The following is a 133,658-nucleotide window of genomic DNA, read 5'->3' on the forward strand; positions in this document are numbered from 1 at the left end:
TTGTAGAAATTTAGAGGTGAACGTGACAGAGGGATTTGTCTTGGCAAAGGGGCATCTTCAGTCACAACTCCACTCCCATCTCCTGGTGACAGTCTTTTTGTTTTCCCTCCATTGTAATCTTCACTTTCCTTAATGGAGAACTTAGCTTGACAAAGTACTGTCGAGTGCTTGACAAAGTTTCTCCCAGAACCTTGTCCAGGGTCAAAATCAGATGTACTGGCCTATATTTTGTGGAAATATCTTCTGATTTTTTTGTAAGTTTATTTATTATTTTGAAAGGGAGAGAGTGCAAGCTGGGGGAGGGGCAGAGAGAGAGAGAGAGAGAGAGAGAGAGAGAAGAGAGAATCCCAAGCAGACTCTACGCTGTCAGTGCAGAGCCTGATGCAGGGCTTGGTCTCATGAGATCGCGAGCTGAGCATAAACCAAGAGTTGAACTCTTAACCAACTGACCCACCCAGGCACACTGTACCTCCTGCTTTTTGGAACTCAGGACTACGGTTTCTTCTCCTTAGTCCCCAGGTGCTTTCTGCTGTTCCCCACACCCCTTAGAGCACATCATACATTCACCAGTGTCTTCTGTATACTTTTCTCGTCCTCCGGGATATAATTTGTTCAAAGTCGCATGATCCCTCCCACAAAACATGAAAGCTCAGTGCTAGATCCGTGTTATCTATCAATCCTCGAGAATCTTGTTTGACCTTCAGAACAACCTGTGTGCTTGTTGTTATCATCTCAGAGGCAAGGACACAGTCTCAGAGGGTGAGTGTGGTTCTCTCCATTACAGCAGCTGGTCAGGGCAAACCCCAGGTCTTCTGACCCAAAGTCCAATTAATGCAGCCTTCCTCTGGCTCACATTGGCTCTACCCTTCATGCTTTGAAGACCATGATCCCTGGTAGAATAGACGCCGAACGAGAGCTCAGCAGCTCTGTGTTTTCATCGGTTCCATTTCACCATCTGTCCCAGGCAGGGGGCCTCTTTCTTGTTTCTCTGAGCATACCTAAAATCTATTTTGAAAGTTGACCCGCCGTCACCTGGGAGCCTTAGTGCTGGGTGGCCATTAGCTTTCCTGACACTGGTTTTGCCTCTTCCCCTCTTTCATCGTGTCCTATGACCAGTCTAACAAGACTCAAGAATGTAGGTTTGAAGTTAGGCCAACCTGAGCTTGAATCTTGAATCTTGGCAATAGACTGGAGCCGGCTAGCTGTGTGAACTTGAGTGGCTCCATTGATATGTGCCTCGGTTTCTTGGGTAAACACCACCCTCCTGTCTCCCATGCGCTGTGTGGTCCCTCGCATTCCGCTTCAGGGACCCTCTGAGGAGCGGCAATCAGCAGAAGTGATGCTGTGCTGTTCCAGCTCTAGGTCAGAGGAAAACCTCTTTTAAGCTTTGGGAAGCTGTGAGCCATCATGGAAGAAGTCTGTTTGCTTGCTACCATATGAAGAAGCTACGTGGAGAGGCGTGGAGAAGAGGAGGAGGCCCCGCCACCCCAGAATCCCAGCTCAGCCTGGCCTTCCAGCTGTCCACACCAGGGCCACAGCCCCGGTGCACCAACCAGGCCAACCCACAGGTGGAACGCAGCGTCCAGCTGAGTCTAGTCAGCCCACACAATTATGACACCTAGGAAACCAATTTGACAATAAAGTTCATATATTGGAAAAAAAAAAAAAAGAATATGACACCTAACCGGCCACTGTTTTAAGCCTGATCACTGTTTAAGGTGATCCTTGGAATATTAATTGTGGGGGGCAAAGGGTGAACTAATACACTAACAACTAATAGAGTGCCTAGCATGGTGCCTGGCACATGATAAGAGCTTCATATATAAGAACAACTCTTATTTGATTTTGTCAAAACCCCAGGTGGTTTGAGAGCTCCTTTGAGGTTCAAGACTGACCTCTTGAACACATGCTCTTGACAAATAGGTCTTGAGGAGCTATCTGAATCATTGAAGATACAGTGATCTGGATCATCAACACCACGACCAGAGTTACCCTCCATTCACTCTCTACTTGAAGATAATAACTTGGCAGCCAGGGGCTGAACAATTACTAGGCAAATCAGGAGTTGAACCCACTGCCATGATGGCACCTTGGTTTTTGAGATCTCTATTGCCTTTACTCAGTCCCTGCTAAGGCTACCCTGGCTTGGTGTCCTGGAGCCAGGAGCTACTTGTAGACTCTGGGCCACTGGGAAGGTGACCTTCCCAGTGGGAGACAGGCTGTCCTTCTCAGGAGGACCCTGGGAAGACACAGCTTGCTTTGATGTGTAGGGCAAATAGGGTGGAGGGTCTACACTGTCCAGCCAGTCCCTTTGCCTCATACAGCATTTCTACTTCCATTGGCTAATCGTTCCGGTTGGCTAATTGTCCATGCAGGTCTGGACAAGAGAGAGGGTGGACCTGGGATGCCTAATCCAGCTTAGCCAGGGCTGCTCAAGGAATAAGGACAGGTGAAGACTCATCCTACCTTAGTTCATGTGAGCGTCTATAACAGAATACCATAGACCGGATGGCTTATAAACAGAAACTTATTTCTCACATTTCTGGATTCTAGAAGTCCAAATTCAAGGCACCAGCTCATTCAGTGTCTGGTGTGGACCTGTTTCCTGGTGTGTCCTCCCATGGCAAAAAGACTGAGGGAGCTCTCTGGGGTCCGTTTTATAAGGGCACTAATCCCATCATGAGGTCGCCACCCTCATGACCTCATCACCTCCCAAATGCCCTATGTCCATATACCACCACATTGGGATGAAGTTAGTACCAGGGAAATACTGAAATCAACACTCAAGAGGTATCTAATTCAATATTGCCAGACTCTGTTTCAACATATGAATGACAGTGGGGAGCACAGATATTTAGTCGTAGCGTACCCCACCAAGAACATTGGGGTGCTGATCTCCATGCAGGGATGACCCTGGAATTGTCCCCTGGCACACAGGAGTCAGGATAAGTCATGCTGCGGTCATATTCTTTTATAACTAGTCAGCTAAAACTCTTCCTTTGCAGTGATAACATGCAGTTGAAAGCCATTTTCGTACACAAGGTGTCACTTTGTTAAGGTATGAACACGTTGAGACTTTGATGCACGCTGGCGGAAGAATGGAGTCTCACTTTCCACAAGCTCATGAGGAAAGAGCAGCTTGGACACAAAGACTAAGGTCGTTCTGATCGTCATAGTCACCCACACTTCCTGGCGTGTCCTTCCTCAGACTGATCTGGGAGCTGGGGAAGCATGTGTTAGACAAGGGGATTCCAATGAACAAATACCACTGGAGTTCAGGGCCCCAAACACGTTCTCCTAAAGAACTCATTCAGGGATAGACAATGGGCACGGTACAACCCCTCTGTTACCAAATGTTCATGGCTACCATGTTGAAGTTTATTTATTTTTAGAGAGAGGACAAGTGGGAGAGGGACAGTGAGAGAGAGACAGAGAGACAGAGAGAGAATCCCAAACAGGGTCCCTGCCTTCAGCGTGGAGTTCAATGCCGGGCTCGAACCCATGAACTGTGAGATCATGACCTGAGTCGAAACCAAAAGTCAGACACTCAACTGACTGAGCCACCCAGGCACTCTGGGAATATATGTATGTAATGCTCATCTACAAAAACAACCTGTTCTCAGGCCCCTGAGTATCTAACAGTTTCTCTTCTCGTTTATGCATTCAGCAAAGCTTTCTTCGGAGCCAGGTTCTCGGCTCTGTGTGTTACAAGGTGAAGGGGCGCTGGGGTTTTCCCAGAGGAGCCGGGGCCCATCAGGGAGACGGGTAAATGAGCACACACAGGAGCACGGGGAGGGAGTGGTTGGTGCAGCAATTGCAGAAAACACTGGCCAGGACAGAGGCTGGGAATCCAGCTCTGGAAGTTGAGGAGGCCTTCCCAGGAAGTGGCATTTGACCTAAACCTTCCAGGAAGTTGAACTTGGTGGGATGGGAAGGGAAGGGGCATTGAAGGCCGAGAGGCCAGAGTTGGGCGGGGGAGGGGTGTCGGCAGTGGGGCAACCACCACAATGGCCGGAACAAGTGGAGCACGTGGCCCAGAGGCCAGGGTGGCACGTGAGGTCAGAACAGGCAGCAAAGGTCTTCCTGGGCGATTCTAAAACATTGAGACCTTTATCCTGCAGCCCAAGGGAGGTGACAGGATTGAAAGCAGGTGAGTGACATTATCTACTTTGTTTACAGGAGAAGAAAATCAATTCAATTTGTCAAGATGCCCGGCATCAGGAATGTATGAAATTGAACAGATGGGCATAGAAGGTGGGAGAATGAAAGATACAGGGACTGGGGGCTTGATTCTTTGGCACAGAGATGGTGAGTGTTGCCATGAGGATGGGGGGTTAAGGGGAAAGTGGCTAAAGCAAAAATGGCAAATATGTAGCATGAGTGTCCCCATCTCCTTTCCTGTGCCTGTAGCAGACATTGCTAATCAATCACAGCACCGTTTCTTGCAGAGCCCAGTGCTGCAGAAGTCAAAGGAAAAGGTTTCTAGAAGATAGGATGGTCAACAGAGTCGAATGCTCCATGCAGTAAAAATGAACAGGACATAGACCAAAGAAGGCTGGTGAGTTGATGTTCAGGAAGGCTCCAGAAGTTTCTTTCCCCTCGTACAGAAACTATTTTCTGTTGTTTTAGCATTATGTTTATTTTTCCTTTGATAAAAGTAAACTTACAGAATTTGAAAATAATAGTCACCTGTAATTTCACCTTGACTAGTAACATTTTGATGCGTGTATTTCCAATATTTCCTTATGATAGATTTTTTTTTAAATTTTTTTTTCAACGTTTTATTTTATTTTGGGGACAGAGAGAGACAGAGCATGAACGGGGGAGGGGCAGAGAGAGAGGGAGACACAGAATTGGAAACAGGCTCCAGGCTCCGAGCCATCAGCCCAGAGCCCGACGCGGGGCTCGAACTCATGGACCGCGAGATCGTGACCTGGCTGAAGTCGGACGCTTAACCGACTGCGCCACCCAGGCGCCCCCCTTATGATAGATTTTTAGAAGTCACCAAAATACCTAAAGATTTTAAAACTCCTGACATAATAAAGTGCATTTAGGAACATTTTACTAACTGGCATTACCACCAGCAGGGTATAAGTGTGCTAAGTGATGACACAATTTTTGACTATCTTGTTTTTTCTGAAACTGATACAAATCCTTTATGGAAACCAGCTTATAATATTATAACATCATATGATATACGTGTATATGTATATACACACACATATTGGTATATATACTTGTGCATATACACACATATACATATGAATATCTTTCTTCAAATAATCTTCATGTTCTGGGCACCAATATCAATGCAAAAGGTTTTTATCATCCTTCCACAGGACAGTAATAAGCAAATCCCTTTCTCCCTTGCTTAGATGAAGAGAAAAGGAAACATCAAAGGAGCAAATTGCTGACCTGGTAGACTGTGGGTTCTTAAAAATGAATCAGTGAATGAAATACTCTACTAGTGCTTACTTCATTCTTAGCATCACAGGCACATGAGAAAAGTAATATTATCCCAATTTTACAAAGGAAGGGAGCTGAGACTTAATGAGGAGGGTAATTAACTTTCTCAAGGCCATGTAATTAGTAAGTGGTGGAACCAGAATTCACAGGCCCCGCCTGTCTTAGTTGAGAGTCTGTATTTTCTGTCTGTACCATGAACTACATTGGAGAGACAGAGAGAGAGCCAGCTGAGGGGGTGCAGCTGACTCTTTCGGAGGCTCACTCTTGGTTTCTGGTCGCTAATGTCTTGGTGGAGACCCCCAAGCCCCAATAGGAAACCCATCCTCTAAAGGCAGCCAGACTCCCCCTTCTCAGTCTGGGTGTGTTTGGGGACCATTTTAGCTTCTGAGCGCGCTCCAAGCACACCACTCTGCCCAAATCTGCACATGCTCACCATCTCAGGAGCTCTCTGAACCCTATACTTTTGGGGCTTTTATGGAGGCTTCACCACACAGACATGATAGATCATGAAGCCCATCTCCAGCTCCTCGCCCCTCTCAGGAGAGTGGGGGGCAGGGCTGAATGGCCCGAGTTTCTAATCACTGCCATCACCCGGGGAATCCCAAAGGATTCGGGGGTTTTGTGTCAGGAGCCAGGGCTGAAGACCAAATATTAGAAGCTCCTGGCGTACCTAAAACCCTTGTAATTTAGGAGCTCTGTGCCAGGAACCGGAGGCAGAGACCTGTATACATATATATACGTACGTGTGTATATATATATATATATATATATATATATATATAGGTAATATATACAGGTATATATATGTATATATAGGTAATATATACAGATATATACATATATACGTATATGGGTAATATATGCGTATATATACGTATATGGGTAATATATGCATATATATGTATATATAGGTAATATATTGGTAATATATACATATATATATATATATATTTTTTTTCTGTTCTCTCACAGGGTGTTAGCTTGACATGTGGGACAAAAGCTGACTCTCGGGTCAGAGTTACTATATGATTGTGTAACAAAAACCCTTTACTGATGAATTGGGCAATGGGGAGCCTTTTTCTAAGAAGCCTTGAGGAGCGGGATTTCTCCCTGTGATAAACCTTCCTTGAAGAGGCCCTTTGTTTACTGTCCTAGAACCCAGAATCTCGGAGCCTGCTTGGGGCCAACATCCACGTCACTAATGTATGGGCTGCAGAATCCGCCTTCGGTTTTTGCAAATTAAGAGATGCTAGATTTCCCCTCTTCCTGAGGTTGTTCTCTTTCTCTTTCTTTCTCTTGCTTTCACCCACCCTTTCTCGGGTGTGACCAGTGATTCTGTGCACCTGCGAACCTGTGCCCTTCTGGGTCTGGGTGGCCAGGAAGGAAGATACACTCTGTGACCTCAGCACAAAGACCTTACTGTCTTTCACTGCGCCTCGGGCCGCTGGGTGGTTTCCGTGACCCCACTTACCTGGGACACTTCGACTCACAAGCCGGTTTCTCATGCTTCCTCCTTGGTTTCTGTTGGTCACAGCCCCGCTTGGTGATAACCCCAAAGCGGCCATGCTTGGGGGAGGTGGGACCAGATGTGATTGGACCCTGAGGCAGACTCAGCTTCCTGAGTTTCGGGGGCAGCGAAACTTTAGACTGTCCCCACCTACCCTCTGGAAGAGCCCACCGAGGAGACCCTGCCACATGCTCCAGATCTCACTGCCTTATGGTTCCGCCCGAATGGGCCACGGTGACCCACTTACCTAGTTTGGAACCATCCGGAGCCCTTCCACTCTGACCAGAGGGAATTTGACTCTCTCCAATTTTTTCTCTCTAGAGCATTAACTTCCTTCCTTATTTATGTTTTAAGTTGTGATAAAATACACGTGAAATTACCATTTTAACTGCTTTTAAGGGTACAGTTCCATAGTGTTAAGTCCATTCACGCTGTGGTGCAACCATCACCACCCCCCTCCAGAACTTTTTTCATCGTCCGCAAGTATAACCGTATCCCCATTAAACAGTAATCCCCGTTCCCCTCCCCCTGCCCCTGGCAGCCACACTTCGGTCTGTCCCTGTGAATTTTCTGTCTCTAGATATCTCATATGACTGGAATCACACGGTATCTGTGACTGGCTTGTATCACATAGCATAATGTCCTCGGGCTTCATCCATGTTAATGCATGTGACAGAATTACCGTCCTTTTGAAGGCTGAACACTTTCCATGTATGTGTAGACCACATTTTACTTACCCATTCATCCGCCAATAGACACTTGGCTATAGCTTTAATTTAACAAACATTTTTTGAGTGCCAATGATGTATCAGGCACGGTGTTTGCTCCTGGACACGAGATTGCTGTTGAGGTAGACTAGGAGGTCTGTGCCCTCCCACAGGTGATGAAACACTAAATAATAATGCCAAAAGTAATGGCAGTTTCTTCCCAGTTCATGAAGACACCAGTGAGTATTCTTTTTTTTTTTTTTTTATGTTTATTTATTTTTGAGAGAGAGAGAGACAGAATGTGAGCAGGGGAGGGGCAGAGAGAGAGGGAGACCCAGAATCCAAAGCAGGCTCCAGGCTCTGAGCCATCAGCACAGAGCCCAATGCGGGGCTCGAACTCATGGACCGTGAGATCATGACCTGAGCTAAAGTCAGGCACTCAACCGACTGAGCCGCCCAGGCGCCCCAGCCAATGACTATTCTTAATTTATGTACCCTCCACAATTTTTGATAAAACCTTTGGCACCTGATTGAAAAGAATGAACAAGTGGCAGACATGTTCACAGAAAAGCTTGAAACTCACCGTACCCGGTTATAATCTTTATGGGGGAAGCTTCTAATGGTAAGTTTGAATGACAGCTGGAAGATAGCCATGCTTATCACCAGCCGTACTGTTATAAGAACAGCTATGTCCGCATTTCTCAGTGTTCCGTGAACAAGCAGCAGGAGTTTCGGGTTTCCTGGGCCCTTCCAAGGTCGCAGACCCCAAGCACCTGGCCACGGGTCCCCGAGGACACTGTCTGTCCCCTGTGCTTCTGCACTCCACTGATCGATTTTCCTCTTGCAACCATCTCATTAAACCGCGCGTTCTAAACACCGTTCAATTTACCCCCGCACCCTGTGCTGTGTCTTCTTCACCGTGAGCGGTGGCTCTGCAGATTTCTGAACGCGTTCAGAGGGCGCTTGCCTTAGACAGAGGGCAGGCGGGAGCCTCTATCGGCGCCCTTTGTACTCCTGCAAACTTCCCAAGATGCTGTGTGTCCTTAGATCGGTTTATACAGTTACACATCTGGTTGCTGAACTGTTCTAGATCTCCCTCTTGTGGGCCATCTATGGAATGAAACACATTAATTATTTCCAATAGACGTGATGGCGTCTTGTAGGTTATGAGGAGCCCATTTCTGCGAATCCTGTTTTAAACCTATACAAAGTGTATAAAGATCTAAAACTACCCGTGCACCCACGCACCAGCCTTATGAAACCTTAACATTTTGCCCCATATTTACTTTCATTTTTTTAACATTTATTTATATTTAAGAGAGAGAGAGAGGGCTCGGGCGAGACAGAGCCCGAGCAGGCGAGGGGCAGAGAGAGAGAGAGAGAGGGAGACACAGAATCCGAAGCAGGCTCCAGGCTCCGAGCTGTCAGCACGGAGCCCGACGCGGGGCTCGAACTCATGAGTCAAAGTCAGACGCTGAACAGACTGAGCCACCCAGACACCCCTCCATGTTTACTTGAAATCTTCAAAAAATTAAAATAAAGTAGAGAAGTCGCGGGCCCCTGTGTACCCTCCCTTTCTGCACCCTCCAGGTAACCACCACTCTGAATTTGTATTTGTTACACACGGGTTTTTCTATTTCTGATTCACATATATGGGGGTCACACCGGGTGCGTTCTCCCACGCCTGCTTTTCTTCCGCAGTGTTAACGCTGTCGAAGTTCGTCCCTGTGGCTCTGATGCTCTCATTTTCCTCTCCTGTATAGTGTTGATTGTGTGACTGCCACACTCTACTTACCAGGGCTTGCATCCTGGGGTATTTCGGTTGCTTGGAATTTTCCTCACGACGGGCCAGGCCGCGGCCAGCCTTCTTACGCTGCCTCCGGGTACGTTCGTGTGCGTTTCTCTAGGGTCCGCCCTGAGCGCGGATCGCTGGGTCATGCAGCTCGTCTCCGTATTGCCAGATTGCCCTGGAAAGGACCGTCCTGTTTACATCCCCCCATTTTCCTGTCATCTGCCAGCGGGCAGCCAGGCGGGAAGGCGCAAGCCCCACCATTAACTGCGCGCCGCGTTATCCTCCTTGGCATGAACTCGCTTGTTTAGTCATGGAAATAACCTTCCGAGGCAGGAGGCAGGCAGAAGCACGTTTGCCAGAAACCAGAGAGGTCCAGGAATCTGCCCGAGGCCGCAAAGATAACAACAGGCAGAGCAGCAGTAAACCTGACCCACAGCTGTGCCGCGGAGGCCCTCAAAGACTCGGCCAGTGTGGGCTGGGGGTGCAAGGGGGTGCAGCGGGGGAGGGGGTGGATGGAGGGGAGACGCCCCTTCCACTGCCACGTTGCTGAGAGCTGACAAAAGAAAAGATATGCCCTCTAATTTTTGAAATCATGAAAGTCAGCATATAGACCCAAGACCGAGAGCAATAAAATGAACAGGTGGTCAGACGGGAGACAAGCAGGAATGAAAGGCATCTAGATAAAGGGGGAAAAAAACCTCACGGTTAGAAAATTACATCGGAGGGGCGGGTCTTGGTGGCTCCGCTGGTTAAGTGGCCGACTCTTGATGTCCGCGCAGGTCATGATCTCACGGTTCATGGGTTCAAGCCCCACGTCAGGTTCCATGCTGTCAGTGTGGAGCCTGCTTGGGATTCTCTCTCTCCCACTCTCCCTGTCCCTCCACGACTTGCTCTCTCTCTCTCTCTCTCTCTCTCTCTCTCTGTCTCTCTCAGAAAATAAATAAACATGAAAAAATTACGTTGGAAAACTTAATTTTCCAAATTCTGTATTAGTTTTCCTCTCAATCACTAGGAATCCGTGATCCTTTTAAGGTGGAAACCCACTTTCCCCGTGCTTGGAATCGCTGACTTCAGTCCCGTGTGCTGGGGCAGTGGTGGAGGAGGGCATATTTCCAGAGGCCCCGGCCTGGGTAGTTGACTGGAAGCAAAGAGAAAAACAGAAATGAAAGTTGAGTGAAATTAAAAAAAAAAAAAAAAAAAGGGACCAGGGAAACATATGCCAACTCAACAGCTGGTCTCTGCTCAGCCCCCAAAGGATCTGTGCATTGTGTCTCTTGGCTTTGCACACTTTCTAAAGAAACTTCCCCCTTTTATTTTAAGTAAGAGAAGGACTTAAGAAGGACTTCTCTAGAAAACAATGGAAGCTGATATTTCATCTAAGGTTGGACGTGTACTTACAGGAGAAGAATGCCAGGGGCTTGCCTGCTTCTGTTTTAGGTTTAGCCTCTATATTTTACAAAAGTATGCCGACCGTATATCAGCGTGTTTAATGTTTACTTAAAAAGAAAATGACATCTGAAATGGAACAGTCAAAGCGAACGAGAAGTGAATGTTCACAAGTGTTACAGGAAGTCGACAGGAAGCCAAAAGTGTGGTTATGGAAGTGAAAACCTTTTCAAAAAGGACATCAAGAGCAAAGTCGACGAGGGGGCTAGTTTTCTCAGCCTAAGACAAAGGGCATAAATCACTTCATGTACTTTTTTTCCTCCATTTTTTATGTGCGGGAAATTACGTATAACATAAAATTTTATCATCTTAGCCACTCTTAAGTATCCAGTTCAGGGGTATAAAATATATTACACCTCTCTGTCCCCACCGTCCATCCCCAGAACTCTTGTCATCTTGTAAAACGGAACAGTAACTCCCCATCCCCCCCGCCCCTCCCCCACCCCCTGGGAACCACCGATCTATTTTCTCTATGATTTTGACTCCTCTAAACGTCACGCGCAAGTGGCATCATACCTGTCTTGTTGTGTGTGGCTTGTTTCATTTAGCCTCACGTCTTCAAGAATCATTCATGTTGCAGCAGGTGGCAGAATGTCCTTTTTAAGGCTGAATAAGATTCCAGTGCACGTGTTTGAGCATCTCTTATGCTTTGCCTCCCTCTCTGAAACTATTTTGCCCCCTCCCCCTCCCCCCATGGTCTTCTGTTAAGTTTCTCAAGTTCCACATAGGAGCGAAAACGTAAGGTATCTGTCTTTCTCTGCTGGACCTATTTCATTTAGCAGAATGCCCTCCAGTTCCATCCGCGTTGGTGCAAATGGCAGGATTTCATTCTTTCTCATGGCCAAGTAGTATTCCATTATATATATAAACCACATCTTCTTTATCCATTCATCCACTGATGGACATTTAGGCTCGTGCCATAATTTGGCTGTTGTTGAAAGTGCTGCTATAAACATTGAGGTACAAGTGCCCCTGTGCATCAGCACTCCTGTATCCCTTGGGTAAATTCCTAGCAGTGCTATTCCCGGGTCATAGGGTAGATCTATTTTTAATTTTTTGAGGAACCTCCACACCGTTTTCCAGAGTGGCTGCCCCAGTTTGCATCCCAACAGTGCAAGAGGGTTCCCATTTCTCCACATCCTCGCCAGCATCTCTGGTCTCCTGGTTTGTTCATTTTAGCCACTCTGCCCGGCGTGAGGTGGTTATCTCAATGTGGCTTTGATTTGTATTTCCCGCATAATGAGTGATGTGGAGCATCTTTTCAACAAACTCAGGTGAAGGGGGCAGGGAAGAGGGGAACATGGGTGATGGGCATTGAGGAGGACACTTGTTGGAATGAGCACTGGGTGTTTTCTGTAAGCGATGAATCACGGGAATCTACCCCCGAAACCAAGAGCATACTGTATACACTGTATGTTAGCCAACTTGATAATAAATTGGGTTAAAAATAGTAACAATAATAATAAAAGCTAGAAAGTGAAAAAAAAAGAACTATGGCAAGAGGGCGCCTGGGTGGCAAAAAAAAAAAAAAAAAAAAAGATTCCATTGTACGTGGAAAACACATTTTGCTTACTCATTCATCCACTGATGGACACTTGGGTTCCTTCCAGTTTAAGCTATTCTAAATAATGCAGAATCAAGAGTACTGTTTGCCATGTGAACCAAGCTATCGACATCAGAAGTCTCCAAATAGACCTTCTCATTAAATCATTAGTATTTTGAATAACTAACCTAGAACCCTAAAATTCATGTAATTCTCATCTTTAGAGCATCATTGGTAGATGTTCTTGGCATCCCAGAACCAAAGATTCTGTTTTGTTTTGTTTTGTTTAAATTAATTGAAAGAGAAAACCAATTGTTCACCCAAGAGGCCACTGATTAACATCTACCAAAAGCAATTTGGGGGGCACCTGGCTGTTAACCACCTGACTCTTGATTTTGGCTCAGGTCATGATTTCACGGTTTGTGGGTTCAAGTTCCGTGTCAGGCTCTGCACTCACAGCACGAAGCCTGGTCGGGATTCTCTCTCTCTCTCTCTCTCCCAAAATAAATAAATAAACTTAAAAAAAAAAAAGCAATTTTGGTATTATTTATCCAGGGGAACTGGTCTCATTTGGCCAAATCTGTTAATAGAATTTGAACCAATGTCTTGAACAATGTCTTCTTCCCCATTGGAGATGTGAGCCACTCTACGATAGGGACTACAGGTTCTTTCTCTGTGTTCCTGAGGTAGCCTACCACAGGTCTCAGTACACAGTGCCTTTAGCTACTCTAACCGGGAGGTAGGTGTGTAAAGACAAAAAAAAAAAAAAAAAAACAAACTTCCTCCACCCCCAAATATTCACGTTTTGTCATTCTTTTGTCTTACACTCATTGTTATAACCTTGACTCAAATAAGCGAAACACTGGTGTACAATTGAAGCAGTCAGCACATGGTCTATCCAACAAGATGGTCCTCCTTGGATATTAGCCAAACGAAGGTCCGTGCCTGACACTTATTACCAGAGTCTCCCTTCTCCCCAACTCCACATCCCCAGCTCTGGGCCCAAAATAATCCCCCACATTCTAAGATAGCAGGTCATGAATTTCTAGGGGAACCTCTCAAATCACTACCCCACCCATAATTGCCCACTTCCATGGGAAAACTTACTACGTGGTTATTAACGGCCATGCTTAGACCCTGAGATGGTCAGATCCAAAAGGATGGTCACAGTGGATGCTTTTAATGGTTGGGAACCAGAGTGGATGGGGACTGGATTCTTCCGAAGGGTTCTCAAGACAAAGGAGAGCATATGTTGGCAAGTCTGACCAATAGCATATGGAGGAATTTAGAAGAACAGTGTGGGGAAGGTCTGTAGACCTTTGTCGCTGGAGCAAAGAATCAGTCAGAAAGCAGTTTTTAGATGAATGAGCCCAGCAGGGCTGGTGGGAGGGAACCAGGCAGAGCTGGGACTAAGGCTCCTTCATTAATTTTTGATTCTCTTTTTCCCTCCTCCTTCCTTTTGTTTCCTTTTTACCACCAAAGATATTCACCTCTGGACATTGCTTACCAAGTCCTTTGTCTTAAGAGTGACAATTATTTGAGGGTTTACTGAGTGAACGTCTACTGACACCTATCACATGATATAGCATCGTAGAGCACAGAAATGGATGATGGGGCGCCTGGGTGGTGCAGTCGGTTAAGCTTCCGACTTCAGCCAGGTCACGATCTCGCGGTCTGTGAGTTCGAGCCCCGCGTCAGGCTCTGGGCTGATGGCTCGGAGCCTGGAGCCTGTTTCAGATTCTGTGTCTCCCTCTCTCTCTGCCCCTCCCCCGTTCATGCTCTCTCTCTCTCTCTCTCTCTCTCTCTCTCTCTCTGTCCCAAAAATAAATAAAAAAGTTGAAAAAAAATTAAAAAAAAAAAAGAAATGGATGAGTGTGGGGCCCTTTCCTCCAAGAGCTTACAACCCACCCCCCACCTTGCCCAGATGCCTGGGGTAGTACGTGATAATTGGCAAATTTATACTCAGATGTTTTTGCCCATTTTGTTTTGATTTGCATTTCCTATTTCTGCTTCTCCGCCCTTTGGTGTTTGGATTTTTTTCCTGCCCTTTGTTTTAAGCATTGCCTTTATCCCTCAGAAGACACGGGCCCACCTTTATCCCTCAGAAGACACGGGCCCAGAAAGATGGTTTCCCAGTCTGAAGTCTTAACCTAGCTTAAGAAATCCATGTTTCCCTTTTCCTCCTCAGACTGAGAGTAACACTCTGGGCTGCTTTGTTTCTCCTTGTAATTGTTTAATTAGAATCAACTAGGAGGAAACTTGCCTGCTCATTTGAGAGAAAACATGCACTGTTTCAACCTCCTAATTTCCTTTTATCCTTAGGGAAGGTTCCAGGCTTTCTGGTCACCCCACAGGATTTACCTCCATTGTCACACGTGCACTTTGCTCTCACCCCCACGTTCCCTCCCCTCTGCAATCTTTATCTTCCTTCTCTTAACCTCTTCTCTTCAGCACCTACCAGCTCCCTAGTGTCCTCATGAGTTTGTTCTATGCCTTCTGTTTTGTTTTGTTACATTATTCTTTCCCCTAATGAATCGTTTCTGGCAACAGTGCCCCCTGACTCTTGGGTCGGGACACCAGGCTGTAACAACTCAGGACACTTTTTATCTTCTATCTTCCCCTAATTTCTCGCATGACTCTTGCCTCCCTTAAGCAACTCCTGGGTGGTACCCATGACTTCCTTGTCCTTTATACCTACAGAAAAATACCGGACATCTAGAATGTTCTCTGTTCTCTCATTTCTGGTTCTCCAGGGACAACCCAACCCACCACATACTTTGAAGCAGATGTTGGGTCCCCGGCAAAACAGGGTCAGCCTCCTCGGTGAGGGAAAGGTCAAATCTGCTCAGACGCGTTAAGAAGAAATTTCGCAAGCATTTGGCTGAACTTGTGTACTAATATCTAAATATTGAGTAATATAGAGTAAAAAATTAAAAGGCAGCCAAACAACCCCTTGGCTCATCTTTGGGTCCCTTGAGAGGTGTTCTGAAAGCTTATTTTTATCATGTTTATTTCCAAAAAAAAAAAATGAGACTGAGCCTAGATTTTTCCCAATAGGAGGCTTTTCCTATTTCCTTGGTTGAGGAATGAGAATTCTAAGACTCTCTGGAAGGACCCAATGAACTTTGGAAGTCCTGGATTCCACCTGCTGCTTGGAGCTTCTAAGCAGGAACCTCCAGCTGCTGGTGATGCCCTGTGTGATGTCATAGGACTTTGTGACACGGCCTGATGCTACATCGTGTGCATGCAGTACATGGCGGGCAGGGTCACCCAGTACAATCAAGTATTTTCTCAGAATCCAGGCCATTCAGGAAAAAAAAATCTCATCTTTCAGATCGTTCAGCCTAGACCCCTGCCTAATTTCACCTGCGACTCAGCTTAGACAACGTATCAACTACAGAGCAGCCAATGTCTCAGTGGTAGGTGGGTGGCCTCGGCATGCTGAGAAAAATGGGAACAAAGTTGGGGGGTGGGGTGCCTTCCACCTGCATTCAGTGGAAGCGACACATCAAATCGCTGAATCTTGAATGGGATGCTGGCTCTGGGGATTAGGATTAAGATCTGATTTGTAATAAGAGGCTGGGCTATACCACTCTAGAGGTAGACTGGGCATTATAATGACTTCAGTTCTTGAAAATCTGATCATTTATAGAGAATTTAGTTGTGACAGCATAGCCATGTTTTCTTGACCCTAAAAACTCACACTTTAAAACAAACTCGATGGCTGTGAATCGAGATTTAGTTTAGGGCTTTGGTTTTTCAGCGTGTACGTGTGTGTGAGCGTATGTGCGCATGTATACGTTTGGTGGGAGTGGGGGTGGGGGAGAGATGAGGTGCATATTCCAGAAAACCAGGGGGAGCTCTGCTTTACGAAGACATTGCATAAGAAAGCTTACATTAGTAAAATTTAAAAAAAAAATGGAGGAGGCTAATTTTCCTACTCGTTCACAATGTAGAGAATTTGCTCCAAATTTTCTTAATATACGAGAATCCTTCTAGACAATATGGATTTATTTTCTTTTCCGGTTTTAGTCCTAGCATGACCCCACATGTGTATTTTGTGTATGCAATCTGCCTCCCCTCACTTATGTTTTTCGTTAGCTTCTAATTGCTTTTGGTGTTCAGTGGAAATTAAAAGTGTCAAAATGTGACTTTTAATCTCTAGAAGTGGGGTTAATAGAAGTTAAACGGCTTCATTCTCTTCCCACTTATTTGAATCTGCCCATTTCTCCCTGTTAGAGGCTGTCTTCTTCTCTAACACATTTGACACTTTTTCTTTGCATAATCGAATACTGCATTTTTGAAGAGTAATTTTTCCAGTCAATGGGCCTTCATTGTGCAACCTGGATCTCTGTCAGGGTGTTAAATCCTATGTCTTGGGAGGATGCTCCTATATGAATAAATGCCCCAATTTTATTATCGTTGTTATTATCATGTTTTATTTTGAGAGAGAGAGCATGTGTGCACAAGTTGGGGAGGGGCAGAGAGAGAGGGGGGAGGGGGAGAGAGGGAATCCCGAGCAGGCTCCACACTCAGCTGGAGCCCGATGTGGGGCCCATCTCATGGACCGCAAGATCACGACCTGAACAGATATCAAGAGCGGGAGGCTTAACCGACTGAGCCACCCAGGCGCCCCTCCCCCAATCCAGTCTTACACCCCCTCCCTTGATCTAGAATCTTCAGGTCTCAGCCCATGCACAGGACGCGGATCCGGTTGGATCCTGATGCCTGGGTTCTGCAGTTCCCTGGGGACACACTCTTTCCTCCCTGAGCAGGACTAGCACAATCCCAGCCAGGCTATGCTGTCACTTGACCCTAATTATTGATCTGGCGGTCAGGAGAGGACTGGGGGTGGGGGGATCCAGAGGAAGGTCGTGCGTGGCTTGCCAAGCATCCTCAAGCACAGGAGCAATGGGCCATTTCTGTAGATCCAGAGGGTGGGTCCTCATGGCCCTCCACCCACACACCCCCCGTCCCAAGTCTTAGCTTCTCCCTCCTTCCCTGGAGTCACCTTCCTTGGAGTCTCCCTGCCCTATCACCAAGCCCTGCCCATGAGTCTCCGCTTTCTCTGCCCTTCCAACGTAGGAGATGCGAATCCCTTTATGTGTTGCCAAGGAAGTGAGATTGATACTTTGCCTTAAAGTGGTGACTAGTCACCCTTAGCCTTTCTTTTGTCTTTCTCAAATGTGTCCGTAGCACCCAACAGCAGACATTTTGATTCCTCAGCTTTTATAATTACTTTTCCCAGCTCCCAAATGCACCAACCAGAACGTTCCTTCCCACCAGTTGGCCACTGGTGAAGCCGTAACTAGCGCACTGCTCCAGCCTGCTGGGTTCTAGTCGAACGCTGCCTTTCCACCAGCCTGGGGGGTCCTTAAGGGCAGCGGGTGAGCGGTGATGCACCCCCCCCCATCCCATTTTGGTGTCTGTTTCGCAGGACCACCCCACTACCAACTTTCGTAGGTCAAGTTCCTCAGAAACAGACTTTGGGACTGAGATTTGCGTGCGGGCACTTTATTGGCATGGGTTTGGGGGAACACCTGCAAGCAAAGCAAACTGGGTCAAGCAATGTTAACCTTAAAAATAAAGCTGCTGCGGGGCGTCTGGGTGGCTCAGTTGGTTAAGCCTCCGACTCGGCTCAGGTCGTGATCTCACAACTGGTGGGTTCCAGGCCCCCCCATCCCCACCCCCACCCGGCCCTGGGCTGACAGCTGGAGCCTGGAGCCTGCTTCAGATTCTGTGTCTCCATCTCTCCCTCCCCCTTCCCCACTCCTACTCTCTGTCTCAAAATAAACGTTTAAAAGTAAAAATAAAAATAATAAAACTGCCGGTTATCTTGCCAGCAAAAATGGATTCATTTGGTAATAATGGAGAACCGCCAACGTGCAGAAGCAAGGCAAAACCACAGGCAACCCTGGGAGACTAAAGGAGAAGAGGCTCTTTTATAGAGGAAGGGGGGAAGTCGGGAAGGCTGCTGTAAACTAAGAGTTCATTGGAGTAAACTGGACGGTCACAGTATAGCGGCTTCTCATTGGCTGAGCTGTGACTGTCCCTCATTGGCTGGGCTGTTGCCGGCGGAGGAGGAAACCTTCCGTCCCCCTGCAGGGATAGTAGAGTGCCGTCCTCTGCAAGATGCTCCAGGAGTTGGGTCTACAATTGACGAGGAGCGCTGGAGATGAGAGCGCCCCCTGCCGGCCTCCTGACTCCATTCTGAACAAAGTTTCCTTTCCTTCATTTTCACAACAGAAAGAGGCTAGACAGTGGTGTGGTTGCCACAGGGACCTCTGTGGAAATCTCTGGGCCGGATGAGTCCTCAGAGTCATCTCAAGTTGAAATAAGCAAGTTGGGCTCATCAGCCGGTCTTTAAACATGAGTTCCCTCAGGGAGGGGGAAACTTTGGACAAAGCCGCTTGCCCCCCCCAGCGGTAACTCTGGGGGAGGGACTCAACCATGAGCCAGTACTCGGGCAGCGGGGTCCCACGCCGTGACCTGGTGGCACCACCGCGTAAGACATCATATTCAGGTGTGTTCAGGTGTTTGGGGGGCAAGGTGCTGACCGGGTGGTTTGATGCCATGGAATTGTTGTGGGTCCTGAGTCCTGTGGGGGAAGAATGGGTCTCTGCTGTGAACAAGAGCGGTTAAGAGCCAGAGTGGGTGGGCAGGCTGGTTCCTAGTGCTGGCCTGAGGTCTACACTTCAGAAGCCCGCCTCTTCCCTCGAGTCCTAGAAAGGGTAAAAATGGGAGACGATACTACATGGTCAAATGTGGAGGAGGATACTTGAGTCAGAGTGTCAGGAGGACCCACACCAGGAGGTCCTAGAAAGAGAGTGATGCTGGAGAGCTTGGGGTTCATATCCTTGATTCCCTCTTCCAGCCGCCAGGCTGTCACTTGATTTAAAAGGTTGGGGTGGGATGGGGCGCCTGGGTGGCTTGGTCGGTTAAGCGTCCGACTTTGGCTCGGGTCATGATCTCACGGTCTGTGAGTTCGAGCCCCGCGTTGGGCTCTGTGCTGACAGCTCAGAGCCTGGGGCCTCTTTTGGATTCTGTGTCTCCCTCTCTCTCTGCTCCTCCCCTGTTCATGCTCTGTCTCTCTCCGTCTCAAAAATAAATAAACGTTAAAAAAAAATTAAAAAATAAATAAATAAAAGGTTGGGGTGGGAGAGAAACGCTGCTATATACGCATGTGTTTATTACAATGATGCCATTTGATAGACACAGTTTGCAATCCTTATTTTAAAATTTTTTTCCAAAGTAATGTATACACAAAAAAATAAAACCAAATCTTTTTTTTTTTTAATTTTTTTTTCAACGTTTATTTATTTTTGGGACAGAGAGAGACAGAGCATGAACGGGGGAGGGGCAGAGAGAGAGGGAGACACAGAATCGGAAACAGGCTCCAGGCTCTGAGCCATCAGCCCAGAGCCCGACGCGGGGCTCGAACTCCCGGACCGCGAGATCGTGACCTGGCTGAAGTCGGACGCTTAACCGACTGCGCCACCCAGGCGCCCCATAACCAAATCTTATAAAGAGAGTCAGCAGGCCCCTGCCCAATTCCACCCTAATCCCCAGTTCAACTCTCCAAAAGCAATGGCTTTAGACTCTTTTAATATATTTCTTATGACAGTCAAACCTTCATATTTTAAATAATATTCCTAGGCTTCTGCTTCTTGGCTTGTTTTGCACATTAACTTCATTTTTCTTACGTGACTTCCATTTTTTTTAAATCTTAGCTTTCCCCACCCCCCACCCCAGCACCTGGGTGGCTCCGTGGGTTAAGTATCCGACTCTTGATTTCAACTCAGGTCGTGATCCCACAGCTGGCGAGTTGGAGCCCTGTGGCAGACTGCCACATTTTCCCCATGAATCTATGTGATGTTTTGATTAATACGGTAGCCAGTGCCTACATCTTCATCATTCTACAAACATTGTTCCTTAATTTCTACCACCAGATAGGACACCGACTTGTACTTGCCTGCCCCAAAGAATCTATCAAATCTGATATTCTTTTGACCCATCTCCTTTTAGGGGAGAGGTTGAGTGCCAGAGCTCACTAGAGCCCCCATTCCAATGTGGGCTACCTCTTTCCTGGGCCGGATCCGCTATCTTGGGTCACTTCCCTTGGTGTGAAGTGATCTTCTGAATACCCGTTTTAAGAGGTTTTGCTAAGAGAAAATGAGATCGTCTTTAGCGCATCAAAGTATATGATACATAGTAGAAATGTTTGTTTTTAAAACACTGAAAATTGAATTCAAACCAAGTAGATGATCTGTAAGGCATGGGAATATCTAACATAGCTTCTTTTAAATTCTTCTGATTTAGGAAATTAACAAATGAGCCTTCAAAAATGCGAGGTTTACAATGAGAGGCATTTTAATTCAAACTTTACTGTATGGATCCTTGACATTTGGGATCTGGACAGCTCTGTTGTATGTATTTACTAACCACAATCATGTGAGCAACTTGGAGAAGAAAACCCAGGAGCCTGCCTCAATTTGGTCCCTTGAAAAAAAATTTCATCGGCAAGATACTCACGGCTCAGAGGAAATTCCAAGACCATATGTGAGATTTGAAAGTCCTGATGAAGAAGAAACCAAACCACAGAAATCCTTTTTCAAATGGAGTAAGTATTTTTATTTTCTCCATTAGCCGTTTTAAGGGGAAGTATTTTTACTACATACAAATTTTAGGGAAAGCACAAGGGGGGGGAGAAGGGCAGAGGGAGAGACAGAGAATCTTAAGTAGCTTCCACGCTCAGCGTGGAACCCGACACAGGGCGTCATCCTACAACCCTGGGATCATGACCTGAGCTGAAATCAAGAGTCGGACACTCAACGGAATGAGTCACCCAGGCGCCCTGCAATATTATACATTTTTAATGTATTTGTAGATACTCTGCAATAAATTGCAATGCTGAGGTAAACGTGGATTACAAGGCTTCACGTGGACCTATTTTGTTTCTCTTATGTCAACACCTAGGTTTGGGACAGATGAGATTTAGGTAGATATATGCTTAACTTTAAAAAAAATGAATCGTTTTCCAAGGTAGGCGTGCCATTTAACATCCCTTCCCGCAGCGTATGAGAACCCCTTTGCTCCAAATCTTCGCCAACATTTGACACGGTCAGCTTTTTAGGTGTTAGGTATTCGAATGGGTAAGCAATGGTATCGTTGTGATCTTAATTTGCATTTCCCTGAGGACTAATAATTTTGAGCACCTTTTCATGTGCTTAATGACCACCCATATATCATCTTTTGTAAAATGTCTCTTCCCGTCTTTTGTCCATTTTTATTTATTTTTATTTATTTATTTATTTATTTATTTATTTTTTCAACGTTTATTTATTTTTGGGACAGAGAGAGACAGAGCATGAACGGGGGAGGGGCAGAGAGAGAGGGAGACATAGAATCGGAAACAGGCTCCAGGCTCCGAGCCATCAGCCCAGAGCCCGACGCGGGGCTCGAACTCCCGGACCGCGAGATCGTGACCTGGCTGAAGTCGGACGCTCAACCGACTGCGCCACCCAGGCGCCCCAATTTTGTCCATTTTTAAATTGGGATGTTTGTCTTCTGATTTTTAAGACTTAAAAAAAATTTTTTTTAATGTTTTTATTTTATTTTGAGAGAGAGACTGACTGAGCCACCCAGGTGCCTCAATTTTTAAGACTTTTTATTTATTTATTTATTAAAAAAATTTTTTTTAACGTTTATTTATTTTTGAGACAGAGAGAGACAGAGCATGAACGGGGGAGGGTCAGAGAGAGGGAGACACAGAATCTGAAACAGGCTCCAGGTTCTGAGCTGTCAGCACAGAGCCCGGCGCGGGGCTCGAACTCACGGACCGCGAGATTATGACCTGAGCCGAAGTCGGCCGCTTAACCGACTGAGCCACCCAGGCGCCCCTTTTAAGACTTTTTAAAATGTATTTTCGATTTGAGGCCTTTGATATGTGAGTTGCAAATAGTACAAGTCTGTGCCTTGTCTTTTTATTCTCTTTTTTTTATCGACAAAAAGCACTGTATTAGTTTTAGAGTAGAGCATAATGATTTGCTACGTGTATATATTGCAAAATAATCACCACAATGATTTTTGTTAACAGCCATCACACACACAGTTAAAATCTTTTTTCTTGTGATGAGATCTGTCTTGGCAACTTCCAAATATACAATATAGCATTGTTAACCATAGTCACTATGCTGTACTTTTTAAATTCTCTTTTCAGTGGTGTCATTCAAGGAGGACAATTTTATTTTATCCTTTTACTTTCTATTTTTCCTTATTTGGCTTTATTTATTTATTTTATATTATATTTATTCTGCTTTATTTATTGATTTCACTTATTTTTATTTATTTGTTTATTTACTTATTTACTTATTTATTTTTGAGGGAGAGAATCTTAAGCAGCCAGCATGGAGCCCTACTCAGGGCTCGATCCCACAACCCGGGATCATGACCTGAGCTGAAATCAACAATGAGATGCTATGGGACGCCTGGGTGGCTCGGTCGTTTGGGCGTCCAACTTCGGCTCAGGTCATGATCTCACGGTCCGGTCCGTGAGTTCCAGCCCCGCGTCGGGCTCTGTGCTGACAGCTCAGAGCCTGGAGCCTGCTTCGGATTCTGTGCGTCCCTCTCTCTCTGCCCCTTCCCCACTCACGCTCTGTCTCTCTCTATCAAAAAATTAATAAACGTTAAAAAAATATTAAAAAAAATCATCTGCTTAACCAACTGAGCCATCCAGGTGCCTCCAAGAAGAACAATTTTAAATTTTGATGTTCAGTCCGTCCCATTTTCTTGTACGGTTCATGTTTTTTATGTTTTATCAAAGTAACCTTCACCTACCTCAAGTTCTCAGATTCCCTTCTGTGTTTTCTTATAGAAAGTTCAGGTTTTACTTTATATTTTACATCAGGGCCATGATGTGAGGTAAGGATCAATGTTCATTTCCCCTAGGTGGATATCCATTTCGTCCAGCAGCACTTGTTGAAAAAGCTCCCTTTTTCCATCTTGCCATCTCTGTCAAAAATCAGTTGACTGTTTTTGTTGGGTGTCTTTCTGAACTCTATTCTCATTCTTTTCAAAAATTGTTGGGGCGCCTGGGTAGATCTACAGAGTAGATTTAAAAAATGTTCCAATAATATGCTATCTACAAGCACCTTACTTCAATGAAACATAGGTCGATTGATAGTAAAAGGATAGAAAAGGATATATTTGCAAATATTAATCAAAAAAGCAGCTCCTGGCTGGCTCAGTGGGTAGAGCCTATGACTCTTGATCTCGGGGTCATGAGTTTAAGCCCCACTTTGGGCATGGAGCCTACTTAAAAAAGAAAAGCAGGAGTGGGTCTATTAATATTAGATAAAATAGACCAGAGAAAATTACTAGAGACAAACAGAGAGACATTACCTCATGATAAAAAGCTCAGTGCACCAGCAAGACATAATGATTCCAAATACAATCACATCAAAAAAGAGCCTCAAAACACACGAAGCAAAAGCTGATAGAGTTAAAGTAGAAACTGACAAACCCATAAATACAGTTGGGGTCTTCAACCCCCACCCTTAGCAATTGACAGAACTACTAGCCAAAAACTCAGCGAGGACACAGAAGAACTGAACAATACAATCACCCAACAAGATCTAACTGATGTGGATGTAAAGAACACCGTACCCGAAAAGAGCAAATACGCATTTTTTTCAAGTGTGCACAGAGCAGCCACCAGAGACGGACCACATCCTGTATCCTGAAACAAGCCTCAAAAAAAAAAACCCTAAAAGAATTGAAATCATAGAGTATATTTTCAGACTATAAATGAACCAAACTGGATATCAGTAGTAGACGCTAGAGAATTATTCCATGAGTTGGAAATTTAAAAACCCATTTCCAAATAATCCAAAGAGAAAGTCTCAAAGGGAATATAAAAATATACAGAACTGGGGGCGCCTGGGTGGTGCAGTCGGTTAAGCGTCCGACTTCAGCCAGGTCACGATCTCGCGGTCCGGGAGTTCGAGCCCCGCGTCGGGCTCTGGGCTGATGGCTCAGAGCCTGGAGCCTGTTTCCGATTCTGTATCTCCCTCTCTCTCTGCCCCTCACCCGTTCATGCTCTGTCTGTCTCTGTCCCAAAAATAAATGTTAAAAAAAAAAAATTGTTTTGGGGTGCCTGGGCGGCTCAGCTGGTTAAGCGGCTGACGCGATTTCGGTTCAGGTCATGATCTCACAGTTTGCAAATTCGAGTCCCACGTTGGGTTCTGCACTGACAGTTGGGAGCCTGCTTGGGATTCTCTCTCTCCCTCTCACTCTGCCCCTTCCCAATGCTCTCTCTCTCTCTCTCTCAGAATACATAAATAAACTTGAAAAAACTGTTTTGGTTATTCTAGATCTTTTGCTTGTTCATATAGGTTTTAGAAACATATTGTCAACGTCTACAAAAAAGCCTGCTGGGTTTTGTTTTGTTTTGTTTGTTTTGTCTCGAGAGAGAGAAAGCAGGGGAGGGGCAGAAAGAGAAGGAGAGAGGGAGAATCCCAAGCAGGCTCCACTTTTGAAATGTTGAATTTTCATTTTCATTCAGTTCTGTATATTTTTTTTTAATTTTTTTTTTCAACGTGACCTTCAGCCAGGTCACGATCTCGCGGTCCGTGAGTTCGAGCCCCGCGTCGGGCTCTGGGCTGATGGCTCGGAGCCTGGAGCCTGTTTCCGATTCTGTGTCTCCCTCTCTCTCTGCCCCTCCCCAGTTCATGCTCTGTCTCTCTCTGTCCCCAAAATAAATAAAAAAAACGTTGAAAAAAAATTAAAAAAAAAAAAATAAAGACAGTTATTGATGTCAGAGTTTCTTAGCCAGTTTGTTTTTCATTTGTTCCCTCTGTTTCTCCATCTTCTGTTTCCCTTTTCTTTCCTTTCTGTGAGTTGCTTGAACATTTTTTCGAAATTCCGTTTTGATTTATTTTATACTGTTTTTTTTTTTCAACAGATTGCTTTGTATGGTTTCACTCGGGGTTGCTGTAGGTATTATGCAATCCATCTGTAACTTAACAGTCTCCTTGAATTGATGTTTTTCCACTTCAAGTAAAGTGTAAGCAGTCCCTTAGCCCTCCTCAATGAAAAAATTTACTTGTCTTCAGTATTGAGCGCCACATTACCTGGTGTTATAATTGTCGTTTCAGACACCAAATAGGATTTAAGAAACTCATGATAGGGGTGCCTCCATAGCTCAGTCGGTTAAGCGTCTGACTCCTGACTCAGCTCAAGTCATGATCTCCTGGTTTCTAAGTTCCAGCCCCACATCAGGCTTTGCATGGACAGGGCAGAGCTTGCTTGGGATTCTCTCTCTTCCCTTCTTTCTCCGTCCCTCCCCCACTCGGTCTTGCTCTCTCAAATAAATAAACATTAAAAAAATGAAAAAAAGAAACTCATGAAAAGGACAGCCTATTATTTTGTCCCTGTTTTTATCCATTTTAATGTTCTTTTTTTTTTTTTTTTTTGGGACAGAGAGAGACAGAGCATGAACGGGGGAGGGGCAGAGAGAGAGGGAGACACAGAATCGGAAACAGGCTCCAGGCTCTGAGCCATCAGCCCAGAGCCCGACGCGGGGCTCGAACTCACGGACCGCGAGATCGTGACCTGAGCTGAAGTCGGACACCCAACCGACTGAGCCACCCAGGCGCCCCTTGATGTTCTTTTTTCTTGTCTGAAGTTCCACACTTCTGTTATCATTTCCTTTTTGTTTAGAGAACTTTCTTTTGCTGTCCTTTAAGGGCAGGTTACAAATTCTTAGTTTTTCTTCACTTAGGAGTATCTTTATTTTCTCACAATTCCCAAAGGGTATTTTTGAGGAATATAGAATTTGCTATTGACAGTTCTTTTCTTGCAGCATTCAGAAATGTTCTGTCATTTCCTTCCCTCCTCCACGATTTCAAAATTTTTTTAATGTTTATTTATTTTTGAAGGAGAGAGAGAGAGAGACAGTGTGAGTGGGGGAGGGGCAGAGAGAGAGAGAGGCACAGAATCTGAAGTAGGCTCCAGGCTCTGAGCTGGCAGCACAGAGCCCAATGCGGGGCTAGAACTCACAAACCGTGAGATCATGACCTGCACCGGAGTCGGACGCTTAACCGACTGAGCCACCCAGGTGCCCCGCCTCCTCCGCGATTTCAAACGAGAAATCCACGGCCATTCAGATTGATCCTCTGTGAGTCCTACTTCTCTTCTCTCTGGCCGCTTTCAAAAGTTTTCCTTTGCCTTCAGTTTTCAGAAATTTAGTTATGATGTGTCCCGACATGCATTTCTTTGGTTTATCCTGTTGGGGTTTTGTTCAGTCTCCTGAGTCTATAGATGTCCAACTTTCACCAAATTTGGGGAGTTTCCAGCCTTACTTCCAGAGTACTTTTTCAGTCCTACTCTGACTCCTCCCCTCCCAGGGCTCCGATAACAGAAGGATCAGCTCTTTTCGTTGTCAGCGTGCAGGTTCCTGAAACTCTCTGCATTTTTTTCCTGTCTGCTTTCTCTGTTGTTCGGATTCGGTGGATTTCACTGATCAGCCATCATCGCTCTACTATTAAGCCGGTCCGGTGAGGTTTTTTTACTTAGACCATTGTGTTTTTTAGTTCTATATCTTCCATTTTTTAAAATATAGCTTGTGTTTCTTTGCTGAGATTTTCCCTTTTCCATTTGTTTCCAAACATTCTTCTGATGACTGCTTTAGCCTGAGAAGTCAGATCATTCTGACCTCTGACTCATCTCTGTATTGTCTTTTCATTCAATTTGAGATCCCTGGTTCTTGGCGTGAGAAAGGGTTTTCGATTGTATTCTGGGCCTTTGGGATATTATGCAACACCGGGTCCTAATTAAGCTTCTTTATTAGGGGCCATCCCCTGCAGCACAAGGGTGGGCCAGGTGGGAGGTATTCTCAGTTTCCCCACCGGGTCTGCTGACACCATTCCGGCAGCCAGGGATCACCCTGGGGGAGGGGAGGAGTTCGGCTCCCGCTTTGGTAAAATGAGGCACCGACGTGCATGAAGTTGTTGTCTGGGAGTTAGCTCCCCAGTGGGCCTCACGGACAGCCAGTTAGGAGACAGGAGAAGCAGGGTCAGTGTCCAGCTTTGCATAACCTGCTTCTCTTATTGCCACCGGGTGGGGTAGAGGGTTAGCTCTCCGCTGGGCCCTGCTAACGTGAGGGGCAGGGGCTATGTGGAATGGTGACGAGTCCCACCTTGCGTCCCCTCCAGAAGCCTCGTCGCTGCCAGCTGGGCTTGGAGGCTCAGCATTGCTATTGCCACGGCGCTATCTGGGGGAGAATGAGAGTGCCACCTGCTTCCCCCAGGCCAGCTCCCCGCCCAGGCTGCCCGCACCCCCCAGGTAATCAGAGCCCCTGCTGCTCCTGCCACGAAGGGGGATAGAAGGGTGGGTTCTGCTCAGTCCCACCCATAGCACTGCCCTTTACTCCCTTGGGTGTGGTGGAAGGCCTCCTCCCTGCCCCGGGGGGTGGTGTGGTTCTCCCACTTCTGCTTGACTTGACTAGATTAGGTTCGGCCAAAGGATTTCTTGGTTTGCCGCCTCCGCCCCCGGCCCTGTGGCTGGAGGGAACAGACTTATCTGGGAGGCTTTTTGGCCTGTGCCATTGGTGGTTCTACTGGGAGGCTTCTACAGACTTCTGTCTGGGAGAGACGGGAGGCAGCGAGGAAATTAGGAGCTCCCATGTCCTTCCTCCAGTCCTGAGGCATCTGCCTCCTTATTCCCCCTTTTCTGAGCCCTCCTATGCTCATCTATTGTGTTACGTTCAGGATTTCTCAGGTGCAGGAAAGAGGGCTTAGGGGAAATGGGGTTACTGCATCCTGAAGAGAATCCCTTTTGTATATAATATAGCCTTTTATATCGGTTTTGGAAAGCACTCCGTAGGCATTGGAAAAGAAAGTTCATTCTTCAAAAACAAAGCAACATTCAAATCCACTAAGGAAATAGTGCTAATGACATTTATCAAGTTCTTTCTAACTTTTTCTCTGACTTGGAGTTGTTCTTAAAATATTCCATTACTGGGGCGCCTGGGTGGCGCAGTCGGTTAAGCGTCCGACTTCAGCCAGGTCACGATCTCACGGTCTGTGAGTTCGAGCCCCGCATCAGGCTCTGGGTTGATGGCTCGGAGCCTGGAGCCTGTTTCCGATTCTGTGTCTCCCTCTCTCTCTGCCCCTCCCCCGTTCATGCTCTGTCTCTCTCTGTCCCAAAAATAAATAAAAAACGTTGAAAAAAAATTTTTAAAAAATATTCCATTACTACTTGTGGCAGTATATATTGATATCTCTAACGATTTTAACGTATTTTGCTGTAGCATTATTTGATGTCTGCAAGCTCATTATTATTTAGTCTTTATTATGACTTATTGTGAGTATAAAATGACTTTCTGGATGTTGCTTCCGATGAATTCTGTACTTTTTTAATGATATTTTGACTCCTGCCTTCTTAGACCCTTCTTTTAACCATTCTAGTTCATTCTGTTTATCTTTTGTGATTACATTTTATTTCTGCAGTGACATCTGAGAATTTTTCTCTCTTAAGAGGAAATTTACTCCAACTTCGTTTTGTGTTAGGACTGGTAATTTGGGGGTGGCCTCTGGGATCTTGTTATTTTTTTTATTTTTCCATTTATTTATTTTTTGAGAGCCATAGAGAGAGCACAAGTTGGGGAGGGGCAAAAGAGGAGGAGACACAGAATCCGAAGCAGGCTGCAGGCTCCGAGCTGTCAGCATAGAGCCTGACGCGGGGCTCGAACTCAAACCATGAGATCATAACCTGAGCTGAAGCTGGATGCTTAACCAACTGAGCCACCCAGGCGCCCCTGGCATCTTGCTATTAAAAAAATGGCCAGTGGCATTTTTTTATTCTCTGCAATGGAATGTGGGGGGAGGGGTTTGAGCCCCCTTCCGGAAATCCCTCAGTTACAATCTCAGGACCGTTGTGAATCATGATGGGACCAAGGAGGCTGAACACTTCCTTCCCTAGAGGGACTGAGTGACCAAAGACTGGCTTGTTGTTCATACTTTTCTTTTCTTTTTTTTTTTTTTCCAACATTTTTATTTATTTTTGGGACAGAGAGAGACAGAGCATGAACGGGGGAGGGGCAGAGAGAGAGGGAGACACAGAATCGGAAACAGGCTCCAGGCTCTGAGCCATCAGCCCAGAGCCCGACGCGGGGCTCGAACTCACGGACCGCGGGATCGTGACCTGGCTGAAGTCGGACGCTCAACCGACTGCGCCACCCAGGCGCCCCGTTGTTCATACTTTTCTAAGGAATCTGCTCTGAGTTTAACCTTGTCATCCGGGGGGTAGTTAGGTTCCAGGAAAATGACTCTGACTCATTATAAAAGGAGTGAATTCAGGATAGAGTTGTTCTTATGGTCCTTGATCAAAGCGACATTAGTAAACTTGTTACTTACGTGACTGTCATTACCCTTTCTTGCAGGTAAGGATTTTAACTATTCAAGCTCAGAATTTGTTGATGGATTTTTAAAATATGGATTTAACACCGTTCTCAGTAAAAGCTTGGGCAGTGAGAGAGAAGTGCCAGATACCAGAAATAAAAAGTATGTTTCTCCTAATTTTTTATGGAGGTATAGTTGAAAAATAAGATTATATTCGTTTCAAGTGTGCAACATAATGATTTGATATTTACATATATTGCAAAATAGTCGCCACAATAAGGCTAGTTAACATTGGCCACCATACATACCTACCAAAAATATTTGCATGTGTGATGAGGAATTTTAAGATCTATTCTCTCTGCTACTTTCAAATATGCAGCATAGTATTATTAACTATAGTTACCATATAGACATTATATCCCCACGATGCATTTATTTTATTTTATTAAAAAAATTTTTTAAACGTTTATTTTTGAGACAGAGAGAGACAGAGCATGGACGGGGGAGAGGCAGAGAGAGAGAGGGAGACACAGAATGGGAAGCAGGCTCCAGGCTCTGAGCCGTCAGCACAGAGCCTGACGCGGGGCTCGAACTCACGGACTGCGAGATCGTGACCTGAGCTGAAGTCGGACGCTTAACCAACAGAACCACCCAGGCGCCCCACGATGCATTTATTTTATAATGGAGCTTTGTTTTGTCCATCCCCTTCCTCTGGCAACCACCAGTTTGTTCTCTGTGTTTATAAGCTTGGGTTGGGGATGTTTGGTTGGTTGTTTGTTTTTTACATTCCACATATAAGTGAGATCATATGGTATTTATCTCTCTCTGACTTATTACATTTAGTGTAATGCCCTCAAGGTCCATCCATGTTCTTGCAAATGACAAGATTCCATTCTTTTTTTATGTTGAATAACATTCCATTGTGTATATGACACTGCATTCTTTATCCATTCATCCACTGATGGATGGTTAGGTTGTTTCTGTGTCTCAGCTATTGTAAATAATGCTGCAGTGAACTTGGGGTGCGTATGTCTTTATGAGTTAGCGCTTTCATTTTCTCCAGGTAAATACCTGCCAGTGAAATTGTTGGATCATATGTTAGCTTTCTTTTGAATTTTTTGAGGAACTTCCATGCTGTTTTCCATTTTGGCCGCACCAATTTCCATTCCCACCAACAGTGCATCAGGGTTGGCTCTTCTCCACATCCTCTTCAACACTTGTTATTTCTTGTCTTTTTGACAATAGCCATTCTGACAGGTGCGAGATGATATCTCGTTGTGGTTTTGATTTGCATTTCCTGATTATTAGTGACATTGAGTACTTTTTTATGTACCTGTTGGCCATCGTATGCCTTTGGAAAAATAGCTATTCAGATTTTCTGCCCATTTTTAAAAAAAATTTTTGTTATTGATTGTTTATTCTTTGAGAGACAGACAGAGGAACAGTGCGTGAGCAGGGGAGGGGCAGAGGGAGGGAGACACAGAATCCGAAGCAGGCTACAGGCTCTGAGCTGTCAGCACAGAGCCTGATGCGGGGCTCAAAATAACGAATGGTGAGATCATGACCTGAGCCGAAGTCGGTCACTCAACCAACTGAGCCACCCAGGCACCCCAGATTTCCTGCCCATTTTTTAATTGAATTGTTTGTTTGGTATCGAGTTTTACGAACTCTTTGTATATTTTAGATGTTAATCCCTTATCGCGTGTATGATTTTCTCCCATTCAGTACAGGTTTATACTTTTGTTGTCTTTGTTTTTGGAGCCAGATCCAAAACATCATCCCCAAGATTGATGTCAAGAAACTTACTACTACCTCTGTCTCCTTCTAGGATCTTTATGGCTTTGGGTCTTACCTTCAAGTCTTTAATCTATTTCAAGTTAATTTCTGTGTATGGTGTTAAGAGAGTGGTCCAGTTTCATTCTTTTGCATGTGGCTAGCAACATTGAAAAGACTGTCCTTTCCCCGTTGTGTATTCTTGGCTTTTTTTCTTAATTGATTAATCATAAATGGATGATTTTATTTTCTTTCTGAGCACTCTACTCTGTTCCATTGATCCATGAGTCTCTTTTTATGCCAATGCCAGACTGTTTTCATTACTACAGCTTTGCAACAGAGTTTGAAGTCAGAGCATGTGATGCCTCCAGCTGTGTTCTTGTTTCTCCAAATTGCTTTGCCTCTTTAGCATCTTCTGTAGTTTATATGAATTTGAGGATTCTTTGTTTTATTTCTATGAAAAATGCCATTGGAATTGTGATATGGATTGCATTGAATCTGTAGATTTCTTTGGTAGTAAGGACATCTTCATGGTGTCAAATTCTTTTTTTTTTTTTAATTTTTTTAATGTTTACTTATTTCTGAGAGACAGAAAGAGACAGAGCACACTGGGGGAGGGACACAGAGAGAGGGAGACACAGAATCCAAAGCAGGCTCCAGGCTCTGAGCTGTCAGCACAGAGCCTGATGTGGGGCTTAACCTCACAAACTGTGAGATCGTGACCTGAGCCGAAGTCGGATGCTTAACCGACTGAGCCACCCAGGCCCCCATCAGTGTGAAATTCTTTTAACCCCGAGCGCAAAACACCCTTCCACTTATTTGTGTCTTCTTTGATTTCTTGTATTAATGTCTTCTAGCTTTCAGTGTACAAGTCTAAACATGAATATGTTTTAAGTTTTTTTTTTTTTTACGTTTATTTATTTTTGAGACAGAGAGAGACAAGCATGAACGGGGGAGGGGAAGAGAGAGAGGGAGACACAGAATCGGAAGCTGGCTCCAGGCTCCGAGCCATCAGCCCAGAGCCCGACGCGGGGCTCAAACTCACGGACCGCGAGACCGTGACCTGAGCTGAAGTCGGACGCTCAACCGACTGAGCCACCCAGGCGCCCCTGTTTTAAGTTTTTAAATAAACAGTTACTAACCAGATTTTAATTTTGGCATATTAGCAGTCTTGTAATATAGGTTCCTGTTTTTGGGACTTGGGGTAGATAGTTTCAAAATTCTAGAGTTGAGAATACCTTCCCCATTTGCACCAAGTGTATCCTAGGAATTTATAAGAATTGCATCTCCCCCGAGATATTTTTACTAAATTACCAATGAGGACATTTAGACAAAGGGGTATTTCTTTTTCTTTCTTTTTAATTTTTTAATGTTTACTTATTTACTTTGACAGAGAGAGAGCAGGGGAGGGGCAGAGAGAGAGGGAGAGAGAGAGAATCCCAAGCAGATGCTACACCGTCAGCCCAGAGCCCGATGCGGGGCTCGATCTCACAAACCACGAAGTCACGACCTGAGCTGAAATCAAGAGTCGGACGCTCAACCAACCGAGCCACCCAGACCCCCTAGAGAGAGAGATTGTCCAAAGAGAGAAGTGAACTTGGAAGTTTTCGTATTCAGAATGTTAACTTCTTTGACAGGAAATTCGGTTTTCAGCCATTCTTGTACTAATCTTGTTATTTCACTAACTGGGATTTCCATTTCAGCTTTGCCTTAAAGTTCGTATGATTATTTTCACTAGCTATTGAAGTATTTGATACAGATCTTTGAAGAGACCATTTTTATGTTGCTTGGTCTTCTGATGTCATTTTTGTCTTTGCACTTTTCAGTTTGGAAATAATTTCAGACCTACAAAATGGTTGAAAAAAATCTCTCCAAGAATTCCTGTATAGCCTTTTCTTAGATTCCCCCAAGGTTAATATCTTCTACAGACACAATTGAAATATTTACAGCTGCCCCACTAGTGTCCTTTTTCTGGAAAGGTCCAACCCAGGATGACTTGCGGCATTCCCATTCCCTCGGTTTTCCTTCATCTGAAACTGTTCCCAAGTCTTTATCTTTCATGACTATAACGCTTTTTAAGAGAGCTAACCAGTTTTTTTCTAGAATGTTCCTCAGTTGGAGTTTGATGTTTCCTTGTGATCAAATCCTGGTCATGCTTTTTGGTAGGAATCCCATAGAAATGATGTGATGTCCTCCTCGAGCATCATATTAGGAGGCACTTGATGTCCATTTGTCCCATTACTAACGAGGTGGCTGGGGGTGAAGATACTTTTGATCACTTGACCAAAACAGAAGGTGTCAGATTTCTGCACTGCAAAATTACTATTTATCCTTTTGTAGTTAATAACTTGGGTAGCTTTCTTTTAAATTTTAATTACAGAAAACCTGGCAAATATCAAAAAGCACAAAAGGGGCAAGTCGGCACGCCCCCAGTCCTACAGTCTTTTCTTCTTAGTGCACAAGGTGTAACCCAACTATCTCCCCCCTACCCAGTGCACTCTGTGTCTGTCCTGTGCCCTAATTTTCCCTTTTTTCGAGGATGCCAGTCTTATTGGACTTACGTCCACCTTAATGACATCTTCCTCATTGCTTCTGCAATAGCCCCATTTCCAAATAAGGGCACATCCTGAGGAACTGGGGGGTGAGGACTTCAACAGATGAATTTGGGGGAGACACAATTCAACGCACAATAGTCCTGCTTTCTACCGGACTCTTGGTCACCTATATGACCAGCAAAGAACAGAGCAGCTAACCAAGGATGACCAAACTCAGGTCTTGTCCAAATTGCTTTTACCCTGAAAAACTGCCTGCTTAGGTAAGAAACGTTTAAGTCAGCAAAGACCACAGCAACATTTATCAGTTAATTTTGGAGAAACTCATACACACAGGGGCCTAACGGGTCCTGGTGGGACGTAGTCTCAGGCTCCTCCACTCACATGGTCTATCTTCCATTTATCCACAGTTTTCTTCAAATGATATGCCCAGGACTGAATGTCACGTTAGAGACGGGCCTAAGTAGCACGAGCTCCCCCTGGACCATCACATCCCTCGTATTATCCTTCCATTAGCCCCCATCCCACTCTCTCTCACCTACTGCCTGTCTGGCCACAGTCCATTAGCCCAGGGACGGGCACCTGAGTTGCACTGGGCCAGTGAATCCTTACTGTGCATTTTGAGCCAGAGAGAAAGTCTCACCAGTTTCTCCTTGGGTGCTGATGTTGGCCACAATTCCCACTCCGTGGAATAAAGAGGTGCAAACGAGTCAGGTTGCAGACAGAGGATAAGAATCCTATAATGAGCTTGATGTAATACTTACTGTCTGCCAGGTGCCGTTCTGAGCATTTGATGTAGCAACTCATTGAACCCACACAACCTATGAGGAAGGCTGGTCTTGTTATAGTTACTATTATTCCCAGTTGGAAAGACCACAGCAGAAGTGGACAGAGTGTCCAAGTGGCTTTCAAGCCTCTGGCTCCAGTCATTCTTCTTGCCTGTACACTTGTCACCAGGTCCTGTGGGGCAGGGGGGGTCCCCTTCCAATGTACTCCCCTTTCTTTTGCTTAAACTAGCACCGGGAGGGGGGGGGGTTGCCATTTACAACCGAAATATTTCACAATACAACCACATGATGCAGCAATTCAAATGCTAATCAACGGCTAATAACTAATATTATTACAATTCAGCTTCTGTTCTTCTCTCCTATGCACGAAAATAATGACACGCTTTTGTCAAATCCCTGGAAGAAATCCAATTACGCTATACCCACTGCACTTCTTTGTTGCAACAAACTGAGGCACCAGATTTTCTTTGCAGACAGTGCAATGTGGTGGATTTGTGCCTTTCGGTGTGAATCAGCGTATTAATACACTTTAATAATAGAAACCAAAATACCCGTATGAGTCACGTTTACACTGTGTTCGAATTGAATTAAGATGGTCCAAACAGAGCCTCCAGGGAAGAGCACTTATTGCTGGCACGAAGAAGGGGGGGATGACTTAGGGGCATTTGGGTGGCTCAGTCGGTTGAGAGTCTGCCTTTGGCTCAGGTCATGATCTCGCAGTTCGTGAGTTCGAGCCCTGCGTGGGGCTCTATGCTGACAGCTTGGAGCCTGGAGATGCTTCGGATTCTGTGTCTCCCTCTCTCTTGTCTCTCTCTGTCTCTCTCTCAAAAAGACATAAATATTGGGACACCTGGGTGGCTCAGTCGGTTGGGCATCTGACTTTGGCTCGGGTCATGGTCTCGAAGTTTGTGAGTTCAAGCCCCACGTCGGGCTCTGTGCTGACAGCTCAGAGCCTGGAGCCTGCTTCGTGTTCCGTGTCTCCTTCTCTCTCTGCCCCTCCCCCACTTGCACTCTGTCTCTCAGAAATAAACGTTAAATAAATACATAAATGTTAAAAAAAAACTTAAGAGAAAATATTAGAATAGATAAGAAGTTAGAAGAGCTTTTGTACCTTAATTTTGGTGTTTTCAAATGTACGGTCACCTTATTATCGTAATCATCCATTACGGGAATAAAGAGGAAAAACCGTAAATGATTTGCGTCAGTGAGACCACAAATCATTTTCTTCCCTTATCCTCGCAGGTGTTTTCAAAAACATTACCCAGCCAACCTACCTACTGCCAGTGTTGTCGTCTGCTTCCACAACGAGGAGTTTAGCGCCTTGTTTCGGACCATGTTCAGTGTCGTAAACCTCACCCCACGCCACTTCCTTGAAGAAATTATTCTGGTAGACGACATGAGCGACTCTGGTAAGACAGAACTCCGTCCATCGATGTCATGTGCTCTGAAGGCGATCCCTGATGGCGCTTGGGTTCTTTTTTTGCTCATTTCACATTTGATGGGTGTGGAGGCAGGCGCCGTTGGCTCACCGGTGGGGATGTCAGAGCCGGTCCCTGCCCCGCGGTGTTGGGCTCACGGGCGATCAGTGCTTCCATGAGGTAAATATAGGAGCACCAACCTGGTCTTCAGAGGTCATGGAGGCTGTTCAGGAAGAGGTGACATCTAAACCCACGTCTGAGGGGCGAGTTGGAGGTACCTAGATGGAGAGGAGGGGCAGAGGAGATAGCGTTGCCAAGGCCCAGAGGTAACATCCTGAGTTTGGGATAGTTCTGTACTTCCTGTAGTTTACATATGAGTATAGCGTTGGGAGAGAGTGTGGACATGCAGCCAGAGCCACCAAAAGGCAACGCCGCTCATGAGGGACTCTGGTTGAATTTTCTCTGGAGAAATGGAGTGCTATCAGAGGCTTAATGCAGGGAAGAGACAGGACCTAAGTCCTTCTCACGAAAGAATTCTCATCAGACCAACGGCAGTCAAGAGCATGCTCTCCTCTGCTCGTTGGTTTCAAAGAGTCGTGATATGAATACAAAATCTGATTCGTTATCCGTTTTACAGCTTAATTATAAACCTGAGGCAAACCAAGAGGGCCCAGACTAGTGAAAAGCTTGGAGTCTGTAAGTCCCTGTAGGGGTCCATTTCCCTTGGGAGCAATATGTCAGTATTGGATAGGTTTCCTACAGAAGAGTTAACCTAATCTGTGAATCTGACCCCCTGTGGGCTGGGAAAGCAAAAAAGGAGAGAGAGTAGGGAGACGAACAGGCAGGGCTACGAAAGAGCATGTTCCAGGAGACTGACCCGTGGGGAAGTGACTCTACTTTGTCCAACTGAAGATTACTCAAGCCAACGTCAGCTACGCTTAGGAATTTCACACGTTGGCCAGGCACTACCATGTATGACGTGATTTCTCCGAGAACCACTCTTTATTTCTACTATTGTGCACAGGAGGGGATGTGTAGAGATGGTCAGAGTCCTTATCCCATCAGTAGCACCGGGCAGCACATTTGGCCGCATGCTGAGCGAGAAGTCCCCAAAGCCCTGAGCAAGGGACGGGGGTTGGCGGGAGACCTTCTGCTAGACTGTGGCTTAAAAATTTTTTTTTATGTTTATTATTTATTTTTGAGAGTCAGAGAGACCGAGCATGAACAGGGAAGGGGCAGAGAGGGAGGGAGACACAGAATCCGAAGCAGGCCCCAGGCTCCGAGCTGTCAGCACAGAGCCCAGAGCGTGTAAGAGGCATGTCCAGAGCTGACATGTTAGTGAGAAAGTCAGATTGCTCCAAAGCGCCAAGACTCACGCTTTTTCTATTACATTCTTAACAGTGACTTATCAAAATAGAGGTATTTCACTAGAAACCTAGAAGAGTATTTACGGTTGATTTCAATGCTGAATCACGTGTCTCTCCCTTCCTCACATAGGATAACATTTGTAACGTTAGCACTTCTGTGGCAGAACATGGTTTTCAGCAATCCGTCAAAATTGTGATACGTTGCTATCTTGTCTGTAGTTCTAGTTTCTATGTTGTCAAGCGTTGGATTTTTTTTTCCCAGATGATTTGAAAGAAAAACTAGACCACCACCTGGAAGTTTTTCGGGGAAAGATTAAATTAATAAGAAACAAAAAGAGAGAGGGACTGATCCGATCACGGATGATAGGGGCCTCTCGTGCTTCAGGTATGAGCCTTCCATTTGGGACTTGACCCCGTGTCTGTATCACAGAGACCCTCCTGCCCGTGCAGAGATAGTTTCTCGCGGGGCCCCTCCAAGTCTCCACTGGCATTAGAAGAAGAGTGGATGTGTATTTCAGCCATATGAGTCTTTGGACTCTGAAAGTACATATTCCGCTTTAAGATGTCGATTTGTTATTTCATTTATTTTTATTTTTTATTTATTTGGTTTTTTTTTTAACGTTTATTTATTTTTGAAACAGAGAGAGACAGAGCATGAATGGGGGAGGGTCAGAGAGAGGGAGACACAGAATCCGAAACAGGGTCCAGGCTCCGAGCTGTCAGCACAGAGCCCGACACGAGGCTCGAACTCACAGACTGCGAGATCATGACCTGAGCCGAAGTCGGACGCTCAACCGACTGAGCCACCCAGGGGCCTCTTTATTTATTTGTTAAAAAAATTTTTTTTTAATATTCATCCACTTTTGAGAGACAGACAGAGACAGAGCACGATGAGCAGGGAAGGGGCAGAGAGAGGGAGGCATAGAATCTGAAGCAGGCCTCAGGCTCTGAGCTGTCGGCACAGAGCCGGACGCGGGGCTCGAACTCACAGACTGCGAGACCATGACCTGAGCCGAAGTCAGACGCCCAACCGACTGAGCCACCCAGGCACCCCTTTTTATTTTTTATTTTTTTAATGTTTATTTTTGAGAGAGACAGAGACAATGTGAGTGGGTTAGGGGCAGAGGCAGAGGGAGACACAGACTCAGAAACAGGCTCCAGGCTCCGAGCTGTCAGCACAGAGCCCGATGCGCGGCTCGAACCAACGAACTGCGAGATTATGCCCTGAGCCAAAGTCGGGCGCTTAACCCAGTGAGCCACCCAGGCGCCCGTGCTTTGTTATTTCAAATGGAAGGTGTGCTTTTGCAGGAGCTATAAGGTTAGATCCCGTTACAGGATGAATTTCCCCAGATACAGACTCTGACCTGGAGCTCCACATGCAGCTAGGAGACCAAGACTTTCTAGGGACGGTGGGGCCCTGGTGCAGCTACCTGTCCCACAGGGAAACCCTGAAGTCAGGTGGGGACCAAAGGCCAAGACGAAATGAGAAGAGAGAGAGTGTCGGGATGGAGAGAGGGAGAGTGTGGACCAGAAGCTTCTGGCCTGAAACCCGCCATGGGGGAGAGGGAAGGAAGGAGGTCTGGGCCGTGTGACTGTCAGTAGGTCGTGGGGCTGGTGGGGAGTCCCAGAGCACAGTCCTGCCTCGAGGCCCAAACGGCCCCGCTCTGCCTCTGCCCCCAGTACGCATGTGTGCTTCGTCCTTGGCTGGAGTCCCCGGGAGGCCGTGGCCTTGGGGTGAATACTGAGCAGATCCCAAAGATTGGGAAGCTGTCAAACGGCCCCTCCCTGCAGGCTGTCTTGAAGGGCATCGCTACATCCAGTCTCTGTGGTCACATGACCTCCTCTCTGTGTCTGTCTGTGTCCAAATCCCCCTCAGATTAAGGGCCCACCTCCTCCAGCGGGACCTCGTCCTAACAAATCCCGTCTACGACAATCCTATTTCCAAATACAGTCACATTCTGAGGTCTTGGGGGTTAGGACTTGAATATATCTCTGGGGGACACAATTCGACACACAATACTACCAGAGAGTTTGGGATGGGGTTGTTTTGTTTTGTTAAGGAGAAAGTCTTGTTAATTTTTTATTTAGAAAAGTTTCAAACCCATAGAACACTTATATAAAGATCCACGAGATGTTGATATCTTACAATACCCTCTCCACTCACGCACATACTCTCTTTCCCTGCCATCCCTTCCCCTACACACACACACACACACACACACACACACACACACACACACACACATATTACTTCTATGTCTAAAAGTAAGATCGGGGCGCCTGGGTGGCTCACTGGGTTGAGCGTCCGACTTCGGCTCAGGTCATGATCTCGCAGTTTGTGGGTTTGAGCCCCGCGTCAGGCTCTGGGCTGACAGCTCGGAGTCTGGAGCCTGCTTCGGATTCTGGGTCTCCCTCTCTCTGCCCCTCCCCTGCTCATGCTCTTTCTCTGTCTCAAAAATGAATAAAACATTAAAAAAAAAAAAGTAAGATCAGCTTATACGTCTCTTTTTTTGAACTGTTTTCTTATATTTTGCTTTACTAGACTTATAGAATGAATTGTATGTTTCTTGCCCTGCCTCTTATCCTTTTTTCTGAATATCTATGTTTGGAAAATTCCGTAAAATTGTCCTATAGGCTGTCAAGGCACTGGTATCTTTTTTGGTTTCCTCTTTCATCCAGGTATTTTTTTTTAAGTTTATTTATTTATTTTGAGAGAGAGAGAGAGAGAGAAAGAGAGAGAATCCCGAGCAGGCTCTGCCCGATGTGGGGCTCAAACTCACGAACCATGAGATCGTGACCTGAGCCGAAATCAAGAGTCCAACACTTAACCGACTGAGCCACCCAAGTGCCCCTAATCCAGGTATTTTTTTTAAGGAGTGAATTTTAAAGTTTTGAAACAGAACAGATGTTTTAAAGTGTCTTTTAATTGTTGCGTAATTCGTATTGTGAAAGCTTAATTCATATTGTGGGTGGAATTTGTGGCCTGTTGTTCTGTTGAGATTTCCTTTGTGTCTTAAAGCTGGGTCAATTTTTCAAAATATCTATGTGGATTTCCAAAGAATAAATTTTACCTTTGTGGCCATAGGTTCCACATGTGTCTAATTTTGTTTTTCTAATACTCTATATTCCGATCCATCTAACTGGGCTCAACCTGTACATTTCTGGTAGACTTGTATGAAAATCTTCACCGGTGCCTATGGATTCATCTATCCATTTCTCCTCACAACTTGGTCCGTGCTTGTTGTCTGCCCATCTACCGGTATTTGCCTGTCACCCCCACCGGTGATGTGGGCTTGCTCCCAGGTTTGAAGCTCTGGGGTCCTGTGGTGTGGGCAGGTGAGGCAGCCGCTCGGGGCCCCTCATTAATTCATTCGTGTATTCACTCGTCCAGTCCAGGATTCGTCCAGCCCCTGCTATGTGCTACCCATGCACGTTTATTCTTGTTTTCTTCATTGTATCAACTCTCGTGAGATAAATGAGACCCGCCGAACACGGATGTGGGTTTTCACGTGATGTTAACGTGTGTGCGTATGTGTAACACTGTTCTCTTCCAGAGGAGTTAGTGTTTGCGTTTACCATGAGGTGACCGTGTCCCTGGCGGAGGCCTACAGATCCGTTCCCCGGCTGTCACTCAGACTCAGCCTCTTACCCCTCTCCCCTCGCCCTACCCCGGATGCACTGGCCTTCTCACTCTCCTCAGACACCCCAGTCGTACTCCTGTCTCAGAGCCCCGGCGCATGGTATCGTCCCCCTGGGATTCTCGTCATGTTTCCGTGTGTCCTGCTACGTGACTTTGTTCAGTTCTCTGTTCAAAGGCTACTCCATCAGAGGCCTTCCCAAAGCAACCCGCATAAAACAGCAAACCCCTATCTCTCTCCATCATCCTTACTCTGATTCTTCTTCATGAACGTAGCACCCTAGGATTGTCGCTACCTGTCAGCTTGTCTAGGTTGGTGGTACTGCCCACAGGATGACACAAGTTGTCCGTAAACTAGGTGTGGAGACAGAGCTGCTGTGGATTCTCTGTTGCTCCCCACCCCCCCCAAAGAAATGAAGGAGAAATGGCTGGGATTGGGGAGAGACCTCCATCGGGAGAATCGGAAGGCAGGGGTTTTGCAGACAAGGAGGAAAGAGCCATCGTCACATGGCATGAATCCAAAGGGAAGGGGATTTGAGTCTGCATGGGAGCAGGGTCGGTGCGGCTCGGGGCAGCCGTGGGTAGGTAGGAAATGCCAGTGTTGTCCGGGACCCAAGAATTCCTGCCGTTGGCGAGAAGGACGAGCTTCCTATCTGGAACGTCCGTGGGGGAGGCAACACCTTCTAGACAGGGTCAGGGTGTACGTGAGGCAAGAAGGCTGTAGGAGAATTTTGTGGGGGGAAAAATTAGCATAGAGAAATTTACTCTGAATGAGGGACCCTTGGCAAAGGTCAGAGGGTGGTCCGCAGTGGAAGGAAAGGTTTCAGGGAACAAATACAGGGCAGCCACGGGGGTGAGAACACGGGACAGGATCTCTCACTGAATTGGCTCGGACGGTCAAGAAGCAGCCAAGAAGGCAGAGATGAGGTGTTGATTTCAACTGACATCCTCAAAGCGAAGGTTTAAAGTCTAGCATGGCGTCGAGAGCTGGCATTGGTGCTGGACATTCACAAGGAAGGAGAGACTTCGGTTGTCTGGCGTGGTGGACAGAATAACGCCGTCCCGCAAGGAGGTTTTCCTAATCCCCCCAGGGTCTGCCAGCATGGTACCTTTTGTGGCACGTGTGGTCAGAAGTAAACGCCTCGAGGGACTCTATTATTTGATGATGCTACATTATTTTTCCATTCTACTGCTTAATCCCATTCTGGTCATTTCCATTTGGGGCTCTCCCCAAATATACAAGTACTCGAACGCCCGTCTCTTGGTAGATATGGGCAGCGTTTCCACAGAGCACGGATCTAGGAGTGGAACTGCTTGGTTATGGAGTATACATAGGTCCCGACTCACCAGGTAATGACAGACTAGTGATAATCAAATAACAGAATACTTCAGTAACCGTGAATGGTCTACACTATACACGACTACATGGATGAATACCTATCGTTTTGAGGGAGCAAAAGAAGCTAAATGCAAAAGAATAAAGTTGGAAAATCAGCAAGACTAAAAGACAATGTGTATGGATGCGTAATTTGATGAAAAACTGAAGGAAAAAGACCGGGAAGTTATTGCCATAAACACCTGGTTAAACAAAAATTTTTTTAGATGTTTATTTATTTGAGAGAGAGAGAGACAGGGCATGAACAGGGGAGGAGCAGAGATCTAGGGAGACACAGAATCAGAAGCAGGCTCTGAGCTGTCAGCACAGAGCCTGATGCCGGGCTCGAACTCACAAACCACGAGATCATGACCTGAGCCAAAGTCAGACACTCAACTGACTGAGCCACCCAGGCGCCCCCACACCTGGTTAAATCAGCATGTAGAATCAGGTGGTAGGAGCTGGGGAACAAAATCCTAGGACGCTATGTTCTAGGTTTTGTTGAAGGGGTAGTTATATTTGTGTTGGCTTTATGATACATCATTAAGTTCTACATTTATATTTTATCTCTTTTTTTTTGGTATACATGTTTCTTGCAACTAAAAGTTGTGAAATAAAAAATATGAAAATGTTAAAATTAAGGGCCTTGAGATGGGAGATTAGCCCGGGCTATGCAGGTGGGCTCACTCTGACCTTGGGAGCCCTTACGACGGGAGGACCTTGCAGGCGGTGGGCAGAGAGGGTCAGAGAGCTGTGCGGGACAGTTCCGTCCTCTGTGGTTGGCCCTGAAGATGGACGAGGGGACCTAGGAATGCAGGCAGCTTCTAGAAGCTGGAAAAGACATGATGCTCCCTTAGAGCCTCCAGGAAAGATCTTAGCTCCACCGATACCCTGATTTTAGCCCAGGAAGACCTGTGTTGACTACATGACCTACCGAACTATAGGATCATACATTTATGTTGCTGTAAGCCACTCGGTGGTAAAGAACTCCAGTATATCTAGAAGGAGACCTCTCTCTGCAGGCGGTTGGCCTGGAATTGGAGTGCAGTAATTATCTGACTTGCTGGCAGTTCTGTTGCTTCTAGAATTGCAGCCGCTCAGGCTGCTTAGGAAGTTTTACAGATGGAGGCAGAGGGGTCGTGTGGTTTTGGGGAGAGGGACCCTAGAGCTGAGCTCTGCAAAGGCAGTGGCTGGTTCTTGGCCACAAACAGCAAAGGGAGGCCACGTGGGACCATGCAAAGAACACTGGGTTTCAAGCCAGAGCCTGGGTTTCGAGATCTTCACATGCTCATCGTCAGCAACGGCAGCCTGGGCAAGTCACTTCTCTGAGTCTCGGCTTCCCAACGCGTGATGTGGGGACAGTGGCATCTAACGTGGTTGTTGCCATGATTAAATGAGGTAATTCGGAACATTCCCTTCTCTAGCATTAAGTGTTAAACAAAATGCTCAGCATACACTGACTAGTACAAATAAATTCATAAAATACAAATTTTGAATTTATATGCTCCAGAATGATAACAAAATACATACAGAAAAACTAGAAGAAATTCAGGGCCAAAGTGATAACAGTACAGAATAGCAATGGTGAAAAGGCTTTGGGAGGTTTTAGAATGCACGAGCCTCATTGCCAGTGAAAGGGGTTAAATTCCCGAAAGATCAGAGATTTTCTCCAGCCCCCAGACCTCAGGACTCAGACCCAAGATGTTGATTTCCGCGGGGGTAGATTGCATCACAGTTCCAGGCTGTGGGAATGTAGCAAACAAACAAATTAGAAATTCAAGTAGGATAGTCACTTGAATTGTTTGGTACAAGAGCCGAGTGGCTCTGTTTAACAGATTTACAGTGCGGATTAAGTGAACATGCTTAGATACTTTACCAGAGTTGATCATTTCACTCAAGCACAGAAAGATTCTCTGTAAATTCCCCGCCCCTCCAAAACATAATTTGCATACCACATTCTTAAATATTTTTTTAAAAAAGTTATTTAAGATAAATAAAATATAATGAGCTATGTTTAAAATGGTTTTCAAGTTTATTTATTTATTTTGAGAGAGACTGAGACAGCGTGAGCAGGAGAGGGGCAGAGAGCAAGGGGGAGAGAGAGAGAGAGAGAGCGAGAATCCCGAGCAGGCTCCATGCTGCCATTGTGGAACCCGATGTGGGGCTCGAACTCACGAAACTGTGAGATCGTGACCTGAGCCGAAACCGGGAGTGGGACGCTTAACCAACTGAGCCCCCCAAGCGCCCTGAATGAGCTATGCTTAAATGTAAAAAATGCAGAAACTAAAGACAGGCAGGAAAGAAAAGGAAATGAAGGAGGAGGAGGAGACTTCGTGAGGCCAACGCGGCATTTGTTGTTTTCTGAAAACAGAGCCGGCCGCCAGGGCCCCTGAGAAAGTGTGGATCTTCCGGCAGCGGGCAGAGAGCAAGCCTCTCCTCAGGAAGATGGATGGAGCTATCAGGGGTCGTTAGTACAGCCCACACACATTCTCTGGGAGGGAGCTGGGCAAGGTCCTTATCAGGTGGATTTGACCTCACGCCCTTCACTCACTCTAGACCCTGTGGAGAAATTGGCTTAATCTGGGAAGATACCAATCTGGGATTAGATGGGATTCAGATAGTCGAACAGGCTATCTCTGTAAGCACTAAAGAGTATTCTCCTTTCTTTAACTGAAACAACAGAAGCTGAAGATCCCCACGGAATATTCTTGTGAGCGTAGGACTCAGCCAAGAGGCACCCCATGCCCCTTCGCCCTCGTTATGGCCTGTAAATTCCCCCATAAAATGCTTTGTGATGAGTGTAAAAACCGTGAAGTTCATTGGAATGTAGGTGTCGGTAGCTGATTCCCACATGCTTCCCAGTTTAACTCAGAACGAAGAGAAGAGAAGCTCGGTAGGGCCCATTGAGTAATTTCAAGTTATTTTGCATTTGCTGTCTTTCTGGGACATTAACATTGTCAAAGTTTCGGGGGGGAGGGGCTAAATGGGTAAGCGGCACTAAGGAATCTACTCCTGAAATCATTGTTGCGCGGTATACTAACTAATTTGGACGTAAATTTAAAGAAATAAATAACAAAATTTAAAAAATTTTTGAGTAAAACCATAAAAAAATTGCCAAAGTTGAAAATATTTAAATCTTTCCATGCCAAGGGTACACTGCATTTGAAAAATAGCACACCACAAGTCAGCATGGGAAGGAAGCCCTTTCTGTTGTCCCTGCCGTGATGGGGCAGTTATTTGGGAGGCAATTAGTAATTTGGGAAAAATTTTTCTTCTTCGTCTCATACCATAACTCAAGTAAGTTCCAGTTCTATCATTAATTTTAGTTTTTAAAATCAAACCATTAAATCGTGATAAGAATTTAAAAAATAAAAAAAAAAAACCCCTCAATCAGTACTCATCTGTTCTATGAATAAAGTAGACATTTCGAAGCTTCAACCTGAGGGAAAGGACAGAGCTGACTCCCAAAACAGTCACACGGTTGTGGACAAAGAGCGATACAGTGACGTAGCTCGAGACTAGGAGACTTAGTACCACGTTCACAGGAAAACAGTTAATATTCTCAGTACGTAAAATGTATCTACAAAGCCGTTAAAAAACGAAACAATCTATGGTCCCAAAACCTGAATGGACAAAGAATATAAGCATTTCGTTTACAGATCGCCAGTCACCTGAAAAGAGCTGAACCTCACTAGCTATAATTTTAACAAGGTTTTTTATTGTTTTAATTGAGATATAATCGACATATGACATCGAATCCATGTTAGGCATATCATGTAACGATTCGATACACGTATATATTGTGAAATGGTCACCACCTGGTCTAGTTAACGTCCATTACCTCGCGGAGTTACAATTTTTTTTCTTGTGATGCAAGAACTTTTAAGATTTACTCTCTCAGCGGTTTTCAAATACCAACACAGCGTTGTTAACGATAGTCACCATGCTGTTCCTTACGTCCCGGGGGACTTATTTATCTTATAACTGGAAATTTGTACGTGTTGACCACCTTCACCTATATCACTCACCCCCTACCTCTGGCAACTACCCATCTGTTCTCTGACTCTAAGAGTTCAGGGTCTTTTTTTGACTTTTTTTGACTTTTTTTGACTTTTTTTGACTTTTTTTGACTTCCTTACATAAGGAAGATCATATGGTATTCGTCTTTCTCTGACTTAGTTCACTGAGCATAATGCCCTCGATGCCCATCCATGTCACCCGTGGCAGGATTTTCTTCTTTTTTTATAGCTGGCATGAAAATAATACCCCATCATGTACATACTGTAGCTTCTTCATCCTTTCGTCCGCCGATGGACACCTTAGCTTGTTTCTATGTCTTGGCCATCGTAAATATGCTGCAATGAACACGGGGGTGCGGATATCTCTTCAAGATAGTGATTTCATTTTCTTGTGATGCATGCCCAGAAGTGGGATTGCTGGATCATGTGGTAGTTCTGTCTGTAATTTTTTGAGGAGCCTCCACACTATCTTCTGCGGTGGCCGCACCCATTTACATCCGCACGAACAGAGCACAGGGATTCCCTTTTCTCCGTATCCTCACCAACGCTACTCGTTTCCTCTCTTTTTTAATAACGGTCATTCTAACCGGGGTGAAGCGACAGCTCGTTGTGGGTTGGACTTGCGTTTCCCTGATGATGAGTGATGTTGAACCCCTTCTCACGTACCGGTTGGCCATTTGTAGGTCTTCTTTGGCAGACGTCATTTTTTTCAATGTTGTGAGATTTGCATAACGTGATATTAACCATGTTGAAGTGAACAGTTCAACAGCACTCAGTACATTCATAGTGATCTGTAAGCACACTCTCTGTCCTGTCCCAAAACATTTGCGTCACCCCCGAAAGAAAACCCCATTCAGCAGGTTCTCCCTGCTTTTCCTTCTCTCGGCCCCTGGTAGATTAGTAATCTGATTTCTGTCTTTAGATTTACTTATTCTGGATACTTCATGTAAATAGAGTCATACCTTTTGTGTCTGGCTTTTTCATCCAACAACGTTTTGGGGATTCTTCTACAGGTAGCATGTATCTGCCCTTCATTCTTTTTTATGGCCGAATCACATTCCGTCGGATAAATATACCTTAGCTTGGTTCTCCATTTATCTGTGGCTGGACATTTGGGCTGTTTTTACCTTTTCACTGTTGTAAGGAGTACTTCTAGGAACACGGTCATACGTGTACTTGAATTCTTTTGAGTGTGTACTTAGGAGTGGAATTACTGGGTCGCACAGGAAGTCTACTTTTTGAAGCGCTAAATGTTTCTACAGCAGCCGTACCATTTACATTCCTACCAGCCAGGGAGAAGAGTTGCCATTTTTCCACATCCTTGCCAACACTTGTTATTTTCTGTCTTAAAAAAAAAAATTCTAGGGACGCCTGGGTGGCTCAGAGGGTAGAGCCTCTGACTTCAGCTCAGGTCATGATCTCGTGGTCTGTGGGTTCGAGCCCCGCGTCAGGCTCTGTGCAGACAGCTTGGGGACTGGAGCCCATTTCAGATTCTGTGTCTCCCTCTCTGCCCGTCCCCCACTCATGCTCTGTCTCTCTCTGTCTCTCAAAAATAAATAAAAGTTAAAAAAAGATTTGAAAAAAATTCTAGGGGCGCCTGGATGGCTCAGTTGGTTAAGCGTCTGACTTCAGCTCAGGTCATGATCTCATAGTCCGTGGGTTCAAGCCCTGCGTCAGGCTCTTTGTTGACAGCTCAGAGCCTGGAGCCCACTTCAGATTCTGTGTCTCCCTCTCTCTCTGCCCCTCCCCAGCTCATGCTATGTCTCTGTCTCTGTCTCTCAAAAATAAATAAACGTTAAATAAATTTTTTTTTAAATTCCAGCCATCCTAGTAGAGATGAATTGGTATCTCACTATGGTTTTAATTTGCATTTCCTTAACGACTAATGATGTTGAGAATCTTTTCATGTGCTTGTTGGCCATTTGTAGATGGCCTCTTGAGAACTGGATGTTAATTTTTCACCTGTCAAATTAGCAGACATGCTTTGAAAATGTTAATGTTGGGTAATATTATAGAAGCTATTTGAAGTGAAAAATGCAAAGTGTTGAACACTGTGTGTACTTCCAATAGTATGAAAAAATTAGATGTGTTCAAAATGGGACTCTTTATAAGTTTATTTATTTATTTTGAGAGAAACAGAGACAGCGTGAGTGGAGGAGGGGCAGAGAGAGAGAGAGAGAGAGAGAGAATCCCAGGCAGGCTCCGCACTGTCAGCACGGAGCCTATCATGGGGTTTGAACTCACAAAACGGTGAAATCATGAGCTGAGCTGAAACCAAGAGTCGGACACTTAACCAACTGAGCCAGCCAGGTACCCCAAAATGGGACTCTTTAAAAAAATGTTTATTTATTTTGAGAAAGAGAGAGAGAATGTAAGTGAGGGAGAGGGGCAGAGAGAAGGAGTGAGATTTTTGTTTGTTTGTTTATGTTTATTCAGTTTTGAGAGAGAGACAGAGCATGAGCGGGGAAGGGGCAGAGAGAGAGGAAGACACAGAATCTGAAATGGGCTCCAGGCTCTGAGCTGTCAGCACAGAGCCTGACGTGGGGCTTGAACCCATGAACCATGAGATCATGACCTGAGCCAAAGTTGGATGCTCAACTGACTGAGCCACCCAGGCCCCCCAAGAAGGAGACAGAATCTTAAGCAGGCTCCATGTTCAGCAAGGGACCCAACACAGGGTTCGATCCCACAACCATGAAATCATGACCTGAGCCAAAATCAGGAGTTGGATGCTTAACCAACTGAGCCACCCAGGCACCCCTGGATATCTCACATTTTGTTTATCCGTTCACCCATTGTTGGACATTTGAGTTATGATTTTTTTTTAAGTTTCTTCTTTCTCTTTTTTCCTTCCTTCCTTCCTTCCTTCCTTCCTTCCTTCCTTCCTTCCTTCCTTCCTTCCAGAGCACAAGAGAGAGAGGGAGAGAGAGAATCCTAAGCAGGCTCCGTGCTGTCAGTGCAGAGCCCGACTCAGGCTTCAAACCCACAAACCATGAGATCATGACCTTAACAGAAATCAAGAGTTGGACACTTAACCAAATGAGCCACCCAAGTGCCCCTAAGTTATGACTTTTTTACTCTTAGGAAGAATGCTGCTATGAACATTCATGCGCAAGACTTTGTATAAACCTGTTTCTTTTCTCTTGGGTATGTGTGTACCTAGATGTGGAATTGTTGGGCTGTATAGCAAGTATATGTGTAACTTTTGAGGAACGACCACGTAAGTTTTGAAAGAGATTGCAACATTTTACATTGCTATCAGCGAAGGACAGGGTTCTAATTCCTCCACAATCTCATCCACACTTGTTATCCTCTGCCTTTCTGATTTTAGCTATCCTAGTGGATATGAAGTATTCTCTCACTGTGATTTTAGTTAGCATTTTCCTAATGGTTAATGATGTTGAGTACCTTTTCGTACATTTATCAGCCATCTGTCCATCTTCTTTGGAGAAATGTCTATTCAAATCCTTTTTTTTTTTTTTTAAAGACTTTTATTTTATTTTTGAGGTGGGAAGGGGCAGAGAGAGAGGGAGAAGGAGAATCCCAAGCAGGCTTCATGCCCAGCGAGGAGCCTGATGCAGGACTCAATCCCACTACCATTAGATCATGACCTGAGCTTAAATCAAGAGTCGGATGCTTAACCGACAGAGCCACCCAGGCGCCTGTATTCAAATCCTTTGCCCATGTTTTAATTAAGTTGTCATTTTGTTATTGACTTGGAAGGGTTCCTCATATATTCTGGATGCAAGTTCTTTATCAGATATGTGATTTTCAAACAATTTCTCCCATTCTGTGGACTTTTTTCAACTTTTTTATGGTGTCTGTTTAAGCACAAAGGGTTTGATTTTGATGAAGTCTTACTTATTTTTTGTTTTGTCACTTCTATTTTTGGTGTCACATCTAAGAAACCATCTAACCTGAGGTCCAAAATATATGCCTATATTTTCTTCTAAAAGTTTTATAGTTTCAGCTCTGACCTTTTTAGGTCTGTGATTGATTTGACTTAATTTTTGTGTTTTCTAGGAGGTAGGGGGTCCAACTTCATTCTTTCTCACTTGGGTGTCCAGTTGGGTCAGGGCTGTTTATTGAAGAAACTATTTTTTCCCCATTGAATTGTCTAGGCACCCTTGTCAAAAATCAGTTGACCACAGATATTTGGTTTATGTCTATGACCTCAATTCTATCCTTTGGTCTTTATGTCTTTCCTTCTGACAGTATCATATTGTTTTATTATTATAGCTTTGTAGTAAGTTTTGAAACCCAGAAGTCCTTCAGCTTTGTTCTTTTTTCAAGATTGTTTTAGCTAATTTGGGTCCTTGCCTTTCTCCACAAATTTTGGGATCAGTTTCTGCAAAAAGAACCAGGTATGATTTTGATAAGGATTGTATGAATCTATAGATCAATTTGGAGATTATTACCATATGAACAATATTAACTCTTCTCATCAAACATGGGCTATTTCTCATAACTTCCTATGATTTTATGTTGGCTGCAAGAAAAAGTCTGAATTCTGCACCTGAATTTTGAGGTCCCTTCCAATCTGAGCCCATCTAATGTACTTTAGCAACATGTTTTCTTTACTTTGGCCATGCCAATTTTCCCCATGTTCTCTAAGCAGACGCTCATTAAAGCTTGAACTCAAGAACAAAAATGGTTATGCATCGGGACCCCTGGGTGGCTCAGTGGGTTGAGTGTCTGACTTCAGCTCAGGTCATGATCTCGTGGTCCATGGGTTCGAGCCCCACGTTGGGCTCTGTGCTGACAGCTTGAGAAAAACCTTTTTTATAAGTTTCATTTATATTGAGAGAGAGACTGTGTGTGTGTGTGTGTGTGTGTGTGTGTGTGCAGAGGAGGGGCAGAGAGAGTGGGAAGGAGGGAGGGGGGAGAGAGAGAGAGAGAGAGAGAGAGAGAGAGAGAGAGAGAGAATCCCAAGCAGGTTCCAAGCTGTCAGCGCAGAGCCTGATGCGGGGCTTGAACTCATAAACTGTGAGATCATGACCTGAGCCGAAACTAAGAGCCGTTCACTTGACCAACTGAGCCACCCAGGCACCCCCCACCTGCTTCTTTAGAATCTTCAAATGACTCTCTAACCCACAGTTCACCAACTTCTTCTGAACTTCTATGACACATCATGGCCCACATTTTTGCACAAAATACAGTATGAGTTTCTAGTCCCAACCCACCGCCAGTGAAACGGAATGCACCATAAAAGCCAAACACATAGTAAACGCTCAGCAGGTACTCCTTGCATTGAACTTCGATCTGGGTTGTCGGATGTTTTGTCCATATGCACTAACACTAGCCTATTCTTGCCTCCCCAGGGGACGTTCTGGTGTTCCTGGATAGCCACTGCGAGGTGAATAAAGTGTGGCTGGAGCCTCTGCTGCATGCCATTGCCAAGGACCCCAAAATGGTGGTGTGTCCTCTGATAGATGTCATTGATTCTGTGACCCTAGAATACTGGCCCTCTCCTGTTGTAAGGGGTGCTTTCAACTGGCACCTACAATTTAAATGGGATAATGTCTTCTCTTATGAGATGGATGGACCAGAAGGACCCACTCTACCCATTCGGTGAGATTCCTTCAGGTGACGGGGAAATATCATATATGTATTGAGACCTGGTTGGGGGGGGGGCGGGAGAAGCTTTCAGAGATTATTTTTTCCATCTCTTGGGCTTAATGAAGAGAAATATTTTGTCATTTATGTTGTCTCTAAAAATCTATAATAATAGAATTTGGTAGATTTTCAGTTTCTCTGATTGGAGATGAGCATCTCACCCTGGTTAGGAACACTGCCATGGGGGCGCCTCGCTGGCTCAGTCAATAGAGCATGTGACTCTTGATCGCAGGTGGTGAGCTTGAGCCCCACGTTGGGCGTGGAGCCTACTTGAAGGAAGGAAGGAAGGAAGGAAGGAAGGAAGGAAGGAAGGAAGGAAAGGAAAGGAAAGGAAAGGAAAGAAAGGAAAGGAAAGAAAGAAAGAAAGAAAGAAAGAAAGAAAGAAAGAAAGAAAGAAAGAAAGAAAGAAAGAAAGAAGAAAAAGAAAGAAAGAGAGAGAGAAAGAAAGAGAGAGAGAAAAAGAAAGAAAACACCGCCATGGATAGTGTCCCTCTGGTTTCAGGTGTCCGTCTTTAGAAGGTGGCCATGGTTCTCAGGAGCAAGTTGTATGTGGTCAATGAACCAAATGCTAGTGCTGTGGATAGCTCAGCAAAAGTTGATGTCTTTGCTAAATTCATATATAAAATATTTATCTCAGTGCTTTCATCGGTAATTTTATACAGATGAAAATGATTTTCCTAGATTATTGGTCTGGGAAAATGTATTTCTACATGTGAGAACAATTTGATGTTGGGACTTTTAACTGCATCTGTGAGGCTATTGCTGGAGACTTCCTCCTGGTCACTCCCCACATTTCCCGAAAACTCTGACGCCAAGGCTCCTTCTCTTCTTTTACTACTAGCCTCTCTGTTTCACAAACCACATGAGTCAATTTTCTAACACTATAGCTTAGCAAGTCCTTGATCTTTGTCTCTAATTTAACTAGAGCTGTTGACCTTATGCAAGTTGCTTAACCTCTTTGCACCTTATTTCCTTATGTGTAAAGTCTGGATAATGATAATATGTTACAGGGTTGTTAGAGAATTAAATGACTCAGTGTATATCAAAGCTTAGAGCAGTATCTGTCCATCATAATAAGTACTACATATATATTAGCTATGTCATACCTGTTAGCTACTATTACTCCTACAGCCATATCCTGTACCTTTCTCTTCTAAATTACCGGATATCGTCTCTTTGGCCACAGCCTGGGGTGTTCCTAACTTTTTCCTGCTCTGCTCCGCCCACACCTCCCCCTGGACATCATCAGGATCCCCAGTTCTTTGATTTCTGCTTTTACTGTTCACGGTTTCTTTCTTCTTCTGTGGCCTAGACTTTCTGATCTATAAATTCACGGTTCTTCTTGCCAATACCTTCGACTGCCACATCCCTCTCCCCTTCTGTCACAGTAGCCCTGCGAATCTCCAACTCTGGACCAAGTCCGCCATCTGTTTTTTGTTCCTTTAAGAGACGTGAACTTAACGCTTCTACACGTTGATAGTTTCAGTCTCGTGCTTCTCCACAGTCCCTTTACTCACTCACTGCTCCAAGTGGGTTTTCCAAACCTTATCACTTCCCTTGATCCCAGTACCTATCCCCACCCTGAGCCCCTGCCCTTGGTGATGCAATTTGAGGATGAGATAAGGACTAAGTCGGGAGGAATAACTGGGGAATTATTTAGAACCTTACTCTGGAACCATAATGGAATGCTACATAGCCATAAGCATGACCACACCTGCAGTCTCCCACTGCCTACTCTAATCCAGTGATTAACCCGCTCCAGGTGCCCCATCCATTGTGACAACTCGCAACCACATCTGTCCATCTCTCTGCTTGTCCCCATGGTCCAGGCCCTCACTGTAAGGAACAGTCTGGCCTGCAGGCTGTCCTCCCTCAGTCCGATCTCTCTCTGGCTACATTCATGGTTCTTAAAACTCCACTTTGCCCGTGTCACCCAATGTCTTTCCATTGCTTTTAGGATAATAGATCCCTTCACGCGCCTTCCACTGTGTATAACTCCGATCTTTGCTCTGCTCCAGCCATCACTTGTTAGCTGTTCAGGGCTGCTGCGTACAGCTGTATAGGCTGTGTACTGCTCATCTCCAGAAGGTACTGTTCATAAAGACTAGAGGTGATTGGCATCCATGGAGTTGTGCAGTAAGGTAGCCTCTGCTGGGTCTGTTACTTCTGTCAGTTTCAGTACCTTCACCTGTGAAATGGTGATGATAATAAAAGAAACGCCTCTCTGCTTTAGTGAGGAGATTAAGTGAGACATCACTTGGAAAGAACATAGCTCAAGGCCTGACACAGGGGAAGTGATCAGTATACATACTTGGTGTTGTTACTGTTAGAGACTTCAAAATGAAAAGGGACAAAGACACATTTTATTTAAATAAAATGTAACGTGGGGCGCCTGGGTGGCTCAAGTCGGTTGAGCATCCAACTCTTGGTTTCGGCTCAGGTCATGATCTCGCGGTTCGTGAGTTTGAGCCCCGCGTCAGGCTCTGTGCTGACAGCGTGGAGCCTGCTTGGGATTCTCTCTCTGCCCCTCTGCCTGCTCACTCTCTCTCTTTCTCTCTCAAAATAAATAAACTCAAAAAAATTTTGAAATTAAGTAAATAAATAAAAGGTTGTGCGTAGACATCTTAATTAACTAAAAAAAAAAACCATCGATCTTTGGAGTTCATCTCAAAATGAACTTATTTAATTTAAAACGAAGTATTCCATTTACAAAAAAGATCTACATAATTTTGTAATGTTTCCATATTTCACACATCAGGCATGCTTTAGGCTCTAAAAATTTTACTAGGGAAATTATATTCCTGATAGTCTCTGAGTAGTAACGTTTTTTGAATTCTAAATAACTGTTAGTATACACATAATCACATGTGCTTTTTGAAAACAATCTGACAATATACATTAAAAATCTTATGTTATTCTTTAACGCAACACTCCCACTTCTTGAAACGTTTCCCTAAGGAGTGAAGGAGAAGTAAATCAGAGACACACATTGTATCAACATTCATATCAGTTAGAAAATAAAAACATAAACGTTCAATATTAAAATGGTTAAAAACTATATTCATACTCTGTAGAATATTATACAAAGGTTTTGAAAGCTAATTAATGTAAAAGGAAAATTCTTACAATAGGCTAAATAAAAACTCAGGCCATAAAAAACAGTATGATACTAATTATTTATAGAATGTATATTGTACATACTAACTTTTGACTCCCCCAAAACTTAACTACTAAGAGCCTACTGTTGACTGAAGTGTTGCTGATAATATAAACAGTTGATTAACATGTTTTAAATGCCACGTGTATCACATACTGTATTCTTACAATAAGCTAGAGCCAAAAAAAAAAAAATGTTAATATCAGAAGGAAGAGAAAATACACTTACAGTACTGTGCTGTATTTATCTAAAAATCCACATGTAAGTGGGCCCACACAGTTCAAACTCATGTGATTCAACGCTCGACTGTTATATCATAAGGATAATGTATGATAACGTAAGAAAAAGTCGGTAGTTTTAAAGGGTTAAAAGGAAAAATGAATTTTAGGTATTAATCCATGGCATTAATTAGCATTCACATCTGAAGATACATTTCTTCACATTTGCAACAGCTCAAAAAAAAAATGTAGATGCAGGGAATTTTGGCAAACTTAGAGCAAGCAAGGAGAATTGTGGCGTTGAGCTCACACCAGTGGTTCCCCCCGCAGCTTCCCCAGGGAGGGGACGTGCGGGGGTGGGGGGAGGTCACCGCTACCAAGGGACGTGCCCCCTGTACTCCACCCGGGGCCTCTTCAAGGATGCATCACGACGTTTTATCCTTTCTCCCGTTGTCTCAGACGTGCCTGAGTTAGCACCATGACTCAATGTTTCTCCGGTAAGACACACGCATATGCACACACGCACACACACACACACACTTCCCAGTGGTTTCGAGATTTTTTTTTTTTTTTTAGAATAAAAGCTTTCCCTTTGGAGAGGGTGTAACTTGGGTTCCCTGAGCTGCAAGTATTTTTTAACCCTATTTTCAACAGAACCTACGGCCTAACTTTAAAGACCGGTTTGTGAACCTGCTTCAGTTATCAGTTTAACAACTCTTTGCTGCCAGACACTGTGGTCACAACAGAAAACGTGGCCTTTGCCCTCGAGGGTGTAGAGTCCAGTGCGAAGGAAGTCGGGTAGAGATGTAATTTCAATGCAACGCTGTGGCAGCGGGGCCCCCTGGCTTGGCCAGGATCACGGTGACCCAGGGCGCAGACGGGGCGGGTCGCATCTGGCCCACCAGCTGAGACCGCTCCTCTCGAGGCCCACCGTCACCTCTCCCAATTACAAAAAACAATCTTCCTTTATCGGCCGCCTCTCCTTTCCTCGGCTCTCCTTTGCATTAAAGCCTCTTACAAAAAGCTGGCTGTGTCACGATCTCCAACTCTGAACTCTGGTGTCTCAGACTCGCTTGAATCTGGCTCTGCGCCCCCACCCGCTAGAACGCGCTAGTGGTCTTCCCGTGTCGGTGCCGCTGTGGTTCTCAGTCCTCACCTCGGGGCCCATCGGCAGACGGTTTTCCGGTCTTCCTCCTGCACCGGTGTCTCCTCTTTCCCTCTCTTCCCTCCGACCTCTTGCTGTCATGGTGCCCGGGACAGCTCTTCGTGGTCTCCTCCACCCCCCCCCCCCCTCGTTGCCAGAGTGCTGTGTATCCGCCGTATCTTGAGGACTCCCAAAGTTATGTCTCCGGCCCCGGCCACTCTCAGAGTGCCAGACGCTTCCATGCACCTGCCTACTGGCGTCTCCACTAGAGTGAATGGAGAGCTCACTCATGTCCCCAGCTGAATCTTCCCCCCAAAACCTGCCCACTCAGTATCTCAGTGCAGATGTGACGTCCCCGGGCCAACACGCTGGGGTGAGCCTTCACCCTTCTCTTCCTCCTTCACCCCACCCCCCACCTGTACGCAAACCTGCTGGCTCCCGTCCTCAAAATACATCAGACACTGGGCCACGTCCGCTACCTTATCCACGGTTCCATCGTCTTTCTCTGGCATCACTGCAGCGACTAGTGTCCCTCCCTCCACCCTGGCCCCCCGCACGAGCTGCGATCTTGGCCCGTTGATGCACTAACTTCTCCCTAACACATCACAGGTGCTTCATGTGTACTTTTTCAAACATGAATGAATAAATGAACTTGAAATTATTTTCATACTACTCAGTTCGGTGTTATTGGGCCTTGCTGTCGTGGGACAACAAAACAAAACAAACAAAACAAAAAAGATGCTTTGTAACTTCATGGTTTTCCCAGAAGTGAATAGTATATTCACTTAACGCGCTTAGAAAGGGAGATCTGTAAGCTCTGCTCCCCAAGTCAAGTAGTTATCTCCAGGGGAAACTCACATTCTAAAGATGATGTTCCCTTTTAAGAACAAGACGACATTTGGGGCGCCTGAGTGGCTCAGTCAGTTAAGCACTCGACTTTGGCTCGGGTCGTGATCTCACAGGTCATGAGTTCAAGCCCCATGTCAGGCTCTGTGCGGACAGCTCGGAGCCTGGAGCCTGCTTCGGATTCTGTGTCTCCCTCTCTCTCTGCCCCTCCCCTGCTCATGCCCTCCCTCTCTCTCTCTCTCTCTCTCTCTCTCTCTCTCTCTCTCTCTTTCTCTCAAAACTAAATAAACTTTAAAAAAAAAGGAAAAGAAGACAACATTTAGAATATATAGCTGACACAATTTGGTGGGAGCTAAGTGGAAAGTTACTGCCTACTTTTAGGTAGTTATGGCTTCAATTTACTAATTTTACATTCAATGTAATGTATATCCTTCAAGTTAAATACACATTAAGTTAACGACTTTGGTATTAATATCGTTGTTTTCTAGTTTTCATGTTATTGCTAACATTCCCCGTAATTTTGGCAAAAATCCATAATGGCTGAACCTGTGATTTAATATTTATGTATCCTTTTTAGGTCACCGGCAATGGCTGGGGGAATTTTTGCGATAAATAGGCATTACTTTCGTGAGATCGGACAGTATGACAAGGGCATGAACCTCTGGGGAGCAGAAAATTTGGAGCTTTCGTTAAGGGTAATTCAGACTCTACTTTCTAAATAGTTCGCTTTGTACAGAGAGAGTGAAAGCTGACGTCAAGTCCAGAGGCGTTGCCGTGGTATTTATGCCCCGTTTTCCCGCCTGAACATCCCGTACTGTTCCCGCATCACATGAAATAAAGGATCTAGGGGGCTCCTTGCAAAATTTGACAATAGTAAAATATCAGCTTATATTACTGTATGCTGTTTTATTTCTAACGTATGAGGTGTTGACCTAATGCAATATTTTTATTTATTTGTGAAAACTCTTTTTTGTTACACCAGTTTTCTTGGCGGTTGTGGTGCGGTAGAAATAACAGAATTAGACGGTGGAGGGCTTGGGTGCCACTAACTCTGTGGGCTATCTTAGGCCTCGGTTTCTCTATCTGCAAGTTGAGAGGACTTGGTAGGGGATGTCTGGGTTGGTCTTTCAACTCTTGAATCCTGGGATACCTGCTACAGCATGGTGGGCCTTGAAAACAGTATGGTGAGTGAAAGAAGTCAGACACAAAAGGCCACACATTTATATGACTAAGTCCGGTCCTAGGAAAGGCGCAGCCTAAGCAAATCCATAGAAACAGAAGGTAGGTGAGTGAGTGCTGATAGGTCCCAGGGCTCTTTGTGAGGTGGTGAGAATGTTCCAGAATGAGAGAGTGGTGATCATCGGGCAACCTTGTGAAAATAGTCATTGTATACTGTAAAAGGGTGAATTTCTTGTGGAATGTGAATTACATCTCAAATGTAAACGTAGACTTGGCTTGTAAATATTCCCGTGATACTAGATCAGTGGACGTTAGACGTCAGAATGGGTCCCAGCTCTGTAGGATCCTTGGTCAGCCATTAATTTTTCTAATTTCCCATTTCCTCACCCAGTAAATAGGAATAAATGTAAATGCCATTCTCAAGATTTTGTGCATATTTGGGGTTTTTTTTTAATTAAAGTTAATTTTTAAAAATTAAAAATAAATATATTTTTGAGAGAGAGAGCGCGCGCGCACGAGTGAGAGAGGGGCAGAGAGAGGGAGACACAGAATCTGAGGCAGGCTCCAGGCTCTGAGCTGTCAGCACAGAACCCAGCACGGGGCCTGAACTCACAAACTGTGAGATCGAAGGAGGTTGCTTAACCGACTGAGACACCCAGGCGCCCGTTTGTTTGTTTTGTTTTAATCCCAGTATAGTTAACACACAGCGTTATGTTAGTTTCAGGTGTACAACATAGTGATTCACCAAGTCCATGCTTCACCCTGTGCTCATCACAACAGGTGCACTCCTTGAACCCCGTCACTGTTCAACCCACCCCTTGGCCCACCTCCCCTCTGATGACCAGAAATTTGTTCGCTAGAGTTAAGAGTCTTAAGGTTTCTTGGTTTGTCTCTCTCTCTCTCTCTCTTTCTTTTTTTTTTTTTTTCCTTTGCTCATTTGGTTTCTTAAATTCCAATTTTGTGAAGATTTAATGAAATAATTGGGGTAGAGAGTAAAGTACAAGGTAAACATTCCTGGAGAGAGAGTCTGAAGAAAACCCTAAGGTACTGTTCGGATATTTATTGTGTGTTTATCATAGGTAAGTTTTGGCTTGTGACCAAATTCTAATAGATTTTTATAACGGCCACTTTGAACTTGTGCATGAAAATCTGGGCTGTGCGCTCACCTTATCACCCTTAATTTTTTCTCACTTTTCTCTGCCTGGTTTGTCTCTTCCCAACAGAGACAACCTGGTGTAGAGGAAACAGCTTAATCAATGACTAAACTCAAATTCTGGTTGACCTTCAGTTTCCTTGCGGGTAAAATGAAAAAAAAAAAAGAAAAAGAAAAAGAAAAAGATCTTTCTTACCAAGCTGTGAAGACAGATAATTTATGGGAGCTACTTAATAAGTGACAGCTGTAATTATTCTTTAAATGTTGCCATCTGTTCTTTACATTCCGAAATCATCTGCAGAGATCATACTTGGAACTGCATATATTTTCTTAGGATGCATTACAATGTTTACTGCAATTGCTTTTTGGTGTTTTCTTTTTCTGACTTTTTCTCTCCCACTTCCCTCTTTTGGCTTTGTTCACTGGCTTAGTGTCCTTTTAAGCACAGACTTCTTTCATAATGCTTCAGACACTTTGTTGTGAATATAAACATATCTAGAGCAATACATAACATACTTTGGCAGTATGTTGTGAGCTGATTATTTTTTATTGCTTCTCCCCCGCAACCCCCCGTCCCAGCCCCAATCATATGTTCCCTTTTGATGCAGGCATTATTTTAGAATATCCAGGCCTTTAGTGCTTTTCATTGTTTGGTTGATTATTCCCTGTTTTATTACATCGCTCTTTGTGAATATGGTATATGGGGTTTCCCCCTTTCAGGACCTAATATCTTAATGAGCACATTGCTTGTCTCAGAATAAAATCAATTTTGTGAATGATACGTACATATTTGAAGAGGGGGTGTCTTCCTTTTTCTGGCTCTCTCTTCCCTCCAGATAGCCAATAGCAGCTAACTTATTATTCAAAGGTACTAATTATCCTTGCTTCAGTATTGTCGACTGCTCCGTTCCTAATGGCCCCTTCATATTTTTTTTAAGGATGTGTGAGTCTCTCTTTTCACAAACACGTAAGTTAATAAATAGCTAGAGAGCTCTCTTGACATCAGCAGCGGTCTCTAACCGAGATAAGGGGCCCTGTCTTTCCTGATACGAGACCATTGACACCTGTACGTTCGTCTCCGTTCCTCACTCTTCTTTCCAATAAGTCAGCATCCTGGCGGCCCTCAGCACTGGGGGACATCCCTCGGGGACTGTCACCCATTTAATATTGATGTTCCTAGTGGACGGCTTTGTTCTTCTACGTACTGGAGGTGGCTGCAACATTTGGCACTATAGAACAGTGTTCTGGTCCCTCCTCCATAGCTCTGTTGCTCTCAGTTTCCTCTGCAGGAATTTCTTCTGTGCATCTCTGAAGCGTGGGTATTCCCAGGACTGTTATCTTATCAGCTGTCCCTTCTCCCTCCATGTGCTCCTCTGGGCTGACTTAATATAGTGCAGTATTTCCTTATCTGGTGGGAAAGAACCTCAATTCTGAACTGATAGCCTCCCACAGGCAGCGCACCTGCTCCCGGGGAGACCTGTGGGCTTCCCATGATCCAGAGACTAAAGAGACAGCACCTGGCAGGACAGGTCACCAGGACTGGGTGTAGCACCTCCGTGCTGACCGGCCAGGGGCTGTGGCATACCTGCATCTACTCCCGAGGCCGTAGCTAACGCCTGTATGGTGACAGTACCCAGATCTGTATTTTGCTAGGTTAGACTCACTCAGGAGTTCTGGTTAGGGTCAACGTAGCCATCATTTAAGGGACACCTCCTATGTGAGGCTCTGCCACATGCTGGGCATTCGGAAGAAGGCACAACCCTCGCCCGTTCATTCATTCGTTCGTTCGTTCGTTCACTCAACAATACTGAGAACCCGTTATGCGCAAAGGGCTGTGCCTTGTGTGCAATGCAGCCTCATGCAGTGCAAACGTGGCTTCCGATGGCTTGGAGCTTCCATTCTGTTGAAGTAGAGAGAGATGATTAGGTTGTTTTTTTTTTTTAATTTTTTTAATGTTTATTTATTTTTGAGAGACAGAGAGAGACAGCATGAGCAGGAGAGGGCAGAGAGAGAGAGAGAGAGACCCAGAATCCGAAGCCGGCCCCAGGCTCCGAGCTGTCAGCACAGAGCCCAACGCGGGGCTCGAACCCATGAGCTGTGAGATCATGACCTGAGCCGAAGTCAGACGCTCAACTGACTGAGCCACCCAGGCGCCCCGATGATTAGGTATTTTCGATACATACAGTGGAGGAGAAGTACAGGGTACCAAGAGATCATATGAGAGGGGAATCTAGACTTGTGTTGAGGGAGGTGTGTGTCTGAGATGGCCTTCCCTGCAGAAATGGCATGTTTAAGTCATGGGGTAAAGGAGAAAAATACGTTTCCTTTGTTTAACAAGTGCTCATCTGTGTGACACGCACTGCTCTGAAATCTTGCAAATATCAACTCAGTCTTCATAATAAACCTGTGAGGTGGGTGCCACCAGGATCTCCTACTTACAGGGGGAAACTGGGGCTCTGAGCGCTCCAGCAACTTGGCTCAATTCGCAGAACCGGAGGTATATGCCCCAAGCCTATTCTGTCCTGCTTTCCACTATCTACTCAGCGGCAGGCCTGGAGACCTCACCAGCTCGGTTCTTTTCTAAGTCATTTCTGGAAGCCTCCAAAGCTCTGAATTTGTTTTAGCTGCCCTGACCTCAGTGTTACCGTCACTCGGGAAAGTGGGGATTGGCCGGGTGCCCACGGAGCTGCAGCTTGACCCCCAGCCTCGGGATGGTACTAACCAGGCTTCAGATCTGCACTTTGGTTTCCTGGTGGACTGGAGGCTGGCCTCCAATTGTCCCCAACAGCCTGCGTGGCTTGGCACTCCATCCTGGTGGCCCTAGATGCGGACAAGGTACACTGTTCTGGACCTGGGACCCTGCCATTGACTCCACAGGTTTCCCCAAGGCCCTGTTTCTTTTCTCCCTTCCCCTTCTCAGTAACCTCATCCGCATCGTGCCTCAATGACTACATGCCAGTGACATAGTTCTAGCTCCTTCCCAGGTCCTTCTGTGCCAGAAGCTTGCGCATCTCACTGCCTACAGGTTACTCTCCTGTAGGATGTGCGTCCCATAGGCATCCTAACCCCAACGTTTCAAAAGGAGAGCTCTTTCTACTCCCTCGAACCCATTCTTCCTCCCATGGTCCTTTCCTCTTCGGGTGGATAACGTGATGCCCTCTACCCACCCGCAACCATCCAGCCCCCCAGAGTACTTTCTGGGTCTCCAATCTCCCTTTCATGCCCCACTTTCCTTCCATCATATGTGGTTAGATCTATGTCTAAACCATCACTCATCTCTGTCCACTTTGCTCCTTCCTACCAGCACAGTCCATAGTTACAGCTTTGATGTAATTATTCAGAAAGGCTTTTTTTTTTTTTAAATTTTTTAAACGTTTATTCATTTTTGAGAGACAGAGAGAGACAGAGTGTGAGCCAGGGGAGGGGCAGAGAGAGAGGGAGACACAGAATCCCAAGCAGGCTCTGGGCTCCAAGCTGTCAGCAGAGTCCAACGCAGGGCAAAATCCTAGAAACTCACAAACCACCAAAACTGAAACAAGAAGAAATAGAAAATTTGAACAGACCCAAAACCAGCAAAGAAACTGAAGCAGTAATCAAAAGTCTCCCAACAAACAAGAGTCCTGGGCCGGAGGGCTTCCCAGGAGAATTCTACCAGACATTTAAAGAAGAGTTAATACCCATTCTTCTCAACATTTTCCAAAAACACAAACAAAAAAATAGAAATGGAAGGAAACTTCCAAACTCATTCTATGAAGCCAGCATTGCCTTGACTCCAAAACCAGACAAAGACCTCACTGAAAAGGAGCATTACAGGCCAACACCCCTGATGAACATGGATACAGAAATTCTCAATGATATTAGCAAATTGAATTTAACAGTACATTAAAATTATTATTCACCATGATCAAGTGGGATTTATTCCTGGGATGCAGGGCTGGTTCAATATCCACAAATCAATCAACATGATACACCACATTAATAAAAGAAAGGAGGGGCACTGGGGGGCTCAGTAGGTTGAGCATCCAACTTTGGCTCAGGTCATGATCTCACAGCCTGTGAGTTTAAGCCCCACATCAGGCTCTGTGCTGACACCTCAGAGCTTGGAGCCACTTCAGATTCTGTGTCTCCTTCTCTCTCTCTCTGTCCCTTCCCCACTCGTGCCCACTCTCTTTCTTTCAAAAATAAATCATAAAAAAAAAAAGAAGAAAGGATAGGATAAGAACTATATGATCCATCAATAGATGCAGACAAAGCATTTGACAAAATACAGCATCCAGTCTTGATAAAAACCCTCAACAAAATAGAGATAGAGGGAATATACCTCAACATCATAAAGCCATATATGAAAGACCCACAGCTAATATCATCCTCAATGGGGAAAAACAGAGCCTTTCCCCTACAGTAAAGAACAAGACAAGGATGTCCACTCTCACTATTACTATTTAAGATAGTACTGAAAGTCTTACCCTCAGCAATCAGACAACAAAAAGAAATAAAAGGCATCCAAATCAGCAAGGAAGAAGTCAAACCTTCACTATTTGCAGACAACATGATACTCTCTGTAGAAAACCCAAAATACTCCACCAAAAAATTGCTAGAATACACTAATTGAGCTAAGTGTCAGGACATAAAATCAATGTGCAGAAATCTGTTGCATTTCTATACACCAATAATAAAGCAGCAGAACAAGAAATTAAGGAATAGATCCCATTTGCACCAAAAACCATGGGAGACGTAGGAATAAAGAGAGAAAAGATCTATACTCTGAAAACCATAGAACACTTACGAAAGAAATTGAAGAAGACACAAATAAATGGAAAAGCATCCCATGCTCATGGATTAGAAGAACAAACGTTGTTAAAATGTCGATACAGGGGCGCCTGGGTGGCGCAGTCGGTTAAGCGTCCGACTTCAGCCAGGTCATGATCTCGCGGTCCGTGAGTTTGAGCCCCGCGTCGGGCTCTGGGCTGATGGCTCGGAGCCTGGAGCCTGTTTCCGATTCTGTGTCTCCCTCTCTCTCTCTGCCCCTCCCCCGTTCATGCTCTGTCTCTCTCTGTCCCAAAAATAAATAAACGTTGGAAAAAAAAAAATGTCGATACAATGTCTAAGCAATCTACATATTTAATGCTATTCCCATCAAAATACCACCAGTGATGTCTTTCAGGGCTCCAACAAACAACCCCAAAATTTGTATGGGCTCACAAAAGACCTTGAAGAGTCAAAGCAATCCTGAAAAAGAAAAAAACGGAGGCATCACAATTCCAGATTTCAAGCAACATTACAAAGATGTAGTCATCAAGACAGTATGTTACTGGCACAAAAACAGACACATAGATCAATGGAACAGAATAGAAAACCTAGAAATGGACCCACAACTATATGATCAACTAATATTAGACAAAACAGGAAAGAATATCCAATGATAAAAGACAGTCTCTTTGACAAATGGTGTTGGGAAAACTGGACGGCAATGTGCAGAAGAGTGAACCTGGACCACTTCCTTACACCATACACAAAAATTAAATTCAAAATGGATGAAAGATCAAACTCAACACCCAAAAAACAAACAATCCAGTGAAGAAATAGGCAAAAGACATGAATAGATACTTCTCCAAAGAAGACACCCAGATGACCAACCAACACAAAAAATGCTCAACATCACTCATCATCAGGGAAATACAAATCAAAAACACACTGAGATACTGCCTCACACCTGTCAGAATGGCTAATGTTAACAACTCGGGCAACAACAGATGTTGGCAAGGATGCGGAGAAAGAGGATCTCTTTGGCACTGCTGGTGAATGCAAACTGGTGCAGCCAACTCTGGAAAATAGTATGGAGGTTCCTCAAAAAATTAAAAATAGAACTATCCTATGACCCAGCAATTGCACTACTAGGTATTTATCCACGGAATACAGGTGTGCTGTTTTGAAGGGACACATGCACCCCCATGTTTATAGCAGCACTATCGACAATAGCCAAAGTATGGAAAGAGCCCAAATGTCCATCGATGGATGAATGGATAAAGAAGATGTGGTATATATATACAATAGAGTATTACTCGGCAATCAAAAAGAATGAAATCTTGCCATTTCCAACTACGTGGATGGAACTAGGGGGTTTTATGCTAAGTGAAATTAGTCAGAGAAAGACAAATATCATGTGACTTCTCTCATATGAAGACTTTAAGATCCAAAACAGATGAACATAAGGGAAGGGAAGCAAAAATAATATAAAAACAGGGAGGGGGACAAAACATAAAAGACTCTTAAATATAGAGAACAAACAGAGGGTTGCTGGAGGGATTGTGGGAGGGGGGATGGTCTAAATGGGTAAGGGGCATTAAGGAATCTACTCCTGAAATCATTGTTGCACTGTATGCTAACTAACTTGGATGTAAATTTAAAAAACATACTAAATAAAAATACCAAACAAAATGATGAAAGACCTAAATGTGAGACCAGAAACCATCAAAATCCTAGAGGAGAACACAGGCAGCAACCTCTTTGACGTGGGCTGGAGTAACTTCTTGCTAGACACGTCACCAAAGGCAAGGGGGAAAAAAGCAGATGTGAACTACTGGGACCTCATCAAGATCAAAAAGCTTCTGCACAGTGAAGGAAACAATGAACAAAACTAAAAGGCAGCCTACAGAATGGGAGGAGATATTTGCAAATGACATATTGGAAAAAGGGTTAGTATCCAAAATAAAGAACTTATCGAACTCAACACCCAAAAAACAAATAACCCAGTTAATAAATGGGCAGAAGACATGGATAGACGGTTTCCCAAAAAAGACATCTAGATGGCTAACAGACACATGAAAAGATGTTCAGTATCACTCATCAGTGAAATACAAATCAAAACCATGATGGGACACCACCTCACACCTGTCAGAATGGCTAAAATTAATAACACAAGAAATAACAGGTGTTGGTGAGGATGTGGAGAAAGGGGAACCCTCTTGCCCTATTGGTGGGAATTCAAGCTGGTGCAGCCACTCTGGAGAACAGTGTGGAGGCTCCTCAAGAAACTAAAAATAGAACTATTCTAGGGGCGCCTGGGTGGCTCATTTGGTTAAGCATCTACTTGGACTCAGGTCATGATCTCATGGTTCGTGCATTCGAGCCCTGCATCGGGCTCTGTGCTGACAACTCGGAGCCTGGAGCCTGTTTGGAATTCTGTCTCTGTCTTTCTCTCTCTCTCTTTCTGCCCCTCCCCTGCTCATGCTCTCTCTCTCTCTCTCTCTCTCTCTCTCTCTCTCTCTCTCTCTCTCACACACACACACACACACACACACACGATGGAATATTACTCAGCCATCAAAAGTAATGAAATTTTACCATTTGCAATGACATGGATGGAGCTAGAATGTATTATGCTCAGCAAAATAAGTCAATGAGAGAAAGACAAATACCATATGATTTCACTCATGTGGAATTTAAGAAACAAAACAGATGGACATATGGGGAAGGGGGGGAAGAGAAGAGAGGGAAATAAATCACAAGAGACTCTTAATGATAGAGAACAAACTGTGGGTTGACGGAGGGAGGTGGGTTGGAGATGGGCTAGATGATGATAGGTACTCAGGAGGGCACTTGTTGGGATGAGCACTGGGTGTTGTACGTGAGTGATGAATTACTGAAACCGATACTGCACTGGATGTTAACTAAAATTTAAATTAAAAACAATATGAAAAATAAAAACTCTAAACACTTTACAAGTATCAAGTTATGTGATGCTCATAACAACCCCGTGAGTTAGGTACTGTTATTCTCACTTTCCAGATGAGGAAACTGAGACACAAATGCATTGAGTAGAAGAACAAACACATGAGCCCTGTGAAGGTTAGGAAACATTGCTATAGCTTCCTTCAATTTGATTTTCAAGAAAGGTTTTTGATACAATGTTTACTCTTGTACCTCTTTTATCACTTTGATTACTTTGATTTTCTATTCTGCACTCATGGCCAGATTTCTTTTCCAATGAAGAGACATTTCGGGGTGCCTGGGTGGTTCAGTCGGTTGAGTGTTCGACTTCGGATCAGGTTGTGATCTCGTGGTTCGTGGGTTCAAGCCCCGTGTCGAGCTCTGTGCTGACAGCTTGGAGCCTGGAGCCTGCTTCGGATTCTGTGTCTCCGTCTCTCTCTGCCCCTTCCCTGCTCAGTGTCTCTTTCTCTCACGCTCTCGCTCTCTCTCAAAAATAAACATTAAAAAATTTTTTTAAACATCTCAAACATGTGAGAATATACCAAAAATAATAAACAGTGCTGTCTGCAGTCTAATTATTGAACAGATATTCATGATTTTCCAAATTTCGTTAGGTTCTCACTTGAAAAAAAAGAATAGGACATTATAGCCAGTAGCGGTTGGCTTTGGCTGTATAACAAAGCACCCCCAAACAGTAGCTTAAATGAGCAACTATGTAGTTCTCAGCTTCAGATGAAAATGAGATCCAGAGAGGAAGGGTCTGATCATAAACATGGGGCAGATATGATAAAAGAACCTAATTCTTCAGAGTTCTGATCTAAGGGTTTTCCTAAGGAAAATGAATTCCATCGATATTTTTTCTCGACATTCTGAGGGGCTATTTCCGGCTATTTCTAACGAACTCTAGAGGTGAGGGGGTCATTACGTCTCATGTTATGTCAGAAGTTTCATTTCCTTAAAAATTTTTTAAGTATTTATTTTTGAGAGACAGAGTGTGAGCGGGGGAGGGACAGAGAGAGAGGGAGACACAGAATCCCAAGTAGGCTCCAGGCTCTGAGCTGTCAGCACAGAGCCCAACGCAGAGCTCGAACCCACGAGCCACGAGATCATGACCTGAGCCGAAGTTGGATGCCCAACCGACTGAGCCACCCAGGCGCCCCAGAAGTTTCATTTTCTTAAACAGAATCCCTTCTGACTACTCAAGTGATATGCGTCACCCTAAGTATTGCTCTCATAAGCCAGTCTGAGTATTTGTTTCAATGAAAGCCTTATTTCCTAAATGATTAGATGGATTTTATTAAAAAGTGTCTATAAAGCTGGGATGTATGATCTTGATCAGTCAGAACAGTGATTCTCATTTTAATGTGACCAAAATCACCTGAAGACCAGGTTAAAATGCAAATCACTGGGCCCAGCCCCACAGTTCCTGATTCATTAGGGCTGGATGGGCCCGAGGCTTTTGCATTTTGAAGTTCCCGAGTGATAGGATGCTTTTAGTTGGCGAACCATGCAAGGATCCCTGAATTAGAGTAAACTAGGAAGTCATGGCTAATATACTGTGCGATACGTAAGCGGTGTGCACATGATTTATACTATAAGCACATTCTTTGTGTTATTATTTATAATACTAAAAATTGGAAAGTACCAAAATAGCCAAACAACACAAAACTTTTAAAATAACTTCATGTAACTTTTTAAAAATGTTTATTTTTGAGAGAGAGAGAGAGAGAGCGAGAGAGAGCGAGGGACAGAGAAAGAGAGAATCCCAAGCAGGCTCCACACTGATATTGCAGAGCCCGATGTGGGGCTTGAACCCATGAACTGTGAGATCATGACCTGACCTGAAATCCAGAGGCGGATGCTTAACCGACTGAGCCACCCGGGCGCCCCATAACTTCACATAGCTTTAAATGAAAAAACCACAAGTTATCTCAATGTTGTGTATACATGTGTGTAAGAACAGGGGACCTGGGTTAAATAGTGACCTACCGAGCGTTAGGACAAGAAGTGATCTTTATTTTCTTCTCTGTGCTTTTCTACATTTGCTGATTTTTCAATGGTCATAGTTTACTTTTGTGTAGTAAAGACTTTGTTAAAAATAAGCATTACAAAGTGTGTTAAGTACAGAACACGTGAATCATCGAATTTAGCCATTTCTCTCATTACCTGTTGACATCCAGCAATACTTAATTATTCTCAGAGTATTCCTGAGGATACCTTAGGACAAAATAGCCCGCCACTTTTCCTACGTAAGCAGCCTCGGAACTGGTCACGTATGAGGGAGACAGAATCACTTAGCATTCGGAGTGTTGGCTCTGAGGCCAGACCTCCTGACCTTAAACTCTGCACGGTGTCACTGGGCAAGCTTCTTCGCCAATATACGTATTCATTTCTTTATCCGTAAAATGGGGGTAGTCACCGGACCTACATTATAGGGCTGTTAGGATTAAAGAAACAACTTAAGAAATGTTAGCTATTGCTATGGTTGTGAAAAAAAAATTCAGCAGTTGCTTCGTACCAGCACACATACGTCAATGTTGTCTGTTTTCGTCTAGATCTGGATGTGTGGAGGCCAACTCTTTGTACTCCCCTGCTCGCGGGTAGGACACATCAGCAAACAGCGCTTTCCAAATCAACCTGAGTTTGCAGAAGCCATGACATATAACAGTCTCAGACTGGCACACGTTTGGCTGGATGAATACAAGGTGAGGGAAATGTCTCTGATTTGGAAAGACGAGCAAGAATATACAACGGGGCTTGGCACCCAGGAACCCATTCCTGCCTTTCCAGATAACAAGTCTCCTTAAATTTTTGGCACACCTTCAACCCCTCACCCACCTTCCCCAGACCCTATTCTCAATTAGTTCATTCGAACCCACTACACTTGAATGTTCCTTTTTATTTCAATTGCTGGGGAGACTCAGAAGTTTCTCAGAAGTAAATTCATCAACCCAGGAAGTTTGGTTTGTTTGTTTGGCCCAGATCTATGTCCCTCCCGCCCCCCACCCTGTGGGATCCCCCTCTGAAGCAAACATCTCCCGCTGTTCCCATCCCCATAGGCAATTCTTTAGATTCTCTTCCTCTGGTACTAAGTTCCCAAGGGTGCGGCTACTGTGGTCTGGACACCACGCGAGAGACTTCACTACCTCTCTTCTACCGACAGTCGATTTCTCTATCAAAACCAGACCCCTTCATCTGCACGTCTCTCCAAGGCTGCAGCCCCTGGCCAGGACCTAAAAGGGTGCACACACAGAGAACATGTAGCCATGGCCCCATTTGAACTTGAAAGCTGTCCCTCCAGGATCCACGCATAAACATAGACAGCAGTAGCCCCAAGACCTCCTTTCAGATATATGGGGAGAAAAATGGGAGAACTTGCTGTGATATTATATGTCCTGGTTCCAATCTAATATTTCTTTATTGTTTTAAATTATAAAAGGAATAAATAGCCTTTTTTGAAAACGTCAGTATTTCTACATGGCCGTTTAGATTGGCAAAAATGTCAAACGTCTGGTAGGACCAAGTATTGGCAAACACAGGAATTCTCAGACACGGCTGGTGGGAGTATTATTACAAACTCACTTTGGAAAACAGTTTGGCAAAGTCAAGTAGAGATCATGAGTATCCCATGATCCAGCAATTCCATTCTGTGCGCACACCACAGAAAGGCATGCCTTCGAGCAACCAGAAGACATGAACAAGAAGGTTTAGAAACAGCATGGTGGACGTGAGCCCAAACAAAACACAGCCCAGCTGCTCATCAAGAGCAGAATGGATAAATGGGTTATATTTAGCTGATATAATTCTATACAGCCACGAAAATTACCCAACTGGAGATACACACACAACGGTACAGTAAATCTTAAATCTTGCTGGGGGTACCTGAGTGGCTCAGTCGGTAAAGCATCCAACTCTTGACCTTGACTCAGATCTCGATCTCATAGTCGTGAGTTCGAGCCCTGCACTGGACTGGGCGTGAGGCCTACAGGGGCGCCTGGGTGGCTCAGTCGGTTGAGCGTCCGACTTCGGCTCAGGTCATGATCTCGCGGTCTGTGAGTTCGAGCCCCGCGTCGGGCTCTGTGCTGACGGCTCGGAGCCTGGAGCCTGCTTCGGATCCTGTGTCTCCCTCTCTCTCTGCCCCTCCCCGCTGTTCTCTGTCTCTCTCTCTGTCAAAAATAAATACATTAAAAAAAATTTTTTTTAAATAAATAAATAGAAACAGACATCATGGTGAACAAAAGCAGCCCAACGCAATATACTGATTTATTCCATGTCTATATGTTAAAAGTGAGTAAAATTAAGGCATACAATTTATGCATTCATAATTAGATAGCAAAGCTAAAAGGAAAAGCAAAGACGTGAATACATAATCATGATAACATTTAAAGGTTTTTCATGTTTAAAAAAATTTTTTTCTTGATGTTTACTTATTTTTGAGAGAGAGAAAGAGAGACACAGTGCAAGCAGGGGAGGGGCAGAGAGAGAGGGAGACACAGAACGGTGTTCTGCTTTCAAGGAGGCTTTGGTCTCTTTAGGATAGCTCTTTGAATATCGGGCAGACTGAATCCATTAGACTTTTGTGCTCAGTACTATCTTAAATCCAGAGCGCGTAGAAGACTAACCAGGTGGTTAACAATGGCCAATGCTGATGTGACACCCTGTGTCAGCCTGCGTTTACCCCGTGCTCCGTACGTATTAAAGTGTTCGGTCCTCAGGACAACCTCATGAGGGTAAGGGCAAAGGTCACATAATAAACGACAGAGCAAGAATTCGAACCCGGGCTGTCTCCCCCCACAGCCCATTTGCCCTAAGCCACTACACCGTCTCTCATTTCTGAAACCACGGAAGTGTTGATTGGGACCAGGGAGGGAGGGTTTTCCTTGAGTATTGAGAGAGCAAGAGAAAGGAGACATACAACATAGGTGGCTGTGACTCTTGGGCTCCTAAGAAGCAGGACCCAACCTTCCTGGATCCCACTACACCACCTCCGTGTTGTGGTTCATCACAACACATCCTGCAAATACGTGCAGAGTGAGTGAATTCCAGGCACCACGTGGGTCTCTGCCCACACCGTATGGATGAAATTGGAAGATATTTTGTTCTGTTTTTGGGGTTTTTTTTTTTTTTTTTTTTTTAGTTCAGGTGATGAAAATATACACTGCTATGTTAGATACGATTTGATTACCAAAGATTTGTTTGGTTTTAATGAAATTACTCTCTATTTCCATTTAGGAGCAGTTTTTTTTACGAAGACCTGGCCTGAAATCTGTTGCCTATGGAAACATTAGCGAGCGTGTTGAGTTAAGGAAACGATTGGGTTGCAAATCATTTCAGTGGTATTTGGATAATGTCTTCCCAGAACTGGAGGCATCTGAGGGCGGCAGATGAAACACAAATAAATCATTTTCATTAAAAAAGGGTTAAAAAACCCCTATGTCTTCAACATAGAGGAGAAAAGTCCGGAACATCAAGAAATTGTGTGCAATGCAGTAAGAAATACAACCAGAGTGCTCTAGAATAAGAATGCCTTTCTGTCTTGCCTTGATGATAGTTCTTAACCCTTCGTTACACGTCACTGAATTTCTGGGGTGGCAAAACCGTGAACATTAGAAAGATACGCTGTCACACAGTGCAAACTGTCACACCATTGATTGAGGTGAAGTGTATTGTCTCTAGAATTTGCCCAACTCTCTTGGTCCCGTTAGACCACAGGGGATGCTCCACTCTGGGAGGCTTTGTCCATTCCTACTCTAGAACTCAGAAAGACGTTCACAGAGAGCCTTGGTTGACACGTGCCAACGTTGGCTCAAACTGTGTCTAGATCCTTTTCTTGCTGCTAGTGTCGATTTTGGTGCTGATTTCTTGCTTGCTTGGGTTCCTGAGTTCCAGATGTCCCGTCCACTCGCCTTGGTGGCCCAGTCCGGTCCTGTAGGCCAGCCTTGTTGTCTGTGGCTGTCAGTCCCTTTGTCACTTGGAGACAGTCCCCCTGCCTTGCTTCTGGTTTTGCCTTGTTCATATTTCTCCCCTCCTATGGCTCTGGCCTATAGTGTCCTCACACTTCTTGCATTCTGCACTTTGTTGATGATTGATTTTCTGACTCAGACCTGTTTAGCTGGGATTGGGGGAAGGAGTGGCTAGGCTCCCTATCTACCCTGTGTGAACACACTCCCGAATGTCTAAAGTACTTCTCTTGGGTTAGAGGGATGGCGGTTGTGTTCACCCTGGTGAAGGTGGCTAGAGAGGGGAAACGTATTTGATTCACAAAGACAAGGAGAAAATGAGGGGAAGAACACACTGAAAGGAATAAAAGGACTGGGGGAGACTTAGGGTGGGATCACTAAACCTAGCCTACGTTGAAGAAAATAGAAGCTAGTTTTTAGAGCAGGAAACAACTTATCTATTGTGCTCAATCAATAATTGAGTGGTTGGTTATCTAGGGCTAGGTATCCTTCTAAGTGAGGGAGCAGGAAAACATCTCTCCCTTCACGGAACTTGTATTCTTTGGGATAATCTATATAATGTGAAGACGAAAGAACCAGCGTATAATCTCTTTATACATATGTATTTTAGCAAGATACTCTATAAAATCTATTGATAGATAGACATCGGGAGACCTGGGCTCAGATATTACAGATGACCAGGGTATCTTGATTGAGACTTTAAAAAGTCAATCTGGGGGTGCCTGGGTGGCGCAGTCGGTTAAGCGTCCGACTTCAGCCAGGTCACGATCTCACGGTCCGTGAGTTCGAGCCCCGCGTCGGGCTCTGGGCTGATGGCTCAGAGCCTGGAGCCTGTTTCCGATTCTGTGTCTCCCTCTCTCTCTTCCCCTCCCCCGTTCATGCTCTGTCTCTCTCTGTCCCAAAAATAAATAAACGTTGAAAAAAAAAAAAAGTCAATCTGGCAATACAAAATAAGCACCACATTATGATTTTGTTCTTGGCCCATTTTTATACCATCTCTGCCTCTAGAAAGCAATAGAAATGATTATAATAAACCCATGAGTCTATTAAAATTAGTGTAAAGTACAAAACAGAAATCTTTAGCCGGAGAAAAGAATTCTAGTATAAATACTAGAGAGTAAATACAAGAGTATCATCTTGAAGTAACTTTTTCTAGTTTTGAAATTTGAGAATAATTGTTTTCTTTGGTAAGCATAACAGAGGATGCTATAAATTCCATCTTTGCCAAAAAAAAAAAAATGTTCTTAGAGTCATAAAACTAATATTGTCTTAGTTTTCTAAATTAAATGTTGGTTCAGGTACTACATAATGTGGACTGGTCTTAGAAATGATGTAGTGTGTTGCTTAAACAAGGTCTTTTGAAGACTGTTTCAGTTGACTCCGGAATAGGAACCAGAACCAACATCCAAGGGCCCATGGGTGGCTCAGTTGGTTAAGTATCTGACTCTTGGATTTAGGCTCAAGTCGTGATCTCATGGTTGTGAGATCGAGCCCCAGATTGGGCTCCACCATGGGCATGGACCCTGCTCATATTTCTCACCGTCCCTCTTCCTCTGCCCCTTCTCCACTTGTGCGCTCTCTCTCTCTCTGTCTCTCTCTCTCTCTCTCTCTCAAAACAACAAAACCAAAAAACAACCCAACATCGAAATATTTGGTGTGATTGAAAGGAAATCTACATTAGCCTGTAGGTGGCAACTTTTTATTTCAGGTGGAAACTTAAAAATCTGATTTATGTTCTGGAGCTAATTGAGGAATATTTGCTAACCCTCTCAAAGCTTTTCTCAAAACACAGTTTTTGGTATGATCAAATGCTCAGACAAGCCCTAAAGTAAGCCTGCGAGTTCTGTAGCTAAAGCATACATCTAGGAGTTTATCCTAACATACACCTGCGTGAAAATTGAGCTCCCATTATGTTCCATACTCTGTGGTAAGTACTCTTCCTTGATTATCTCATTTCACTCACACAGCTTTGTAAAATAGGCCCTATTGTCATTCCCATTTCATAGACGAGAAAACCAAAGATTTGTCCAGGGTGGGGTTGCCGGTGTTAGCAAACAAAAATGCAGGATGCTCTGTATTTGAAATTTGAATTACGGATATGCAACATTTTGCTGTATTTCACATATTCCACGGAACATACTTATACTAAAACATTGTTGTTTCTCCGAAATCACATTTCAGGTCATCGTGGATTTCATCTGGTAACTTCATCTAGGGGCAAACTAACACAGCCCATACACCAGCAGGATCCGCCCAGTCTCTGAGACTCTGGGTTGAACCACATTACACTGCAAAGAGCATTTTAGTGTCATTCTTCACAACGGTAAAACTGGAGCTCTCCCCAAACCTCAAATGCTAGAAGTATACCATTATACATCAATTTGCTAGACTAGGATACACACCCACTCAAACCCTTTAAAGTAACAGCTAGGGAAAAAAATCCGCTGAAGACCCATCAGAATGGCACACATTTAAACATCTGACGCTATCAAAGGTCGGGAGAAGGTGGAGTAACGGAAGCTCTCTGGCACTGACCGTTCCCTACGGCGCCGATTTCAAACTTAGGTTGTATGTGAATCACGCGGAGATCTTGGTAAAATACAGACTTCCCTTCCTAGGTAGGTCCGCACGGGGCTGAAGATTCAGCAGTTGTAACAAGCCCCCGGCGACACTGGCGGCGCTGCGGCCAAGGTCGCACGGGAGCCCCGCACCCCTGCACTGCTCCCACCGGCGCGTGCGGTCGGTCTCCCCACGGCTTCTCGGGGGCGTGCACCGCAAAGCCTTCACACTTGAACCCACGTGTCTTTTACCGCAACGGAGCTTGAACATCGTTTAAAACGTATAAGCCCACTTGTCCTTAACGAGGCCTTTTTATACGAGAAGAAACCCGAAGGCCGCCCGTCACACACCCTCAAGGCTGTAGCCCAAAACGCGGCCTCGACGGCGCCCGGCACCTCGCCGCGGCCGCTGGGCGCCCACGCCGGGCGAGCCGGGTGACGTCACTCCCGCGCGCGCGGGGGGCGGGGCCTCCCGTCACGTGGCCCCAGGGGCACGCGCGCTCGGGCCGAGACTGCGGCGCGGGCACTGGGCGAGCCCGCGGCCGCCAGAGCGCCCGGTGCAGTGTTTCCTTTCGGGCCCGCTGTGGCTTATGCGGCTCGGACCCGGGCTGTGGCGGGAGAGAAGATGCCACGGCCCGAGTCCCAGAAGGCCGGGATCCTGCGCTGCCGGCGTCGGGGTGAGTAGCGCGCGGCCGGGCTCGGCGGCGTCTGAGCCCGCGCGGCCTCCGTCGTCCCCTCGGCGCCTCGGGCGAGCTGCTCCGGCGCGCGGCCCCGAGGCCCCGAGGGCTGGCGGCCGCGCCCGCCGCCGGCTGCCGTGTCGGGCCTGCGGGCGCGGCGTCCGACCCCGCGAGCTCGGCCCCGCGGGGACAGGCTGTCGGCGGCGTCACAGCCCGCGGGGCCCGGCGCGCTCCTGCGGGCGAGGGCTGCAGCCGCGCGGGGGCTCGCGGAGCCGTGGGTCCGGGGCTCCCGCCGCTCTTTTCCCAAAACGGAGGCCGGAGCCCTGCGGCTCAGCCTTCGAGGCAGAGCAAGCGGGGCCGCAGAAGCGAGAACGTAAAAGTCGCAGCCGGGAGCGCCGCAGAGGGGAGGAGTGAACAGAGCACCCGCCCCGCTGCTCCCTCCCTCCTCCCCCCCCCCCCCCCCCCCCCCCCCCCCGCTTCCACCCGGTCCGGGTCGCTCGCGTTTCCCCCGAAAGGCGCAAAAACTTTCTCCTTTTTTTCCTACGGTCATTGACCGAGGCCACATGTGGGATTTGGTGGATGTGCCTCTCGTTTCTCTTTTCTTTTTCTTTGCAAATATACTCGTTGGAGAAATTGGGTTGTCTTATATAGTTTACTACATTCCTGAAATCCATGCAGTTTTCGTAAAATGTAAAAATACCAAGTCCCTGCCTTCCAGGTCTGATAGACTGCTTCCTTTGAGGAATATTAACATACGTGTGATTTTTTTTTGTTTGTTTGTTTTTTTGTTTGTTTGTTTTTTTAACCATCGGAGAAGATTGGGGTCAGCATTCTTTTTTGCTTTGGGTTATGAAAGCAGTTGTTTGGTTGGTCGGTTTTCCAAATATAAAATGAAATTACAACTTTGTGCTTTTTTAAAAAAATATTTATTTTGGAGAGAGAGACAGAGCACGAACAGGGGAGGGGCAGAGAGGGAGGGAGACACAGAATCCGAAGCGGGCTCCAGGCTGAGCTGTCAGCACAGAGCCCTAAGGCGGGGCTCAAACCCACAAACCCCAAGATCATGACCTGAGTCGATGGTTAACCGACTGAGCTACCCAGGCGCCCCTGAACGTGCTTTTCACAGTATTATTGTGCGCCAGGATATTCTGTTGTCACTCTCCTCCCCCAAATCATGGAGTAGACCTGACTTTTCAGTGTCTGTTTATTCCACTCACTTTTTCCCGTGTATCCAGAAGTACTATGTGTTGAAATATGATCTGCTTTAAAAAAAAATGGAAAAATCTTACCTACTTTAAGAGAGATGATACATACCTTTCAATATGTATCAGTTGAGCTTTTCAATTTAAAGGTGGTGAAAGAGTAGGCCACACTTTTCACATCTTGACAAATTCTGTGCTGTTCGTTCCTTGCAATTTGGGTTCTACTTAGTTTTTTTTTTTAACTTCTTTTTATTGTGGTAAAACAGTAAAACACAACATGCAGTTTATCATTAGAACCATATTTAAATTTTTTTTTAACATTTATTTATTTATTTATTTATTTATTTTCCAACGTTTATTTATTTTTGGGACAGAGAGAGACAGAGCATGAACGGGGGAGGGGCAGAGAGAGGGAGACACAGAATCGGAAACAGGCTCCAGGCTCTGAGCCATCCGCCCAGAGCCCGACGCGGGGCTCGAACTCCGGGACCGCGAGATCGTGACCTGGCTGAAGTCGGACGCTTAACCGACTGCGCCACCCAGGCGCCCCAACATTTATTTATTTTTGAGAGACAGAGCTAGAACATGAGGGGGAGAGGAGCAGAGAGAGAGGGAGACACAGAATCCGAAGCAGGCTCCAGGCTCTGAGCTGTCAGCACAGAGCCCCACGCGGCTCGAATTCATGAGAGCTGTGAGATCATCACCTGAGCTGAAGTCGGACGCTTAATCGACTAAGCCACCCAGGTGCCCCAATATTTATTTTTGAGAAAGAGAGTGAGCGAGCAGGGGAGGGGGAGAGAGAGAGGGAGACACAGAATCCGAAGCAGGCTCCAGGCTATGAGCTGTCAGCACAGGGCCAGAAGCAGGGCTGGAACTCACAGTGAGACCGTCACCTGAGTGGAAGTCGGACACTTAACCGACTGAGCCACCCAGGTGCCCCTCATTAGGACCATGTTTAAGTGCACAATTCAGCTGCATGAAGTACATTGACAATATTGGGTCACCATCCCACTATTTCCAAAAACACTTATCACTCCAAACAGAAACTCTGTGACCAGTAAGCAGTAACTCCCCATCTCCACCTTCTCCCAGATCCCTTCGGCCTCTCTGAATTTGACTACTCTAGATAAAGTTGAGTCAGACCGTATCCTCCTTTTTATTTCATACAATATTTGTCTGGCTTATTTCATGTGTTTTCAAATTTCATACATGGTGTAGCATCTATTAGACTTCATTCCTTTTTAGGGCTGAATTTTTTGGCTGTATCACATTCATTCATCTCTTGATGCACTCGGGGTTGTTTCTACCTTCTGGCTACTATGAATAGTGCTGCTATGAACATGAGGCTCCTTGTGTCTGTTTTTGATTCTTTGGGGTGTATGCCTAGGAGTGGAATTTGCTGGATCCTGTGATAAATCTGTGTTTGACTTTTTGAGGAACAAACCCTTCACATTTTTAAAACTGCTTTCTTAAGGCCTTCATGCCCCTGCTGTGGCCAAATCTGATGGCCCCACCTCAGCTTCTGCCGGCTTGACCTCTGTAAATCTTGGTGACACCTCATGTTGCTCGTCAGTACACCCTCTTGAGGTTCTCGATTTTGTGATCCTTCTCGTGTCCTCTCTAAGTATCCTTTTCTACACGATTTTTGAATGTGCTTGTCCCCAGAGGTTCAGTGCTTGCTCCCTAATCCATTTTGTGCTCATTACTTAAGGCCTCTTCTGCTATTATTTCCGTGTAACTTGAACTAAAGTTTTGGTGTTCTGTTTTTAACTTCGCCCTGAGGCTTAAGTTTGAATGTCAAGCTAGGGACACCTCTACATCAGGTGTCCTTTCCAGTGCAACATACCCAGACCAAAATTCGTCCTCTGCGAATCCTCCCAAACCTGTTCTCTCCATGCTCCCCGTCGCCAAGACTTGAAAGCTGGGAGTTGTTTTTATTCCCTTTCTCCCCTAGGGACCCACGTCCTGTCACGTTGACCCGTGCAGACAGTTCTGCCTCTGATCCTGCCTGCCGCCCACTTCCACAGCTCTGGAGCCGTGACCGCTGCTGCTTTTTTTTTTTTTTTAAGATCTAATTGGCTTTAACGATTCATGAATCAGGCAACATCTCATTTAGCAAGAGGGAAGCTCCCATGATAGCCTCTTATTGGAATTTTTCTAACTGGACTTCCTGGTTCTAGATTTTTTTCCCCCTCTGTCCCAAACCATTTTGTACACTTCTGCTGGAATTTTCTTCCTAAGATATATTTGCCTAAAGATACTAGTTAGCTTTCTTTTACATTCAGAATAAGTTAATTCTTTTTTTTTTTTTTTTTGAGAGAGAGAGAGAGAAAGCGCATGAGGAGGAAGGGGTGGGGGACAGAGGATCTGAAGCGGGCTCTGCGCTGACAGCAGAGAGCCCCATGCGGGCCACGAATTCACAGACCGTGAGATCGTGACCTGGGCTGAAGCCGGACACTTAACTGACTGAGCCACCCAGGCACCCCCAGAACAAATGAATTCTCCTCCTCAGGGCCAGAGCCCCAGCCTGTACTCCCGGAAGTAATTGCCTTCCACGAGCCTTAACCAGCCAATCATTCATTACAGCCAACCGTTCTAACTTGCTAGTCCATTTGGAAAACTAAAAACAAATACATGTTGTGATTTTCCAAGCTGTGAATTTTTTCCTTGAAATGTTTCAGTATTTGGTCATTGAGGTATTATTTTTTTAAAAGCCAAACTTAGACATCAGCTTCTAAGAGAAACACACTTATGTCTGTATAGTTTGTTTATATCTTTATTGTAGCACTTTTTAGACTTTGCTTTAGGACGTGCCTGAGTTTTTTACCCAATTTATTATTTCTTTAGGATTTTTGTCCTTAGAGAAAGTGAGATGATTGGCTAAAGGAAATAAAGATTTTTTAAGATTCCTGTGCCATTGTCAAATTGCTTTTGAAAAGGGCCTTGCAATTTATAATTTTATCACCGATAATGACCCAGATAGATAAAATCATGAATGAAAATGGAATTATTACAACCAATCCCTCAGAAATATAATTTTATCACCGATAAATGTATCATTTAAGTATATGTACTTCAGGGAATATTTTTTTAAAACTTTGCTAATTGGAGACGTAGGATCTTATTTTTCTTTTTCTTTATGCGTCTTTACTGATTGTTGAGACTGAAGACTTTTCCATATGTATTTCCAAGATTCATCCAAGTTGTTCACTTATCCGTAGTTTGAAAAATGCTGTACGGAGAGTCCCAGTCCCAGCCTTAGCATCACACAGTAGAACAGGGTTGCTCAGCCTTTGCGCTGTTGAAATCTTGGGCCAGATGATCGGCTGTTGTTGGGGCCTGCCCTGCGTATTGTAAGATGTTTAGCAGCATTTTGCTACCCGCCAGATGCTAGTAGGATCCCCCGAGTTGTGACCACCAAAACCACTTCCAGACGTTGCCCAAAGACCCTGGGGGCTGCCAGGTTTGCCCAGACGGTATGGAGTGTCTCAGCCCCTGGCTGAGAACCACGGACCTGGAGCTGCAAGACTGTAAGTCCAGTGACATAGTCCACCCTTCACCGTGCCACGTCTGCGTGCACCCCCAACACCTCTTTCCACGTGAACATCCTGTCTCAAAACTAAATTGTAAGCTGTCCTCCGATGAAGCGTCTGTTGACTAGGAGGGAAGCGGAAGTGAGGAGAAAATAGTTCATATATACAAATACACAAAACTCACAAGGACAGACCACTGGCATTTGTGATCTTGGACTCAATGAAAAAGAATTAATTGAGGACTGAACTGTGTAAGCACATTATAACCCCTGGAGATCAATATACCTACAGAACCCAACACCTGAATATAAGGGTAAGGGTCAAAGGAACACTTTTATTAGGTGAAAGATACATATTTTTTAATGCTTTATTATGGAAAATGTTCTGTTAGTGGTCGGTCTTTTTTCATCTATTACCCCGCCTGTCTCATCTCCTATTGGTTAATTTAAAGCAGATTTCAGGTATCATAGGATTAGATTATTTTCGCTTTGTAAAATAAGCTGTCCCTTCCTTTGGAAAGCCAGCAACAGCGGGTTGAATTGCTTCTCTCACCTTGCGTCATCTTGATGTCCTCTTTTGCCTCCCTCCTCCCTCTTCCACATTTAAGGACTGTGATTACCCTGGGTGTACCCAGTTAATCCAAGATAATCTCTGTATTTGAAGGTCAAGTGCTGAGAAACCCCAGTTCCTGGGATATGGATACTGCTGGGGGACCATAATTCTGCCTCTACATAGCACATCAATTTTTTTGGTGGTTGCCTTAGAGTTTACAATATACATTTTAACGTGTATTTATTTTTGAGACAGAGACAGAGCATGAACGGGGGAGGGGCAGAGAGAGAGGGAGACACAGAATCTGAAACAGGCTCCAGGCTCTGAGCCATCAGCCCAGAGCCCGATGCGGGGCTCGAACTCACGGACCGCGAGATCGTGACCTGGCTGAAGTCGGTCGCTCAACCGACTGCGCCACCCAGGCGCCCCTACAATATACATTTTAAACTAATTAGTTTGAATCTGCCTTCACGTAACACTCTATTGCTAGACTTGTACAGGTACCGTATTAGACTATCCCATGCTTTCCCTCCCATTCCTGTGAAACTGCGGTCATTCATTCACTTATCAGTATGTCATTCGTTCACTCAGTGTATTGTGACATATATTACTTTGAACAGCTTTTCTTAGATCAACTAAGAATAAGAAATCAAATTTTATTTTCATTTCATTGTTTTCATCTCTGATGTTCTTTGAGTAGATCCAGGTTTCTGACCTGTGTCATTTTCCTTCTGCTTGAAGAATTTAGCGTTTCTTGCAGGGCAGTTCTGGTGATAGATTCCTCAGTTTTTCTTCCAGAAGGTATTTCTCCTTAAGTTTTGACGGATAATGTCAGTGGATATAGAAGTCTAAGGTGGTGGGATTTTTTTCTTTCACACTTTGACTATTTTAGTCTGTCTCTTGCTTGCATGATTTCTGATGAAAAGCCCACTGTAATTCTTACCTTTTTCCTCTCTAGGTAAAGTGTTTTTCCCTCCCTGTGGCTTCTTGGAAGATTTTTTTTTTTTAACGTTTATTTATTTTTTTCAACGTTTATTTATTTTTGGGACAGAGAGACAGAGCATGAGCTGGGGAGGGGCAGAGAGAGAGGGAGACACAGAATCAGAAACAGGCTCCAGGCTCTGAGCCATCAGCCCAGAGCCCGACACGGGGCTCGAACTCCCGGACCGCGAGATGGTGACCTGGCTGAAGTTGGGCGCTTAACCGACTGCGCCACCCAGGTGCCCCAACGTTTATTTATTTTTGAGACAGAGAGACAGAGCATGAATGGGGGAGGGCCAGAGAGAGAGGGAGACACAGAATCGGAAACAGGCTCCAGGCTCTGAGCTGTCAGCACAGAGCCCGACGCGGGGCTTGAACTCACAGACCGTGAGATCGTGACCTGAGCTGAAGTCGGCCGCTCAACCGACTGAGCCACCCAGGCGCCCCTTCTGGGAAGATTTTTTGTCTTCTGATTTTCTGATTATAGTATATGCAGGTGAGAGTTTTCAGGGGATTTATTCTGCTTTAGGTTCTCTTGGCTTCCTGGAGTCTGTCATTAATTTTGGAACGTTCTTGGCCATTATTATTGTCACCTCACATCTTTCTTCTTCCTTTTTTCTTTCTTCTTCTGGTATTGCAGTACTTTTTGTGTTATACTTCCTGAAATTGCCCCACAGTGCTTGGATGTTCGGTTTTCTCCTGTCTGCCTTTCGGTTTGGAAGGTGTTGACTTCTGTTCAGGCTCACTGCTTTTCCTTCAGCGGTGCGAACGCGGCGGAAGGCCGTCTTCATTGCCGTCCCGGTCTTCTCGATTTTTTAGCCTTGCCTTCTGGTTCTTCCTTAGAGGGTCCATCTCCCTGTTTATATTGTTCACGTGTTGCATGTTGTCTTTTCCGTTCGTTCTTAACGTATCAATTAGAAATAGTTGAAATTCTCGGATGATCCCCAAGTCTGTGTCGTTGAAGTCTGGTCCTTGTGATTGCGTCGTCTCTTCAGACCTGCCTTCCGCTCGCTTTTCGGTACGTGTCACCTTTGTTGTCGAGAACCTGACAAGGGTCAGGTCATAGCACCTGAGGTAAGTAGGCCTCTGGCGAGTGGCTTTGTGGTGCTCTGGCGAGGGGTTTGGCTCTGTTTAGCGTTTGCTGTCGCTGCCGGATGCTTCGGATTCTTCTGGCGACCTTGTTTGTATCTGCCCTCTTGACCTTGCGATTTTCTGAGCAGCCTTCCCCAGACGGTCTGTGTCTTGCAGCTGTTTGAGCCGCGCCTCACCCTGGTCGGCCCTGGAGCCCTCGGGGGTGGTGGTCAAGTACGAGAGAGGGTGAGAGTTCCGTCATCGGCAGATGCCACCGTCACGGGTGCTCGCCAGTGGGGTGGCGGTTCCCCCTTCCCGGTCCGTTTCCCGGAAGCCTTGACCTTTGGCGATTGTCTTTGCCCCTTGGCTTTGACTGGAAGGGTTAGCAGGGGCCCGGGTGGGGGGCGTGCCCTTCCCCAAAGAGGAGAAAGCTCTGGCACGTCTTCCCCCTGGAGCGGATGCCCCGGCGGTGGGGAAAGTTCTGGGTGTTCCGGCGAGTGCTCCGCCCGTCTCCCGCCAGAGGCCGAGGGGATCTTTCCGCCCCTCCGCCCTCGCGGCGAAGACCCGCCGGCCGCCCGGTGGCTGGCGGAGCCCGCGGAAGGGTGGGGACGGCCGCCGCGCGCTTCCCCGGAGTCGCTCCCTCTCCCGTCGGCGCGCGGCGTGCGGCCCGGGGCCCGCTCCGGGAGGGAAGGTGCCGGCGGTGCGGCTCCCGCGTCGGGGCGGCCTCGTTTCCCCCCGCGGTGCCGAAGTCCCGGTTTTCGGCGTGTCCGGCTCTTTATTGTGGGAAGGAGGGGGACGGTGGCCCGTAGGCTCTTCTTCTCCCGTTGGAGCCGGAAGCAGAAGGCCTTCCCCGCCTGCTTCGCGCGGAGTTCGTGACGTGGGCCGGTCTTCGTGAGCGCGGCGCAGAGAGAGGCCCGGGACGGTGGCGCCGCGTCCAGACTCGACTGCGCGGCGCGAGCTGGTGTTTTGCGTCTCTCGCTTGGCCGATGACGATTTCGGGCTGTGCTGCCCGAGCCCTTCTGCTTTCCTCAGAAAAGAATGTTCTTCTCTCGCGACTATAAAAACGCCGTGCGGCTTCTCAGAACTTCTTGTAGGCGTTATTCTGCATTTTGCGGGCAACGAAAGCTATACAGACCCGCCTTTATGAAATTTTCCACTTAGGAATAGTACCGCAATTCATACGTAGAAGAATTTGTCGAGCTGTCTCTTTTCTGCCGCAGCCCGATTCTGTTAGTTTGGGTTTCTCCAGAAGCAAATCCCGCGATACAAATGTAAATTGGCCTTGTTTCTGTGTGAGGTAATCTCCGGACCCACCGGCAGGGGAATGAAGGCGTGCGGGAGAGAGAGAGTGCGGCAGGAAGGGGCGCGGACCTCAGGCAAGGCCGTAAGGGTGTGCGGAGCACGGAACACACGCGTCGGTCACGGTCCAGGGCGAGCGGGGAAGGGACCGGGCACTTTGACCGTCCGCTGTCGAGGGCCGTCCTTCGGCAGGTGCACGTGCCCACATACTTTGGGGCCTGCCCCGAATGGGCGCCTGGGCTCCGGGGGCCAGGGAGGCGGGCACTGGCGGTTGGAAGCAGACCTGTGCGGCTGCCGAGACCCCGGAGGATGTCCCGGTGACCGCGTCTGCTCTGTGCCTTCCGGCGGCTGATCGAGCGGGATGAGCCGGACTGGAAATTGGCCGTTTGCCCCAGCGATCAGTCGGGTCGTCGGCTCTCTAAACCTCTCCAGGTGGTGGGTGGTACTCGGAAACGAGTTTGCCGAGGAATGCGCAAGATTCGGTCACGTGATTTTCTGACGGTCGCTTTTTGGAAACCCGTTCACTTTGAAATACAAAAGCAGCCGTTTAGAAGATAATCCTGGCCTCGTGCTTCTGGTAATTCCAGCCTGGGTAACCTGGTTCAGACCTGTCACTGCTGATGGCAGAGAATTCCCGGGATGGTAAAGAATTCCTGGCTCTTCATCGTGTGCCAGCAGAATAAAACTCAGAGGCATGGTTTAGGGGTAGTTAACTCGGTCAACGCTCCTTCGGTCGTAGGACGAAGCTGGCTATAGAAGGCCGTGCGGACCGTGGACACACGTGTGCGTGTTTATATTGGGTGTGTTGAAAGCCATTTGAGTTTCTTAGTTGTTTGGATATCTGAGAACACTTATTTCTAGTAACCATGTTTTTTTTCCTCTTCATTTATTTCCTCTTCATCTGATGTCCTTTGAGTTTAATTCTCCTTTTTATGGGCAGAAGGGGAACAAGCAAGAACAGTTCTCGTAACTGTGGAGGCTGTAAATGGTCACTGGGTGTTCATTCTGTACACCTCGGTCAGGAGTTGCGGTGCGGGCTGGGGACTGATCACAACTTTTGCAGTGTTTGAATTTCTGTAGGTGGGGGACGTGCCCTGCCGCTCTCATCCCTCTCTCTGGCTGAGTCACCCGTTTATCTGCGTGGTTTCTGACTGCATCGGATCGTATGAGCCTTGCGTTGACATGACATCGGCTCTCTCTGTTAGGACCCAGGAAAGGCTGCAGCGGGCATTTCCTGTCGTTCCTGTCGATCTTGATCAGACACATGGGGTCAGAAATGAATTACGGAAAATATGAGAGATCCCAATAAACTAGAACCGTGTGTCGTAGAGTATATACTTAGAAAGGTCTTGAATGTAATGATTCCTTGAAGTAAACGTGTGCTGTGCAGGCCTCTCCCGAGACTACGGTCACTTTCTCCTTTCCGTCTTAACCAGGGAGAGCTGCCCCTTTCCGCCTGGGCGTTTGATCAGACAGGATATTAAAGAGTACTGGTCAGCCTCTCCCAGCCCATTTTCACTGACCAAGCAGGTGTCCCGGGATTGGTTCCCGTGCTTCGTCATATTGGCTGTCCTTTTAGTTTCCTTTTCTTCAGTGCTTAATTAAATTTGCTTCTTTCTCCCATCAACATTACCATGTGGTTTTCCTCTGCATTTGAGGTGTAGTGTGTAGACACTGCATGTGTTTATGTTCTTTTTGATTTTCTTCCAGAGAGGGGATTCATAAATGTCTGAGCGATGTCAGAGGATTATTCCCGGGAACATATGATGTCTGGAATGTGCTCTGAACCTTTCCTAATTCAATGATCTCCTTACTTGTAATTATGAAATGTGTTTGTGGTGAATGTTTCCTTCTAGTCTTTCAGGTAGATAAGGAATGAGAAAAAAATAATGTGGGGTTTTGTTTTTTTTTCCCTGTTGTCATCACCGTGTAATTTCACAGGGGTGCATAGGAAAGGCATGTGCTGTAAATCACATGACCGTAGCTCAGTTAAAATATGAATATGTCTCTTTTATGGAAAAAGCTAACAGATGTTTGCTGTTTGACAATTTGGAATATAGAATAGACCGATGAGAAAATAACCGGGAACTGCACAAAGGTAAATATCTAACAAACAAAGATGACTTTTTAAACTTCATTAAACATTATGGAAATTATTTTGTGCTGAAGGACTGTGAAAGCTCTACCGTGTATGAGTTAGGTAGTATGGTCTTCTCCTCCTGTAGTAAAAGAAGATGGACATTGGGCAGACGAATTCAGACTGATTAGTGATTTGTGGAGGAAAAAGTCTTTCAAAACGTGCTGTTAAAATATTTGTTCAGTGTCCAGATTTTATTCTCAAGTTTTTGACACCTTAGTGGAATGAAAATAGCCTTCCTTTTAATGTGCTAATATCCCTTTTGCTTCTGAGGTTAAAAGGAAAGGCCATATTTCGTTCAAAGCTTTAAAATATGTAATCCTCTCCAAAGTTCTTATATTTTTAAGTTAGGCTAAGAAATTTTTTACCTTGATTTTTAAAGAAATATATATTCTTTGTAGGAAATGTTTTAAGTAAAGGAAAGTCACCAGAAAATTAGCTATGATGCCACTAAGCTGATTCTATTAAGTGTATTTTTTCGTTATTGCTGATAACAGTGTAACATTTTAGGTCGTATGAGAGATTAAAAATAAGCAGTAGAGGTGTGCCTGGGTGGCTCAGTCATTTAAGCCTCCGACTTCGGCTCAGGTCATGATCTCACCGTTTGTGAGTTCGAGCCCGCGTCGGGTTGTGTGCTGACAGTTCAGAGCCTATAGCCTGCTTCAGATTCTGTGTCTCCCTCTCTGTCCCTCCCTCACTCTCTCTCTCTCTCTCAAGATAAACATTAAAATATTTTTTTAATAAAATAAAAATAAGCAGTAGAATATATAGCAAAATACTTGCAGTAATGAGATTTCAGGCATTTTTTTTTTTTTTTTACTTTTTGCTAATCTGTTTTTTCTGATTTTTTAGCATAGTAGCAGAGCTTAAAATATTAATCCCTACCACCTTTCGTGGTGTCTGGCATATAGAGCTCTGCTGTGTTCCCAGTATTAGCCTTTCCTTAAGGATTATTTAATGATTTTCAGAAGAAGAATGCTGGATTATTTAGTACATTTAATAGGCCCCGACTGGAAGATTAATGGAATGGTTTCAAGTATCATCTGTAGAGTCACATTGGGTAACAGGCACCATCCTGGTGAACTTTACATAATTTGACTACTTTATGGAGCATAATTTAATAGCTGGTGTGTGCTGTGTTCTTTGTTAATAGAAGATAACTATGGACAGCATCTCAAAATGGGTTTTCTTAGTTCAGACGACTGTGCTGTTGAGAAATACCCCTCACTGTAATTGATAATGATGCTGGAATTTAAATTGAGTGAGATCTCATGTGATTTTAGCCCTTTGTGTCATATGTAATTTGCCAAAGAGCCTTTTTGATACAACGAGACAGCAGATGCAAACAGCAACGATCGGTTGTTTTTTGAGTGGACTAAAGCGTGTATGTGCTTAAATTGTCCTTGCATATTTTTGTATGTGTCTTTCTAGTCTCCTGGGTTGCATAGTGGTGCAAGGCTGTTCTTCACCTATGAATATGAATTCTGCCTTTTAGTCCTGCCTCTCCATTCTATTTCCTTTCTCTCCTAAAGGGTATTAACATTGTTTTTATGGTTTATGGGAGAATGCTGGAAACCAACTTGGTATTGTGCTTTGTCCTTCCTTTGCTTTATCCATCCTTTGTCTTCTAAGCAGTTCTGTGTGTGAATGTAGATGTATTTACATGTAGCATTCTGTATACCCTCTTTTCCATCTTAATTTTTTTCACCTGGCAGCATATCTTAGTGATAAAGCCATAGTAACTATAGAGACTTTTCTCTTTCCTCTTTACAGCTGCATATTTTATTGTGTGGATGTTTCTTAATTTGTTCGACCAATTCTTTATTAATAGACAATTGGACTGATTCCAGCCTTCTGCTATTACAGAGAGTCCTATAGTGAATAGCCTTGTGCATACATTACTTCCTATTTTTCTGGGGTGGATTTCTAAGAGTGAAATTGCTAGGTCAGAGGATAAATGAATATGCAATTTTAGTAGATGTGGCCAAATCTCCCTGCATAGAAACTGTACCACATAGGAGCGTTCCTCCATAGCCTCATTATCAGACTATGTTGTCAAGTTTGTGGGTTTTTATAAATTCAGGTGGGGGCTTATTTTCCCTTACTGTGAAAAAAGTTCTGCATTTTTTCATAGGGTTAAGAACCAGTTGTGTTTCTGTTTCCGTGACTGGTCTGTAGGGTTGTTGGTCCTTTCTCGTTGTGACCAGCAAGACTGGAAGATAATCCCTAGTGATTTCCTGCCACCTTCTGCTCTCACTTTGTGTGATTCTCTCCCCACGTGTGGGAGTGCTTTTAACCAACAAACCATGGCAAAGATGATAGAGTGTCGGTTTCTTGATTCGCTTAGGTTATATAGCAAGGATAATGGGATGTCACTCCTGGGACTATGTCATATAAGACTGTGCTAAGCAGACCGGAGGAGATTCCTCATTGCCGGCTGGATGAAGTTACTGTGTGGTGATGACCCCGTGGCAGGGAACTGCCGATAACCGCTAGGGTCTGAGGGGGTCTCCAGTCCACTGGGCCCGTTGTCGTAGAGCCACAGGAAATGAATTCTACCAACAACTTGATGAGTTTGGGAGCGGTTCTTCCGGAATTAGGCCTCCAGGTGAGAATGGAGCTTGGCTGACGATTAGCTGAAGTCTTGCTGGGCCCTGAGCAGAGGATCCATCTAATTAAGCTGTGCTCAGACTCTTGATGCTTAGAAATTGTGAGGTAATAAATATGTGTTGTTTTGCTGTAATTTGTTCTATGGCAGTAGATATCAACATTTTATTTTAATGTTTATTTTTGAGAGACAGGAGGGTCAGAAAGACGCCAGGGGAGGGTCAGAGAGACGGGGAGACACGGAATCCGAAGCAGGCTCCAGGCTCTGAGCTGTCAGCACGGAGCCTGATGCGGGGCTCGGTCCCGTGAATCGCGAGATCGTGATCTGAGCCAAAGTTGAACGCTTCACCGACTGAGCCACCCAGGCGCCCCTACAGCAGTAGATATCTAATACCAAGGTAATACCTTTTTGTCTGTGTTACAAGTTGCAAGTATTTTTTTCCTTTTTCTCGTTTGCCTTTTTATTTTTCTTTGGGTGTCTTTTGCCACCCCCAATTTTTTTGTTCTTATATAATCCAGTTTATGTATCTTTTCCAGTATTGTTTCTGAATTTTCAGCTGTAGCTAGAAAAGTTGTGACCCCTTGCAGATAATAGAGGAATTTACCTTCGTTTTCTTCTATTACTTGTATGGTTTCATCTTCTGTATTTATTTTTTTTAAGTTTTTTAATTTTAATTCCAGTATCGTTAACATATAGTGTCATATTAGTTTCAGATGTACATTATAGTGATTCACCAATTTATCACATTACTCAGTGCTCATCATGATAAGTGTACTCTTTAATGACCATCGCCTGTTTCACCCATCCCCCCTGTTCCCTGCCTCCCTTCTGGTAACCACCAGTGTGTTCTCTGTAAAGAGGCTGTTCCCTTGGTTTCTTTCTTTTTTCCCCCTTTGCATGTTTGTTTTTGTTTCTTAAATTCCATATGTGAGTGACATCGCATGGTATTTGTCTTTCTCTGACTTATTTCACTAGCTCTCTAGCTCCATCCATGTTGTTGCAAATGGCAAGATTTCATTCTTTTTTATGGCCAAATAATACTCCATTGTATACATACATACCACATTTTCTTTATCCATTCATGTATCAGTGGACACTTGGGCTGCTTCCATAGTTTGGCTATGGTGAATAGTGCTGAGTATACATAGGAGTGCATGTATCCCTTTGAATTTGTACTTTTGTATTTTGGGGGGTAAATACCCAGTAATGGGATTACTGGATGGTAGAGTAGTTCTATTTTTCATGTTTTGAGGAACCTCCATACTGTTTTCCCCAGTGTCTATACCAGTTTGCATTCCCGTCAATAGTGCACGAGGGTTCCTTTTTTCCCCCACATCCTCACCAATACTTGTTATTTGTATTTTTTTAGCCATCCTGACAGGTGTGAGGTGAGATTTCATTGTGATTTTAATTTGCATTTCCCTGATGATGAGTGACATTGAGCATCTTTTCATGGGTCTGTTGGCCATCTGGATGTCTTTGGAGAAAGGTCTATTCATGTCTTCTGCCCATTTTTTAATTGGATTATTTGTGGGGTTTTTTAGATGTTGAGGTTTATCAATTCTTTATATATTTTGGGTACTAATCCTTTATCAGATATGTCATTTGCAAATAGCTTCATTCAGTAGGTCTTTTAGTTTTGTTGATTGTTTCCTTTGCTGTGCAGAAGCTTTTGTTTTGATGTGGTCCCAATAGTTTGATTTTTCATCTACTATATTTAAATATTGAGTTCACATCAGATGTGTCTAGGTGTGAGGAGTGGGCCCTAGTGTATCCTTCACCATATGGCTAAGCAGTTGTCCCAAAACCAGTTTGCAGAAAGTCACTCGTTTCCTCACTGGCGTGTCATCTGTAATCATTTATACTAAATTTCTAAGTGTAATTGGGTCTGTTTCTCAAAATTTCTCATCCTGCCCTATTGGTTTTTCGTCTGTGCATGTGTCATGCTGTGCCATTTAGGTAAAAAGCTCTGGAGTTTGTTTACTACTCAGTAGGGCTCACCCTTGCTTATACTTGGTTTTCAGGATTTGCCTGGCTGTTGCCTGCTTTTTCATTCTTTCCCAAATACACTTTATAATCAACTTGTTTAGCTCTAGAAAAAAAAAAATCTGTTAGTATTTTTAAAGTTTTTTTTTTAAAGAGGGAGACAGAATCCCAAGCAGGATCTGTGCTGTCAGGGCAGAGTCTGACGTGGGGCTCGATCCCACAACCCTAAGATCATGACCTGAGCTGAAATCAACAGTCGGACGTTCCATCCACTGAGCCACCCAGGTGCTTCTGTTAGTATTTTAAATATGCTTATGTAATATATGTAAGTTAACTTAGGGAGAGCTTTTATGATGTGGGGTTTCTCTGTCCAAGAGTAAGGTACCTCTTTCCATGTGATCAAGTCATCTTTTGGGGCTCTCAGGAGTGTCTTATGGTTTTATTTGTACATGTTTAAGATATTTCCTGTTAAGTTTGTGCTTAGTGTTCTTAAGAATTATTATATTTTTCAAAGATTTGTAGTTGTAAATGAGATGTGTGTTTGGGAGAGGTTCAATTTTTGTCAGATTTTGAGATCCGTGTCCTACTCATTTTATAAAACAGATTTGGAAGATTTCTTTTAATTATTTCTGCAGTGGCTTAAGTAGCATTAGGGTCATTAGATCTTTAAAGGACTGGTAGAATTCCCCTGTGAAACTCTGTGCCTGGTGGTTTATGTTGTCTTGAGGAACTTTCTTCTGAGAGAGAGAGTGCGTGCGAGCAGGGGAGAGGGGCAGAGGGAAAGAAGAGAGAATCCCAAGCATGGAGCCTGATGTGGGGCTTGATCTCATGACCGAGATTGTGGACTGTGAGATCGTGACCTGACCTGAAATCGAGAGTTGGACACTCAACTGACTGAGCCACCCAGGTGTCCCTGTTTTGAGGAACTCTTATGAGGTTATTTCTTCTGTGATGATTGGTCTGTTTACATTTCTGTTGGGACTGGGGTCAGTTTGAGGAAGTCATATTTTCCTTAAATGTTACTCTTCTGGGCTTTCAAATTGATATGCAAAGAATCATATGAAACCGTCTTGATTTATAAAATTAACTTTTGCAGTGATTTCAAATTTATAATTAAGAAATCTTGGACTGAGAAAGGAAGACTTGGGACTTTTGCTGGCATACTGAATATTTTGCTTAATAATGACTACATCTAATGAAACTATTTTAACTGGTTAGCTGTTTTCTCCTCCTTCCCCTCCTCTTGACAAATGTTTATTCCCCAGGATGTGCTTATCTCATATATACTCTTCTCTAAGATTTTTTTTTAACATGTTTGTTTATTTATTGTTTTTGAGAGAGAGAGAGAGAGAGAATATCCCAAGCAGGCTCCACACTGTCAGTGCAGGGCCCAACGCGGGGCTCGAACCCATGAACTGTGAGATCATGACCCGAGCCAAAATCAAGAGTTGGGACGCTTAACTGAGTGGGCCACCCAAGTGCCCCAAGTACGATTTTACATAGCACAGAATCAAGGTCCTGTAACCTCTTCTGGAAGAGAGATACACTCTGCATAATTTTTAATTACACAAACCAGTATTTGTTAATTTTTAATACTGGACACTGGGCCAAACAGAATGGGTTTGAAGAGACAGAAATGATCCCTGTCCCCTGAGGGTTGCTCACGGCGAGTATAGTAGCACTTAGGCTCTAGGCACGCTGTTTATTGCCACAGCTCCAGCTCATGTATTTGGAGAGGGTTCTTCTGTCGTTAACCGTACCTCCCCCAAATGCGAGTGTTGGCCTTGCGTTTTCCGGGCACCACACGCAGTCATTCCGTGTTCCTCTCTGTAGTAGTGTGAGGCCAGCGATCATTCAGCCACACCAGAACCTCAGATCCGTCGGCCCCAGGTGCTCGGTCATTCCCGTTGGCACGTTGCATGTCCCTGTCCCCAGTCTGCTGCTTTTGTACCTCCCTGGTGAAACCCTGACTCTGCTCACAAGGCACCTGTCTCAGCCTCTACCAGGCCATGACTGCCTGGTCTCACTGGAAATTCATGTGCACAGCTGGTTAGCCTTTTGTTCATTTAACTTTTGGAAATGTATTATGTTGACATCTAACTGCTGAAGTTTTGGCTTTGTTAACTGTCCAAGTTTATGATCGAAAGAATTTGTTCACTAGCTGTTTTCTATTAACTACCTTTAGATGTTTGCTTTGGTCCTCCTTTTAAAGGCTTTCAGCCTCAGATATTGAAGCCATGGGTGATTGCCAATAGAAGGAAGAACAGATAGCACACTTTATTGTGTAGATGCTGGATTCATCATATGTTAGCGTGGATTAGATTAAAATTTCAGCTTTTGGGTTTCGTTTGGATGTTTTAACTTCTTAAGCAGTTAAGAACTGGTCATCTTATTAAATAACAGGTATCTGACTGCTTTGTACTTTCTTCATATATTTTTTTAGAGTTAGATTTATTTTGAGAGAGAGAAAGCAGGGGAGGGGCAGAGAGAGAGAGGGAGAGAGAATCCCAAGCAGGGCCCAAACTCATGAATGGTGAGATCATGACCTGAGCTGAAATCAAGAGTTGGACACTTAACTGACTGAGCCATCCAGGCGCCCCATACTTTCTTCATATTTGAGTGCTAACTTCTTGACCTGTCTAAAAACTGAGAGTGTCTCTGTTGCTTCTGAAGGACTGTTATGGTTAATTATATAAAATAAATGACCAGGGAGCCTGGGTGGCTCAGTTGGCTAAGCGTCTGACTTCAGTTAAGGTCATGATCTCGCGGCTTATGGGTTCGAGCCCCACACCGGGCTCTGTGCTGACAGCTTGGGGCCTGGAGCCTGCTTCGGACATGTGTCTCCCTCTCTCTCTACCCCTCCCTTGCTCGCACTCTGTCTCACAAACATTAATAAACATTAAAAAAAATTTTTTTAATAAAAAAAATAAATGACCTGATTTTATAAGTTTCTCTCATTTTTATAGGTTCCTTAATTTAGTGTAAGAATTGACCAAGGAAAAAATTGCTCTCTAAAGAATTACCATAATATAGCTTGAGGAAAATAATATCTACCTCATCAAACTGTTGAGAGTTAATACATTCTGCAGTTCAGGAAGCAAGACCTCGATGTTTGAGCTGTTGTGTTGAGGACTGGGAGGGGTATTCTGGGAAAAATTTTGAACGGAGTTGACCAAATCCTATGGGTGAGGTCTTGAGGAGAAAACTTTTTCATTTTGCCCACAGGTCACGGCAGCCAAGAGGGGACTTAAGATCATGCAGTAGACAAAGTGGATAGTAGTCTCCTGTTTATTTATTTAATAAATAAATTTTTTATTTAATTTGTGAAATTGGACACTGAGAGCCTGTTGTTTTTCTTTCTTTACCTCTTCTAATAATAACTATGCCTGTCCTGGGTAGTTTCATACTGGTGAAATAAGGCAGTCATGATCTCTGTGCATAGTTTTAAGGTATTGCTTCGCTCAAACATGATAGCAATACATTTGTTTATAAATTCCCAGGATTTGGCAAACATATTGATAACTGTATTACAGTAATTGATTCATTAAACTCTATGAATACTTACTAAATGTTTGCTGCATGCCAGGCGTTGTTGTAAGCTCGGGACACTGCAGGAAATGAGCAGATAAAAGCTTTTGCCCTACTGAAGCTTACCTTCTAGCAGCAGGCATGGACAGTAAATAATACGTAATCGTGTAGTGTGTAAGAAGGCGGAAGTTGCAAGGAGTAGGGAAGATCAGAAGTGCTAGTATTTGGCGATTGAGTTGCAGTTTTAAATATGGTAAAATCTAGAGACTTACTGAGAAGGTGACATTTGAGCAAAGATTCAACAGAGGTGAAGTCTGTCGAGGATGAAAATTATTCTTTTGAAAAAAATTTTTAACGTTGGTTTATTTTTGAGAAAGAGGGAGAGTGCAAGTGGGGCAGGGGCAGAGACAGAGGGAGACAGAGGACCCAAAGCGCGCTCTGCACTGACAGCAGAGAGCCCAACATGGGGCTCGAACCCACGCACCGCAAGATCACGACCTGAGCCGAAGTCAGACACTCAGCTGACTGAATCACCCAGGCGCCCAGGGATGACCAGCATTCTAGACAGAGGGAAGGACCAATGCATAACCTGTCAGTGGGAGTATGATTGACACGTTTGGTGACCCGTAAGGAGACCTGTGCCTAGAATGAAATGAACGAGGAGGGAAGTAAGGAGAGGTATATGGTCAGAGAGGTGATTGCAGAGGAGGTAGGGACTTGTGGGTCATTGTAAGGAACATGTGGTCACGTATACCATTCATATTACCTATTAGACCTAATGAGGAGGAGGGAGAAGTTAACATTGTTGAATTTGTGCTCTATTCCTTCATTCTCTAGTATCATTCAGCAGCTGCTACGTGCCATTGCTTGTGCTAAGTGAAGGAAATACAGTGAACAAATGAAACAAAAGCTAGCTACAGTCTCTGGTTCTCTCCATCCACCGCAAATCACTGTTTTGTGTGTTAATCACTGTACCTGATACTTTACATATCTTATGTAATTCTAAGTATTTTATTTTATTCTAAGAATCAGGTAAGGTAGATTGTAGTATTGACTTGAATACAGTTGATGAAAAGAAGGCTAAGAAAATTTGGTGATTTGTTCAAGTTGCATAGCCAGTATGGGACAGAAGGGGACTAGAACTTAATCTTGTCTTTTCATTACACCATCGGTTCCCACATCTGGCTGTGCATCAGAGTTCACCAGGAAGCTTATTATCAAAGCTATAGATTAAAGCTTCTGCTTTCAGTAATAAGTTGAACTGGAACTGTTGAGTCTAGTATAGGCATTAGGGCAGGTGCAATCTTTGGGAATAGAACTGTTTTCTTCAGGTTGCTTATTTTGAATAACAGATTTTAAGAGCCTTAGGTTAAAAGAGTCCTATAATTTTACGGTGCAAAGGGACTTTAGACTGTCATGATACATGAGGTACTTGCATTTTCCTCATGAAAAGCCAGAACCTGAAAAAAATTACCACACTGAAAGCAATCCAGAGCAAAGGTAAAATATCCTTTAACGTGGGCAAATAAACAAGTAGCTGTTTTACTGCTATTGGTTTTCCAGGCACTGACACATTGGCCTGTGGTTTTAATTGTCGAACCCTTCTAGTTTTCGTTCAGCGCCATCCATGTATCTTCTCACATTTGAGTCTTTGCTGACGGCATGCACAGGGGTCCTAAGTAAATAGTTGAGAAGTTCTACTTGGTTATTTAGCAGACAGTGGCTGTGAACTTGGTAGATGATTCACAAATGTCCCGAAGGGTCTAACATAGCCGCTCTTCTCTTTCAGGAGATTGAAGATGACCCTTCAGCGATGTTAGGTCTATAATGGGAAGTGTCACAGCTCGATATTTCTGTTACGGATGCCTTTTCACATCTGCGACCTGGACGGTTTTGCTTTTTATTTATTTCAACTTCAGTGAAGTGACTCAGCCACTTAAGAATGTGCCCATCAAGGGGTCCGGGCCCCATGGCCCTTTTCCCAAAAAATTCTATCCCCGTTTCACTCGAGGCCCAAGTCGAGTGTTAGAGTCACAGTTCAAAGTAAACAGAATTGATGACATGATAGATAATCATGTTGAAGATCCAGAAAAAGGCAACACGAAATTCTCTTCTGAATTGGGTAAGTGTGTTCGACTTCTAGTAGCATGTCAGAGTATTTAATCATTGGAGCTTTAAGCTCGGTTCTTCGAGTCATGTGTTGCAGAGGGGATTAGAAATGGGTCATTTTCACCCACCAATTTATTTTGTTAATGAACTCGTTGAGGTTCTAGGATTTTGCAGACTCAGTGGGGAGTTATATTCTAATTTACTGTTTCTGACTTCAATATTTTATGAGGACTTGGGAGAAAGTAATAAGGTCCAGAGTAGAAAACAAAGAAAAGAAAGAAAGAAAAATTAAGTGACTGGAAAGAAAATGGAACCTATGGGGGAGGATTTTAATTGTTAGCATTATTTAATAAGGGAAAGAAATGGTTGAAAGGTAACTTGACTATATATAACATATTTTGAAAGGCAGAGTTAATTAAAACAGAACATAAACCATTGGGTTTAGAGGTAAGCTGAGATTACTTATATCTAATAAGATTTCTACTTATAAGAATTGTTAAGATGCTGGAGTATATTAAATATAGGAGTTTATAAAATCTTAGTATAAAAGGGAAACTTTTTTCTTCAGAAGTTATATTCTGTTCAATCTGGAAGTGAGAATCTACTGTATATGTCTTTTGCACACTGTAATTCTGGAGTCCTGGTTTTAGCAGTTTTATTTTAAGGGATAAATGAGCCATTTTGGTTACCGTTAAAACTTAACAAAGAAAGAACTTTAATCTTGTCCTTAGAAATCTCAAATAATAAGTAATGTTAGGAGTAAAAGAGATTTTGAGAGATTGAAAGATCCACAATTAATAAAGGAAAGGTTAAAATAGATTCTTTTTTCATTTGATCATAGTTTCAAAGAAATAAAATCTGTTTCTAGGACTTCATGATTTTCTAATACATGCAGTTGAAAGTATTTAAAATGACAGGAGGAAATGGAAACTAATACCTCAATTTTCATAAAATAGACTTTCAGACTGCTGTATAGGCCTTTTAAAAGCATTAACAGGAAAGTTTCTAGCTTCTTTACGTATTTACCGCCATTTTGGTAAAACTTTGCAGGCATGATTTTTGATGAACGTGATCAGGAGTTGAGAGACTTGGGCTATCAGAGACACGCCTTCAACATGCTCATCAGTAACCGCTTGGGCTACCGCAGAGATGTGCCCGACACCAGGAACGCCGCGTACGTTTCTCGTTTCTCGCTTCTCGCTAGTGTGTGCGCCTGCGTTTTAATGACGCGGTGCTGTTAGTGGCAGCGTCGTAAGTCACGGGGACGGTGTTGATACTTTGCAGTTAGACTTCGGTATTCAGGACACTAGACCACTTAGGACAGATTTCCGCTCCGCCGGCCTTGAAGCCCCGTGGGCTGAGATTGTACTAACAGCCTTCCACGGCTTGCTGCTCCCTTGAAACTTAAAATCCTAGGGAAAAGCAGGGAGGTACTAACCGCATATAATTAGATAACCTTCTGAGCATAAGTTTGTTTTCGATGTTTATTTATTGGATTTGTGGTAAAGGGATCAAAAATCAGTGAAGAATTTTATTCATCATCTCACTTTTCTGTCTTCATTATCTTTGTTGCTTCAAAGGCTTTTCATTCATGTGGTTGGCCAGCCCATCCATAGACCTTTTTGAACACCTTTGTTTTCTAGACACTGTATTAGGTTTGGGAATAAGCAGAGTAAGGTGCCGTCCCTGGATCACAGGGCTTAGGATCTAGCAGGGGAGTTAGATAAGGAATTGAGTAATTGCGGTGGTAAATGAGGGCTGTGGTAGGAATTGGTGAAGTGGGGACCCCCAAACCAGAGCGGTCAGGGAAGGCCTCATTGAGATGAGCAGTGTACAAGGGACACCTCCCGTGCGTGGGGACACCTCCCGTGCTTGGGGACACCTCCCGGGCCTGGGAGACACCTCCCGTGCCTGGGGACACCTCCCTTGCATGGCAGACAGATGGAGTTGGTACACTGCTTGGAAAGGCACTGACAGCAGTCACTGTGGCTGTAGCAGAAGAACACAGGAGGCCGGGGGTAGCCAGGGCCCAGATGCGAGAAGGCTTGTATGCCGCACGAAAGGACAGGGAATTCTAGATTTTATTCTGTAAGCTGGTGGTTTTTTATGATTGTTGCTTAAAGCCACCCAACCCTTTTCATCACATAGTTGCTCGATAGAAGCTTTTCTGTTATCCTGATTTATGTCTCCTGGTTTGCTCAAGTGTTTTTCTAAAGTTGGGCAAAAAATAGTTTTCAGAAACAAAGTTTTATATTATTTTCTTTTGAATGTTTATCGTGGAGAAGCTGATCATTAGCTTATGAGTGCTGCATTAAAAACCTATAGTGATTTCATACAAATAACACGTTTTTATGTAAACTCTGTACCAAAAAAGAAAAAAAAATCATTTTTTAAATATTGACCTAAAAATAAGCGGAGTAGCAGGTATTGGAGGGAGGAATTACTGAAATGTAAACCTCTTGAGTAAGACACGTGATGTGTTCTTCAGTGGTTTTTAAAAAACTGTCATTACAATGTAGGAAAGAGGCTGAACAGGGGCAGTTAATGTTGAGTGAATAACGACCTAAAACATTTGAACCTCCTAAGATGTCGCCTTTTCTCATACATGCCTTTACAGATGTAAAGACAAGTCTTACCCCGCGGACCTGCCAGTCGCCAGTGTCGTTATCTGTTTCTACAATGAAGCCTTGTCTGCCTTGCTTCGTACGGTGCACAGCGTTCTAGACCGCACGCCAGCCCAGCTCCTTCATGAAATCATCCTTGTGGATGATGACAGTGACTTTGGTAAGGGCTGTTGCAGTTGATGCCATGGGATCTGGGCTGTTGATCGTGGCCGTGTGAGCACCAGCGTGAGCATCAGTGGAGCTGACTGTCAGGATAGGTGGTGGACAGGACCCTCGTCCGCAGAGTGGCAGTGGGGTCAGCAACAAATAATGTCTGTCGATTAGAGGAAACAACATTGTCTTTGGGATCTTTTTCAGACTGTGCCATATAAGTTTGGCCCTTGAAATTTTTCCCTTGGCTTATCTTTAAGCAAATTTTTTTTAATGTTTATTTACTTTTGAGAGAGAGAGAGAGAGAGAGAGAGAGAGAAAGAGAATGAGTGGGGGAGGGGCAGAGAGAGAGGGAGTCACAGAATCTAAAGCGGGCTCCAGATTTTGAGTTGTCAGCACAGAGCCTGATGTGGGGCTCGAATCACAAGCTGCGAGATCATGACCTGAGCTGAAGTCGGATGTTTAACCGACTGAACCACCCAGGTGCCCCCCTTGGCTTATCTTTTTAAAAAATTGTTCTATTTCAGAATAACTATAGATTAGTAACAGCAAGTTACAAAGAGGTCTGTTACCTCTTCCCCCCCATTCCTCCCATTTCCCCCATTGGTTATTTCTAACGTAACGCTGGCCCAACATCCAAACCAGGAATTTGTCCTTGGCACAGTGTGTGTACGCAGTTCTGTGTCATTTTATCCCCTGTGTAGGTTCCTGGAACCACCGCTGCGATCAAGATACAGACAACTCCCTGACCACAAAGATCTCCCTCATGCTAGCTTTTAATATTCACACCACCCACCTCCTCGACCCACTCCATCCCTGATCCCTGGCACCCCTAATCTCTGTGATTTTGTTTCTGTCTGTGTGATTTTGCCATTTCAAGAATTGTTACATAAATAGAATCGTGCAGTTTGTGACCTTTCGAGATGGGCTTTTTTCACTCAGCATAATGCCTTGGCTTATATTTATCTAATAAGTCTGTTACACCGACCGTCCCCAGATAAAAGTGATTGCTTTGTGATAGCTCTTAGATGATCCCTGAATGCCAGTGTTTTATGATTCAGTATGTATATTACACACTTTTCTTTTTTAAATTTCTTATTGAAGTATAATAAATTTTAGTGTTATGTTAGTTTTCGTTGAACTACATATTGATTAAACAGTTCTGTACATTACGCAGTGATCACCACAGAAAGTGCAGTCCCGTCGGTCACTGTACGATGTTATCACAATATTATTGCCTATATTCCCTCTGCTGTACTTTTCATCTCTGTGACTTACTCATTTTTTTTTAATGTTTGTTTATTTATTTTGAGAGAGAGTGCGTGTGTGCATGCACACGAGTAGGGGAGGGACGGAGAGAGAGGGAAAGAATCCCAAGCCTACTCCGCGGTAACAGCACAGGGCTGGATCTCAAAACTGTGAGATCACGACCTGAGGCCAAATCAAGAGTCCACGCTTAACCGACTGAGCCCCCCAGGCGCCCCAGGATGGAAGGCTTTTTATTTACGCTACTCATTCGGCTCTCAGCTACCTTGAGAGAGGTTATGTCCTCGTTTTATAGAGGAGGAAATGTTAAGTAATTTGGTCAAGGTCCCATAGCCGTTACGTGGTAGAGTTGAAATTAAACCTCTAGTCCACGTAGCTCCAAACCTTCTGTTCATTACGGCAAGCTGCAGAGGTATATTAATAAATTGTATGCCAGTTACATATTTTTCATTACTCCAGTGTTTATTAAGCACCTCTTACCAACAGCAGAATTGGTCTACCAGTTAAATATACAAAGTGAGGAAAGGTACACTGAGCCCAATGGGAGCAAACTACTTAAACCTTGGTAAAAATACTCAAATAGCACAGGAGAAAATTTAGGAAGGTTAATAGAAAACAAAACTTAATTTCAAAAATGAATGATTAAAAGAGCAAGAACGTGAGTCTGGACCAAACAGGATGTTGGCTAAATACTCAATTGGAGAATTGATGGTGTCGATATTTTGTTTAAATTTGTGGTTTTTCAGTTTGTAGCTATTTTATCTAAAAGCAAAAATTCATGCTAACTTACAATGGTTTTATCTACTAACAACGGAAAGAATTACTTCTTAGATGATCTTTGAAGTTATGAAATTGAAAGGTGAATGAGCTAGAATGTATAAAAGTTATTTAGTGCACTTGGAAGGTGCTAAATTAGTAAAAGGACATGTTTATTGTTATATAATTTTTGGTAGGGGCAGTAGAAGTTGTGTCGACTATTCTGAAATGGAATAATAGCTAATAAATTACGTTCAAACAAAAGACATTTGTATCTCATTTTTTGGTTTTGTTTTAAACCTGATTTATGTGTAGTCAGCTGAAAATTGATTCACTGCAGGTACTCATTTCAGACCTTTATGCAAAGCATTGTGTTAGTTGCGGTGGAAATACAAGTAAGTCTACAAGGTAACTGTTCTGACTAACTGTTCTGACGTTTTCCTTTCTCTTCCTCAGGAGATAAGCTGCCATGCTTTTTTAAAATAAAGCAGCAGAAGGTTCTGTAATATTTACTTGATAATCTGTTGTTGCAAGTACCAGGTGCAATTTTAGAGTAGCTATAAAAAACTGTCTTTGTACATGTCTCATGTGGTTTTACTATGGGCTCTTTATTTTCAGATGATTTGAAAGGAGAACTAGAAGAATATGTCCAAAAATACCTCCCTGGAAAAATTAAAGTAATAAGAAACACAAAGCGTGAGGGACTGATTCGAGGAAGGATGATCGGAGCGGCCCATGCTACAGGTACAGCTTCCTGCCACTCTTCTCGGTGGGTGTTGAGCGACAAGGGCTTTGTCCTTGGAGCCTCATTCTGCAGAGATCAGTTGAAAAGTGAGTCTCTTAAATGGACACTGTCAGGAGAGACGAAGCTCGTTCGCTTTGGGAAGGGCCTCTTCGTAACGCCAACCCCTGCTGTCCCCAGACGCAGACGCCACGGAGGGGGGCTCTGGAGTCCAAGCCGATCTGTTTCCTTGGGGGCCCCTACTGTGAATTACTGCTCTGCTCCTCACGTAGGTTTGGGTGTTGTTTAACTTCCATAGAGAAGAGTCCAAGAAAAATTGTAACTGAGCTTCTGTATTTTTTTTTTAATACAACATTTAAACTACGTGTACCCAGACTGTTTGGTTTGAATTGTGCCAGTGCTTCCTTACTATGAATACATACCGCTGGTGATAGGGCATCATGGTTTTCCTTGGAGAAATGGGCTATAATATTAAAAACTGACTTACAGGGGCCCTTGGCTGGCTCAGTCAGTAGAGTATACAACTCTTGATCTCTGGGGTTGTAAGTTCCAACTCCACATTGGGTATGGAGATTACTTAAGAATAAAATCTTTGGGGCGCCTGGGTGGCGCAGTCGGTTAAGCGTCCGACTTCAGCCAGGTCACGATCTTGCAGTCCGTGAGTTCGAGCCCCACGTCAGGCTCTGGGCTGATGGCTCAGAGGCTGGAGCCTGTTTCCGATTCTGTGTCTCCCTCTCTCTCTGCCCCTCCCCCATTCATGCTCTGTCTCTCTCTGTCCCAAAAATAAATAAACGTTGAAAAAAAAATTTAAGAATAAAATCTTTAAAGAATAAAAATAAATAAAAAGCAACTTACAAAACTCTAAAGGTACCTTCTTCAAAATTCCCTCTCAGTCCTTCTGATTCCATCAGAGATAAAGCCTCCATTTTACTGATATATCTTTAAAACCTTTCTAGCATATACTAATCTCCCCTTTTAAAAAGAAAGAACAGGTGTTTAGTCTTCAGCAGAAAATAGATCTGGTTAGTCCTCAGTTACACTGTATCGGTTCCGTTATATTTTTGTGTGTGTGTGGGGGGGTTACCTCTGTAAGGTTAGTGATCTTGATAAAATTTTCCCGTTAAAATTAATTTATTTAAGTTAAATGAATCAGTTTTAAGATGTTATATATATATAATATTGCAGGTAGTTGCATGGATAAGGCCAAAAAGCAAACAAACAAAACCATGAAGGTAATTTGAGAATTCTGGAACTTTGGGGGCGGGGGGCATTCCCTCGTAGCGACATCTCCTACGTTCCCTGTATGCCTCTTGCATCAAGTTAAAAATGCAGGATAAAAATCTTTATGGTTTTTATTTTACTAACTAGAAGAAAGGCTATCCCATCGGCTCATGAGGGCCACTTCAGCCAACAAGGTTGGGGAATTGGAAAGACGGGAAACAAACAGGAATGAGAATGTGGCAGCTGAGTGGTGACCTCAAGGGAGAAGGGAGCCCGTGTCACTGTCGTGGCAGTCACTGATAATTGCAGTCACGTTTCCGAGTCACCAGTGAAAATACGTTCTCTGTCCTCCGTTGACTGAGGCAAGGAAATGTACCCTACGTTTAGAGGTAGTTTGATTACAGTAATTGTAATAAAAACATCCACACACAAAGGGCCACTGTCCTTGCACCACACTCCTTACCTTTCTGTCCGGAGAACAGAATTGGTCCCGTGAGACTTGGAATCTCGTCACCGAGGAGAGTGAGTGTGTTTGCACGCGTTCCACACTCACAGCAGTGGCTTCAGGCCCGGCTCGCGACCAGCTCCTCCCCCCGCCTGCAGCAGAGGGCGGGTGTAGCCGTGGGGCTGGAGGGCGGCCGGTTGTATTGCACGTCGCATGCTCCAAGCGGCCGCCTGTCGTTTGCCCCCTCAGGAGAGGTCCTGGTGTTCCTGGACAGCCACTGCGAGGTGAACGTGCTGTGGCTGCAGCCCCTGCTGGCCGCCATCCGGGAGGACCCGCGGACCGTCGTGTGCCCCGTCATTGACATCATCAGTGCGGACACGCTCGCCTACAGCTCGTCCCCCGTCGTGCGCGGAGGGTTCAACTGGGGGCTGCACTTCAAGTGGGACCTCGTGCCCCTTTCTGAGCTCGGGGGACCGGAAGGAGCCACCGCACCCATCAGGTGAGACTCCTTCTGCAGATTCGAAAACTCCTATCGGTGCTTCTTCCAAAGAGGAAAAAATATTTTACAGGTAATCCCTTCTTTGCAGGGAGCGGAAGCGTTACAAACTTGAGTGCTTCCCGAATTTCGTACGTCGCGCCCGCTGCTAAGGGAAGATGGGTGGCTTAGGGTTTCCAACCTAGCGAGGCAGACGAGTAGGATCGGCAGTCCTGGGCGTAACCGTGTGGCACACTCGAGCGGCGCGCCCCGTTTGCATGTTGATTATCGCAGTTCCCTGTGTCGTCTACTTGCCTTCGGGTCTCTGCTCGTGTGTGTGGCGCTGGGAAGAGCGTTAGCCGTAGAAGCTGTTTCTGTAATTAGGATCTTTAGGGTGGATTCCTGCTGCACCGTCGCAGGTCGCAGCGTGTGAATTGTTTCCAGTTCCCCTTCATATTCTCAGTATTACACATCTGCTTATATGTTATTCCTTGTTTTCTGTTATAAATTTCTCGTGTAGACTTCAGAGGTTTGTCTGGGTTTCTGCTTTTTAATGTCTTTGGACCTATGGTTTGGGTTTTCTTCCTGTGGAAAAATGGCGTAGGTAAGAAGTACACACGCAAATAGGCGTACTGTGCACACGACTTAATGAATGGCTGTGATCTGAACGCCTGTGCTGTCACCCGGGTCCACAGACAGCAACCGGCTGCCCTCTGGACTCCTGTTCCGGTCCACAGCCCCCGCCCCTAGATGGGTCATCACCCTGACCTGGTCCCTGGTAATCATTTCCTCGCTTTCCTTTACTTTTCACCACGTCTGTGTGCGCCCCTGAACAGTACAGTGTGGTGATTTGCCTGTTCAGGGACTTCATATAAAATGAAGCCATTGGACTCATTTTGTCTTGCTTCTTTTGCTCAACATTGCTTGAAAAAATTCCTGTGTGGGGGCTCGTGGGTGGCTCAGTCAGTTGAGCATCCGACTTCAGCTCAGGTCATGATCTCGCGGTCTGTGGGTTCGAGCCCCGCGTCGGGCTCTGTGCTGACAGCTCGGAGCCCGGAGCCTGTTTCAGATTCTGCGTCTCCCTCTCTCTCTCTCTCTCTCTCTCTGCCCTTCCCCTGCTCATGCTCTGCCTCTCTCTCTGTCAAAAATAAACAGGGGCCTGGTGCGGTCTTGTGGCAGAGTGTGGTCGTCTTGTCCCTCAGGCTTTGCATGACAATCTGGTCCACGTCTTGCTGATTTCAGTGAGACCAGGGGTCGGTGCGACCCACCCTCCCCTCTGTCAGGAGCAGGGCTGCGTCTGGGGACGTCCCTCAGTGTTTCCGGTCTCTGCAACCTCACGTCCTGTGGTCGGAGGCACACGGTAGTGGTCCCTCCGCCTTGTCCTGTCCTTTCGGACTGTCCGTGCTGTTCTTTGGGAGAAGGTGAAGCTTGCGCAGAGCGAGATGACGGAGCCCTGGCTGCCGTGTGTCCTCAGTGTTGGTGCACTTGCCAGTTTTTGCCTGTTTCTTCCTCTTTATCACCATTGGTTTTCATCTTTTTTTTTTTTAATACTTTAAAAATTTTTTTAATGTTTATTTAATTTTGATATAGAGAGAGACAGAGTATGAGTGGGGGAGGGACAGAGAGAGAGGGAGACACAGAATCCGAAACAGGCTCCAGGCTCCCAGCCATCAGCACAGAGCCCGACACAGGGCTCGAACTCACGAACCGCGAGATCATGACCTGAGCCAAAGTCGGACGCTTCACCGACTGAGCCACCCAGGTGCATCCCCCCCCCCCTTTTTAAATACTTTTCATCAAAGACGTGTATTCAGTAACAAAATGGTACACTTAGAATGAAGAGTGGCTGATGACCCTTTCCTCTCTCTTCCCGGTCCTTCTCCCCAGAGGCCAGTTCCTGTAACTATTTTTATTTTGGGTCTTCTGTTTCTTGCTTCTTTAACTCTAGACGATGGATGAACGTACTCCTGTCTTCACTGTCAAACTGATTTAGATCCTTTTCTGTGGGAAAAGTGAAGATTCCGCTCATTTACGTTCAGTGCCTTCTCTGTCGCCCGGCTGCGGAGTGTGGTTTTTGTTACCGTATTGCTTGGAGAAAGCTGTCACTTGCTCACTTTGAGAGCATCATCTGACACTCCTTCTTGTGCAGTGAGGACATCAGGGCCCTTTCTCCTTGTGCCACTTTCCCCCAGTTTCTTCCCCTTTCTAACGTGAGCTGTTGCACTTTTATGATACCAGCGTTGCAAACTGCTTAGGTTGGATGTTTAGATTTAAAATTGTCATCCCTTTTCCTTTTCTAATACATGTATTTAAGATGATAAACTTTCTTACAGGTTTGGCAAATTATGACATATCATTTTTTATCATTCACTTTAAAATATTTTCATCGTGAGGTCTTCTCTGCGCCATAGGTTATTTAGCACTGCATTTATTATTTTCCAGACATATGTGGGTTTTGTAATTGTATATTCCTGGCTTAATTACACCGTGGTCAAAAAATATTCTGTATTTTAACTCTTTGAAAATTGATGAGATTTGCTTTATGGTTAAGTCATGAGTAAATTTTGTAAATGTTTCTTGTGTGCCTGGAAAATGTTTTCTCTGGTTGTTAAAAATGGGATTCTGTATTAGTTTGGTCGAGTTTATTGTATTATTCAAATATTCCATACTTTGTTTAAAAAAATTTATGGAAGTGTAGCTGACATATAGTATTATATTAGTTTCAGGTGCGCAGCTTAGTAATTCAACATACCTGTACATTACCCAGTGCCCACTGTGATGAGGGTTGTTATACTTATTTTTTAATTTACACGTTATATCGGTTATTAAATGTGGTATATTATGGGGCGCCTGGGTAGCTCAGTCGGTTAAGCATCCAACTCTTGATTTCAGCTCAGGTCATGAGTTTGAGCCCCACATGGGGCTCTGTGCTGACAGTGTGGAGCCTACTTGAGATTTTCTCTCCGTGTCTCTCTCTCTGCCCTTCTCCTGCTTGTGCTCTTTGTCTCTCTCAAAATAAATGAGTAAACTGAAAAAAAAAAATATATGGCATATTAAAGTTTCCCACTACAATTGTATATTTATTTCTCCTTGTAGTTCTTTATATGTTTTCTTCATATATTTTGAGCCTGTCTTAATGGATGTATGAACATTTAGAATTATTAAATCTTCTGGTAAATGAAACCCATTTGTTCCAGACTTTCAGAATAGTAAAACTTTTGCATCATAGTGTGACATTAATATGACTGTTGTAGCTTTGTTTTGATTAATATTTACATTGTGTAACTTCCCTTTTGTTGTCAGTCTTTCTAGGGTCTTATATTTAGATGTGTCCCTTGTAAGCAGCGTGTAGTTGCTTTTCCATGTTATGATTTGCTGTTGAACCAGCATGAAAAACTTCCCTTAATTTAGTTGCTTGCATTCAATATTACTTGTATTTTGTGTTTATGATTACAATGCTACTATTTGCATTCTATCTGTTTTTTTTTTTTTTTTTCCTGTTCTCTTTCTTTTGGTCTTGAGTTTGGATTTTTTATTATTCTGTTCCCAGCTGCCACCCTGTTATTAGATGTTATACATTCTTACATACCGTTCTTTTAGTGACTACCCCAGAGAGGATACCATACATCCTTGATTTATCAAAGTGTGACATAAATTGGTATTTCAAACGATGCAAGATCTCAGAATATTCATTCTCCAGTTTATACCCCTCAGGTTATATTGTTGAAGAGTGTGTGTGTGTATTTTAACTGTATAAGACGTTTTTTATGTGACCATTATTCATTTAGGTTTGCCCATGTATTTCCCTTTTTATGTTACTCTTTATTCTGTCTCCATCTGCAAACTCCCACCTGGGATTATTTTCATTTTAAATGTACTTTCCTTGGTCAGACCTTCTGGTGATTACTCTTGTCTTTTTGTAAGAATGTGTTCATTCTCCCGGTACTTGGAGGTGTAACTGTATGGGGTGCCCAGTTCTAGGTCGGTGGATAGATTGTTTTAAGACTTTGAAGGGGTTACTCAAGAACGCGTGGCCTCCGCTGTTTGTGGTGAGAAGCCAGCGGCAGTCTTAGTGTCAAAGTCTTAGTGACAGAGGAATTTCTTCTCTTGGTCAGAAGCGTTTTCAGATATGCCTAAGTTTGGTTTCTTTTTTGACTGTGTCTATCCACCTGCCAAATTCTGCATTCTTTTACCCTTGAATGTATTGAGCAGTTATTTTAAAGTCTCTGCCTGAGAATCACATTATTCGAAACCCCTACACAGGGGCGCCTGGGTGGCTCAGTGGGTTGAGCATCCAACTTCGGCTCAGGTCACGATCTCACGGTTTGTGGGTTCGAGCCTCATGTCAGGCTCTGTGCTGACAGCTCAGAACCTGGAGCCTGCTTCGGATTCTGTGTCTCCCTGTCTCTCTGACCCTCCCCCTTCACGTTCTGTCCTCTCTGTCTCAAAAATAAACATTAAAAAAAACTTTAAAAGAGAAAAAAAACCCTGAACATCTGTCTCTGATGTAGATTGTTTCTCTTGTTTTTCTTTGATGTGATTAATCTTCCTGATTGCCTGGTGGTTTGTTTGGTTGCTTTTGTTTGGTGACAGACCTAGTCATGAAAAATTATGGAAATACATTCCTACCTGGGATGGTTTTCCCCCTGCAGAGAGATTTTGCTTCACTTCTGGCAGGCAGCTTGGGATGCTAGAATCCACCATCACCTTAACTCCGTTACCGGAAGTGACGCAGCTGGAAAGCGGGCAGGAGTCTCTCTGAGGGCCAGCCTCCTTCACACTCAGTCCTGACACTCAGTCCTGGGCCAGAGACTTCCGTGTGATGGGTGCTCTGTTGTGCGTTTTAGGAACTCTGGCAGCATACCTGGTTTCAGCCCATCCGATGACAGTAGAAATCCGCCCCTGACACACACACACACACACACACACACACACACACACGCACACACGTCCCATTGTGACAGCTAAAAATGTCTCCGGACATTAATGAAATGTCTGGGGACAAATCGTCCTGTTTGAGAGCTACTGGCCTAAGCCATTTGATCAGAGTTTGGTCTCCCCCGGCAGGCCCTGGAGTCCGGCTTTTATCCCGGTGGCTCTGTGAGCCTGTCAGAAGGAATGAATTCATTTCAGGTGTATTTCTAATAACAGTGGTTATAATTTAAAAAGTACTTTTGTTGCCTAGAAAAGCAGCCTTCATTTGCCAGATATGTAGTATATATCATTGGCAATCTAGAAAATTCAGTTATGTGGCCCAGCTCATTCCCTGATGTTAGATAAAACACTTCATAATAGTTCATCTTGTTTTTGTTAGTGATGTTCCAAAGGCACACTGAATTTTTTAAGACAAAGCCAGTAGTTAATTGAGTCTGTAGAATTGGTACAGAAATTATTTCCTTTTCTAGGTCACCGACAATGGCCGGAGGATTGTTTGCCATGAACAGACACTATTTCAATGAACTTGGACAGTATGACAGTGGCATGGATATCTGGGGAGGAGAAAATTTAGAAATATCATTTCGGGTAATTTTTTCATGTCTAGTTATTAACTCTGTGTGCAGCAGAATATAATTTTCATCTACAATCCCATATTTTCTGTAAATTCTCTTTGATTACCTTTGTTAACAAATTGTCCTTAATGAATGCTACTTTATCGTAATCTGTGATCTGGAGAATATCCACTCAAGGTGTGGAAAGCTTTTAAGCAGCCTTATTTTATAAGAATTCAGAAGGGAAGGCTGTGATGAATGGGTATGATTTCAGATGTCTAAATGTGCATTTAATCTAGAGTTTTGTTGCCAGTTTATTAATCTTATTTGCTAACCTTATTTACTACCCTAATATATATATATATATATGTTTAGCGTGATCGGATTTCCCTGATTGGCTAAGACCATCCTGGTTCACCCCAGATCTCCCAGGAAAAGTACTAATAGCTTAATAGCTCTGCATTCCACTTTCAGAAGTAGCTAGTGGGAGGCCTCATACATACAACTACCTGCAACCTGAGGAAGGAATTCATTTTGCACAATCAGTCCTCCTCTCCAGCTGCTAAAGTTGGAGAGATGATGGTATAGTTGGGGTCTGGGGCTCAGGGAACTGGAGGAGGTGGGGTCAGGCAGTCTTTGCAAAGGACAGAACGAGGGCAAAGCGAGCACGCAGACTTCTGAACTTGCAGATGTCCCCAGCCCAGTCCCCACGGCAGGATCCCCATCCAGATAGTACGTGTGCGTGTGTCCTTTTGTCTTTCTGCAACGTATTGGCCAGAATGTTTTTAAAAGGCAGTTTTTCCTACATAATCTTTAGAATTTTAAAGATGAAAGGAATAACATCATTAATTCAGTCTTCTTACTTTGGAGATAAACTAATGGAGTCCCACAAAAACTAAAATACCCAGATAATCAAGGGCAAAATTTAGACCAGAACTAAGATCTTTTGAATCTTAACCTGGAGTTATTCTGTATGTTTCATTATTTGTGTGTATATACATGTTATTAAAGTACCAGTAAACTGAAAGGGGACCCGCCAGTAAGCATTCTCTCCCTAAGTCCTGAGGATCAAGTTCCTTGATCTGTTAAAACAGCAAAGTATATGGTAAGTGTGATTTTAGACACACGGTAGTAAAAGAATATTACATCATTTTAGAATTGAGTTTCTTCTTAAAGACATGTTGTTTTTCAAGGTACTCTTTGACAGTTCTGTAAGACGTCTTGCAAAGTTGCATGAACACCTATCTGATAATTTCATGAAAATGCATACATTGATTTCGTAGCAGTTGCAGGCAACTATTAATACATGTTTTGCCCCGACCAGATCTGGATGTGTGGAGGTAAACTCTTCATCATCCCGTGCTCTAGAGTCGGACACATTTTCCGAAAAAGGCGACCGTATGGCTCTCCTGAAGGCCAGGACACCATGACGCACAACTCCTTGCGGCTGGCACACGTCTGGTTGGATGAATACAAGGTGAGGTTACGTTGTTCGGTCGGAGGGTTCGGCTGGGCGGCTGTGCGTCTGCGGGCGGCTCTGGTTACCTGCCTTTTCACTCCGGCGCATTTCTGTTGGGACAACCACGGGGCCTTCTGTCCCTACATTTCTTTTCTCTCTCGTTTGCTGTTGTCACTCTTCTTTTAATTTTCCAAGTGACCACCCTGTAAAAGGAGATTTGGCCGACACCAGAAGAAGTGTTCTTTTCAGTGTCTTCGTTCCTCTCCTGTGACTCCTTCTCTTTGCCCCTTGGGGTTCGTGTGCCGGTCCTGCCACTTCCCCGTTCAACTCTGCACATGCAGGATCGTACCTCCCACTTTCTCTTCTGCTGTGCACACGCTGTGATGATTATTTCCTTGGTCGTGGATTTACTGAGGAATAATTCACAAACCATTTTATCACCCCCTAATCTCCCACAGCCCTAGACAACCACTAATCTACCCCCTGACTCTCTGGATGTGCCTGTTCTGGACACTTCCTACAAACGGAACCCCACAGGACATGGCCTTTTGTGACCATCCTATTCAGCGTGGTGTTTTCCGGTTCATCCATACCGCGCCATGTGTCGGTACTTCATTCTTTGTAATCCAATAATACTCCCTGGCCGAAGACACCACGTTTTATCCTTTCATGAGTTGTGAAAAGTGCTGCTGTGAATACTTGCATACAGTTGTTTGTAAACAGGCGTTTGAGCATCTGCTCCATACCAGGCTCCGTGTTAGGTTTGGGGGAGTCAGTGACGACGGAGGGAATGCACAGTGACGACACTGTGCATTTGGGGTATGGAGGTACGTGCTGTGGGGGTAATGAGAACCAAGCAGATCACCGCTTGGGACCGGAAGTGCGGGCTCCTGGTCACGCCTCTATCACACCGCGTGTCTCCTCCCTTGTCCCTCTTCTAGACTCTGAGCTCCTTCTCCACGGTCACCAGCTTGGAGTCATACTGTCTCCTGGTGGCCCTCAGACCCACCTAGATCCCGGCTGCCCTCCTAGTAGGATGCTGGGCCGAAGCTGTTTTCACAGTCAGATTAATACGGGACTTGCCCCTTTCACCGTGTCGGCGTTGTGCCAATGGTGCAGGAACGGTGGAGTGGTGCAAAAAATTCCACTAAATCTTGGCAAGCTCGGAGTGCCGAGACGTGGCGGACAGAGCACTTTTCACTGCACGCCGAAGCACCGTGCTTGTGACAAGGAAAAATGTGTGCAGCTGTTCGAGTTGTGAGCTGGACTGATCACTTTTACATAAATGGAGAAAAGAGTGACTCACAAACCATGGTTATTTCTGTTTGGATATTTGGCAGATAGTCTCAAAAATGAACCAACTGACCCTCTCACTTCGACAGACAGCATTTGTTGCCAATGATAAAATTCAAGCTTTCAGGTGAAAAATTACAGTTTTGGAAAACTTGTATCCACCCCTGTGAGCTTAATTGCTTCCAGTACTTAAACGCTTTTCTGAGGAGATTAGGAATATTTATGAATATAATTCTTAATACTGAAATTTGTCATTATTTGAAAGAACTTCACAACCCAGTGGAAGCAGATCTTGGATGGGTAAAAGATCCAGTCACAGAGCAAGACCGCAGATTTTAACCCAACAGTAGGAAAGCTCAATGATACAATTTAAAGGTTAGCTACGATGTGGAATGTGAAGGGCTAGAGTTCTGGTATAATATCAGAAAAGAATAGCCATAATTCTTTGAAAATGCTATTAAAATACTCCATCTCAAACTATATGTTTTCACATGCTCCTATTTTTAAAAATGTATTTAACCAGACAACATATAATAACAGGTTGAATGCAGAATTGAGAATTCAGCTGACTTCTTTCTAGCCAGACATTAAAAAGATTTGCAAAACTGTAAAGCAATGTTACTGTTCTCACTAAATTTCTTGTTCAAAGCATGTTTATGTTCATAGGTAATGAGTTATTTTTAAAGAGTTGACAAATGTTTTCACGTCTCTCCTGGTAAACACGAGCAGATGTAACTCACACGAACCTCCCCAGAGTCTTTGGTAATCATTAAGATCATAGTCCTGACAGAGTCGGAGAACTGCCCCCTCATGTGCAGCTTCCTTGATTCTGGGATCACGTTTTTACATGTGTTGCCAATTCTGAGGTTCGGACGTTTCCTAGAGTTTAAAATGTCTTACCATCAACGACGGACCTAATTGATAACTTCATGTTGACATCTTCTGGCAACGTGAAGAAAACACCAGCGTGAAAAATACTTCAGCTCTTTAAGACTCAGGTACAATTGATACTACTTAATTTTAAACAAAAAGGCCATTCCCTTATTTTTCGTTTTTCTTTTTAAAATTCAGGAGCAGTATTTTTCCTTAAGACCTGACCTGAGGACCAAAAGTTATGGAAACATCAGTGAGCGTGTTGAACTGAGGAGGAAGTTGGGCTGTAAATCATTTAAATGGTATTTGGATAATATTTACCCAGAGATGCAGATATCTGGGCCCAATGCCAAACCCCAACAACCCATTTTTATCAACAGAGGGCCAAAACGTCCCAAAGTCCTTCAGCGTGGAAGGGTAAGGAAGTAATCTTATCAGTGTTTTATTCAAAGTTGTATGATAAGACCAATGACATTTTAGACTGAAAGTATCATTTTAGTGATAGACGTTAGCTTGCTTCCATTGCGTTCTTTCTGTGGGAGCTTCCTCTGCTCGGAGTGAGACCTGAGGAATGTTCCTGTCTTCACCGTTACCATTAACACCCTTCACCTGCCAGCATTCAGGAGCACACGATTCTCAAAGTGATAGGCTAGCTGCCGAGAGGGTGGACGTCAATGTGACTATGCGGTATGCAAATAAAAGCCACAGGAGAGTGTAAAGCTCCCTGGGCAGAGTCCAGTCCCAAAAGAAAAGAAAAGGAGAAATGGGGTCACACTCTGCTCTGTGGCCGCAGCTCGGGAACTGACTCAGGAGAGCAAATGAGAGATGGGGCGCGTCCCTCCAGTTCACACCCAATGTGTAAGGACCCATGTGCTGCGCAGGAACACCCATGAGCGGCCACGTTTCTTTTGAAGTTCTTTTTCCTTCCTCCCTTTTTTGAGAGAGAGAGAGATCGCAAGCAGGGAAGGGCCAGAGAGGGAGAGTGGGAGACCCAGAATCCGAAGCGGGCTCCAGGCTCCGAGCTGTTAGCACAGAGCCCGACGCAGGGCTTGAACTCATGAACTGTGAGATCACGACCTGAGCTGAAGTCGGATGCTTAACTGACTGAGCCACCCAGGCGCCCCTGTTCTCTTTTATTTCTTAAGGAATTTCTTCACAGTTTTACATCACTTTTAAAGTTTAGGGGTCTAGCCGTAAAGTCATACCTTTTTCCTGAATCATTTGTTAGAATTTGCTTTCTGAAAGTGTAGCTACTCTGTTGCACAGTTTTCTCTTCTTTTGTGTTCAGAAGAAGGCACTTGTCAGGATCTTTCGTGATGCTGACTGTTCCTCAGTGGTTAAAGTAAGCCTAGAGCTTTCCCCTTGTCCTCTTTATGAAAACAAGACCACCTTTTGTTTTTAAAGTAAAAACACAGCGTATGCCCATGTAGTTGTAGCCCTTTACCCAAACTGCATACTCTTTGCTGCTTTTCTGGGTCTCCCCTGTGCTGTTCCCGATCTGTGTCTCCCTCCAGTTTAGCCTGTATATTTCATTCAGTTACGTGCCGTCTGGTCGGTACCTTTAGTCTTATTTCCTTGATTTCATTTGAAGGTTCTTGAGGGCAGAGAGGTTTTAATTTCCTTCCTCCCCTAGAATAGATTAGTAAACCTATGTTTTTAGAATTTCTACTTGGCATTGCCTGCATATACTGTTAAAACTGCCTTTAACCTTAAAGTCTACCGTGACACCCTTATGTACTACTGAAGCTAGAATTAAGGAATAAAAAAATGCTTATTTTCTTAGGACCTTTGAAATTCATACCTTTGGAGTAATTGATTCGCATTTCATCTAAAACCTCCTTATCTAGCATCTAAGGCATCTTCTGACAAGAGCGATCTCTCCTTTTACAGCTCTATCACCTCCAGACCAACAAGTGTCTGGTGGCCCAGGGCCGCCCGAGTCAGAAAGGAGGCCTGGTGGTGCTTAAAGCGTGTGACTACAGTGACCCCGGTCAGGTGAGCGATGGCTCAGCCAGTCCTTGGAAGGTGTCCTTCCCAGAAGGGCACTTGCCCGAGGTCACGCCTGAGGAGGGAGGGGTGGACATGAAGATTTTAATCTGACTTTTCTTAAATGAGATGGTTGGAGTTGGGAATGACTGTAGAGATCACGTAATGTAACTATTTTTGTCTCCTTTGTACATTTTTCCTACCCTCGGTCACCGTCGGGAACGTTATTCGTACGTTGCAGTTACACAGGATAAACAGAAGTGTGTGAAGGTCAGAAGGGGCCGAGGCAGCACGCCTGCCTTCTGGGCGAGGACATTAGCTCTGCGGTGGATGGGTCTGTAGTGTTGTCTCTGAAATCCAACCTCCCTGCGTTTTAGTAGTGCCTCAGGGAAACCACAACAGAGTATCTTCGTGTCATTCGCATAATCTGTGCGCCCTTTCAGTGGTATTGAAGTGGACCTGAAAATAAGCAGAAGACTTATGTCAGTTTGGAACGGTCATTTCGAGCTGTTCTGGATCTGGTAACAGGCTAATATAGTCTTAGAGTCAGTCTCAAGACTGCCGCACTCAAGATGGGTCACAGGGAAGTGACTTTCTTGTCCACTTGAGTGGCAGGGATGGCGTCACTCAAGACCAAAAGGACATCGGGCTTTTTAGATAGCATGTGCCCTTTGAAAGTTCACGCAAGACCTTTCATTTCTAGGAGAGCTCATGTACACTCTCCCAAGATGTCGTACACACCGGAAAACGGGATTTAAAAGGGGTTTTTATGCTGTGTGTGGGTATGAGAGGCATCAGGGTTGTGGACACTGAAGTCTTTAATTACAGTGATGCTTCAGGGGGTTAGGTCACAGCAGGATGACATCACAGATTTGTTCCAGAAAACGTACTATATTTTGATCACACAGATTTGTACTAAGACTGTATCCAGGAGCCACATGTAGCTCTTTAATTAAAATGAAATAAAATTAGGTCACACCAGCCACATGTGGCTCCCCTGTTGGACAACACAGATTATAAAACATCAGCATCGTTGCAGAAAGTTGCACTTAGAGAATGCTTCCTGTTAATAGAGAGCACACATACATTTTGGGCTTAGAGGTAGGAACACTAATTGAGTACAACTATTCAGAGAAGAAAATATATTCCTTTTGGACTTAGTGATGGTGCAGGTTGGAGAATAACTTACTCATCGCACTTACCCAGTCCAGCCAACCTTTAGGCCTTTGTTCCTGAAAATAACGTGAGAGACCATAAAGAAGACAATCCTGAAGGATCTGCACATCTGAAGAAAACCCTGCTTCCGGGCCCTCAGGTGAAATCGTCACCTCAGTCCCAATGGCATCATGGTCTGGGATCAGAGTGCCATTTTCCACAGGGCAACGAGATGGACCGGCTCCTGCGCGCGGGCACAGCCCAGTAGAGGCCTGTCTCTGTCCGCAGGAGGCCACGCTGCGGGCTCGCGGGGCTCCTCCTGTGCTCATGCCGTCCAGGAAGGAAGGGCGCCGTGTAACTGTGAAATCCTAGAATTGGAAAAGGTCTGCCGTCTTCAGTTAATTTGGCCAGTTAACAAAACGGAACCGTTTCTTCCTGGGATCGAACTTCCTTCTCCCGTGTCCGTTCGCACATTCCATTTTCAGATAGCTGCGCGCTGACGCTGCCTCCACGTGACCCGGGTTCACTGGTCTTTCCCTGCTTTATGAGACCGCACGGGACAATGCCATTCTTCTTCCACATACGCATGACCTGTTGTGCTGGCTGCATTTGAAAATCCAAAGCAGACCTTGGAGTTGTGATCTTTTATTTTCTTCTTTAGGTCTGGATTTATAACGAAGAGCACGAGTTGGTTTTAAATAATCTCCTTTGCCTGGATGTGTCAGAAACTCGCTCGTCAGACCCACCCCGACTCATGAAGTGCCACGGGTCGGGAGGGTCCCAGCAGTGGACCTTTGGGGTGAGGAGGTGGCTTAGTGAGGGTGGGGGGGGTGCGAGGAGACCGAAGGGGCTGAGGGAGGGAGCGTGACAGATGGGGTGTCCCCTGCGTAAGTAAACGATCGTGAATGTTTCACCTCGCTTCTGGATCTCTGGGACTTTGCCCCGTTCTGGCAGTACGTCTCTTCGGGTGAAGCAGCTAACTGGTGATGTGTTCTTGCTGCCTTGTTTTCAGAGGAGTAACCGGCTGTACCAGGTGTCGGTTGGACAGTGTCTGAGAGCAGTCGACCCACTGAGTCACAAAGGCTACGTCGCCATGGCGATCTGTGACGGCTCCTCTTCACAGTGGTGGCGTTTGGAAGGTTAAAGTGGCTCCTGTGCCGGAATATGGTAATCCATCAGCGTCGGCCTCCTCTGTAAGGCGTGAGGCTTGAGAAGTTGCTGGTACAAGAAAATCCCTGAACTGATTTCCCAGTTAAGTAGAACCATTTTTGAGAAGGTGGGACAGCAGATACACTAGAGACTGGAGCCCAGAGTGGTCATCAAGGGAGTGAGGAAGTATGTTTTACCAAGACATTAACATCCTTTCTGAGCTGCTAAGGAATTTCTTGCTTATGGTGAGAAACTAGAATACAATTTTAACTCTATAAAGGGTCAGGTATGTACAGAAAGACAAACCCAGGAAATTGAACAGAAATGTCAAACTTTTATTTATGCTTCTTTTTAATCCCTTGAATAATGGAATGGCGTTTGTCTGATCAGGAACTTGTCATGATTTCCTTTTTTAGAAGGACTTCATAGGAAAATTTTTTTTTTTTACTCCTATTATCATGTCTTAAAATAATTTTAAACAGACTGAATCCACATTGCTTTTAACTTCAGAAGGCCTCATTTATAAGATTATATATTTAAGAGGCAGTTAACTGTTATAAATTATTTTGATGAACTATGGTACTATCTACATTTAAAATAAAGGGTTCTTTTGATGATTTACCTGGGACTTGTCTGCTCTTCTTGGGTTGGGGTCTCTGGTCCGTGTGGTGCTGTGTACGTGTCACACGGTGAGCAGGATAGCTGGTTCAGCTGATGAACCAATAAGCAAGGTCGCAGCCCTGACCCCAAGAGTGGCCCCATCCCTTAGCTTGAACTCTGTGAATTTGATGTTGAATGTCTGTGAATTTGGATAGTTTCCATTAAACCTGCCTATGAATCATCCAGGAAGAGTTGTTAAATAGGCAGTTGGTTATAGAGGTCAGGATCCCATAAGATACATCTTAATTAGAAATATAAATTTAGATTACTGATTCAATTTCTTTGCTGGTAACTGGTCTGCTCAAAATTTCTATTCCTGCCTTTATCCATTTCTTCTGAGTTGTCTAATTTATTGGCCTGTAGGTTCTCATAATGTTACGGTTGTTTGAATTCCTGTGGCGTTGGTGGTGGTTTCTCCTCTTTCATTAGTGAATTTCTTTATTTGGGTCCTCTTTTTATGAATCTGGCTAGAGGTTTATCAATTTTATTGATCTTGAAGAACCAGCTCATGGTTTCACTGAGCTGTTTGTTTTATTTCTGCTCTAATCTTATTCCCTTCCTTTTGCTGGGTTTGGGGTTTTTTTTATTCTTTTTCTGGCTTCTTTAGGTGTATGTTGAGGTTGTTTGAGATTTTTCTTCTTGAGATAGGCCTGTATTGGTATAACTTCCCTCTAAGCTTTTGCTTCATCTCAAAGTCATTTGCGTGTAATTTTTGATTTTTTTTTGATTTCTTGGTTGACCCCGTTCATTGTTACGTAGCCTCCATGAAATTGAATCAGTAATCAAAAAATGCCGAAGAAACAAAAGTTTAGGATCAGATGGCTTCACAGGTAAATCCTATAAAACAAACATTTAAAGAGTAAATACCTATTCTTCTCAAATTATTCCAAAAAATAGAGGAAGGAAAACCATCCTATTCATTCTATGAAGTATCACGCTGATACCAAAATCAGATAAAGACACCACAAAAGAGGGAACTGTAGGCCAAGATCTCTGATCAACATGAATGCAAAATTCCTCAACCAAATATCAGCAAACCAAATCCAATGATACATTAAAAAATCCTACACCATGATCAAGTGGGATTTATTCCCAGGATGCAAGGAGGGTTCGATATTCGCAAAACCATCAGTGTGATACATCACATCAATAAGAGGATTAAAACCATATGTTCAATAGATGCAGAAAAAGCACCGAAGTAAAACATCCATTCGTGATAAAAACGCTGTGTGGAGTAGGTCTAGAGGGAACATGCATCAATGTAATAAAGACATATGTGGAAAAACCCACAGCCAGTATCAAGACAAGGGTGTCCACTCTTGACCACTTTTATTCCCTGTAGTACTGGAAATCCTAGCCACAGTAATTAGACAACATAAAAGGCATCCAAATTGGTAAGTAAAACTATTTACAGATGATATGACACTCTACGTAGAAAACCCAAAAGACTCCACCACAAAACTACTAGAACTGTTAAGTGAAGTCAGTAAAGTCACAGGATACAAAAGCAAACTACAAAAATTGGTTGCATTCCTATACACTAATAATGAAACGGAAAGAAATTAAGAAATCCCATTTACAATTGCACCGCCCCCAAAAGACATCTAGAAATAAACATAACGAAAGAGGTGAAAGACTTGCACTCTGAAAACTACAAAACACTGAAAGAAATTCAAGATGACTAAATGTCTATACTACATAAAGCAGTCTACAAATTGAACACAATCCCTATCAAAATACCAACAGCATTTTTCGCAGAGCTAGAACAAACAATCCTAAAATTTGTATGGATCCACAAAAGACTTCAAATAGCCAAAGCATCTTGAAAAAGAAAAACAAAGATACCACAATTCCAGATTTCAAGTTCTATACAAAGTGCAAGTAATTAAAATAGTACGGTACTGGCATAAAAAGAGATCAGTGGAATAGAATAAAAAAAAAGAAATCAATCTACAATTATATGGTCAATCTTTGACAAAGGAGGAATAAAGACAGTCTCTTTCACAAGTGGTGTTGGGAAAACTGGACAGCTACAGGCAAAACAATGAAAGTGGACCACTCTCTTACACCACACACAAATAAGTCAAAATGGATTAAAGACCTAATTGTGAGAATTGAAACTATAAAAATCCTTGAAGAGACCACAGACAGTAATTTCTCTGACATTGGCCGTAGCAATATTCTTCTAGATAGGTTTCCTGAGGCAAGGGAAATAAAAGTAAAAATATTGAGACTACATCAAAATAAAAGTCTTCAGCATAGCAAAAGAAACAAAAGGCAGCCTACTGAATGGAGAAGATATTTACAAATGTCATATCCAATAAAGGGTCAGTAGCCAAGATGATACAACTCAACATCCATAAAACAATCGAATTAGAAATGAGAAGGCATGAACATTTTTCTAAAGAAGACATCCAAATGTCCAACAGACACATGAAAAGATGCTCAACATCACTCATCGGAGAAATGCAAACCAAAACCACAGTGAGATATCACCTCACACCTGACAGAATGGCTAATCCAAAAACATAAGAAACAAGTGTTGGCCAGGGTGTGGGAAAAGCACTCGTGCGCTGTTGGTGGGAATGCAAGTTGGTGCAGCCACTGTGGAAAACAGTACGGAGGGTCCTCAGAAAATTAAACATAGAACTACCTAATGGCCCGGTAATCGCACTAGGTATTTACCCCAAAATACAAAAAGCACTAATTTGAAGGGACACACACATCCCTAAGTTTATTGCAGCATTATTCACAATAGCCAAATTATGAAAGTAGCCCAGGTGTCCACTGATAAATGAAGATGTGTGTATATGTCTACATGTACACATACATATACATACAGACACGTATACGTAAAATGGGATATTCAGACATCAAAAAGAATGAAATCTTGCCATTTGCAACAACATGGATGGAGCTAGAGAATACAATGCTAAGTGAAATTGGTCAGAGAAAGACAAATACCATAGATCTCATTCATGTGGAATGTAAGAAACAAATGAGCAAAGGAAAAAGACAAATGAAGAAACACTTTTTTAATTAAAAAAAATTTTACTTTAGAGAGAGTGCAAGTTGAGGTAGAGGGGCAGAAGGAGAGAGAGAATCTTAAGCAGACTCCACACTTAGCCCAGAGCCCGATGCAGGGCTCAATCCCACAACCCTGGGATCGTGACCTCAGCTGAAATCAAGAGCTGGACGTTCAACCTACTGAGCCACCCAGGCACCCCAAAGCACTCTTAATACAGAGAACACACTGGTGGTTACCAGAGGGGAGGTGAGTGGGGCGTGGCTGAAACAGGTGGTGAGGATTACAGAGCACACTTACCATGGTGAAAAAAATACAAATTTAGAAAGCGTCTTTGCATGCTGTAGATGTCCACCTATAAAGGGAGGGTTTTTTTCCAAAATTACATTTTAGAGGAGACACAGTCTTATAGAATACTTTCTCGGTCTTTTTTTTAAATCTTAAACAAAGCACCATATTAGAAACATGTTGGAGAATAATATATCCTATTTCTATATTTTATCTTTTGTCATTCAACTTCAAAGACCAGATGGTACATACAGAAAGCAGCAAGATAGTAGATTAAACTGTATGCTGCCCACAAGAAACTCATTTTAAATATGAAGACACAAATGTCAAGTATATGCATGTGGGACACTAACTGAAAGACATCTGACGTAGCTGTATTAATATTACACGAAGCAGGTTTTGGAGCAAAGCACATTACTAGGCATAGAGTCATTTCATAGTAATAAAGGGGTCAATTCGTTAAGAAGGGATGATAATAATAACAGAACTTCAAAGTACATGCCACAGAAACGGATATAACTGCCAGGAGAGACATAATTCCAACTAGTAAGATTTCAACACACCCCCAATAATTGATGAAATAAGTAGACAGAAGAAATCAGTAGGATATAGAAACCTTGATGATACTGTCCACCAACTGGATATAATTAACAGGGAACATACTACCTGACAAGACCAGACAGAATATGCCTTCTTTTCAAGTACACATGAAATATCTACCAAGATAGGTCATGTTCTGGGATATTAAGTCTCAATAAATTAATACAAATTCAACTTGTGCAAAGTATAAAGGCGTAAATTCAATGACTTAAGCTTCCACTTTAGGAAAATAAAGAAAAATTAGAGGAGCAAAGAAATAGAAGAAACATTAAATGTCAGAACAGAAATGAATGTAATAGAAAAAAATGGGGGGAAAAAGCCGGATTATGAACATCATTGAAATGAAACAAATGATAAGATACTCCATGTTCATGGATTAGAATGTTGTTAAAATGTCCATACTACTCAAAGCAATTTACAGATTCATTGCAATCCTTAGCAAAATACTAGCACTTTTCACAGAACTAAAACAAATACTAAAATTTGTATGGAGGCACAAAAGACTCCAAATAGCTAAAGCAATTTTGAGGAAGAACAACGCTGAAGGTATCACAATCCCAGATTTCAAGATACACTGCAAAGCCATAGTTATCAAAACAGTGTAGTTGTGGCACAAAAAGGACATAGAGATCAACAGAACAGAATAAAAGAGCCCATAAATAAACCCAGGCTTCTATGGTCAATATACAGCAAAGACAATATACAATGGGGAGAAGATGGTCTCTTCAAATAAATGCTACTGGGAGAACTGGACAGCCATGTGAAAAAGAATGAAACACTTCCTTATACCATATATAAAAATCAACTCAAAATGGACTAAAGGCCTAAATGGGAGACCTAAAGCCATAAAACTCCCAGAAGAAAACCCAGGCAGTAATCTCTTGGACATCAACCCTAGCAACATATTTACAGATGTCTCCTGAGTCAAGAGAAACCAAACCAAAATAAACTGGGACTATACCAAATTAAAAAGTTTCTGCACAGCGAAGGAAAACGATAAACCTACTGAAAGGCAGAAGATACCTGCAAATGATATATCTGACAAGGAGTTAATATCCAAAGTATGCCCAAATATGTAATAACCAAAATACTGAAAATATATACAACTGAGCACATACACAGTAATCTGAATAAAATGGGCAGAGATGGGTGCCTGGCTGGCTCAGTTGGAAGATCATATGACTCTTGATCTCAGGATCATGAGTTTGAGCCCCACGTTGGGTGTAGGGAATACAAAAAAAAAAAAAAAAAAAAAAAAGGCAGATACTGCCCTGAACTGATATTCTTTCAAAAACATACAGATGGCCAACAGACATGAAAAGGTGCTCAACATCACTCATCATCAGGGAAATGAAAATCAAAATACAATGAGGTATCACCTTTTCCCTGTCAAGAGTGGCTAAAATCAGACAAGAAATAAGTGTTGGGGAGGATGAAAAAGGAGACAAACGACCCCTGTACACTTGGTGACAATGCAAACTGGTGCAGCCACTCTGGAAAACAGTATGGAGGTTCCTCAAAATATTAAAATTAGAAATACCATATGACTTAGTAATTCCACTAGGAGATATTTACCCTGTGGGGGGTAAAAAAAAAAAACAAACTAAATTCAAACAGATAATATTCTCCCTTGTATTTATTGCAGTAGTATCTATAATAGCCAAGATTTGGGAGCAGCCCACGTGTCCACCAGTAGATGAAGGTAAAGATGTGGTGTACTATGTATATACAATGGAGTATCAGTCATAAAAAAGAATGAGGTCTTTCCATTTGTCACAACATAGATGGTCCTACAGGGTATTATGCTAAGTGAACTAAATAAGTGAACTCTCTAAGTGAACTTTCAGAGAAAGAAATACCATATGATTTCACCTTTATGTGGAATCTAAAAATGAATAAACAAAGCAGAAACAGACCCATCAAAACAAAACAAAACGTAGAACTGGTGGTTGCCAGAGAGGAGGGAGGTGGGGCGATGGGTAAAATGGGTGATCGGGTGTGGGAAGTACAGGCTTTCAGTTATGGAATGAATGAATCACGAGGGTGATAGGCACAGTACAGGGAATGTAGTCAGTGGTATTGTAATAGCGTTGTATGGCGACAGATCGGAGGTACACGTGGGGAGCACAGTATGATGTAGAGACTTGTCTGGGTCACTATGTTATATACCTGCAACTAACATAACATTGTGTGTCAACTTCAATTTTAAAAAAGTATCAATACAACTGGTAACGCTCTAATCACAAACCAACCACAAAAGACATGAATTATCCACATCAGGAATGAGAGTGGCAGGGGCGCCTGGGTGGCGCAGTCGGTTAAGCGTCCGACTTCAGCCAGGTCACGATCTCGCGGTCCGTGAGTTCGAGCCCCGCGTCAGGCTCTGGGCTGACGGCTCAGAGCCTGGAGCCTGTTTCTGATTCTGTGTCTCCCTTTCTCTCTGCCCCTCCCCCGTTCATGCTCTGTCTCTCTCTGTCCCCAAAATAAATAAACGTTGAAAAAAAAAATTAAAAAAAAAAAAAAAAAAGGAATGAGAGTGGCAACCTCACTAGAGATTCTATGGATGTTCAAAAGGATGAGGAACTGTCATTCATTGCTGGTAGGAATGGTATAGCCACTTCTGAAGTCATTTTGGCGGTTGCTTACAAAACCAAACATACTCTTACCATACAATCCAGCCATCGAGCTTCTTGATATTTATCTAATGGAGTTGAAACTTACGTCCGTACAACAACCTGCATGTGATTTTATAGCAGCTTTAGACCTAATTGCCAACAAAACAAGGAGGCTGTCAAGATGTCCTTTGGTAGGTGAGTGGATAAATAAACTGTGGTCTGTCCAAACAATGTTCTTTAGCACTAAAATGAAATTAACTATCAAGCCACAAAAAGGCCTGGAGGAAACTTAAATGTATATGACTCAGTGAAAGAAACTAATCTGAAAAAGCTACATATTGTATGATTTCAACTATATGACATTCTGGAAAAGGCAAAACCATGGAGACAGTAAAAGATCAGTGGTTGCCATGAGTCAGGGGAGGGAGAGATGAACAGACAGAGCACAGAGGATTTTTAGGGCAGTAAAACTATTAGGTGTGATACTATAATGGTGGATACAAGTCATTATACATTAGTCAAAACCTGTAAAATACACAACACCAAGAGTGAACCTTAATGTAAACCATGGACTTCGGGTGATAATGATGTAGGCTAATCACTTGTAACAAAGGTACCACTCTGATACGGAAGACTGGTGGTGGGGGAGCTGTGTGTTCAATCCTTTCTGCTCAATTTTTCAGATAAGGGGTTATTATGACCAGGTTTATGGGCTTAAATAAAACAGATTACTGGAAACAAGTTATCCAGCTTCTCTGAAGAAATAGACAACCTGAACAGCCCTATAGCTGTTACATAAATTCAACTTCTAGTTTAAAAACATTCCCACAAAGAGAACTCCAGGCACAGATGGTTTCACCAATGAATTCTATCAAACAATGGAGAAAAAAATTATATCTATAATATACAACCTCTTCTGGAAAACTTCTGTAAATTTTTGATATTGTGAGCAAGGCTTAACTGTTCATTTAAAAGCACTATGCCGGAAGACTACAGGCCAATATCCTTCATGAATACAGAAGCAAGATCCCCTTATACTAGCAAATAAAGTCCAACAGTATGTAAAAAAGATGACAGATTGTGAACAAATGGGTTTATCCCAGGAATACAAGGTTGCTTTAACAGTAGATAATCAATGTAGTTTATGATCTTGTTAATACAGAAAAAACGCATGTGGTTTGCAGAAAAAAAATTTGGGGGGACAGGATTCAACACCTATTTACAATCAGCAAATTAGTAATGGCAGGAAAAAGTCCTCAAACTGATAAAGGGCATGTACAAAAAAACTAGGTAGTCTCATATTTAAAAAAAAAAAAAGACCAGATTCAGAACAAGGCAAGGATTCCTGTACTTTTATGACTTCTATTCAACATCTATAATGAAGGCCTTAGCCAGTGCAAGCAGGTAATTTAATAAAAGGTATATTCATTAGAAAAGAAGGAAGTGTCTTTATTTGCAGATCATAGTCAAAATTAGAAAATCATAGGGAGTTTTCAACAATACTACTAGACACAGCAAGGGAGTTTATTAGGACCACAAAATAAAAGGTAAATAATGAATTGTACTTCCATACAGAGCGATGAACAGTTCAAAATTGAAAATAATAGTAATTACAAAGGCATAAAAAATGTGAAAACTTAGTATAAGATCTGTATGATGGAAAGTACAAAACACTGCTGAAAGAAAGCCTAAATAGAGAACTATACTATATTCATGGACTAGAGAATATCGTTACGATGTTTATTCTCCACAGTTTATCTACCAAATGCCTACAATCCTAGTAGGCCTTTCTTTTGTAGAAGTTCACAATCTAATTTTAAATTTACGTGGAAATGCACAGGTGTAACAGTGGCCAAAATAAGTTTGTAAGAATAAATTTGAAAAGAATAAGGTTGGAGGACTTGCACCAATTCAAGACTGACGGCAATACTGGCTTATGGATAATGAGTTGATGGGTGGGACAAAAATCGATTCCCATGAATATGGGCAATTTTCTGCAAAGTAGCCAATACAATTCACACTGGGGAAAGAAAAATCTTTGTAACCAAAGGTGCTGAATTACATATGCCTGTGGACAAAAAATGAAATCTGAGTCGTAGATCTGTTGACTCATTGCCAAGAGATCTAAGCAGAAAAACTAAAACCATAATGCTTTTAGAGGAAACTGAAGACTGTCTTCATGACTTTAGGGTAGGTAAAGATTTCTTCACTCATTAAACAAACTGGTCATAAAGGATTAATGAATTGGACTTCATCGAAATTAAAAGCTTCTGCTCAAGACTCCACTGAGAAAATGAAAGGTAAGCAGCACACTGTGTATGAACAGTGCTTCGAGTTAAAAAAAAGACAACCCAACTTAAAAATGTGCAAAATATCTGAATAGACCATTTGCCAAAGATGGATGAGTGGTCAGCATATGAAAGGTGTTCCGTATCACGGTCATGAGGGAAATGCAAAACAAGCCCCACTCAGATGCCAGCACCCACCCACAAAAATGTCTGAAACGCTCACTGACCCGGCCGGGGGGGGGGGGGGGTCCGGGGAAGGGCCCAGAAGGCTGCTGCTGCCCACGTACAATCAGAGCAACCGGTCAGGCAAGCCAAACCCAAGGATGACATTTTCGAAGGCAGCTTCACAATCTCTAAGATAACGTGGCAAGATAACAGCCACAAGACCTGTCACTGGCACTCGTGGGGCAGAAAGCAGAGGGAACAACACAACCGAACGCCTCGCAGACCCCAGAGAAAGAGAAGCCGAAACTGGCCACAAGCATCTGCAGGGAACACAGTGGGCGAGTTCACGCGGCAAGGAGCCTGGCAGGTTCCTCTCAGCTTTTGCCACTTCCCGCCGGGGCTGCAAGGTCAGGCCCCAGACTGAGGAGGAGCTGCCGGGAAGGAATAAAAGCCTAGCAGGGTCAGGGGACAGAGAGGAAGGAAAGACGACACCTGGATCAGCGTGGAGGGAAGCAGACCCAGGCATCCCGGCAGGAGCCGGCCACCAGCACCTCTGCCGAGGGGGGAAAGCTGCCTGAACACCCCTCCCGCAAGGTCAGGAGAACGAAATCCTCATCAACTGAGCACCAGAAGAGGCTCACGGACAAATCCCACACACGGTTATCGTAAGGGGGGGGGAGTCTGTATTAGAAAACCCCTGTTGGTGGTCTACCTCCCGTGTAGGGAAAAGCCAGCTCTTCCCAGGCTCGTGGGACGGAGCCTCCTTACCTGCTTCCCTTCGGACACTTCGGTCACCGGATGTGTGGAGCTTTCTCCCCACGGCGATTCTCTGGGACACCTGCCGGGTGTTCTACAATTAAACTCCAATCTGGCCCCACCCGGAGATAGCGTCAGACCCAGAGGTTAGGGGCTCAGTCCCAGCAGACAGCCGCACCCCCTTCACAGCCCATCCCTGGTCCACGTCACCTGTGCTTCTGACCAACCGGCTGCGACTGGAGGTTCCTGTGACCCCCCTCCTTGGGAGTCCATTCATTTGCTAGAGCGACTCACAGAACTCAGGAAAACAGTTTGCTTCTGTTTGGGTTTATTCTGAAAGGGTATGATAAAGGATACAGATGAATATCTGTATCCTGGAAGAGAGCCGGAAGGGAGGGCAAGGCGTTGGGAAAGGTCGCCGAGCTTCTGTGCCCTGCAGGGGGCGCCCCTCTCCCAGCACGTGCTCGCCTTCACCAACCTCGAAGCTCTGTGCATCCCATCCTGTTAGGATTTTATGGAGGCTTCGTTACAGAGGTATAATCCATGAAATCATCAACCGCTGGTGGTTTATCCAATCCAACCTCCAATTTCCTGCCCTCCCTGGAGGTCAGGGGGGTGGGACTGAGATCTCCCCTGGCACCGGCCCCTGCACTCTGGTGCCTTCCCACAGTCCCCTTGTTAATGTGACAGACACCTTTATGGCTCTCATCGCTGGAAATTCCAAGGGTGTCAGAGGCTCCAGGTGGAAATGGGGATAAAGACCAAATCCACACATTGCTTCTCACCATCGCAATATCACAGTTTATCCCCTGGTCTCCAGACACAGCAAAACGGTCACAAAAGTCCTAAGATGTTGGCCCATTACTAGAATCCCATGCAGTCATTGACAACTATCCAGGCCTTTATCACATCCCATGAAAACGTCTCCCAGGACGAGGCCACTCACGTTCGCAGGCTTCTATTCGACCTGGTTCCAACAGCAGGAGTGAACTCAGCGACACAGGACTTCTCCCTTTCAGGCATCTGGAATAATCGAGCTAAGAGACAAAGTCATGGCTGCTGAACCTCTTGCGAGGTGTTTATGCAGCACTGGGTTTCCCTCATGACAACCCACTTACTCATTCCCTCACTCTCAGCTACTTTTATTCCTTCTCTCCATTTACACCCAAACTTTCTGACTCTTGGAAGGGACATTCAGTTTGGTCACTGTGCTGGTCTGGGTCGTTGTAGGCATCCAGATGGTGCCCACCCGGGAAGTGCAGCTGTAGGCACGGTTGACCCCGATTCTGGCAGACGGGGTCACAGCCCCAGTCCCGTGACCGCTGCATCAAGTAGGGGAAAGAAGAAAAGAGTTGAGGCAGCAAGGGGAAGCCGGAACGCAAGCACACCAGAAAGACACGCTTACAGAGCCGAGCAAAACTGTCACACGCTGTTCCAAACAAGGCACAGGACGCTAAGTTACAGAAAATGACAACAGACTCTGGACTCCGAAAATGACAACAGAGAGCAGAATTCAGTAACTCAGAAGTGTGACAGAACTCAGGCACTGGAAGTTTAAAAAACAAGTTGGGAAACGAAGAAAATGAAACATGGGGCAAAGAAACATGATACATAATGCTTTGAAAGGAAACAGAATTTGACCGGAAGGGAAATTTTAAATCCAAAAGAAACAAGAAAGGTTCTGCTTCTGCCCCAAAGGGACAACAGGATCTGGGCCTGTCCTCCTGGAAAGGCGGGAAAACACACACACATGACTCTAGACACAGGCCAGCAGGGACTGCAGGGACGCATTCAGAAGAACACGGTGAGCCTAGACTCAGCCTGGCTGTTCGCCCAGAGACAACTTTCAGACTGCTGTGGGGGGGGCAGGGGAGAGAGCCTTCGAAAGGGGCTGGTGGTCCTGGAGAACCGAGAGCGTGGTGTGGGGAGGCCGGAGCCGTGCATGTGAAGGGTCCAGAAGCCCGCACAGGGTCTCTGCCAGAGCCTGGCTGTGTACCCATGTGTCCACGGGGACGGCGGGATTCCATGAGACTGCGCCAAAGGCAAGTCCAAGGAAAGAGCGAGTGCTGGGGAAGGAGATCACACAGGGCTGGGAATCCTTTAACTAGCAACAGCCAGTGCAGCCACCTTGGGGGATACCCAGGGCATCCAGTATGTTCCCCCACAGGGCCATGCCTCAGTGCTGGGGCTCAACTAGGCTCGTCCTAAAAATGCTTAAAGAGCAAGCTTTGAAAAGAGGAAACGGATTCTCAGATCACTGCCACCAGACGGAGGCCTAACACTCTTTGAAGGAACACAACACAATCCAGCAGCCCACAACATAAAAGCACAAATTCTGGAATCCAAGAAAAATTACCAGACATGGAAGAAAGGCAAGGAAATGTGACCTGTTACCAGGAATAAAAGATCAATTAATAAAATAGGCCCAGAAGTGACAGAATCAGCAGACAATGATATCAAAATCAGCTATTCTACATATATGCTCAGTGCACTAAAACGTAAAGGATAAGTTTAACGTCGTGAGGAATGACGCTATCCAATAGAAACTGTCAAGGTCATAAAAACAAGGTAAACCCGAGTTACTGTCCCAAACCAGAGACTAAGGAAACACCAAATGCAACGTGATGTCCCGGATTGGATCCCGGAACAGAAAAAGGGCATTGCTGAAAAACCAGTGGTTTTGGAGCAGTATTTTGTAGTTTAGTCAGGTACCAACGTCACCTTCTGAGTTTTGACAAAAGTCCCAGTTATGCAAGATGTTAATAACATCAGGTACATATCTGAAAATGTGCCTGACCAGCTCCACTCACAAGAAAAACAGGTGACCGACCTAAACATCTAGGGTTTTTCTTTTTGTCTTCCCTTTTGTTTGTTCTTAAGGATAAATGTGGATATTTCACTTTGCTCACTTATAAAAAAATTCTTTTTTTCATTTTTGAGAGAGAGAGAGAGAGAGAGAGAGAGAGAGAGAGAGAGAGAGAGAGAGAGAGCGCGCACACAACTCGGGGAGGGGCAGAGAGAGAGGGAGACACATGTCCGAAGCAGGCTCCAGGCTCTGAGGTGTCAGCCCAGAGCCCGACACGGGGCTCAAACTCACCGACCACGAGATCATGACCTGAGCCGAAGTCGGGCGCTTAACCCCAAGCCACCCAGGCGCCCCAAATGTGGATATCTTAATCACAAATCGGCACATATTTTTACACAGGTATGGGATTAACTTACACTATGAGGAGCGATGTGACGGTGGGGCTGTCACCACCGAGAGCCCAAGGGGTGAGGGGCAGAGCCGCTGCCCGGCCGAGGGACAGGGAGCCACCAGAGGTGCCGGGGTCCTGCCGGGAGGGCTGCTCCAGCCCCAGAGAGTGGGGAGGAAACACCAGCAGAGGCCGGGACCCCAGGGGTCAGCATCTGGATGTGGCGGCTCCTCCTCCGTCCCCTGCTGTCCCTGCCCTCGGAGCGCTTTCGGTCAGACTGGTGAGGAAGACAGAAGTTAGAGACGCCCATGTCAAAAAACCACGCGGAAACCAAACAGCGTTTCTAAAGACGTTTTTCACAAGAGGACACGGAGCCCGAGTCGGGAGGGCGGGACGGGCGCGGGGGTCAGACGCGCCTGCGCAGGGCCACGGGGGGACCCGGGTGGGCACGGCCGGTGGTGACTGCAGCCGCAGGCAGGACAGGAGGCCTCGGGCCTTCGAGGGGCCACGGTAACGGTGGGGCTGCTTGGAGGGGCGAGGGGAACCCAGGCTGCCGTGGAGGGAAAAGGGGGGAAATGGTTCCGCGTCCGGGGGGGTAGCAGGAAGAACTGGCTTCAGACCTCGCTGGGGAAGAGAGAGGCGGGCAGGGCCACGAGCGCACGTGGAGGGAGGGTCCAGCTGGGGAGGAGGACACGGAGTGAAGGGGGCCGAGCATGGCGGCCGGCGACAGGCTGGACACGGGAGGGGAGCTGCGCTCCTGGGTTCCGAAAGTTCCGGGGGGCCTTCGGGCCGACGGGGTCGGGAACGAGGCGATGCTTTCGGGGACGCCGTGTGCGCAGCAGGCCGCCGGGAGCTGTGGACACGTCGGGAACCCCAGGCCTCCTAGGGCACCTGCAGCCGGTCCCGCAGCTCTGCCCGGAGATGCGGGGCGGCCTCTTCTCTGCACCAAGTGGCAGCGCCTCACGGAGGTC

The 133,658-nt window shown here is 44.6% G+C and overlaps 2 protein-coding genes and 3 long non-coding RNA genes across 13 annotated transcripts; 2 read left to right on the forward strand and 3 right to left on the reverse strand.

Annotated features, from left to right (window-relative positions):
- Positions 1-8,052: 8,052 nt before the first annotated feature.
- LOC102899425 lies at positions 8,053-11,281 on the reverse strand. Its single transcript, XR_439855.5, has 3 exons — positions 10,190-11,281; positions 9,476-9,647; positions 8,053-8,790 (listed from the first exon to the last, which is right to left on the reverse strand). It is a non-coding gene; the product is annotated as an uncharacterized LOC102899425 (long non-coding RNA).
- A 4,411-nt stretch (positions 11,282-15,692) lies between these two features.
- Positions 15,693-73,333, forward strand: GALNTL5 (polypeptide N-acetylgalactosaminyltransferase like 5). 7 transcript variants are annotated; one of them, XM_023250760.2, is made up of 10 exons: positions 15,697-15,880; positions 18,708-18,984; positions 20,781-21,081; positions 29,902-30,022; positions 36,216-36,382; positions 38,021-38,143; positions 52,111-52,360; positions 58,348-58,465; positions 70,368-70,517; positions 73,045-73,333. In XM_023250760.2, exons 3-10 carry the CDS (start codon positions 20,820-20,822, stop codon positions 73,198-73,200), a joined length of 1,347 nt encoding a protein of 448 aa, XP_023106528.1. In that variant the 5' UTR covers positions 15,697-15,880; positions 18,708-18,984; positions 20,781-20,819; the 3' UTR covers positions 73,201-73,333. The 7 variants fall into 7 exon arrangements, with proteins under 7 accessions (XP_019681607.1, XP_019681605.1, XP_023106528.1 ...); XM_011280626.4 differs by lacking the exon at positions 18,708-18,984 and having other exon boundaries at positions 15,697-15,884; XM_011280625.4 differs by lacking the exon at positions 18,708-18,984 and having other exon boundaries at positions 15,699-15,880.
- A 24,382-nt stretch (positions 73,334-97,715) lies between these two features.
- LOC123384096 lies at positions 97,716-105,468 on the reverse strand. Of its 2 annotated transcripts, none has more exons than XR_006594707.1 (2): positions 105,236-105,468; positions 97,716-100,950 (listed from the first exon to the last, which is right to left on the reverse strand). It is a non-coding gene; the product is annotated as an uncharacterized LOC123384096 (long non-coding RNA). The 2 variants fall into 2 exon arrangements; XR_006594708.1 differs by lacking the exon at positions 97,716-100,950 and adding an exon at positions 103,397-103,840.
- On the forward strand, positions 97,732-119,717 carry GALNT11 (polypeptide N-acetylgalactosaminyltransferase 11). 2 transcript variants are annotated; one of them, XM_006929523.5, is made up of 11 exons: positions 97,732-98,026; positions 99,064-99,187; positions 100,631-100,797; positions 103,428-103,553; positions 105,467-105,716; positions 111,098-111,215; positions 112,506-112,658; positions 115,005-115,223; positions 116,697-116,801; positions 118,609-118,746; positions 118,960-119,717. In XM_006929523.5, the coding sequence occupies exons 1-11, from the start codon at positions 97,732-97,734 to the stop codon at positions 119,089-119,091; spliced, it is 1,827 nt and encodes a 608-aa protein (XP_006929585.2). In that variant the 3' UTR covers positions 119,092-119,717. The 2 variants fall into 2 exon arrangements, with proteins under 2 accessions (XP_006929585.2, XP_044908974.1); XM_045053039.1 differs by lacking the exons at positions 111,098-111,215; positions 115,005-115,223; positions 116,697-116,801; positions 118,609-118,746; positions 118,960-119,717 and having other exon boundaries at positions 112,506-112,641.
- Positions 115,921-118,613, reverse strand: LOC111559561. Its single transcript, XR_002740664.2, has 2 exons — positions 117,995-118,613; positions 115,921-117,251 (listed from the first exon to the last, which is right to left on the reverse strand). It is a non-coding gene; the product is annotated as an uncharacterized LOC111559561 (long non-coding RNA).
- Positions 119,718-133,658: the final 13,941 nt, after the last annotated feature.

This window comes from Felis catus, chromosome A2 (genome assembly GCF_018350175.1).
Source record: "Felis catus isolate Fca126 chromosome A2, F.catus_Fca126_mat1.0, whole genome shotgun sequence".
In the NCBI taxonomy this organism is placed as follows: Eukaryota; Metazoa; Chordata; class Mammalia; order Carnivora; family Felidae; genus Felis; species Felis catus.

Excerpts from the sequence above, each read along its gene's own strand:
- GALNTL5 (XM_011280626.4), top strand. The coding sequence starts at position 20,820 with ATGAGAGGCATTTTAATTCAAACTTTACTGTATGGATCCTTGACATTT. Across the intron at positions 36,383-38,020 it reads AGACGACATGAGCGACTCTG|ATGATTTGAAAGAAAAACTA; the intron begins GTAAGACAGAAC and ends TTTTTTTCCCAG. Across the intron at positions 58,466-70,367 it reads ATTTGGAGCTTTCGTTAAGG|ATCTGGATGTGTGGAGGCCA; the intron begins GTAATTCAGACT and ends GTTTTCGTCTAG.
- GALNT11 (XM_006929523.5), top strand. The coding sequence starts at position 97,732 with ATGGGAAGTGTCACAGCTCGATATTTCTGTTACGGATGCCTTTTCACA. Across the intron at positions 100,798-103,427 it reads GGATGATGACAGTGACTTTG|ATGATTTGAAAGGAGAACTA; the intron begins GTAAGGGCTGTT and ends CTTTATTTTCAG. Across the intron at positions 116,802-118,608 it reads ACTACAGTGACCCCGGTCAG|GTCTGGATTTATAACGAAGA; the intron begins GTGAGCGATGGC and ends TTTCTTCTTTAG.